General features: G+C 37.5%; 6 protein-coding genes across 9 annotated transcripts in view; 2 read left to right on the plus strand and 4 right to left on the minus strand.

Moving 5' to 3' along the window:
- Positions 1-14,887: 14,887 nt before the first annotated feature.
- Positions 14,888-43,809, minus strand: LOC590938 (phosphatidylinositol 3,4,5-trisphosphate 3-phosphatase and dual-specificity protein phosphatase PTEN). Its single transcript, XM_790523.5, has 10 exons — positions 43,599-43,809; positions 42,361-42,499; positions 28,127-28,211; positions 26,036-26,080; positions 25,008-25,182; positions 22,714-22,821; positions 20,827-21,027; positions 19,133-19,237; positions 16,443-16,676; positions 14,888-15,549 (listed from the first exon to the last, which is right to left on the minus strand). The coding sequence occupies exons 2-10, from the start codon at positions 42,437-42,439 to the stop codon at positions 15,379-15,381; spliced, it is 1,203 nt and encodes a 400-aa protein (XP_795616.4). The 5' UTR covers positions 42,440-42,499; positions 43,599-43,809; the 3' UTR covers positions 14,888-15,378.
- Positions 43,810-52,080: 8,271 nt separating this feature from the next.
- Positions 52,081-61,394, minus strand: LOC115921664. 3 transcript variants are annotated; one of them, XM_030979454.1, is made up of 8 exons: positions 61,142-61,394; positions 57,801-57,864; positions 57,123-57,261; positions 55,636-55,753; positions 54,799-55,167; positions 53,802-53,906; positions 52,936-52,990; positions 52,081-52,144 (listed from the first exon to the last, which is right to left on the minus strand). In XM_030979454.1, the coding sequence occupies exons 2-7, from the start codon at positions 57,857-57,859 to the stop codon at positions 52,971-52,973; spliced, it is 810 nt and encodes a 269-aa protein (XP_030835314.1). In that variant the 5' UTR covers positions 57,860-57,864; positions 61,142-61,394; the 3' UTR covers positions 52,081-52,144; positions 52,936-52,970. The 3 variants fall into 3 exon arrangements, with proteins under 3 accessions (XP_030835314.1, XP_030835313.1, XP_030835312.1); XM_030979453.1 differs by lacking the exon at positions 61,142-61,394 and adding an exon at positions 60,785-61,131; XM_030979452.1 differs by lacking the exon at positions 61,142-61,394 and adding an exon at positions 60,407-60,459.
- Positions 61,395-68,103: 6,709 nt separating this feature from the next.
- LOC755691 (kelch-like protein 3) lies at positions 68,104-83,208 on the plus strand. Of its 2 annotated transcripts, none has more exons than XM_030979455.1 (13): positions 68,104-68,238; positions 71,054-71,173; positions 71,597-71,825; positions 72,700-72,875; positions 73,867-73,963; positions 74,903-75,062; positions 76,523-76,644; positions 77,148-77,265; positions 78,114-78,311; positions 79,238-79,339; positions 80,006-80,134; positions 80,907-81,047; positions 82,098-83,208. In XM_030979455.1, exons 2-13 carry the CDS (start codon positions 71,055-71,057, stop codon positions 82,358-82,360), a joined length of 1,854 nt encoding a protein of 617 aa, XP_030835315.1. In that variant the 5' UTR covers positions 68,104-68,238; position 71,054; the 3' UTR covers positions 82,361-83,208. The 2 variants fall into 2 exon arrangements, with proteins under 2 accessions (XP_030835315.1, XP_030835316.1); XM_030979456.1 differs by having other exon boundaries at positions 68,105-68,238; positions 74,903-75,047.
- A 7,644-nt stretch (positions 83,209-90,852) lies between these two features.
- On the minus strand, positions 90,853-96,257 carry LOC591005 (ubiquitin-conjugating enzyme E2 D2). The gene is given in 6 exon segments (XM_030979457.1): positions 90,853-91,706; positions 92,025-92,130; positions 92,867-92,955; positions 92,958-92,975; positions 95,203-95,266; positions 96,232-96,257. Coding segments are annotated over 6 exon segments (444 nt in total). The 5' UTR covers positions 96,256-96,257; the 3' UTR covers positions 90,853-91,563.
- Positions 96,258-107,250: 10,993 nt separating this feature from the next.
- LOC115918456 (proliferating cell nuclear antigen-like) lies at positions 107,251-115,351 on the minus strand. The gene is given in 7 exon segments (XM_030979458.1): positions 107,251-108,597; positions 109,208-109,267; positions 109,270-109,336; positions 110,466-110,657; positions 110,971-111,136; positions 113,029-113,149; positions 115,105-115,351. Coding segments are annotated over 7 exon segments (777 nt in total). The 5' UTR covers positions 115,205-115,351; the 3' UTR covers positions 107,251-108,526.
- Positions 115,352-125,996: 10,645 nt separating this feature from the next.
- The window catches only part of LOC115921666 (piwi-like protein 1), a 26,360-nt gene continuing 8,177 nt past the window's right edge, over positions 125,997-144,179 (plus strand). The window contains exons 1-12 of the mRNA XM_030979459.1: positions 125,997-126,113; positions 127,033-127,182; positions 129,573-129,717; positions 131,350-131,725; positions 132,794-132,989; positions 134,025-134,143; positions 135,249-135,329; positions 136,252-136,365; positions 139,997-140,188; positions 141,017-141,101; positions 142,073-142,165; positions 143,440-143,580. Of these exons, the coding sequence (XP_030835319.1) occupies positions 127,078-127,182; positions 129,573-129,717; positions 131,350-131,725; positions 132,794-132,989; positions 134,025-134,143; positions 135,249-135,329; positions 136,252-136,365; positions 139,997-140,188; positions 141,017-141,101; positions 142,073-142,165; positions 143,440-143,580 (1,647 nt within the window). The 5' untranslated portion in view covers positions 125,997-126,113; positions 127,033-127,077. The remainder of the gene's footprint in view (positions 126,114-127,032; positions 127,183-129,572; positions 129,718-131,349; positions 131,726-132,793; positions 132,990-134,024; positions 134,144-135,248; positions 135,330-136,251; positions 136,366-139,996; positions 140,189-141,016; positions 141,102-142,072; positions 142,166-143,439; positions 143,581-144,179) is intronic.

The raw sequence follows: 144,179 nt of genomic DNA on the forward strand, positions 1-144,179 counted from the left end.
AGGATAGTATGTATCACCATAGGAAGACGATCTGATTAGATTTTAGAGCACGTAGGTCAAAGGTCAAGGGTCACAGAGGTCAACTTATGAAATTCCATACATTGAGATTGTTATCATAATATCTCAAGAACCACTGGAGATTTAAACTTCAAACTTAATGATAGTGTGTATCACCATAAGAAGACAATCTGATTAGATTTTGGAGCACGTAGGTCAAAGGTCAAAGGCCACAGCGCACATTATGAATGCAAAAACAGCTTGTGATCGCGTTATCTCAAGAACCGATTGATGGATTCATGCCAAAATTAGGTCATGTTTGTTACTTGCAGAGCCAATGAACTGAGTAGATTCTTGGTTCATAAGGTCAAAGGTCAAAGGTCATGGGCCCATTATGTATGCAAAAATAGCTTGTGAACGCATTCTCATTAGAACTGACAGATGGATTACTATTTAACTCAGAACATCTTGCAGAGCCAATGAACTGAGTAGATTTTATGGTCATGAGGTCAAAGATCAAAGGGTCATATATGTATATGAGAAATTGCTTGTAATCACAATATTCTGAGAACCTGTCAATGGATTACCATTGAACGTGAATTCAATTTTTTTTTTCTGTTTTGGTTTGTAAAATTGCTCTATAACGGAGGCATCATTTTCGACTGCGCGCAGTCGAATTCCATCTAGTTTCTTTCGAGTCTTACGCATCTTTTGAAACATATTTTTGTTGAAAATCGGACGTATAATTGCGGAGTCACGTGACCTTTTGTTTTTGCATGTCAAAAAAATCTAAAATCGCTCATTTTGTGATTTATGTACCAAACATATGGAAATACCATTTATTCTTTTAAAAAAAGAGAAAACATTGGTTATTTGGTCTTGTTTCAAGTAAATTTGTTTGATTTGGGGTAAAAATAGTTGAATTGTGGTTAGAAATGAAATGAAATAACAAAATAATATAATACATAAATACAAATAATCAAAACAAGAGATAACATAGGGATAAACTGGCTCTTCCAACTTTGTTGTCGTATTATTATTCTAACGAATATATGAAGTGAAAAAGAACGCTCGAATATGAATTATATATGATTTATGGGTAAAAATGTGAATTCTCTGACCTTGTTTGCATAAATTACCATAAATATGCATTTTCGCGGCGATCGGCTGTGAAACGGCCGAGATCTTAGGAGGACCTCCCCCCCCCCCACCCTCAAGTCCACTCCAATCACATTGAAAAAAAGTATGACTTAAATCATCTCTCTCATCATTATACCGCTATAGTATTCATGTTTTTAATATTATTTATTTTCCATTAAACAAGTTCATAGAGAAAATACTTATCTCTCTGCAACATTAAAAAAGAATCTTCATTAATATGTCTTAATTTGTATTGATAGCCTTGTGGTCGCCAACAGTGGCGAAGGCAGGGGCGTCTCCAAAGGGGGTGTGGGGGTGCGACACCCCCCCCCCCCACCTGTCAGGATATTGTCGGTAAAATTGCGCTGCCGTCGGGAAAAAGAGAAAAGGGGGAGGGGGAAAAAGAGAGTAAAAGGGAAAGAAAAGAAAAAAAGAAAAAGAAAAGAAAAAAAGAAAAGAAAGGAAAGAAAAGAGAAGAAAGAAAAGAAAGAAAGAGAAAAACGAAAAAGCGGGAGAATAGGAAAGAAAGGAGGCAAGAGCCCTTTGCCCCCGTTACCCTCTTTCTTCTTCTTCCTCTTCTTTCTTTCCTTTTATCTTCTCTTTCCCTTTCCCTTCTCTCTCTCTCTTATTTATTTTTTTGGCGGGGGGGGGGGGGAGGAGGGGAAGAAGGGCTAGGAGGCAAGAGCCCTTCGCCTCCGTTTCCTTCTTTTTCCTCTTCTTTCTTTCCTTTTATCTTCTCTTTCCCTTTCCCTTCTCTCTCTTACTTATCTTTTGGCGGGGGGAGGAGGAGGAGGCAAGAGCCCCTCTTTTCTTCATATTCTTCTTCCTTTCCTTTTTTATTCTCTTTCCCTTTCCCTTTCCCTTCTCTCTCTTACTTATCTTTTGGCGGGGGGAGGAGGAGGAGGCAAGAGCCCCTCTTTTCTTCATATTCTTCTTCCTTTCCTTTTTTATTCTCTTTCCCTTTCCCTTTCCCTTCTCTCTTTCTCTCTTATTTATTTTTTGGCGGGGGGGGGGGAGGCAAGAGCCTTTCGCCCCCGTTTCCCTCTTTTCTTCTTCTTCTTCCTCTTCTTTCTTTCCTTTTATCTTCCCTTTCCCTTTTTTCCTTCTCTCTGTCTCCCCCATCAAAGAGACCACTCTGTAATCAAGACCATTCCATTTCATTTAATACATTTTCGATATACTTAAATTGGCAACTATTACCTTCTGTCCGAGATCCTCATTTTAAACGACTGATGCGAAAGACTAGTCGACGCACCCTTTCGAGAAAAGCCCCCCCCCCCCCCCCGCTTTCATCGAAAGGGTGTGTTAAAATGGTACTCCGCTCTCAACGCACCCTTTCGAGAAAAGGCCCCCCTCTTTTATCGAATGGGTGCGTTGAGCACACCACACCGCACCGCACCGCACCCTTTCGATGAAAGCCCATATTTGTTGTATTGACCTACAGCGTATTATATTGGAGTAGGCCCTAGATTAAAAAGAAAAAAACCTCGAGGACGCCCTCTGTTGTCCTTTGAGGGTCACTTCGTAGCTGAGCTGATGTCCTTTTGAGTTTGTCCTTTCTCGTTTTCGTGCTTGATGTCTATTTGCTTACCGTAAACCAAAACGCCCTCTGTTGTCCTTTGAGGGTCACTTCGTAGCTGAGCTGATGTCCTTTTGAGTTTGTCCTTTCTCGTTTTCGTGCTTGATGTCTATTTGCTTACCGTAAACCAAAACGCCCTCTGTTGTCCTTTGAGGGTCACTTCGTAGCTGAGCTGATGTCCTTTTGAGTTTGTCCTTTCTCGTTTTCGTGCTTGATGTCTATTTGCTTACCGTAAACCAAAACGCCCTCTGTTTCTTCTGACCTGTACTTTGTCTATTTTGCTCTGACCTTTGATTTATTCTTTGTTAATTGGTCCTTTCTTCTGGGTACTTTGTCTATTTTGCTCTGTCCTTTGTTTGTTTGTATGCTTCTTTGTTTGTTTGTATGCATCTTTGTTTGTTTTTGTGACTGTTGATATTGGCCCGTTTGGCCGCCCATACACTTATGACTTTTTCACTCTTGCCTGACACTTCCTCATTCATTTCCCTCGCTGGCTATTTTCTGATCATGGACTAGTTTCAATTTTCTGATTGGGGGAGTGAAACAAATATACCGGAGCCAAAGGTGATAGGCCCTCTAACTTCTAAGCCAGCCAGAATAGGCACCATAAAGATAAAAATGAGGACGTAATAGGAAGAAATTATATTTATTTTATATCATATATAAAACAAAACAAAAAACAATTTAACAAGTATTTTATGAATTCCCTTCTCTTTACTATAGGTTCCTATTTTAAAATCTATAATGAAAAAAAGTTTGTTTGTGTTAATGGTGGTATTAGCAAGATATTGAACCAACCAAAAGAGGACAGTGAGCTAAAAGGGAAAAGGAAGAAAAGGATAAAAATCCATTTAGGACCTTTAGGTTGTTTTCCCAGAAAATGTATGTGTATTACCCTCGGGAGAAAGAAGTCAATATTGAACATGTTGTGTATCACAATAAGCGATTAGACACCAGAACGTATGAATGCTTATGATATGACGCATAATTCTCGTTATTCTTGTTCTTGCTATACACCATCAGCTGACAGTTGGAATGACGTTGACTCATTCTTGTTAAACACTAAGTTAACACCCTTCGGGCTTCCACTATCAGACAATAGCATGTTTATATATTGTACCTAACACGAATGGTAAACAAATTTCTGTATTATTATGAACAATACAACTTGAATCTCGGAATCGTGAATGGTGACCAAAGTATTTTGATATGTGAAATTGAATTCCACGTATGGATCCATGAAAGTATCATGCCTTCTGTAAAACTATGACTTATCAAATGTACATTATAAACATTTGAACACTATAATTATATTCAATTCGTATTTATTTCATTTCCAACAGAAAGTTATTGAATAAAAAGACAACTTTTTGTAAATTGTTCCAGAAATAATTCCATCTCAATATTGATGACGGGCCGTCATGCACAACAAATAAAAGGGGAAAAATGATCAAAATAAAGTTTTTAATTTTTGGTTTAAGATGAGTGATGTGAAAGCTGGAGGAGCCACAGTTGGAGCAAGGTATGTCTTCTTTTTTTCATCTTCTCCTCATCCTCCTATCTTTGTTTTACTTCTTCTTCTTCCTTTTCTTCTTCTTCTTCTTTTTTTTTTCTTCTTTCTTCTTCTTCTCCATTCTTCTACATTTTTGGTGTCGACCCAACCATATTTAGAAGATAAATATGTATAGTAAATGATTGAATTAAGGTTATACAATACACCATTCAGATTCTGAGGTATCTTCCTGCTCGGGCGCTCTACTTCCTCGCATAATATACTTTAAAATAAAGAATATCTGTAAGACATAGGCTACCAGTTATATCATCACAGAGGGTTGGTTACCCTCAAAGTTGAAAGTCGCCAAAATTATCAGCAAGTATATAATACACGATTAGCGAGTAGTAATACACTTACCGATCATCGAACCAGTAAACAGATATATGATAGCAGGGGCGGCGATTTCTTTTCATGACCTGGGGGGGGGGGGGCGAAATGCGATATTTACTTGAACATTTGGAAGGATATTCGCCTATGTAAGGGAGCGAGAAGATTTTTGCATTTGTATTAGTCTAAACGCTGCACTCTTGGGTCCTCCAGAGCCTAAAAGTATTTTGCAGTCTTTAGTAAGTATTTGCTATACATTTTTTTTTTTTTTTTTTTTTTTGGGGGGGGGGGGTGCACTTTTTCAAATGGGGGGGGGGGGGGGCCGATCCCACCTAAAATAAACATAGGGGGTCGTGTCCCCACGTCCCCGTGTGATCGCCAACCCTTAGGGGGTAGTGCTTTTTCAATTATTGCCCCCCCCCCCAAACCTGAAACTCCTTATCCCCTGTACTAAAGAATTGCCATACTCTCACAGTTTTCAGGAGGTGTCTGAAAACACATCTTTTCAAATTTGTTGTAACATTCCTGTCTGTTTGTAATTAATGTAAGATTTGTATGATAATGTTACCTTTATTTGTTTGTTTAAAAGTATTTCTTTTTTATGCGCTTTAATTATATCTAATTAAAAGGCACTTTATAAATGTAACGTTATTATTATAATATAAGTGATAATCTAACCCTGCAGAAAGAAAAGAGGTGGATGATAATCCCGTGCAGACTTTGATTTGCCCGTGTGATCAATGCAAAGTCCGGCCCACCTTAAAATATACAATTTAATGATGGCGTTCCTGTTAAGCGAAATCATTATGTAAGAGTGGGCGGGGTTCACCCCCACCCCCTCCTCCATCTAATGGATTGATACCGGAGTCATTACTCATTCGGCCCCTCCTTTTTTTTTTAGCTCATTAATTACGGCTCTGGTAGAATGATGAAATCTAGAGGCTCGCAGATCTAAAGATAAATGACCGTGCATGCGAGAAGTGCGACCGCACAGCCATAAACCGGGGGTGGTTGCTAAAGGGCGTTTCCAATCTTTAGACCCTGCACACGCAAGGGGGGGGGGGGGAGGGGGAATCCCCAAAGTGGCTGATGATGAACACATTTTAGAGTTTCAAATTCCAAATTTCAAAGGCGTAAGTAGATAATACACGAATTCTGTAAATTGAAGAAAAAAAGTTGAATGGAGGTCAGTGTAAATACATCAGGGACGGATGCATGTGTGTTGGTGGGGAGGAGAGGGGGAAGGGGGAAGGGGGTCCGTTTCAACCCGAGGGGAATTTTATCCCTAAAGCACAAACAACATAATGCTCTCAGAATGAACAATGGGGTGGGTGTGGGAGGGGATTCCCCTTCTACCCCGAGAGAATGAGTTTTGACTCGAGTCTTCACCCACTTTCAAGAAGATTTTGCATTATTGAATTATAGGACTGTAAATTAAGACTTTGCCTTCTAACCACGCCCTTGATAAATTATATTATGTCTGTTTCAATTATCTCCATTTTCTATACGTAATTGATTTCTGGTATTTCTGGTATTGGTCTCCCACTCGATCCTTTGTACAATTCTTTTAAGATAATAAATCAGTTGTCTTTCTCTCACTCCCTTTGCCCCCGCTTTCAAGTTAATGGCAATGTTTGATTTATAGCTAATGAATTTGAATATAGTAACTTATGTATATCCAGAATGATCCTTTTCCTTTATTGTAGGCCCCTTTAATATACTGTATACAATGAATGGTTGATGAAACGTTAAAACCTGTTCATTATATTGTAATTGACTTTTATGCTTTTCTATTACATGATTCATGATATTAAATGTCACATCTCCCTGATATCATTTAGACAAGTTATTTGTGTTGTTTTAGGTTATTAATTAAGAAATTACAAGAAAGGATTTCTACAATATAATATTGAAAAAACTATTTGGACAATAAAAATGTATAGCAACATAAATATATCGTTATCGAATTTTTGTTTTATCTATATGATTTGTATGAGCCTGAATATATTTTGTGCACCATCTTTTCTTTGCTTTTTTTTGCATCAATATCTTTGCATCATTCATCTTTAAAGGTAAAGACCAGTATTGGAAACGCCCCAATTTCAAAAAATGAAATGGAAGCTCTCATTACCAATCATGTGAAAGAATATGTTTTGACTAATACATGATGATAAAAAATTTGCCGGGAAACCGCCTACTAATTCATATATTTGGTAAATTTGTTTCTCTCATGGTCTGTGAGAGATATAGGGTAGTCCCATATACATCTTTCTGTGTATAGTGCTTGTAACTTTACGAAGAATGGGCCAAATTTCTTATCATTTTGATGATTCCAGAACCTTGCAGATGCTAGATGCTAGATGATCAACCTTTTCTGATCGATTCCACAACGTTTCTTTCACAATGCAATCGCATGACCATAACTGGTCTTTACCTTTAATGGATACCGTTGTCGTCTTCTCCCACATTCTCTTTCTCAGTGGCCATTTTTTTCTTCTGGTGTGTGTATACATTATATTCTTTCTTGTCCATTTTCCATCCCAATTTTCTAGGTCATCGGTATCCATGGAATACCGTTGTCATTTTTTCCCATCTTCTCTTTCTCAGTGGCCATTTTATTTCTGGTCTGTGGATAAATTCTTTTTTGTCCATTTTCCATCCTAATTTTCTAGGTCATCGGTATCGTGGAAGCAATCTCCGATTATACATTGCAGACGACCAACCGGGTTTGCACAAAATTGTGACGTATTTTCAATGACGTCAGAGAGTAGCTAGACTACGGTACTACTCAGCGTTGTCATGTACGTGAGAGGGTGACATTGGCATAAGAAAATCCTCTCCTTTCTTTTGTGACTCAATGACTGTGCTGAAATAAAAGAATGATCAGAGTTGTTCTAAATATAGAAATTCCATTAACATTCTCACTATTAAAATCATTGCATTCACAAAAGAATTCAATTAAAATCCACTGGCAAGAGGGGACTTCCTGTACCAAAATAGTGCGGGATTTGAGGTCAATTTAATATTGGGGCACAATGAATCTGCTGGAAATTTATGAAAATATCAAGAGTCTCTTAAAGACACATTTCTTTTTTTAGTTTGTTAAAATAGTATAATGGTATTACAAAGTAATTATTCTTTCTCTTCCCTCATGTCTGCTATTAGTCCTTCTTTACTTTTTTCTGAGCGCATACTCTAGGGACTTGAATTTATTTTTGTGATATGCGCGTTATATAAGAATGGTTTATCATTATTATTATGAAGGGTAATATTATCTTGTAGCTCAAGAGTTAATCTGTATATTGTTTCTGTTCAAATTCCACTTATCATCGGCATAAAACAGTTTTTTAATTGCTATTATCATTACATTTTTCATCATGACCATCACCTCCATCACCATCACCGTCATCACCATCACTATCACCACCATCATCATCATCACCATACCATCATTATCAATCATCATTATCCATCATCATCATCATCATCATCATCACTAACATCACCATCACTAGCACCACCATCATGATCACCATACCATCATCATCATCATCATTATCAATCATCATTATCCATCATCATCATCATCATCATCATCATCATCACCATCACTATCACCACCATCATCATAATCACCATACCATCATCATCATCATCACCATCATCATCACCACCATCATCATCATTATCCATCATCATCATCATCATCACTAACATCACCATCACTATCACCGCCATCATCATCACCATACCATCATCATCATCATTATCAATCATCATTATCCATCATCATCATCATCACTAATATCACCATCACTATCACCACCATCATCATCATCACCATACCATCATCATCATTATCAATCATCATTATCCATCATCATCATCATCACCATCACTATCATCAAGCAACATCACCATCACCATCACTATCACCATCATCATCATCATCATTATCAATCATCATCATCATCATTATCAATCATCATTATCCATCATCATCATCATCACCATCACCATCATCAATCAACATCACCATCACCATCACTATCACCATCATCATCATCATCATCAATCATCATCACCATCATCGTCACTAACATCACCATCATCATCATCATCAACACTACATTCAAAGGCACCACACGATCGCAACTATTATCGAAAAATTAACTTTTAAATTTCATTGTCCTATTGAAATTGTGTTTGGATTACGTAATATTGTTCAATCGGTGGTGCACAAGGCTATTGGAATTGCCTAAGGTTGATTTTCGAAAGTAGTCACCATTGTGTTAAACACACTTCACTCGCAAAGAAAGACAGGATGATGAGAAACATACGCCTTGAAAATAAATCTGTTTATTTCATCTCTATTTTTTTTCCTGTATAGTATCATATATACAATGATACATATGAACATCAACTGTTTAGGTTGACAGATGCAACATTAGAAATACCACAGTATGTCGCACCTGCATGTACACTAGCTGCAGTATATTACAAAAGGAATCTTGAATAGGCTTGGGATGTTTGTATGAAAACTTGCATGTAAAATTAAAAGGGGGGGTGGGCACTCTGACACAAACGGACATACAGAGAGAGAGAGGGGGAGAGAGAGGGGGGAGAGAGAGAGAGATGGGGGGGGGGGGGGGGAGGGAGAGAGAGAAAGAGAGAGAGAGTGGGGGAGGTGGATGGAGAGAGTTAGTCAGATAGACGACACAGATTGACCAAAAATGACACATGAAGAGGCAAATAAATATAAAATGAAATCAATGTAATCATTTCTAAAAATTGTATACGGTCTAAAGAAACGACACCTTGGCTCAATGTATTCCATTAACAGTTAAACCACATCATAATTTTATCCCACCGAATTGGAAGGGTTCATTAGTGGCATTAAAGTCATAGCTATGGCACCTGACCTACTTGTAGTATTTAGCTCTCTCTCAATCATCAACTCTAAGATCTATTTCAGCCATGGAATATTACTTTCTTTGTCAATATATGTGCTAGCACAAATTAAGTTTTAATATAAAATAAGAATATTCTGTGAGAAATTTAAAATGACAGAAACACTTGGTGGCACCACTTCACATTGATTTTATGTATGCAAAGCAGTTAAATAGAAATTTAGCACCAAAAAGGGTTAATTTTCAGGGCATTTGTGAACATTTTTAAGGATCAAGGATGTGGAAAACAAATGATCGTTAATATTTGAAATAGCATAAAATTGCACCCCAAAAAAGAAATATTGGTGCCAATGTGAGAAGGGAAAACTGATTAATTTAGAAAATGAGGGCGTTTCACGTATCATTCTCTTGCAAAAACAGAAGTAATAATGTAATTCATTAATTAAGCCTTTTCTACTTAACAGATTTTTTATTCCTTTGGTCACTTTACAATTATCTCCATACGGTAATCACTCATTTGAATCTATTCAAGATAACCTTAAAGGGAAAGACCACCCGGTCATCAGGTAGACATGTTATCACAGCAGAGAGAAAAAAAAAAGAAACAGATCAGTGACAGTGTGATAAGAAACAATGTGAAAAGAATAAGTTACCATTTATGCTGACAATGTCAGACTACTCCTCATCATACAGGACAGGTTGTCATCCTTCATGTCACGCTTTATTTCAATAAATTGGCAAAATAAGTAAAATTCTAAATCATAAATTGAGATTCATAGAACAAGTTTAACATGGAAGGGATTGCCCAGAATTGCATTGTTGGGAGAAATAAATAAAACACTGACCAGCACAACAAGTAAAGGTCAAAACAAAAGCAAAACACAATGTTGGTCAAGGTTTAAAAGAAATATTACTATCTAGATGGCACGACTTAAAGACATTTCTTGATTCATACTTAATTTCCTTCGGTAGCCTTCAAGTTTTCATAGCTGAAGACTCGATCCCAGCCGGATGGTTGATTATTAAATTAACAGTCACTTTATTTGATTCGTACACTAGAAACGCTGGAAGCTTAGATTCAATAAGATACTGACCAATAAGCAGATTAAACATACAATGTCTTATCTAATTGAGAAAATCAAGTTTTCCACTTTTGACTTTTAAATTACAGGCACTGTGCATTGACTCTTACACATTCAACTGTTCATGAACTAATCCTAACTTTCTGAAAGTGTTTGCTTCTCCGTTTCTATCATTTACGTGTAATACAAGTCTTCAAAAGATCTTGAGCACCATTTATCATTTACACGCGTCTCTTTAAAAAAAATAAAACAAAACAAAAACAAAAATACTTTCAAATGAAAACAAGCACAAATGTGAAAAGAGTTTATGCATAGGCACAGGACGATTACAGCAGGGTTGTCTGCTGTCAATACTGTAAACAAAAAACCAACAAAAAACATGTAATTTTACATGAATCCACATATAATTTGGGTCCTTTAAGCAACTGGAATGGTCCATCTTACTGTTCAACATATATCACATCAAAAGAAAATCATTAATGGTCCATCATACTCCTCATAGGACCATGTCCTATTTCAAGCTTGAACCACATTTAGGTTTTATTGTTTTGCTGAGATGATTAAGAGCGGGATTAAATCAAAACCACAGACCACTGAGCTTAAAGTTCATGCTTTCACTACCAAATAATGTACTGGTTTTGATTTGCCACATTTTTCAGATAAGCATTTTTCATTTCTTTTCTGGGCCCCGTATCTCAAAGGTTTGGACAGGTAAAAGGTAACACAATTGCAAATTTGAAACAACGATTCTGATTCGTTGATTATCAGCCTTTGGAACAATATATGCATACAGCGACGATCTTGATTGGTCAATGTCATTCTGCGATTGATTGCAAACCTTTTTTGTCAGGGCACCCTGAAGTACAGCTACCGACTCGTTTTATATTTTTTAAACAGGGTGATGTAAGATGTCAAAAATCTGGAAGCACAAAATGTGATAACTTTTGCTGTGATGCTTACATGAACATACCCTTGGTTTATCGCATTGATAATCGGGCAATAACAATACAAAGTAACCAGCAGTTATGACTATTTCTAACGATGATACGCTATGCAAGATACAAGCTCAAGATATGAGTGTGTTGTTTATATGGAGTGTTGAAAAGTGAACAGAGATTCTCCATACGCAATCTGGCAACATAGAATGGAGAAAGAAATTTCACAATCCACACCTTAGCTTGGAGTTACATCATTCATTACTTTTAACATACAGACTCGATGCAAACTATTTGAATTGATTTCATTATATTTAAGCATAGATCAAGGGAGTGTCGACTCGAGTGCACTATATGTTACTCAATCCCTTTGAAATCTCAAATGATTCTAAACAATATTTCAAATGTGAGTTGGATGTCATTATGATTGTCTTTCAAAATGCACTCTGTGCTTTTAATATATGCACATCTTCTGGTTATAGTTCGACTCTAAAGAGCCATGCACATATATAGAATGATGTCCTATACATGTACGTCAATGAATTTCTAATGAATACCCATTAAAGTTTAGTATAGTACATTCTAACATGAACTCACAATATTTCTGTTGTACAAAAAGTGTGAGTTTTCCTCTCTTTTTCTTTCTCGCACAATGGTATGTGAAATGGAACAGATAAAATACTCATAAGATGATGCATATAGTTTCGACATCTGTGTACAATATCATGGTAGAAACATGCTACACGGTACTCGTAAAAAATGTTATAAAAACAAAAGAAAATATGGCAGATGTATTTTTTTTCTTAAAAATTGCACTATTGGATGTAAATATCACCATCATCACCTCCATCATCATCAACATCATCATCACAATCATCATCATCATCACCATCACCACCATCATCATCACAATCACCATCATCCTTAACATTTCAACATCATCATCATCACCACCATTGTCATACAAAAAGACGTTATAGTATTCCTACAAACATGCAAAAAAGTTTCAGCTAAATATCATACAATCTGTTTGCTCTGCCACTCAATACATAAAGGAAATTCCTTAAAGCTTGTGTTTCACCTAAAGAAATTTCTTCAGTTGGCCTAGCTATGTACAAACTATGAAGGGTTCTCAAAATTCAGTAAACAACGTTTTGGGAATATAAAATAGCAATGTCTGCAAAAAAATAATATTACAGCTACCCTTTCAATATTCCTTTCTGATATTTTCCCATGGCCGTATTAGGATAATTTTTGCTTGCAATCATGAGTGTTAAGGATTCCACCGAGTTTTTGATATCTAGTTCTCACTGATTACCATACACATACTGACTGCTGTGAGGGGCATGGTGAAAGTATTGCCCAAGGAGATCTTGATGCTTCATTGTGCCCTGAGACGAAAACAAGAATGTCGTAGTCGAGTGGTTTAAGCACTTGACTTGAAATTCAAAGGTCGTGGTTCGATCCCTGATACGGCACTAATGTCCTTTGGCAAGGCATTTATCTACATTTGCCACTCAATACCCAAAAGAGAAATGGGGACCTGGTAGGATGACGAAAGTATCGTTGTGTTAGTAATTGCCTATGCCCTCACGGTGACCATATGGTAGGAATACTTCCCAGGGAGTGGAGATGTTGCACATTGTGTGGAATGGATCCAATGGCCGGGGTAATAATATCTGTAAAGCGCTTAGAGACGGTATTCCGTATAAAGCGCTATATAAATCGAGATTATTTATTATTATGATGCAGTCTCGAGATCACAGAGGAGCGATAGTTTTAACCATGACCAGAAAGAAAAGCAGTCAATATTCATTGTACATGACCCATCCCATCCCACTTGTCTATCTTTAAAAAAAGAGAAATTTGGACAAAATCTGCTAATCAAAGTGTATTCATTTCTGGAGTAGTCTCACTGCTTGTATATCCAATGTTGACGTCACGTGCAACCATTACATCCTTACATTGTACGAGCGAGTAGAACTATGCCCGGTCAATATTTTTTGCTATACTGCCCAGCAGCCAGTAGTGAATTTCAAGCCTGCAGTTTGGACCAATCAGAGACCTAGAATCTACATATGCGGTATATAAATATCTTCTATTGCATAGCTGAATCTTGATGTAGTAAACTTCTGTATCCTTGACATGCATAGAGATTATCTCATATGTATGGTAGAGGGGCAAGAACACAAAATTCTGTCATATTTTCAAATTTCAAATTTTTGTCATTGCAGGATAAATACATGACCTTTCACTAGACTTGGGTAGACTAATATCCAAGACAAAAATGATCATTCAGTATTATATAAGGCCCCCAAAAACACCTAAAACATGTGTAGCGTCCTGTCTCTTTTTTTTTTAAGAAGAAGGAGGCCCTTTTTTTATTTCTTCTTCCAAATGACCGCTTGGCACACTTTCAAAGAGGTCCTGCCAGGCTATTTTTTCAAGATGGCTGCCAGCATCATTTTAGCAGTATGTTTTTTCTTTTTTTGCATTAAAAAAGAAAGAAACAAAAGCAGGCGGCCTCAAAAAAGGAAGCGGACGGAGATGCTAAACATGATTTTTTTTTTTTGCCCAAAGAGAATGACTGGACCCCCCAAGTACAGGTTGAGATTCTTCTGGCCATCTAGGCTATCCAACCGAGATCTGAATCATTGCATCTCATCGAACAATCAGTCAGGATAGTAAGCTTTATAACTAAAAGGAAGTTACTTGCAATAATTGGGAAGGCGGAGAAACCTCGACATTGACTAAAGACTATACATTCCATCATGATCCCTTGCATTATGTAAACATATATACCTCTATATTTTCTGCTTTTAAAAAAAAGATATCAACCTTCAGGAATATAAACTGGGAAATACATCTACGGATTTTGCATTATGAAACTGATATGAAACTGATATGGAATGAAATTGTATGATTGTGATACATATAATAGACAAGAGAGGTTGTATTACACAACAGTCCATTCATATACAGTCAAACCTGCTTAAGTGACCACCTGTCTACAAAGACCACATTTTTTGTTTCCCTTGAAAATGGTTTCTCATTGAAACATGTACTGTAGGCCCCTGTCTACAAAGACCACCTGCGTGTAAAGACCACTTTTCTTGTCTCCCTTGGATGGTCTTTATAGACAGGTTTCACTGTACATGCCTGTGTCTAGAAAATGGCTCGCCAAGATGTGTGTGTTAGTCTCTATGGCACTTCTGGCAAGAACTTTTAATCCATACACATCTCACATAGCATATTGATGTTGGTATCACATATATGCTTGACATGTTCAATGGTGAGATAAACTAAATCCACCATGTATGTGAACGATGAAAGCATCTAAGCCTATAATACTTTCCCAATCTAACTTATAAGTTTGCAAATTCACTCAAAGCTTTGGCAATGTAAACGATCATGGTTGTGTGGGATTGCTTTCGATTGGCTTACAGGAATCACGTGACCTGGATGAGACGACCTCGCTTGCTATTCTTCTAGGGGGAACAGATATCTTACAAGCCGACAAAAACTGGCATTGTAAAATGACAAGATTCGATGAAAAACGAAAAAAAGTTGATGAGGTGATAGCAAAGTTTCATCTTTGTCCCATCTAACCATGGGGTTAACAAGTGCCTACATTCTCTTCTTCAATACATGCAGTCCTTCATAATATCTATAGATGAACATCCTCTTCCTCCTCCTAAAAAACCCTCGTCGCACAGCACCGACGACGGCACATGCATTCTCCAACAACGTCCAGACACATCTAGAGCACTTGCGTCCGATATTCTACTCGAGACTTCATCCGGACAAGAAGACTCCGGGAGAAATTGTCCTGGCAGACCATTGTCGCCTGTCGTCATACATGAGTGATCTCTGTCACATCCCATTCGGATTCCGAGTCTGTCTCTGATATGTCACCTCCATCACTGTGTTCATGATCACTACTCGTACCCGATGATCGGTCATTGCTGTCCCCCGACGGTCTCCTTGGCTTCTCGTTCTCGACCCGTTTGAAGTAGCAGATAACCTGAGAAAAAGCAGAGATAAGTACATTCAGAATGTATAAAATATGATCTTAAGATGATATTTTTTCCTTCAATAATGAATTATAAAAAAAATGTAAATTCTGTAGATTTGTGACCATGATTTGTACGTCCCTTGAGAGACCAATGCCAGTAGATGGTGAGAGCAAACAGTGGCATGAACTGCTTGCCATAATTAAGTCCAACTTAGTCTTTGTGAAACACCCCCCTGGTCTCATTTTACATAAAACCTTACTAAGCTTAGTTGTCATAACTAACGATCTACTATAGCCCATGTAATTAGTTGAAAACTATTTCATACTTTTCATTATCAAAAAGGGTCAACCTTTATATAAGGATTATGTTTCCTTTCAGGTTGCAGCTTATTCAGCTTATTTTTATGTCCTTGTCCGATATGTTTTTAAAGTGGATCTTACGTAATATATCTGATTGTTATATGTAATGTTTTTTTCAACTGAATGAAATAAAATCAAATTAAACTAGCTTAGATAAAAATTTCATGAGTACGGGCCCTGGCAAATAAGAAGAAAACTGACAGAAAGGGCAAGTCCACTCCAAAAAAAACTTACTTTCAAAAGAAGCAGAAAAATCAGACAAACCAATCACAAGAAGTTAGAGCAAAATCTGATAACTAATAAGAAAGTTATGAATTTTTAATAACATGAAATACTTTGAAAATCACAAGACAAATTGGCAACTCACTCATGAGTCTGTAAGTTCATTGCCTCACTATCCACTTCCTTATTGGTTATCCAATTTTACTCAATTCTTTTTTGCTCTGTTTCTCTTGTTTTTCTGCATCTATTTAAAACAAATTATTTTTCAAGTGGACTTACCCTTTAAGCTAGTGCAAAGGAATAACCAGATTCATTATTACCTTGAAATTGGGGGAATACCACTTGTTTGTCTTATCTTTGTTTGCTCTATCTAACTGGTCCTTCTGTAACCTGAGGACGGTGCAGTCTGCGTCCAGAGCCTCCATGTTGTCTTCGCTGCAATGCGATGAGTTGTCTGATGATCCGTTGTTGGCAAGATCTTGCTGGCTACTTGAGTTGAGAAGGTTGGAGTTGGCCACAAAGAAGGTGTTGAACCAGAAGTGAAACATCCGATCCTGGTGGAGAAAGCAAAACAAATATTAAAAAAAAAAATTCAACCAGATTCATTATTATTATTATTATTATTAATTTGGCTTCACCTGTGTCTGGGAGGTGAAGAGCGAACTGAATAAATGCTACCCTCGGGTCTACCCTCCCGGTATAACCAATTGGGGTTGTGAAGGTGGACCACTACACCGGGGTAGAAATTCCTTTTATCTGGCCACGTGATTAAATGATCTGCATTTTGTACGATTATCACAAAGTATTTGGCTTCACCTGTGTCTGGGAGGGGAAAAGCAAACTGAATAAATGCTACCCTCAGGTTTACCCTCCTGGTATAACTGATTAGGGGTGTGCAGGTGGACCACTATACTAGGGTTTTCCCCTACTATTCATGTGACCTAATAGACTGGTCTACTGACATATTTAAATTTATGGATGTTTTTTTTCTGGGGACCTAGTAAAGAGGTGTTCCATTAACCTGTTATTGATGAATGAACTACAATACTTTACCATACAATACTTTGTGTTGTTTTAGTTTACCTGTACTTCAGTTAAGAAAGTGTTGTGTTCGTGATTGTAATATGTACAGTGCCATGAGCTTCGGAGAGTGTCGCTATATAAATATCCATATTATTAATCCAGTCTGCATACATTACTTGTTGTTATGTCGGGAAAGCCTCAAGCAAGCTTTCAGGTTGTCAAGAACTACCTTATTTTAAAAATTATGCATAAAATTTGAATATGTTAGTAAAATGGTCTATTGCATACAGACATCTAGGAAAATAACTGCAGTTACACAAACCAAGAAAAATAGTAGTTACAATATCCTGATGGACCTATCGATAGCCTCAAACTGTGACGTCAATCATGTCATAACCAGGATATACATGTACCACAATTCATGTCAAACCACATGCAATTTTACCTCAGGGTGGAAGTATTTCATGTCACACGCACCATTCGTGGCCAATTTCTTGGACATGAATTTTAGATGTAGGATATTTAGAATGATAAAGTCTCAAAGAATCCAATGAAACTTACACTGAATGTTCAAGATTACAAATAAATGACAGGTGCCTAACAATTTGGTAGAAAATGTATAGTGGCTGAGCGAGTAATGAGCATAGAAAGATAAGGAAATCCGGGTAAGTAGACCCAACACCACAGGTCACTATGTGCAAATGTGAGTTGTGGTTTTTATCGAAGATGATGCCCCGAAAGTAATGTGCGTTTGATTTTATTTCACTGGCTCAAACAATCAATCTACTGCAGGATTAACAATCCAGAATGAATCAAAGCCATGTTCTCATGACATACGATTCCAATACCAGGGCTCATGATTAGCTTTAACGTCTTACATTTAAGTTCATGTTGGCAAATTATAGGACCAACTTCTTCAGTTTTCACAATTGTAGGCTTTTGGTAACACCATTAGGTACTGTCTGTAGCTATAAGGAAAAGGCTGTCAATATTGTCTGTTTGGTGCCAGAAGGGCGTTAACTCATATACATTAATACATAGTTAAGGCCTTTCTAGCTCTGAACAGACATTAATTTCTTTCGTCATAATCAAAACCCCGGTTATGTGACGTTGATAGGAATAAAGGAAAAGGGAAAGGGGAAAAAAAGATACTGGAATTAAGTATTTATGAAACACTTACACAAGACTATTTTTGTTTTTTGTTCTTCGTGTTTGTACACCACAGATAAGGTGAAATGGTAGTAGGAAGGGAAAGAAAGGGAGGGAAGGGAAAGAAAGGAAGGAAGGGAAAGAAAGGGAAGGAAGGGAAAGGAAGGAAGGAAGGGAAAGAAAGGAAAGGAAAGGAAAGAAAGGAAGGAAGGGAAAGAAAGGAGAGGAAGGGAAAGAAAGGAAGAAAGGGAAAGGAAGGAAAGGAAGGGAAAGAAAGGAAGGAAGGGAAAGAAAGGAAGGAAGGGAAAGAAAGGAAAGTAAGGGAAAGAAAGGAAGGAAGGTGTGATTGAGATCAAGAAGGTTGAGAGCAGATACAAAAAGTTGAGGGTTAGTTCTGAAAAGCACTGTTTGTATTCATCTGTGGAGTACTTTCGAAAGCCTCCCATCATGCATACTCAATCACCTTTGAGACATACAGATAACAACTTCAATTTCTTTAAAATATTTAAGATCTTAAGATGGCAAAACATGATTTACCTTGAGTTTATTTGGCTTGTTAAAGAAATCTATTTTGACGTCATGTGACCTACCATTTTGAGTTTGTTTGGCTTGCTAAAGCTCCACTGCACTACTTGTAGCTACTTGCCCCCTCTACACCGCAAACAATGCCTACTCGGTGACCTTTGGTCCCCCATGATCCCCTTTTTCTAATGTTAACTGAGAACTGAATTGATGAGATAATCACTTGTCAGTGACCTTGCAGGGAGGTCTAATCCCTCCTGGCCAAACTAGTGCAGACAGGCTTTAAAGAACTTTATTTTAATGCTTAGTGACTTACCTTTTTGAGTTTATTTGGCTTGTTAAAGAACTCTATTTTGATGTCGCCGCAGATAGGCACAGGGAGCGGGAATTCACACCTCACGCTCCTCTCTTTTTTTGCTACCTAAAAATTAACAAATACATAAACAAAACCAAATAATTTTGGCTTCCGGGAGAAGGGGGGGGGGGGGCTTTCTTCATTTACAGACATTTTTGTCATTAATGGTGCCGAAACAAACACACTACTAACAGTCATTTAAGCAATGCTCGATTATAGTAATTGGTATCATAAATAAGGTAAGGGCAAGTCCAGCCGTCCAAAAAAAAAAGAAGATAATTGATAATAATGATAATTAATAAACAAATATTTCTAAAGCGCTTAATAACAAAAAAGATCTCGCTTTACAAACTTAACTAAAACTTAACATAATACAAATGCATATAACTCAAACTACAAGAGACGAGTACAAAATTATTTCAATAAATGAATACATACTCCATTCAAAATTAATTTACTTCTATTCCTACTTCTGCTCATGTATCCAATTACTGTTCGAAAGGGAAAAGGAAATTATCTTGATTATAACGTAAACAAAAAATTCAATGATTTTGGCTTCATGTCGTCGATGTCGAGTGCTAATATCCAAACTCTACATTGTGGCATGCATCCAATTAGAGTTATCATACCATCACGAGTGAAAAGAACACATAATACTAAAAAAAATCTATCTGTAATTGTTTACAGTTAGACAAATAGTTTTTAGTTCTAAGTACAGGTATTGCTTCTTCATAACTATGCTTTTGAGAAAGGCTTAATATTTCTCTTCCAATTTTGTAAATACAAACCATTTTTAAAGGGAGTTTAAGAAACATTCACAAACTGAAATGCCCTGTTTACAGTTTGTCTACAGAAGTCCTATTTTTGTACATGAAATCGACTGAAGCAATAATAATAATAATATATTACATTTATAAAGCGCTTAACACAATGTTTCTAAGCGCTTAACAAAAATACAGGGTAATGTTAACCTACAACAATATAATACATGATACATAATTCTAATAGCAATTTCCTGATAACAAGTATATAATAATTAATCTTTACATAGTGCTTTGTAAATTGACGAATAAGATATGACTACCATTACATATTGAACAGATAAGTTTGAAGTTTTCTCTTTAAGATTTCTAAAGGTGGGGACTCGCGTATTTCATGGGGAAGATTGTTCCAAAGTTGAGAGGGGGGGGGGGCACAAACAGAAAAGGTGCGATCGCCAAAGCAGGGGTGTGGGTGCGAGGGACCTGGTATACATGATGAAATCTCCCTTTCTCCCTCATTCTGCTGATCTAACCTCCTTTTTCTAGAGCTTTAGCAATCATTCATTTTCCTTTTCTATCTTTCTTTCTTGCCTTCTACTATTTTCATCCATTTTTTTCCTCACTTTTATTTTTTATTTCTCCCCCCCCCCCTAAATTCATAATTTCTTTGCTACACATTTTTTAATTTATTGATTTTCTAAGTATACTTTGTTTTCAAGATATATTGTAAAACAGCCTTTAAGGAGCTAATACTTCAACAAGCTCTGCTTCTAGTTAGTTCCCCTTTTCTCGTGCTATTACTATTAAATCTGTCGTTTGATTGTATACTGTTTTGTAATATACTTATTCATTGTATTATGTTTTGCATGAGAAATACAATCATTTGAATCCTACCTCATATGGTTGCGATGAGAAGATCTTGACCTTTTGTTGATAGATGACGAAGGCGGGAGCGCAGGAGCCCCCGTTGAACATGGGCACCGTCTCGAGATCGATGCGAGTCAGAAGAAGAGTCGTGGGCTTGTACTCCAGTTCCCTGACTATCAGATTGCCATAGTATTCAACGTACCGCCGTTGTGATGGGATCGTCACTCCCTGCAAATAAAAAAAATTATATTATATGGTTGGGAACTCTATTAAAGAGAAGGTTGAGTTCCGGGAAGAGGTGAAAAATAATTTGTGAGCGTTATTATTGTTATTATGCAAGTGTGGACTAACATCTAATACAAAGTGTTTCCTGGAAAGCATGGCTCTTCAAATGCCTTCATATTCTAAAAATGGCATGTAACATAATAAAAATTGGGACTGATTTTTATCTGTGTACAGTGCTTGTAACTTTACCAAGACTGGGCCAAATTTCTCATCATTTTGATGGTTCCAGGACCTTGCAGTACACACCAATACTTATATGCTAGATGATCAACCTTTTCTGATCGATTCCACACCGTTTCTGTCACATTGCAATCGCAAGACAAGAACTTAACTTTATCTTTAAACCTGTACATGAATGGCAAGTGTGAATGAAAAAAAAGTAGTTGTGGGCAACACTGGTACTAGTATACATACTTAGTATCTCTGTGTTATAAGATAAAGAAATGTGAAGCACAAACTTCACTTGTCATCTAAACAAATGCTGCAGTTAACAACATCATACGTGAACGAGCCTAATAAAGGCATCGTTTAACAATGTTCAATCTGAGATGCATGGCCCTACTGTTATCATTGTCTGTGATATGGTGTAATATTGAAGCCCTAAAAAAAAAAAGTGCTTTAAAATGATCATGAAGTGCTTCAAAAAAAAAATCATTGAGTGACTGGTTTCACCATTCTCATTTTCCCCAATAGACTGTAGTGTTTCAAAAACTGTTGGGGAAAATGGTTTTTGACATTTTGAATTATAATCATAAATATCTTGATAATCAGACAAGCAATCGGCTTGTAAAAGTCATGGGAATCCTGACTGACCTAAAGGTTTATAATTATGATTGCAGCATGAGCTAAATCCAGGATTTTGTTTCAGAATCTGAGGCAATGTTACAGATCCACTTTAAGAATGTGCGTTTCTTTTTTTTTTTAAAGGGGGGCATGTTTTCTCATTCTGGGTGTATTGAGAATTAGATTCTTCAGGATTCGTAAAAGAGTGTAGCATTATCATGGCTCTCCTTCATGTTTAATTAATGTTTAACTGGTTTGATATTCATGTACCTCATTAAACATTGCCGGGCATCTCGACTGGCTTGAGGCATGAAACTCACATTAATCAATTAGTCTTTCACTTTCTATTCATCATAGAGTTGTAATTCATGACACTTTGTGTGAGGTACTAATCCACAAGTTCTAGATGTCTAGTGTCCCTTGGCTACACATTAAGCTTTAAAGTGACTCAGTAACATTGCCTCAGATTCTGAAACAAAATCCTAGATTTAGCTCATGCTGCAATCATAAATATAAACCTTTAGGTCATACATGAATCTCATGACTTTTACACGCCAATCGCCTGTCTGATTATCGAGATATCTATGATTGGAAATCGAATTTCATTTTTCATTTTACTAACAGTTTTTAAAACACTACAGTCTATTTGGGAAAATGAGTAAGGTAAAACCGATCACTCAAAGATTTTTTACTTTTTTGAGGCAATTCATCTTTTTGAAGCGCTTTTTTTTTAGGGCTTCCATAGTACACCATATCACAGAAACTGAGCCATGCATCACAGATTTAAGGATGCCTTTAACATCATTACAAGTAGTAGTATTGTTAATTGAAATGAGAGTTAGGTACCTTTCTGTTCTTTGTCCGTTTGGATGCATAGAAATCTAATGCCTCACTTGCCGTCTGGTACAACCTTCTGTGTAACATGTATGCACAGATCATTACACCCGTCCGTCCCTGTCAAGGAGAAAAATGCAATACACATTATCTCCCTGTTCCGCGTTGTATTATAATGCGATAGATTATACATGTACCACAGACATCAAGACGATTTAAAGGGCAAGATAATTTAAAGGGCAAGTTAATTTAAAGGGCAAGTTAATTTAAAAGGCAATCCAACCCTTGTAATGAATTGGTTTGTATGAAAGAAAAACAACATAAACAGAATGGCAAAGACAACTTGATATAAATGCAAAACTGATTGAATGTAGAATACAAATATAAAGGAATAACAAGTATTTACCCATTTATTATTGCACAAAAGCAAATAAAAACCTCATTTTCCACACCCCTCCGAATTACGGATCAAATTTGCAGAAGTTACAGTGGCTGCATAACTTGCGGACCCGACTGGATCACCTATATAGGTGAGGCGAAGGGCCGTGCTTAATTAATGCAAAGTCATTGTAAATATGCGTAAAATAGAGCTAATACTCGAGAGAACTTGAGCATGGCACAACATATTGCATTGAAAATAGACTCAAAATTATCTTTGATTTTTCGATCTTTCTGCTCATGCGTTAAGTGTAATTCCTAGCATTTTGGACCCCGCAACAAATGTTAAAAACGTAGCTAAAAAGGAGTCACTGTAGTGACTGTACTGCTATGGGTTAAAGCCCCTCTGCACTAGTTTGGCATGGAGGGATTAGACCTCCCTGCAAGGTCACTGACAGGTGGTTATCTCATCAAATCAGCGCTCAATTAACATAAGAAAAAAGGCATCATGGGGGATCAACGGGTACCACTTAGGCATTGTTGGTTGTAGAGAGGGCGCAAGTAGCTACAAGTAGGGCAGTGGAGCTTCAACATATAAATCAAAGATGCTAAAGAATATTCTCGTAACTTGTGGCCTTCCCCTCTAGACATTATTCACCATACTACCATGTGTATGATGTACTACAGGTGTTTTAAAAAGTAGAATATTGAACATGCACATGTAATTAATATTATAAATGATCAAACAGTTGAAGTATGAGAGCAGAGAACAATTGAACAATATGAAACTGATACTCCACACATTTATCGTTTGATAGTTCAAACCTATCACATGTGGCACATTCAAGGTAAGACAGGCTTTCACTGTTCACAGCAATTCAATGGGATTATGTATTTAAAGTTGACAAAATGTCAGATGTTTGAAGCAGGAAAACATGAACTGGGGAGTTTTTACAAAGACTAAGACCAACTTAAAGTTGGACTTAAATATGGCAGGCTGTTCATGCCACTGTTTTCTCTCACCATTATGATCTTTAGATAATATTTTTTCCTTCAATAATGAATTATCAAAAAATATAAATTCTGTAGATTTGTGACCATGATTTGTACGTCCCTTGAGAGACCAATGCCAGTAAAGGGTGAGAGCAAAAAGTGGCATGAACGGCTTGCCATCTAGTTAAGTCCTACTTTAAGTTGATCTTAGTCTTTTTTAAACACCCCCCCCCCTGGTCAACTGCATGTAGCAATACACCAGAATTAAATATGATGACAGAAATTCTCAATTTCCCTCCTTATTTCAACTACATTTTCATGATTTAATTAAATGTACAGGTATGAATATTAGCTACAGGTTAATACTCCTTCTCCACCAAGATATTATTTATGAAATATTAGTCATAAAGTCTGTTTGAAAATGCTTCAAAATATGGATCTGATTTATGTTGAACTTTTGTTGTACAGACTTGAACATCAGCTACAGGTTAATTTTCCTTCTCAACCAAAATATTATTTATGAAATATTAGTCATAATATTTGTTTGAAAATGCTTCAAAATATGGATCAGATTTCATCAGAGTTGCATCTAAGAGCCTTAGAGTCCTTAAAGGGAAAGACGGAAAGTCCACCCTGATATAAAGTTGGTTTTAACCCTTCCTTTTACTCACTGAACCGCCCGAAACCGCCCGAAAACCCCTTTCGTTTTCAACGCGCTATAGTATCCATTATAGGGTCTACCATTATAATGTTATGTGTGCGTAATCCTTACAATGTCTACAGTAGGATTCTGCATAGAAAAATAGCACATGTTTCATATTGTTCAGAACAATGTCAAAATGAGAGCAATATTGAAACATCTTCCAGTGAGTAATAGGCTATTTTTACAAAATCTTTAGTTGCTTATGGGTTAATAGAAGCTATTCTATACAGACCTTGCCGGCTTTACAGTGTATTGCCGCCACGTTCTGACCGTCCGCCCCGAGCCAGTTGTCTAGATCTTCACAAAACGGTTTGATCAGTTCTAATCTGGGAGGGTTGTGATCATCAAAAGGATAATGTGCAACTCGGTTGTAGAACTTGGTGGTGTCATAGTTCCTCTCGCTACACCTGGAGGTAACAAAACACACAGACTATCTGAGATGGTGTATCGTCGAAAGAAAACAATAAGAATATATTAATACAGTTTACAACTAAATTATACATACCCCTTGAAAATTTGATGTTTTTGTGTTTTTCATAACTCAAGAATGAAAGGTGGACTGGTTGAATCAGGGCGTTTGTTGAATACTTTTAGATGTAAGCTTTGATACGTCACATTCTCCAGAAACATAAATCGGGTCAAATCAATTTTCACATACTTCATAATTTACAAAACTTGGTAAGGGTATGAATAATTTAGTTATTAACTGTACATGTAAAGGGCTTGCTTACAATACACATGGTCAATTCCAAGCGATACTGAATGACTTTTCCACAGAATTTTTCAATTTCGAATAAAGAATATCATCTAAGACATTTCAATAAAATCTTACAAATGAAGGATATGATAATACAATGTATTAACTGATTTGAGGTACATTACACCAAGTTTATTATTAGCATATGACATCATTAAAAAAGAAACCCTCTGTTGCCTGGCTTCCTTAAATTGAAGGAAGTCGGGCAAACAAGGCAGGTTCTTCTAATCTGTTTCATCTATTTCTGTATTACATGTGCATCAGAGTGACAAGGAAACCATACACCAATGATTCAGTTTTAAAAAAAAACACGGGGGCTCGGGGCGATTTTAGCCCCCGAAATGCCCAAAAGAGCCTCCGAAAATCAGAAAAGAGCCCCCATAAATTGACAAAGAGTTCAGAATGTTATTTTCAGGCAGGCAGGCAAGCTTGAAAAGTAGCCCCCAAAAAATAAATATTAATTTTTTTCCCTGCAATGATTTCTCTAACCCCCAGATACTTACAAGTTATACACCTTGTACCTTTCTCCATGCTTCTCATTGAAAAATCTGTAAAGAAAGTTGAGTAAGAAAATACACTTTAATAATAAAAATAAGAACGGTGCTTATACAGCGGTTACCACCAAAGTCTCTACGCACTATAACAAACAAAATGCAATGATAAATAATTAGACTTTGTCTGGTATACAACATGGACTATGATTTAAACGGTCAGGACAGGAACATTTTATACAGTATACATGAACAGAAATCATTATAATAAATTGAAACGAAGATCAAAGTAAAGATAAACTTTAGTACTGGTAATGCGATTGCATTGTGAAAGAAAAGGTGTGGAAAGGATCAGAAACAGTTGATCATGTAGCATGTAAGTATTGGTGTGCACTGCAAGGTTCTGGAGTCATCAAAATCATAATAAATTTGACCGAGTCTTGGTAAAGTAACAAGCGCTGTACACAGAAAGCTATATATGGGACAACACACATGGTGTCGGGGCTGGTACTACCTTGATTTCCTTGTCTTTCTATGCTCATTACTCAGCCAGTATACATTTTCTTCCAAAATTGTTTGGCACATGTCATTTATTTGTAATCTTGAACATTCAGTGTAAGTTTCGTTTGATTCTGTGAGAATTAATTTTCTTTTTTTTACCAGAACTCAAGTTTATCTTTAATCTGATTTCATTGATCATTTTGTCCCCCGAAAAAGCTGGCCTTTAACAAAAAAATGCAACTACACAGAAATAAAAGTAACTGTGATGTCACAACCCTACATGTGCAGTACATGTAACCCGTAAACATAATTTTGTTTCCGAGTAGATTTACCTGATATCATAATTTGAATAGAAAATACTTAATCCCTTCAGTAACTAATGATCTTGTCCATATGTACATATATAATAATGATAATAATAATAAAACAAAGCTTATGAGGCGCTTTCTACTGAAGTCCCTAAGTCTTTATGGCCTGAATTCACAAGTGAGGTTTAAATTGAACCCATGGTCTAAAATTAGCGCAAATTAAGTGACCTTGCCTTGCGCGCGTCTATTATTGGATCTCTGACTGTGTCGTACTTATTCTGCTCTAAATTTAGACCATGGGTTAAAAGTAATTAGAAGATTTAAACCATGGGTTAAATTTAAACCTCCTTTGTGAATTCAGGCCCATGTGATTGGCTGAGGTTTCATACTGTCTGCGTCCTTTAAATAGGGAGTGTGAATGAACTGGTTGAATCACAGAGACTGTGATCGAAAGTGAAACGTTAATAAGTGTAAGGTTACTTTAACAAGTATGCCTATAGCACCTCTATGACATCAAACCCTTGAAACATCTCTATGCAAGGGCTTTATACACAATGGGACTACATTTACTGTACAACATCAAATGTGCATAGTCATGACAGAGCATAAAAATGCACTACACTTAAATTGATTACGTGAATGAGCTTCCATGTTTTATTCGTTTATCACCGTCACTGGATGTCTTCCGAATATGTCTCAAAACTCTTCTCTTTGACCATGATCAACAATAGATCCTTCGACAATTTTTATGTAAAGCGCTGTGAAACAACAGTTAGTTTGAAAGAGTGCTATAGAAATGACTTTACTTTATTGTTTTACATGACTTTATTTTTCATTTTTCAGTAGGTAAAATCCAAAATACGATATCCAAAATATAACATGTGAATGCACACTAGTGACAATAGCAATATGTAAGCTCCTACGTGTCACCTAACAAAAATTTTGTATGACAACAAAATGCATTGGATACATTCCTGCCATGTTGAAGATACTGTAGGCCTGGCTTCATCAGCTTGAGTTTGTCAAATAACCTGCTATTTTCAGACTCAGGATATTATCCCTAAGCTCAAAATTGCGTCTTCACCAGATCGATACGTTCATCCCAAACTAGCTCGGACGGGGCGCAAATTAGCCTGTTATTTCCCAAATAGCGGGATATTTTGAATACAAGACAAAATTTCCCCGCTAATTGCAACGGCGGGCTGATTAAGATGCAAATTAACTGGTTAAAATAGCGGGTTATTTGGCAAACTCGAGCTGATAAGGACAGGCCTAATGTTAGGTAGATACTCACTTGACCACAACTTCCAGTTTGTTCCTGTAGACACCTTCTAGCGACTCGGCAGGGAAACCCATGGCTATAATGTTTGGATAGATGTCTGTCATAACATTCATAGTTAAGGTAAATACAAATCATACTCAATGTAACAAAATTGAACAAAAATAGAGATACAATATCAGGGAGTTCTTCTAAGAGTACTCATCAAGTTATACTATACAGTCAACTCTGCTTTAGTGACCACCTGTCTATAAAGACACCCTGTCTACAAAGACCACATTTTGTATCCCTTGAAATAGTTTCTCATTGAAACATGTACTATAGGAATCTGTACATAAAGACCACTTGCCTTTAAAGACTATTTTTCTTGTTTCCCTTAGGTGGTCTTTATAGACAGGTTTGACTGTTTATATGCGAGCCTTCGGATTTCAAACTTTGGTACAAAGAGAACGGAACGGTTTACCAACACATTCACATTATATGCATACTGTTCAAAGAAAGGTTGTTCTTAACAACCTGCAAGCTTGCCCGAGGATTACCTGATATAGCAAAAAGTAATGTATGCAGACTGGATTCCAAGTATTGTAGTTCATTGATTAATAACAGGGTAATCACTATGAATATGACTGACAAAGAAAGCGGACAAAATATACAGTTCCTCAGTTATACAAAGGAACATCCCTTCACTGCTATTATGTAAAAATGTGTAGAACAGGTGTCACATGCATATTCACCTTCAAGTTCAAGTTCAAATAAGGTTTTATTCATTACTTGTCAACAAGTCCGAAGACTAAAAATGCAAGTTTACATCAATATAAAAAGCATTCAAAAAACATAAAGATAACATAGCAAATGAGGACAAATGAATACATTTTTAAATCAAAACATTAAAGTAGTAACAAGAAAACAAAACAACAACAAAAGATTTTTTTTAAAATACAAGATATGAAATATTGCTAGCAAAAATGAATAAATGTTTACATATAAACAAACACCTTTTTACATAATAGCAGTGAAGGGATGTTCCTTTGTCTACCTGAGGAACTGTATATTTTGTCCGCTTTCTTTGTCTGTCATATTCATAGTGAATGGAATGCCTAGTCACTAGGTCTCCAGGAAAAGAAACACCCATAAATTTGAATTTGTTAGTAAACAGGTTGATTCTTATTTTAAAAAGTGCACTTGGCAAATCGTGAAGAAGCAGGAAAGACTAAAAACAGCATTTAATACAGGCTGAATAGAACACTGGCAATCTACATGTACAGGTAGGATCCCAAGTCCTTCATGCACATGTACAGGTAGGATGTCTCAAGGCTACATTCTCTCAAACATTTAATCATCAGACATGTAGGCATCTAGACAGTGTTTAAAGAAAAAACCAGAGCTTCCTTTGTAATTGCTGTTTTCAATGTAATGTACGTGTAAATACAAATGTGGATGTAAGGGCACTGTCCCAAAAATAAAAAAGACTAACACAATTCTAAATGTGATCTTCAGAACAATTTGGCAACACGGCAAGCACAGTCATCTGTCTATTACCTGGGAAATAAGGCAATATTAGTAAGTGGCTAGTGCTCTGTGAGTCACATGTGAAGTGACCTAGCTCGTACAAGCCGATGACGTAACACATGTAAACTGCACGCAAGAAGCGGTGTAGTCTCATAGCACAGACCTAGTTTGCAGGCATAGACCCTTGTCACTTGTCAGTCACTGTGCATAACAGTGTCTGCACTGTAAGACTAGACTGAAAGCATACTACATAGGCTCTGTACTTTAGCTGCTCTTATTTGATGAAGCCGGAGACCGAGAGAGCTAGGCTCTGTTCAAGGCTGGATGAATTGGTGTAAAAGTGCAAAAATAGAGTCATGCCTGCAGACTAGCATACTAACATGTACACATGAATGCATTTACATACCATTGTACATGAATGTACAATGAGGCTTATTAATGCCTTGTTTCATCAGAGTAGCTCCGAGTCTGATCATGCTAAAAAAAGGTAGCCCCAAATCTGGTGCAAAAATCAGAACCTTAATTCACCCTTGAGCACGGTATGAAAAATTGACCCTGACCAGGTTCATGAGTAGGATTTACCAAACAAAAGGATATTGTAATGCTCTTCATGTAAACAAACAAATGAATTCCTGTGGTTTATTGTCACCATAGATACATGTACTACAGTACATATACACTGTACACAAAGATTCTGACTTCTGTCAATTTAGGCATTTATTAGTTGGAACATGTCCGCCAACTGTGATCGTGATAAATACTAGTTATGAATAATGCACTGATAAGCAAATTTCAGAGGTAATTAAAACTTTGAGTCAAGTGCAATTATACATGCAGTGGTTGTGACGTTCAAGTGAAATATGTAAACAAATGTAAACATGCTCAATTGAGGCTGGTTGCAATGCATTGTACTTTACTAATAAAGACCATTATTGAATTGAATGAAATGAATAGACCAGTTCAAGGTTAGCACATTACTGCAATGACCCCGAATATCCACAGATCTTAAAAACATGAAGAGGTTCCACTTTTTACATTTTGAAATAATCACTCCTACAGCGATGGAGGTGCTATGTAAATAGCCTTTGTTTCCCCTTTTCAAAGAATACTTCCACCTGTGTATCATGGAGTGCACTGAATGTGCATGAATGAATACTGTTACATAACTTTCATGAGCACGTATCCAGTATTTCGTCTCCGTGTATTTCAAAATTTGTTCTGCAATGACCTTATCTGCTCATGCTCAGACTGCAACCGTGAACTGGCTTATTGAATTGACTGAAATAAAATGAGCTGAATTTCAAAAAGCTGAAAATACTGAATGGAACTTTAATTTTTTCTTTATAATTTATTTGCACACATTTTATATTTTTGTTGTTGTGGTTGTTGTTACTGAAAAGACACATTAAGACACAACCTGGTGTGCTCTAGCACGCCAGGATTACGTCTGAATGCATCTTTTCAGTAAACTATCCATGTTGACATTTGACCAGATAAAAAATAGTTTTTTTCACAGATTACACTAAAATGACTTGGGTCAATACACGTACACTAGCACAAGTTGCAGCAGCGAAACGCTACTTTCTTCTCCACCGTCATCGGAACAACTTCCCCAATCAGAGTTCGAGGCCTATTTTGAAATCTTGGACTAATGAAAATGCACCTGTACAGTCTACATCTCAATCAACACACATGTCTGGACATGCTTGCATGATACACTATCATGTGAGCATTGTGATTGGCCTTTCCTGGTGTACGTCTGAGCAATCACATGACCAAGGAATTGACGTGACCACAACCAGCTTTCAAGCTCTGAAGTAAAGTCCACATTAATGTTCCAGGGGGGTGTTTCACAAAGACTAAGATCAACTTTAAGTTGGACTTAACTATGACAGACAGGCCTTAATGCCACTGATTGCTCTCACCATTATGATCTTTAGATAATATTTTTTTCTTCAATAATCAATTATCAAAAAATGTAAATTCTGTAGATTGGTACGTCCCTTGAGAAACCAATGCCAGTGAATGATGAAAGAAAATATTGGCATGAACAGACTGCCATAGTTAAGTCCAACTTAAAGTCGATCTTTGTCTTTGTGAAACACCCCCCTACGTGTCTGAGCAATCATGTGACCAAGGATCGACGTGACCACAACCAGCTTTTAAGCTGTGAAGTAAAGTCCACATTAATGTTCCATTTTCTCTACAGATTTAAAGATAAAGTTGAGTTCTCTGGTCAAGCGATTGCATTGTGAAAGAAACGTTGTGGAATCGATCAGAAAAGGTTGTCATCTAGCATATAAGTATTGGCATGTACTGCAAGGTTCTGGAATCATATCAAAATGATAAGAAAATTTGCCCAGTCTTGGTAAACTTACTGTACATAGAAAGATGTATCTGGGACTACACGAACATGTGGCATAAAAATCTGTCCCAATTTTTATGATGTTACATGCCATATTTAGAATATTACGGCATTTGAAGAGCAATGTTTTTCAGGGAACATTTTTTATCTAATGTTCTTCCACACCTGCATAATACAATGATAATGCTCAAAAATCATTTTCACCTCTTCCCAGAACTCAACCTTCTCTTTAAGCACTGAAGTAAAGTCCACATTAATGTTTAGGATATTCACTACAGATTTAAAGCTTGTTTACACAGTGACTAAATTTGTTCTCAAGTTCTATGACACACTAGTTGTGTCAGACTTGGCAATTTTATGATTGTGTGTAATGAAAGTGGATCAGTGTCATCAAACTTCCAAAGAGCTGGATCAAACAATCTTTTTTGTTCCGCTCTCCAAGAATCGTAGGTTTAAAACCACAAAGTTGGCACAAATCATGTGTCACACACCGTTCCAAAACTACCTTATATACAAAATTTCTTACTACAGTCAAACCTGCTTTAGTGACCACCTGTCTACAACAAGCACATTTTTTATTTCCCTTGAAAATGGTTTCTCATTGAAACATGTACAGTACAAGGAACCTGTCTACAAAGACCACTTTTTGTGTTTCCCTTGGGCAGTTGCTGTAGACCGGTTTGACTGTATCACACCATCATTGATCTATGTTATTTGTATATTATGAATTGATTTATTTTTCAATAGTTTAAAAAAGCAGGTACATTTAGCCTAAAAGAAAAAGGAACATTTAACTGTGAGTGTTACAGATGAAGTTCTTTCTATTTTCCTTTACAAGTTTACAGACCCCCCCCCCCCCCCAATATCACACAAAGGAACATTGAATAAAAAGGGAGCAAACAAGATGAATAATTAAGGTTTATGAGTTAGTCATGCAGACAGGTAATAGCCTCATTTCCACTCCAATTTAATTTATTTGTGATGATTTTACTGTTATATCCTGAACCCTGGACTCGTACGGAATAACCATACTTAGCTATACCACAAAGACTTTGAATTTACATTGCATCCCTATTCAATAAGTGAAAGCTACAAGAGTAGAGGGAGAGGGGAGGGGTGGCAGAGAGAGAGAGAAAGAGAGAGAGTAGCGGAAATGGCAGTGAAGAAGGTAGAATACAGAAATATGAGGAAAGATAAAGAGGAGGAAGAGAGAGAAGAGAAATGGAAGAGAGAAGAGAACGGGAGATAGAGTGATAAGTGAAAGGGAGGGAGAGAAAAGAAATGAGATACAGAGCAGATAAGATGGGTAGACAAAGAGTACAGGGAAGGAATGACAAGAGAAGACAAAAATGGTATAAAAAGAGCAAGAGAGATAGAGATAGATAGATAAATACATGTAGATAGAGGGAGAAAGAAAGAGAAAGATGAGAAATTAAGGTAGAGGATAGAGAAAGAAAAGGAGGTAGAGAGAAAAGAGAAGAGAGGAAAGAAAGGGAGGTGAAGAGGAAGAAGCTTTAAATGTAGAGAAATAAAGGAAATAGTGTGATCAGGGTGTCCCACTTTATCCCACTTTCTTTCATTTTCTATATGCCTCCAAGGAAGAACTTATTTTAGGAGAAAATTGTAAGGTAATAAATTAAGAAGTAGAAATGTAGAGCAGGTAGGTGGATGACAAAAATAGAAAGTAGACAGATAAATTAAATTAGAGTAGAGTAGAGTAGAGTAGAGTAGAGTAGAGAGAGAGAGAGAGAGTGAGATATATAAATGATTAAAGAGAGAGAGAGAAGACAGACACAAGAAGAAAGTAGAAATGTAAAATAAAAGTGACACAATGTGAGACACAGAGAAACAGGGTGACAGAGAGAGAGAGAGAGAGAGAGAGAGAGAGAGGCAGAGACAGAGACATACACAAATGTAGAGAGGGAGAGAGACAGACAGACAGATGGATAAAATTAGAGAGAGAGAGCGATAAAGAATTAAAAAGAGAAAGAGAAGACAGACACGAGAAGAAAGTAGAAATATAAAATAAAAGTGACACAATGTGAGACAGACAGACAGACAAAGAGGGAGACAGAGAGAGACAGACAGAGACATACAAAAATGTAGAGAGGGAGAGAGACAGATAGAGAGATAGCAAGAGATGAATTTCAGGCAGCCAAAGGACATTAAATTTGGTTGTTAGCCATATATATATATATATATATATATATATACTGATCACCGACGCGGAAGCGTTAACGTAAGGACCCACGACACTGATGACGTAGCCACTCATCCCAGTGTTCTAAATTTACCCCAATCAATTGTTGAGATTCACGGAGCGAGCGTCAGCGGCTGAAGATGTCACCGTGTAACTCTGCTATCAGAGTATAGGAAATTCAGTCTCATTGGGGGTCTCTTGACAGTCGATTCCTATGACCACTATTCCCAAGAGCATTACGGACAGAAGTCAAGCCTACACATCGATAATACGGAAATACATCTACAGACTATACAACACAAAGAGGACTTGAAATACATAGCCAGCTCTATCTACCAAAATACACCCACTTCTTACATGATTATATACCTTTTGAGGACAAAAATTGGTGAAAGTATATAAGCCAGCATAATAAATTCTAGGCGCACACACCTTAAAGGTCAAATGGAGTATATTGCTGGCAGAACTGTACCAGCACTAATTTGAAGTGTCCACAGAATATTTTTTTTAATATACTTTATATTCCTGAATGTCATAATTGATATTAAAGTAGGACAGATAAGTAGATTGCATCAGCTTTTCAACTTGTACTGATAATCACTATGAATATGACAGACAAAGAAAGCGGACAAAATATACAGTTCCTCAGGTAGACAAAGGAACATCCCTTCACTGCTATTATGTAAAAAGGTAAATATGCATGTGACACCTGTTCTACAAATTTTACATACATTGTGTAATAGCAGTGAAGGGATGTTCCTTTGTCTACCTGAGGAACTGTATATTTTGTCCGCTTTCTTTGTCAGTCATATTCATAGTGAATAACCCTGACATGAATTACAGCAGTCCAGCATAATAAACCCATACTGGCCTGATATGTGCACTTTATCTTGCATCTTTTGTGGAGGCATCCATTGCAATCTAGTGGAGGCCTGTCCCCATCAGCTCGAGATTGCCAAATAGCCCGCTTAGGCTTGAGTCGGTACGGTCGATCACACCGGGACCCGACCGTTGCGGTCGGGTCCCGGTTTCGTTTTTTGAGAACCGACGCTCCGAAAAAAATAACGAAATATGTAAGAAATTGCAGTTTTGCACACCACTAAAATCAATCCACCTTAAAACTTAAGTATTTAATTGTTACCAATCATATTCTAGCTCATCCTGAATCAATCCGAACTGCTGATATAAATATATGGGTTGCAAGGCAGTTCGCCCCATGGGGTTGTTGTTGCCAGCTGCTAGCTAGCTACTGTACTGGCCGGGTCTCTCGGCAGGATTAATAAATCAGGTTGAAAGAAACATTAATGTTTGAATAATAAAACGGCTTTCTAAAAAGTACTTCTTTACAACATACCGATCGAATAATTTTTAAAAGACAAAATAGATATTTTTTCTTTGACTTTGAACACCGCATGCTTCTTTTAAAAGCTGAAAATTACTTGGTAATCACAAGAAGTTTCGATACGGATAGCTGTTGCAAGGCAAGTTCAGACTAGTCTCGGAAAAATGCGCAGTGCTTCTCGTTAGCTGTAATGCGTGCCAGAACGAACCCAAACAAAGACGTGATCGTAACGAGAAAAAAATCATTAAAAAACTACTCAAAATTATCGTAAGCAGATACATAACTTGGAGGAAGAAAACAATGGTTGTCCAAGGAAAGCCACATAAATAGTGATATTTAAGGAGTTACTATAGGTGCAATCATTATCGGAAGGGCCTGCTGCAATATCCGAATTACACGTGTTTAAATTGAACACGAGGCTATACGAGGCAAATAACGCCCTCTACGGTAAAAAGCAGTATAACAAAGGATTCGAGTATTTGCAGCAGGCCCCTTGCGATAAAAATGTACCAAGTTACTCCTCGATTATCACAATTTCTGAGGCATTTCTTGGGCGATTATTGAATTCATTGTCCAAGTTATCTATCTGATTATGGTAATTTTGAGCAGTAGTTCTCGTAGTTTTTAATGATTTTTTTTCTCGTTACGATCACGTCTTTGTTTGGGTTCGTTCTGGCACGCATTACAGCTAATTACGAGGAGCACTGCGCATTTTTCCGATACTAGTCTGAACTTGCCTTGCAACAGCTATCCGTATCGAAACTCTTGATTACCAAGTAATTTTAGCTTTTAAACAAAGCATGCGATGTTTAAAATAAGAGATAAATATTTATTTTGTCTTTAAAATATTATATGATCGGTATATTGTACAGAAGAAATTTTTAGAAAGCCGTTTTATTATTCTAACATTCATATTTTTTGAGCAGATTTATTCAACCTGCATAAATCAAAATGGCGGCTCGAATGCTGTCTTTCTATTTCTGCCCCAGTTTTTTTTACTTTTAGAGGCACGAAAATGGCACTAAACATCGCCAATCATGGATAAAAAATAATGTCAAATGGAAGAATATACCGATCTGAGCAGAGGTATGCATGTGTTGATTTATTTAATTGATAAAAAAGGTCACTTTTAAGGGACATACTGATGATATGCGCTTTTTATAGAGGCAAGTGGCAAATCCTGCGAGCTGATTTCGGGACACCGGGTCCCGATCGGTACAAGGCCGTCGGGACCCGGTTTATGAAAATCCCGACATGACTCAGGCCTAAGCCCGCTATTTCTGATTTGGAAAATTGCATGTACATTAGTTATTGCTAGGTACATGTAGGACAAACATCATGGCTTGCCCTATCTAACAACACGAAACGTATGTGATTCGCATTCCGACTATTAATTTTCAACAGGTGAATGAAATCATTTGTAAAAAGGCACTTAACAAAGATTTATAACTTAAATTTGATTACATTACAAAAATGGCCTACCGGTATTCAACTAATCCTTGCTCATTCAACGGTACCAAGCTTAGTTGTCAACCAACTACCGGTACCGTGTACATACACTACAGCCAATATAATTATTTGACAACTATCTTACATGTACAGTACATGTCCATACATGTACATAGTCCTCTCTTCATCAGCTCGAGTTTGCCAAATAATCCGCTATTTTCAGACTCTGGATATAGCCAGCTATTTCCCTAATGGCGGAAATTTTTTGAAACGAGACCAATATTTTTTATCTGGATATTTTCTCGACCAAATATCCTGCTTATTGCAACTGCGGTTGATGAAGATGCACATTAAGTGGCTAATTTGCGATCGGGATAGTTAAAATGACGGGTTATTTGGCTAACTCAAGCTGATGAGGACAGGCCTAATGTAACCTTGTTGGCTCAGTCTAGAATATAATTTCCCGTATGTGTATAGGGACATACAATGTACAAAACAAAATTAAAGGGAGGCGTTACTACTTCAACTAGAAGGGATTAGACCGCCCAGCGAGCCAGCGAGGTCACTGTAACAGGAGGCTATCTCATTAACTCAGCTCTCATTTAACATAAGAAAAATAGGATCATGGGGGACCAACAGGCACCGATTGGGGAAGTTTTCTATATAGAGGGAGCAAGTAGCTTCAAATAGGACAGTGTGCCTTTAAAGGAAAATCGAATAGACAGGTACTCTACAAGAAAGCAGACAAAATAAAGAGAAGCGGACTAGTGAAAGTTTGAATGAAATCAGGAAAAAATTAGAAATTTTGAAAAAGTTGTTATCACTTCAAATTAGCCGACTTGGTAATGACAATGTGACGTACATGTTCAATGTGCTGTACAAAAATGTATAACTAACGATCAGGGTCTTTTCTTTCTAGAGGACCTATAATATTATGCTATCCATAATATAATTATTTGAGAACCTGTAGTGCCCCCAGGGAGAAGGCACTTACGTAGGAGAAAATTATCCTAATGACATTTGTGTAAATGACAAATGACAAATGGGAGAGTGGACCATGACGACAGGTGTACTGTACATCAAAATCCATTCACCAAATTGCCAAGTTGAGATTAGCTTAGATCTAGAGATCTCTATATTTCAAACATTTATAACTTTCATTATTAATTATAATCTGAAAAACTTCAAACTTTCTCTGTTTTGTTTCTCTCGTTTTTCTGACTCCATACAAATGAACTTACTATAAAGGTTGGCTTGGTTTTTACGAACTCCATGGACTTATTTACATACTGTGAGGACATCAATTCTTCATATCAAAGAACTTTACCACGGCTCCATATTTACTACTTACACTGTAATGGTTGAGTAGCTTAGATCTAGTGATCTCATATTTCAAACTTTCTCTATTCTGTTTTTCTTATTTTTCTGCCTTCATAATAACTTTTTATTTACCCAGGGTAGCCACTTCAGTTATGAAACTGTTCTTCCAGCGGGCCCTGCATTACATAATACGTTATTACTACCCTTCTCCTATCTAATATGCTGAGCGCCTAGCTAGAAGGCAGAAGGTCCCATTGTTATAAGTCTTTGGTATGACTCGGCCGGGGTTCGAACCCACGACCTCCCGTTCATGAGGCGGGCGCTCTAACGACTGAGCCACCATGTCCGGTACAAATGAACTTACTACAAAGGTTGGATAAACTTGGATTGCCCTTTACGAACTCCGCTACCATATTTAAATATAAGGATATTAATTTCTTCATATCAAATACAGTATTACAGGAGGAAGTGTACCATGAGAACTTTACCACAGCTCCATTTACGACATAATGGTCGAGTAGCTTAGATCTAGCAATCTCATATTTCAAACTTTCTCTATTGAATATTCTGTTTCTCTTATTTTTCTACTTTCATACAAATGAACTTGCTACAAAGGTTGGCTTGCCCCTTGCAACCTTTGCTACCATATACATAAGGAAGTTAATTTCTTCATATTGATACAGTAGCATAATAAGCAAGTGTACCATGAGAATTCCATATTTACGACTTAATGGTTGTGTAGTTTATCTAGCAATCTCATATTTCAAACTTTCTCTATTGAATATTCTGTTTCTCTTATTTTTCTGCTTTCATACAAATGAACTTGCTACCTTTTGCTTGCCCTTTGCAACCTTTGCTACCATATTTACATAAGGGTATTAATTTCTTCCTATTAATTACATTAACATGCGAAAGTGTACCATGAGAACTTTAACACAGCTCCATATTTACGACTTAATGGTTGATCTCTGCACAAATGGGGACCTCATAAAGAAAAGTTGAGGGTAAATCTTTTCTAACTAGGGTACTGCACTACAACAGACCGGTTTGCTAACATATTTAAATCAAGGACGTTAGTGCCGGGCTGCGATTTGAACCCGTACCTTGTGATGAACATACACTGCACAATTCACTACTGCTTGGATAGATGTACTGTATGTACAGTACATACAGGTTAGACTAAAATATGAATTTTTAACAATGCAAGTAAATAGGTCTAATATATTCACCAGGAGAAAAATTGCAAATACATATACACTTCTTTTATAAACTTTCCCTTTAACATGCAAATGTGTGTATCATACTATAGGAGTTTTATAAATGGTCAAGAACTGCCTGCCAAACAAGGGGGAGGAAGAGAGTTGAGTGATTGTGGCCCCAAGCAGCAGTGACCCATAAAGCCGATAGTATGATAAGATAAAGTTCTTCTATGGCGGTGGGCTGATTATCATTTCGCTTTCAAACGAGATAAAAGCAGCTTTCAAAGACAATGTCTGTACAAACAAAATCATCTTCAGTAATGTGAAAGATAAGAGGGGAGAAAATAAATTATCTCCTCAGAATAACAAATGAATTACTTGATAATGCTCTTATTGATAAGACTTACATTAGCTTTCAGACTAACCCAGTTTATTATCAGGGCAAACTAAGAGTGTTTTTAAAATAAAACATCAAATAAAGAAGAAGATAAAGTGTTTTCATTGGTCCAAGCTCTAATTGAGCAAATACTGCTTTTATATTTACATGTGCTGCCAAAGTGGATACTCAATCCACACCTAAGACCATGGGACCTTTCAAATCTACAATAACTGGACTGCATCAAATCTGCTATGCGCATTTTTTGTTTCCATGGATGTGCACATGAAATACCTAATGATGATCGCATGCTGTCTAATTTTTCCTTAACCCAAAGAGTTACATTAAAGCTTGATCAGCATCGAGCACTGCCCCCACTCCAGAAACGGAGGGACCGTATTCATGTTCCCAAAATCTCTGGTAAAGGGGGACTTAGTGAGCTTTCATCCTATTAATTTGAAAGATACAAAATAAAATAAAAAAGCTGAAAAAGGACTGCTCTTCAAAAGTCCCCATACTCCGAAAATGACATGGAACAGCTAAAAAAAGTTGGACCATGCGTTCATACTACATGTACCGGTATATAGATTTCTGTATGCACTGCAGGAATTCAATTTGATATCTAACTTGTGAAAATACACCTACCGCCTACCGGTACAGTATTTATGTCAACAACAAAAAAGCAGCTTCCATACATCTGCAAGGGTTGCAACAGGGGATCTTGATCAATTTTGTTCCTACTCAAAACATGTTTTCGTCATAGTTCCAGTGTGAACATTCCGAATAAGGTACAAATATGGAGAAATACGATATACGGATTGAAGCAAAGCACTGAAGGCAGCAACCCCCTCCCCCAAAATGGACCATGTACGTGTTCACTGTACTGTCTGTACATACTGTTCATGTACCTCAGTGTTCAGGGAAAAAAATATCAAAACAAATTTCGGGGGCTACTTTTCAAGGTTGCTTGCATTGAGAGTAACACTCTTCAATTTGTTTTGCATTGAACTCTATGCAAATTTTTGGGGGCTTTTTTATGACTTTCGGGGCTATTTCGCCCGAGCCCCCATGGATTTTTTTTTTTGCCAGTGTTCATTCCCTAGGTACATACATGTATGGCCAGTTTCTCAAAACCGTCGTAAGTCTAGGTTTGTGGACATCCCATAGAAACGTGTGGTAATTCTATAACACACATTTCAATGGGATGTCTAAGAAGTTAGACTTATGACTGTTTGGGAAAACGGCCCCCTGGTGCCTACCTGGAGTAATACAGATTAATTTCACCTGTGTACTCCAGGAAGAAAAATTGACATGCTTTAGTTTTTTCACTACATTGTCTTTGAGATGCCATTGTACCAAGGATTACGCCAGAGGCCTGTCTGGTGTATACATGTACATGAGGCCTGTCTTCATCAGCTCGAGATTGCCAAATAGCTTGCTATTTCTGATTTGGGAAATAATTCTGAAGCGTTTGCGCAAAGTGCGAGTCTTTGGGTGGGTGAAGATGTACTGGACAAACAGCGGGATATTTTGCAAACTAGCCCAAGATATCTTGAGATGATTATCTCGACCAAATCTCCCGCTAATTGCAACTTTGGGCTGATGAAGACGCAAATTAACTGGATAATTTGCGATCGGGATAGTTCAAATAGCGGGATATTTGGCAATCTTGAGCTGATGAGGACAGGCCTACATGTATGGTGATACAGGAAATAATAGGGGATAACAAGGAGGATCCCGGAGCGATGATCTGTATTGATCTGAGCTGTGATCCTTGGCTGTGAGCCATGTAAGCCCCAGACAAACTTCCTATTTTATTTACACTCAGGGGAAGAAAAAGAAGAAGATAGTAGACATGCTTTACTGTTCAAAATTTTGACATAAACCTTAAAGAAATAGAAATATGTCAACTGCAGTCTCAGGACTGCATGGTTTTGACAAGCAGTGTCAAGATGTCTTTCCTTTGTCTTTTCTTTTTCTTTTACAAGAAATGCTCATCAACATTTGAATGGCCAGGTGCCCCATTTTTTGCAATTTTCTTTCAAAGACTAACACATTGTTAAATGGCTATGCTCACTCATGCATGAATGGAACAATTCCATAATAAATTATAAGCATATCATCTTAAAGATGATTATTATTTTTTTTTAATGTGTGAAAGATATGTTAGTATTACTATTAGATATTTATTTCAAAATCTTAATTATCATAGTGTGCACTTTCTTCTTTCTTCGTGCTGAGCGTACATTGTATTTTCAAAAACATATTTGTTGATATTACATTTTAAAAAAGATGTCAATTTAAACATTTTCTGTTTCACTGATGACAACTTCAAAAATTCATAACTTTCCTATTCTTAATTGGATATTGCTCAAATTTTCACTGATTTCTTTCTCCCATTTTTCTGTTTTTATTCAAACCAACTTATCATCAGGGCGGACTTCCCCTTAAACTTTACAAATATTTGTCAGCCATTTAAAAAAGGATACAGCTCAGGTCCAAGTCGAAGCCTTTATCGATGAATCTTCTCTTCTTCTTGCTCACCATATTGCGCAACTTTGACGCCATTCTTTTTTAGAATGGAGTTGCACAAAAACAATCGATGATAATCCAAACCGACGTCTATTCCTGGAATAGAAAAAACACAAAAAATGGCAATACATAAATAAACTTGGCTCTATCAATGAGTATCAATCAAGGAGGATGATGTACACCAACTCTATGTGGGGATGAGTCTAACTTTAAAGGGGTTGTGGCATGACAATTACTGGTTAACGCCATCTACAGCTTCTTTTGGACAACTGCACGTAAACATAGACTTAATTAGCTCATGCTTCGGTTTTGCGTACATGTATGTGGCACACACGTGAATACATATAATACCCGATTGGCTGTGAGTCAGGCGGCCACGGTAAAGATGTGTAGTCTTGCCATGCTACATCCCCTTTGATAATAATAGGAATCGGTTTTACTTGGTCTATTATTACCAAGAGCATACAGTATCTGGAAGGCCTCAAGAAAATAACACAGAATCACTGGGAAAATAAACAAACTTTTTGCCACACATGCACAAGACTCAAGAGCTGGATGTGTGTCAGGTGTGAATATTCATAAAACTAGATCAAATGCCTTCCTCTCAATCGATGTCGTGATCCGACACCCAGTCCTTGGCTTTGTGAAATGAGCAGACGAGTAAGAAGTCAACCATAAGGCATGACTGTCTATACAGACTACACTGCACTGCGGCCCAACAAAGTAATTTCGTCTTTCAGTGAGAAAATAAAGAAGATAACCAATTAATTACAATTTCAAGTTTACAAAAATGTCAGATTTCAGTAATGAGTTAAAAGAAAACAAAATATGTTCACGAACAGATTAAGTTAATATCTTTTTATTTTCAAACGGTCTGTACTTAGACATGATGTCAAACCTGGGGTCTACATGTACAGAAGCTCGAAATGCAGACTTTTAAAGCTCATAGTCAAGACATAGATCTAGAAGGTGCAAGTGAGTGCGAAGCACCACGTCATTAACACAATTGCACACCAGCCCGGTGCTTTCCCGTTAGCTCATCGCTCAGTTTCCCCTCGGCCTCGGCTGCATGCGGGCAAGGTACAACACACTAGGCCTACACCTGTACAATGCAATGAATATACACACGTTGACTTCACACACCCTTGGCCTTGCACCGTACCGTCGTCGCACATACAACACTCCCGTTTCTCACCTTTTATTCTTGGCTTACTGCTTCTAGGAGAATCCACTGAAACTAATCATGTCTACGAAAAAGATCAGGTTGAATCACAGACAACACTCAAAATGACTTCCAACTTTGCCGTACAGGTTCACATAACCTAAATGAAAATGACTACCGGGTAATCTAACATAACTTCTCGATCTCGCGAAAGTTTTCCACAGTAGCTTAACACGGAACAATATTATAAACAGAGAAATATGTGATGTGGTCGGTTGGTCACCTTTCACGGTAAACTAGTACAGGTTTTATTACGCACTGTAATATAGGGCTACTAAAATGTGTCTGACACAGTAGTGACATGCCAATTTATAATCCTAAACTTGGAGTTCTAAGTTAAACTCATCATAGTTAAATCACTTGTTTATTGATGACTAGGGTTCACTGCACGACTTGGTTGCAAATTTTGCCCCCAGAACCTGTCTTTCGATTATAGGAATATAAGGAAGGGAATTCCCCGGGTTAATTACTTAACAAATATTTCCCGCTGTGACATATTTCGCTAATCGGTGTAATCCTCCTCTTGAATATCAGACGACAACATTATTTTAAAAAGATTGTTAATGAGTTTGACCTCGAAGAAAATATCAGACCGAATTCGGGTTATTACTTTTTTTAAATTTTTTTTTATGAATTGTTTATTATTTCTGGGACTGTATTGATTGTGGTGAGGGGGTGGTATCAATCTGCATGTCGAGGCAGAATTTATTTCATACCCTGAATGATTTGCATAATTATACAAAAGCTATTTTGATGACTTTACTGCCAAGCAGTCATTATGATGATGAATTAATGATGAGGATGAGGAGAAGGAGGTGGATAACGTTAATCAGGCCCGCCACGGGGAGGGGGGGGGGGGTGCCCCCCCCCATTTTTTCCAAGATCGGTTTAACTATTTTTAGACTCCTCCCAGGACGTCGATCAATAACATGTATGTGCCCCCCCCAAAAAAAAACAACAAACAAACAAACAAACAAACAAAAACATCAAACTCTGGCTACGGCCCTGACGTTAATCATCTTGAACAACAACAACCACAGCAGCAGCAGCAACAACAACAAAACCAAAATGATACTAGATATCATTACATCAAGAACTGTTACAGGACAACAAATTATGTGATTTTAATCAGAAAATTGTTTGAAATGGCGACTACTGCCTTGGATACACAAACAAAACGAAGGAGCCTGCCACCATTGAACACAAGCGAAACAGAAAAAGCATCACCCAAGAAGACTAAAAAGAAGAAGAAAAATGTAGAAGACCGTGATCATAAATAAGATCTGGCTATTTGTGTCAGTCGATCAGTAGACTTCAACAATGATCACGGTCTGTAAACAAATAAGATAAAAGAAGATTCCCTTAATTAAGATCAAACTTTAATCCTCTAATAACCAATCCTTTCAATGAACGAGTCAAAGTAGAAATAATTTCCAGGTCCCTATAGCTGAGTCAGAAGGCGGTGGAGCAACTTACAAAGTGGGGGGGGGGGGAACAAAAAAAGGCACTTTCTGGAGAAAAAAGGGCACATTCAAAGGTAAATCTCAAAGCGGAAATATCCAATGTTTTAGACATTGGATATACCCCTATATTGTGATTACATTTTCAGGGATGATTTCAATATTTGTTTCTCTTTATACATCATATAAGATATTGCATCATACTTTGCAGTTGGGTGTGTTGGTCTGAAAATTCATTTGCGAGGGAGCAAATTTTAAAGATTTGTGAGGTCCCAGTGCGAAAAATTACATCTTATATTAAAAGAGGAAGACCCCAATCCTAATGGGGTTATACTTATAAGCACATTCTCATAACGGGAGACTGAAAAGACCTTTGATAAGTTACATAGTTATAACATCTTATATTCAAAACTACGACCGAGCGTAGCGAGCGAGCTTTGGGGGAATTGCTCTTATTAGGGGCACGTTTAATGATGAGAGGGAAAGGGGAGACTTATCAAAAGGGTTAAGACACTAATTAGAAAAAAAGGAGGACGTGTCAAAGTGCAAAGGCTAATTATCAGAGGTGAAAATGGGGCAATTCTTACACCTAAAAAAAGAGGCACGCACCAAGGATGAAAAGGAATTGCATGAGAATGGGAAATGGTCATTTCTCGACGGAAAAGAGGCACTCATCAGATTTTGATAGAGGCATAATATATGAGAAGTGAAAATGGGCATTTATGAAAAAGGGATAGGAAAGACGTGAAAAGGGGCACTCATCGCATCTGAAAAAGGTCACTGACCATATACGAAAAGAGGCACTCACGAGAATGAAAAAGGGGCACTAATGATAAAGGGAAATGTGCATTTATTGAAAGCAAAGGGGCACCGATCAGATTTTAATAGGGGCATTTATCGGAGGTGAAAGGGGGCTTTTATGAGAAGGGGGAAGTGGCTCTTATTAAAAAAAAAAAAAGGCACATGTTAAAATGAACGGGGCACTTATCAAAGATGAAAAAGGGTAAGTTATTAGAAGGGGAAGGGGCACTTTTTACAAAGCAAAAGGGGAACTTCTCAGATTTGAATAGGGCAATTATTAGAATGGAAAATGGACACTTATTGCAAATGAAAAGGGGTACGTGTAAGAATAAAAGGGGCACTTATCAGAGGTGGAAAGGGGAAGGGGCACTTTTAAAAATTAATAGGGGCACTTTCAAAGTAAAAGTAAAAGGGGCATTTTTGACACCCGATCTCCTATATGTTAATTGCACTATAGGCCTAAAATACGCTCTCATCACCATCCCATTACTCTGCACTGGCGTATGCAGGGAGGTGGGCTTATTTGGGGTGCCAATACTCTTTAACAAAATCAAAAAGGGAAAAGGGTAAAGAAAGGAGGAAAAAAGAAGGAGAGAAGAAAAAAGAGAAATTAAGAAAGCTAGAAGAAAAAAAATTGAAAAAAAAACCAATAAAAGAAGGCTTACACAGGTACATGCCTTAATGTTTAACCTTGCCAATTACATTTTTTAATGATCCCCCCCCCCCCCCGAAAAATCAACCCTTGTTCAAGGGATAGTCCACCCTGAAATTATTTTCTTTTTAATAAAAGCCAGTCTACTTTGACAACGCAGTGTCATAAAAATAATTTCATTTTCAACTCTGAAAGGAAGACATGATATTTTCTGCCACCAGGGTTGGCGATTCCGGAGATTCAAAAAAAAAAAACATTTAAGGAAATGATAGCTTTAAATTAAGGCTATTTTAAGTACACTGTATTTTTGTTTTTGGGTGTTCTATCTATAAACTCTTCTCGCTCAGTTACTACGCTCCGTTGTATACATAAGCGGAGAGGATTATGTTAACTGTTGGATACATATTAATTAATCATCGATGTATTGTCATCTTCCTGAAATGGCCCCTTTACCTGTTGCTGCCTCATAATCAATCTTTATAATATCACTTATTACAGGCCCATTTCCGTTCTTATAACAACTTTCCAGCTGTCCCATTTTTAGACCAATGTCTGCCGGTCATTTGTGGATGATGGACTATTATTGTATGTGAGAAAAATGTTAGATCACAAAGACAATGATAGACAAAATTAATATCAAATTACATAGTACCAGGGAATGATCCAAGACTTTCCAAGAGGGGGGGGGGGGGGGTGGGGGGGGGGGGGGGGGGGGGGGGGGGGGGGGGGGGGGGCGTGAAAATGGTGAAATGTACGAAATTGCAAACTAGTGAAAAGCCTTTATGGCGTGGGGTTAGGGGTCCACTTAAGGGCCCCGGAATTTTTTTTAGCCTTGATTTATATTCTGAGGCATTTTTGAATGCATGAACTGAAGATTTATGCGAATGATTCTTAGCTTAGTTTCATACGACCCTTGTTCATCGTATTCTCTTTTCTAAATGTTATACCCTCTCGATCTAACATCTCCCTACGTCTCCCATCTCTCGATCCCTCTCTCCTCCCTTTACTCTCATCTCTCTCTCCCCCTCTCGCTTTCTCTCATCTCTCTCTCCCCTCTATATTTCTCTCATCTCTCTCTCCCCCTCTCGCATTCTCTCATCTCTCTCTCCCCCTCTCGCTTTCTCTCATCTCTCTCTCCCCCTCTCTCTTTCTCTCATCTCTCTCTCTCTCCCCCTCTCGCTTTCTCTCATCTCTCTCTCTCTCTCTCTCTCTCTCTCTCTCTCTCTCTCTCTCTCTCTCTCTCTCTCTCTCTCTCTCTCTCTCCCCGCTGTCTCTCATCTATCTCTCCCCCTCTCGCTTTCTCTCATCTCTCTCTCTCTCTCTCTCCTCGCTTTCTCTCAACTCTCTCTTCTCTTCTCACTTTCTCTCATCTCTCTCCCCCTCTCACTTTCTCTCATATCTCTCTCTTCTCCTCTCGCTTTCTCTCATCTCTCTCTCTCTTCCCTAACATCTCCCTACGTCTCCCATCTCATGATCACTCTCTCCTCCCTTTACTCCCATCTCTCCCCCTCTCGCTTTCTCTCATCTCTCTCTCCCCCTCTCGCTTTCTCTCATCTCTCTCTCTCTCTCTCTCTCTCTCTCTCTCTCTCTCTCTCCCCGCTGTCTCTCATCTATCTCTCCCCCTCTCGCTTTCTCTCATCTCTCTCTCTCTCTCTCTCCTCGCTTTCTCTCAACTCTCTCTTCTCTTCTCACTTTCTCTCATCTCTCTCCCCCTCTCACTTTCTTTCATATCTCTCTCTTCTCCTCTCGCTTTCTCTCATCTCTCTCTCTCTCTCTTCCCTAACATCTCCCTACGTCTCCCATCTCATGATCACTCTCTCCTCCCTTTACTCCCATCTCTCCCCCTCTCGCTTTCTCTCATCTCTCTCTCCCCCTCTCGCTTTCTCTCATCTCTCTCTCCCCCTCTCGCTTTCTCTCATCTCTCTCTCCCCCTCTCGCTCTCTCTCATCTCTCTCTCCCCCTCTCGCTCTCTCTCATCTCTCTCTCCCCCTCTCTCTTTCTCTCATCTCTCTCTCCCCCTCTCGCTTTCTCTCATCTCTCTCTCTCTACCCCTCTCGCTTTCTCTCTCCCCTCTCGCTTTCTCTCATCTCTCTCTCTCTCTCTCTCGCTTTCTCTCATCTCTCCGTCTCTCTTTCTCTCGCTTTCTCTCATCTCTCTCTCCCCCTCTCGCTTTCTCTCTCCCCTTCTCGCTTTCTCTCTCCCCCTCTCCCCCTCTCCCCCTTTTGCTTTCTTTCATCTCTCTCCCCCCTCTCGCTTTCTCTCATCTCTCTCGCTTTCTCTCATCTCTCTCTCCCCCTCTCACTTTCTCTCATCTCTCTCTCCCCCTCTCGCTTTCTCTCATCTCTCTCTCTCCCCCTCTCGCTTTCTTTCATCTCTCCCCCCCCCCCCCTCTCTATTTCTCTCATCTCTCTCTCCCCCCTCTCGCTTTCTTTCATCTCTCCCCCCCCCCTCTCTATTTCTCTCATCTCTCTCTCCCCCTCTCGCTTTCTCTCTCCCCTTCTCGCTTTCTCTCTCCCCTCTCCCCTTTTGCTTTCTTTCATCTCTCTCCCCCCTCTCGCTTTCTCTCATCTCTCTCTCCCCCTCTCCCCCTCTCGCTTTCTTTCATCTCTCCCCCCCCCCCCCCCCTCTCTATTTCTCTCATCTCTCTCTCCCCCTCTCGCTTTCTCTCTCCCCTTCTCGCTTTCTCTCTCCCCCTCTCTCCCCCTCTCTATTTCTCTCATCTCTCTCCCCCTCTCGCTTTCTCTCTCTCTCATCTCTCTCTCCCCCTCTCTCTCTCTCTCCTCCTGTCCCTCTCATCTCCCCCTCTCTCTCATTTCATATTTAGTGTGGAAAGGGACTTTCAATCATTAATAATTCAACATTTAAAACTAACATCAGACTAAACATTGCACATAGTAAAGTTGAACAAGATCTATTTATTTGTAGTGTAAAATATTATATATTATATATAAATAATATATATTTCTTCAAATACTCTCATACTGAATCTGGCTTCCCTTGTACCACTTCGAGGTATGAAACCAAACTGTTCCTGACCTACTTCTTTTTCAATTTGATCTTTTATTCAAGCTATAGTGCCCTCTATGATCAATTTCAATTTCAATTTCAATTTCAAATTTTCAAATTTTCAAATTTCAATTTTCAAACTTCAATTTCAAATTTTATTCATGTTTCCAACAAAACATTACAAATCTATTTTATGCATTTAAAACAAATGTAAGAAATACATGTTGTTCCAGAGCAACTCACAAGACCCAAAAGTTCTAAAATCTTTAAGTACGCTTGCCTTAGGTTTCTTAGGGGTTGGCACATACATCGACTTTTCAGATCCTTAGGAATATATTCTGGCATATGTTGTTCAAATGTTCAATAACAAATTCTTTTAGGCTATCAAGTTTTGGTCATCTTTGGTCATCCCATTTGGACCTTCAGCTTTAGAACATTCTCAGTGAATGTAATAATAATACATAAGATTTGTGTGGCGCCAAATCCACTTGACAATCAAATGCTCAAGGCGCAGCTTGTGCAAAAGATAAAATACTTGATGAATATTTACAAAAGTGCAATAGGAGAGGTACAGACATGAAAGGTAATGGTAATCAATTATAGGCTAAATTAAACAGATATTTCTTAAGATTTTTTTTTAACACTTCACCAGAACTGTTATTTGTAATCCATTGAGGGAGAGTATTCCATAATGAAGGCCCAGCATGAACGAAGGTTCGCTCCCCCATTTTGAGAGATATATCTCTACATATATCATGCTCTACAGATCCACAGGGCATGTTCTTCTTCTGATTTAAGAATGTTTGGACCCTCATCATCGATACAAATCAATGGCAAATAATTGAACTTAATTGCAACTCCTATTTCTTATCTCCTCCAGTTTCATACAAGTATGACCCTCATACATTAAATTCTCTTTCCAAAATGTTCTATTCCCATACATCTCTCGATAGCCCTTCTCAGTGTCTTCAGTTAATCAAAGTTATATTACAAATCTACCTTAACATAATTATGGTAATTTTCTACACTAAAAAATACATACATGTATATTTTTTACAGCAAGACCCAGAAGCCATACCAGCAAGGAACCCAATTATAAAGCATACATATTATGATTTTTGGTCCGCTTTTAAGAGACACTGCTCATTTCCAATGTCAGATAATATACAAACAAATGTTTCTACCAATATGTAAATAAATTGAACATCATGCAAAAATAGGAATGTATTTAAGATACTTGAACATGTATGAGTGAATTCAACTTAGATATGTTTGATGGGGTGACCAAAGTTTGTGGACATTAATATAAAATAGGAATGTGATATTCGACCCAGGATTTCTCATATTTTATACAAACTTATTTAGATTAATTATTTCCAAATGAATCCAAATTGTAGACTACAAACGGGTGCAACTAGCAATTTGATGTCAGATCGTAATGTGCTTTACAAATATGCTATACACATGAACGTTACAAAAGAAAACAACAAGTCCTAAATTCGCGTAAAAGAGTTTACAAGGGAAATTTTTAAAAAGCAATCCATCAAAGGTAAGGAAATTGCATGAATTGCAAGTCAAACTATCACACAACTGGGAAGTTAGTATAACTTTTTACTTGCAATTTTGATGACATATTCTCTCTAAATGAAGATTTCTACACCATTGTCAGAAAGTTCACATTTTTATCGGAACCCATGCAAAAGAATGCAAATTTGTCAATCTTTTGTCACTATTTTTGATAATTTCAGACCCTATTCCTAAGAATTTTCGTCTCTAGGCCATCTTATGTTCATCTTTCCATTGGCCATATTAGATTTTCAAAATCTTATAGATTTTTAAAGATATGGAATTGTCCGCGAATTAAGGTCACACCACCATACATGCATTTACAAAATCTACAATCTGAAAAAATATGACCATCACAAATTATTTAAAACTAGGAGCAGTATATACATTTAAACCTGTACAGAAAGACCACCGAAAGCAGATACAAAAAGTGGTCTCTCTAGCTAGGTACATGGTCTTGACATGTTTATATAAACACACGTTTTAGGGGAAACACAATATGCGTCAAAAGCAGGTTTGACTGCAGATCATTCATACTTGTACAGAAGGGTTATTAACATGGTAAACTACATGCATTATCAAGACATGTTCTAAATGTAGTAGATATTATTCAACCATAACCCACGGTGGTATTCTGAGCAAGATTTCATCTCCCAAATATTTTATTTTATTAAAAAAATATAACAGGTATTAATTTAAAGACCACTAATTTATATCTCAGATTTGATCTTTCATTTAATCTTAATCTCTTTCTTTTTGTGCACCCATTACAGTTATAAACATGATACATGCAACTTTAACGCTATCGCCCATCTTATTTTTAGTGAAACTTGAAATAAAACTTAAGATAAAGTAGGGGCTCTTTTATCTCTCCAATATACAGGAAGATTAAAATAGCTAATGTTTAATACCCAACTGAAAGTTTAAAAAAACAACTAAAATAAACAAATGAACCTCCCCACCCCCCCCCCAAAAAAAAGTCCTTGAACTGTAAAGGCTCCTTCTCCCGTTCAGCTTGAGCATAACCGTTCATCCTGTGGTAGAGAATAGAATACAATAATTTAACAATGAGATGTTGCATGGACTAACAGTCTCCCTTTGTATACCATACCATCAATTCTAATTATGGAGCATGGTTTATAATATTTGTCTTGCAAATTAAACAAAAACAAAATAGGACATAGTTGCTGTACTCTATTGTCCATCAACAATGTGCCCAGTGACGTTACAAATTATATATTAATGTTTATATTTGTACCCCTAAAAGATAATGTTTTTTACCCCCCCCCCCCCCCCCTCCAATCTGCCATCCACATTTGAACCTCAGGTTAGATTACTATAACATGCTTATAGATCATAGTAAACATGGATACATTGCATATAAAGCCACTCTCTCATCCCTCTTCACACCTTAACCCCCCCCCCCCCCCCCGCCTTCATTTAAAAGGTGAGTACTTTTATGTTCAGTTCATTTTAATGGAATGGGCTATATAGACATATTATATAGGCATATTCTTGCCAAAATGTTGTTCTGATTTTTATCGTAACTTTAGAATGAATTAAACTTTAATTTGCATTGACTTTTGAGATTAAAAGTTTGGTGGGTCAAATGAATCCATATTTCCACCATACCCCTCCCCCAACAAACAAAACACATAAACAAAAAAATAAACATCAGTATATAACTACATGTATGTATATTTGAAAGATACACAGCTATGTTGTCATTTCTTTCTTTCAAACTAACTTCAATGTTCTACACTTTAAAGAACTAAAGATAATCTATTGTTGGACTTTTACTTATATAACAATTCTTACTCATTACCATCAAGTCTTGTCAGGATCCCATCTTGATCAGTGTCATCGTTTCATTGATTTGTCTACATACAAAGGGTTAAACATAAGAATAACATTTTAATCCCATAAAAATGTGGAGTAAGGGTGGGGGATTTAAGCACAAAAGGAATGGAAAACTGATACTCTGTCAAACAGCTATTTTTGTTCTCTTAATACCACCTATGACACCATCAAACAGCACAACTTGAGGTTTGAATAGCAAAATATAATACAATAAAATGAACAACATTAATTAATTAATTTGCATGTCTTCTCTTGTATAAATATTTGTAAAGGTATATAGAGAATGTTTCTAATAAATGAAATTTCCAAAACTATTGTTGGTTTTAATATCAATAGAATTCTTAATACTATTTAAAGAAAAATAGGAAACACAAACACATACAAACATTGTCAACCTTAGTGTTTCAAAGCCCTTGTTTAAATCAGATGGCAATTGATGCCTGATATGCACTAGTTTGCTCCAATTTAATATATTTTTGTGCAAACGAATTTTCACAAGTTTTTAGAAATTAGCCGGTGCTCACTCAAGCGTACACTTATATTGCCAGTAATTTAAGTGCCATCTGATTGAATAGACATTCACAAATAATTTCATGAGGAAATATCATGCAGATATCATGAAATTAAGTTTTTTGAGGATATTTTCAATGTGTGTACTTTTTTTTGTTATGCAATGTAGATATTTAAATGTAGAAGATTCTATATCTTGTGGACACAAAAAAAGAAGAAAAAGAAGAAGAAAAAAAAGAAAAAGCCTAACAAATAATCAAGTTACTAAATCCCTGCGACAAGGACCATGGATGCATAAAGCATGTTGCTGCTTAAACTTACTTCTCTTATAGATGTATTGGATAGCTAAGGTCATACAAGGCATGATGATGATCAGAAGTGGTATGACGACGATGAAGGCATTCCTCCAGGATGTACAATCAGAAGCTGAAAAAAAAGGAAGAACAATTTTAAACACACAATCTTTAAAACCAAACGATAATACAAGCGGTAAAAATTACATGAATAATATATGCATCAGTTACAACAAATTGCTCTCAAAACATCATTCATTTAATATCTTTTTCCTCTTGCATAATCCATCAAGCCCATCAGAATCTGATGCGGAAGAAGAAAACAAACTATTTAAAAAATATGCTCTGTGTTCAGTAAGCGTTTTAAAGGTTTACTGTAATGAATATACATGTATGAATGCATTTAAACGCGTACACGCTTTTTGTTTGGACTTTAAAATATCAGAGGCTGGTAGACATTTCATGGAAAAAGAATGTATGCTGAACTGTTATTCACTTGCTTTTGACCTCTGTCCCCCCCCCCCCCCCCCCCCCCCCCCCCCGTCCCAGCTGATAGCCTTTGCATTCATTTTTGTATATTCACAAGTTGTACAACTCAATCAACATGCTGACTTTCCGGGCATGCAAGGAAATTGGGAACTTTGGAGATATAGGTTTCCTTGCTGAATAATCAAATAGGTGTTGAAGAAATTTTACAATCTTCTATATAACATGCTGACAATTTGGAATAACGATATCCATACCAGTTTGTTGGATTTCATTCTCCTTTAAAAACACAAGAATATCTGTAGGATGCGAACGTTCATGTGGTTGGACGAGCAAGTGTGCGCTTGTAAAATGGCGACTGGCTGGAATGCTCCCCAGGGAGTGGAAAATGTGCACACATTGTGTGCGGGTGAGCCTGAAGCCGTTGACCGGGGTAATAATATATCTGTAAAGCACTTAGGCACATCATTGGATCGATGTATTGAGCGCTATATAACAACGAAATGTTATTATTATTATCTGCTGAAGGGAAATATTACCTTGCTCTTGAATCTTGGACACCTCCAGAAAGTACAGGGAGTAGTCTGAAGGTACTTGTTGGTAGATGCAGAAGATTGTGAGGTCGTGAATCAGTTTTGACCCATCTACGGCAATGTAAGTGTGAGATCCATTCCCAGAGATCCGAAGTCCCTCACACTCAGCCTTACTCCTGTCCCCTACAACTATAGTGCAACTTCGATTTTTTGACACAAAATCTGAAGTACATTCATATCTTTCGGGGTCATGTCCGCCTCTCGCAAAGATGGAGAAGACCGAGTCATTAAGCGGTTTGAAAACCGGGTCGGTGGCTCTTTGAGTCTCATCGGCCGCTATGGTAGTTTTCCTGAAGTTCCCCCGTTGAAGATGAACTGGAGAATGTGAAGTCAAGAAGAAAAAAAGAAAAAAACAAACAAATGAAGATAGTAATAAAAATTACCAGACAAATGTGACTGCATTGCCAATATGCCCCTGTCTACAATGTAAATTCACTGCAGTTACTATTGTGGCTTGAATTATTCTTGGAATATCACAATGAGAACAAAAAGCCTGTAACAACATGTCATTTGATCATTAAGACCTATGCCCTTTGACCTGATGATCCCAAAATCTGATCACTTTGCTACCCTGATGCATACGACTTATATATTTTAAGTTCACAGCTAAAACAGTCATTACTTTGATAAAAATAAGGTTTTAAAAAATCTTTACATTTCATATAAAATGACTTGCTGACCTTGGCATTTGACCTTCTTTAACCCAACATCACTTTGTCTCACTCTAGTGATGTACACTTGTTGTTTCAACTATTTAATAATAATTCTTAACACAATTCAAACCTTTTCCATCAGCTCCTGATACACTTATTACCATAAGCATTAGAAAGGACATCCACATGTACATGTACTTGTGCTCGATTTTTGTTGGCTCGTCTTTTGCTAGCTCGTCTATCCATGTCTGTGAGAAAAAATACACATATTAAAGGCAGAACTACCAGTACAATAACTTAGGTATAAACATGTAAAATGTTTTTTCATTGAAACCATCCAACATCACTTTCTCATATTTTTTGTCATGCCTAGCCTATTAAGATATTTCTTTTATCTCTTTCTTGCACATTTTGGACAGGAAATTTATGAAAATTGGACAAAGCTCTAAAGTTTTCACAATCTCTGAAAAACTAATTTTTTAAAAATGGAGTGATAGCTATACCTATCGTAAGAAAATATAACCTTGGCAAAGAATGGTACTGGATATCTTTTGTTATGTTTAACATAATCAGGCCCATCTTAAATTGGTTTGATACGAGACAGGCATTCCTATTTTTGTTTTGATTTTGTCTCTGACAATTATGTCCATACCAACTGATCTGTCTTGCACTAGCTAAAATGATACAAAATGTAATGAAAACGTGGTTGGACATATTTCCAGTTATTAACTTGAAACCTACACTATAGTGACTATACCATGTCAATGGTTCATGAGAAGAAATGATAAAAAGATAGAAATGACAGGGATTGATGCAAAATAACCACAATCTATCATAGGTTAATGTACCGGTATGTCATGTTGGATCCGGGCTTACTAGGACCTGGGGACAACTCGGCCACGCTGCAAAAACTGTCATTTTTTGTCATTTAACCCTAACCCTAACCCTAAACCTAGACCTAAACCTAACCCTAAACCTGCAAAAACTGACCATTTTCGCAGCTGGGCCGAGTTGTATCCGGTCCCAGTTAGCCCGACCCGTCATGTTGCATGCATGACTTGACAAGCCTTGATGTGTGCAAAAATACTAAAATTGGGATGCTTCAAAGGGCAATAGTTTTTGTAAATCACAAAATGAGATCCGGATGAGGCACTTTAGTTTCTAAACTAATGGTCAATTCAGACAAATTGTTGCTCTTTTAACCTACCAGGAAGACTGTTTTGGTCTTGCATGGTGCCTGCATGGGCATATATGATAACGACCCCTAGGATGTAGAAAAATGTATCGGCACATTATTGGACATGAATAATAAATTTCTTCAATATCTTATTTCTAAAAATGTCTTCAAACTTTAGGAGACAATATATGAAGAGTTTAATTCCAAAAGGATCGAGCTAAATCCATTTTTGTAAATTCTGAGAAAAAAGAAATTGTTTACTAGATTTTGTACAGGCATCTATGGAAAAGTGATATTAGAAGGTGCATTTTTTCATAATTGCTCCCAAAATTTAGATAAATAATTTTGTTGAAAGACTTAAGTGAACAATGTTTGGATATCAATAACTAAATTTTCATCTAAAGTGGAATTAGGCTCTTCATATGTACAAATGCAGATACCTTGTGTATGCGCTTCTTATTTGAACATGTAGGTGACCAGCTATCCTTTCCCTTATTAGATGTATCCTCTTCTTCTGGAGCGGCAACTTCTTCTGATTTCTCCTCCAATCCTGAAAAAGCCTTTGGATTTTCCCATGGGCTGAAAAAATCAATAATTGTTACTTTACAAGTTTCGATAGCGATAATTGGTATTAGTGTGCATCACCATAGTATGGCTCAAATCATACTGTAGTTTAGTACATTAAAACATTGCGATTTATAACAGGGCTAAAAGTGGGTTTATGGATATTCATGTCTTGGTATTTTTACCTGACATGTTGTAGTATATTGGTCTACGAACCACAAATACATACAAAATATATTTGCCTTTTATAGCAGAAGCCTGATCGAAGGCATGTTAATTTTCTTTTATATTTTTAAATTCATATTTATTATTATCATCTTTAATGCTTTAGTTCAGATTTTCATTATATACTGGAAAGAAGTGAGGGGGGGGGGGAGGGAGGATACTGGGGACTGGTAAAATTTGTTTCAAAGTGTCAAACCAGCAAATGAGTTCATTTATAGGCCTACCGTAATGCAAATATTTTGTATTTTCTCAAAATCTGTAAAGTTGAAGTGCAAAAATCCTTCATCATTTGATGCGTTTCAAGTTTTTATACCATCAATTACTAATACCTTTTCTCGGATAACAAAATTGCACGCCCATATAGTGTTTCTTCAGGTTCCTCTTCCATTGTTCCTTGAGATTAGAATGAAAGAAGAAAACAGGCTATCATTAGGACAGGCATCCATATCACTTACAAAATACACACCATACATACATACATGTACATGTATACTAGTGTGTCACTATTTCACAACCAGAGTAAGACCCCCCGCCCCCCCCAAAAAAACAAAAAAACAAAAAACAAACAAAACAAAACAAAAAAAAAAAAAAAAAAAAAAACAAAAAACAACAACACACCACCACTTTCTCAAAGTTAAACAAGATCCCCACCACTTTCCATTTGTAATGCAGGGTGCTATATAAGTAACGTTTGTATTATTATTATTATTATATAAAACCTAATCGGGCTAATCCTCAATGATCGATAAGAACAGTATCTCTCATCATCTCATGTCGATCATTATTAAACATGTCCATCCATGGGACTATACATTTGCTAGAGATACAGGCAAAAAAAGGTAGACTTCCCCTTAAACTTGCTGGTTCCAGAAGAACACGATCAACACATGCAGATGCTAAATGGCTACCAGATCCCCAACTGCAGAACAGTACGTCCTCCTCAAACAGTCCTTCTGCCACAAGACTGTTTGGGCAACGAACGCTCTCCCATTCAGCATATTCAATTCAATTCAATTCCAATAGCTTTCCGTCAAAGACTGATGGAAGGCCATGCAGTGCTAAACCGATCAAGACTTTTTACTTACACCTTATAAATAATGCATGCTGCATCCTAACTCATTTATATATACACCCACACACACTGAGCCGAGTCAACCATCTGCAAGAATCTTCAAACCTGAAGGAAGCAATGTATTGTACTGATAGAAGAAAAAGAAGAAGAAGAAGAAGAAGATGGCCCTTTTTACAATCAGGGGGTAATTTTCGGGGGGGGGGGGGGGGGATAATTGTCCTGCTATAACGCTAGCTACTCCTAGCCTAGTAGCCTAGCCCTTGGGGGTAATTTTCAGGGTTGGGGGGTCATTGTCCTAGTCTATAGGGGTAATTTTCTGGGGGGGGGGGCTGGGTTATTGTCCATATAAACACTTGCTTGTTATTTTTAAGTCTAGGCCTATACCTATATGCCCTACCTGGTGTATCTTTAAATGCCTATATATCCTCAGTGCAGTGGAATTAATATCCCCATAACATTATACCTAGGTATAACCATTATAGGCCTCAGTTGGCTCAGTCGGTAAAGCGTCTGCCTGTGGAATCCCACCCAGGCGGATGACTGAAGCCTGTCTTGTGTGTTATATGTGCCTCTCCCCTGTTTCATAGACACAGGCTACGTTAAGTAGAAAACACTCCGTCCCTCGGATAGGACATTAAATGGAGGCCCAGTGTTAGCGTGTAGAGGAGAGTCACCACCATAGCATGTTAAGAACCCACTGCACCATTCGTAAAGAGTTTAGGGGAAACCCTGGTGTAGTGGTCCATCACCCCAGTATATACATCTGCAAGAATCTTTAGTATTGAAGGAGGCATTATATCCAGAAGAAGAAGACTAGTATATAGCTAGCCGAAATTTTGTCTACTGTACACCTACAGTGAATAGATCTGATATTTATTTACATTCAATATGGAAAACTGGATTAGCATTGATCCCCCCCCCCCCTCCTCTGTATTGTACATTTATCCACCTTCCCCTATTCTTTACTATTCTGTCATCATTATTCTGTTTCTTTTAATGTACCATATTCTAATTTCTATAAATTAGTGATAGATCTGATATTTCTTTGTATTCAGTATAGGTAACTATAGATTAGTATTCTTAGCCCCACCGCGCACCCCCTGTATTGTACATTTATTCACCTTCCCCATTTCCATTTCTATTTCCTTATTAATCTACTTCTTTTAAAATCTTTTTTGTCGTTCAACGGTCCCTGTAAAAGTGATCTGTGTTTAAGAAGCTGTGCTTTTTTACAGACCACCTCTTTTCCACATTTTCAATGTCTTTATTATTTTATAACTCTCTTGTTATTGTTCATGAATTTATTCTTGTTGATGATGAACTTTTTGTTACTGTTCATGAATGTATTGTTTTCATTCATGTCTGTGCATGAAAGAATTATATAAATCTTAAATCTTGAATCTTGAATCTCTATAGTCTAGACAATGAAGTGTGAAGTTCGAAGTGAAGCAGTGCAGTGGTTAAAGATAAAAACCAGTAATATGGTCATGCGATTGCATTGTGAAAGATACGTTGTGGAATTGTTGTGGAATTGATCAGGAAAGGTTGATCATCTAGCATCTAGGTCTAGTATTGGTGTGTACTGCAAGGTTCTGGAATCATCAAAATGATAAGAAATTTGGCCCAGTCTTGGTAAAGTTATACAAGCACTGTACATTACGCACATGTGCGCGACACGTGCGTTATATCTATCAGGTCCAAATAGATAAAAATAATTTACCAAATATATATAGTAGGTGGTTTCTCGGCAAAATTTGCATGATCACGTATTTAGTATAGTCATAACATATTCTTTCACATGATTGGTAATAGAGCTTCCATTTTACTTTTTGATAGGGGGGCGTTTTCAAAACTGGTCTGTACCTTTAATTGGATTTTGGAAAGATCTCCGTTTGCAACATCTGATATGCACCTCTATAGCCAACATTCTCTCTTCTCTCCTTCCATTCCTCCTTCAATCTGTTCATACTCTTACATGCTGTCAATCCAAGTAAACACTAGCTCTGACTGACATTGCACAGAACATCACATCACACTGATCTACAGCTAGTCCAGCACGCTACCGATGATCTGCGAGAGAACGAGTTGAGTTTCTTTTGTTCTTGGGTGGCTGTCGCAAAAGGAAGCCTTCCCTTGATCTGGATGTTCACAACCATACAGGACATTACAAATAATCTCAGAACAAACTTAAATTTATTATAGTAGAGTCGGTACGGTATATATAATCTTACTAAAACTTACCAAGATCTTGGAAAGACTGCTGTAACCCCTGTAACCTGCGAAAATGATGTGTAGGGTCTAAAGCATATGAAGAATTATCGAACTAAAAGCAGGTTTGGTGTGTGTGCATGGCCAATGTGGACGTAAAATATGGTTTCTTCAAACGCGGACCTGTATATATATACCGCGTACCAGATAAATAAAACATCTGTCAAAACCCAATACACTGACTCACACACCGATCGATGACATCATATATCGCACGAGGGGAATACCCTGACGCAACGCCATTATGCAGTGTGAGTCCAAAAAAAGTTTACACCTAGAAAATTGCTAATTTATTTTAAAAATCATCTGATGAAAGAGTGTTTTACTTACTTAATTTATTTTAAAACACGATGTTGTAGGTCTAAGCCTGCTCATCGATCCAGGATTCATGTTCCAGCCTGTTCGGCTGTATTACGAAATCTCATGTATTAATTATCCAGAGAGTGGCCGGATGTCTCGATCTGAGATGCGGGTTGTCATCGAGCCTCTGGAAATTTTGGCTGAATAGCCTGCTGACACATGTTGGTGTTACCATGGAGATATAAGATAGATATCTCCATGGTGTTATCAATATCCAGCCTCTCATGGGAGCAGTATATTGTTGTTTGTTATACTGGTTATCTATTATTAGTATATTGTTCTGGTTAGTTGAGTAGAGATTGTTACAAGATACAACTTCCTTACAGTTACAGGTACAGCTTAGAGTAAGATTGTTCTACTGTTATCAACCTTACAGATACAGGCCTGTTACTCTTAGAGATTAGATTGTATGTACGTATAGTTTAGTTTGTTATACTCTTTGTAAGATTTGTTGTTATTATATTCATCATGTTTATACTCCCTATATATCTATGTAACATTATGTTTTATGCATGGACATCTGCCTTATGCAGCTGAGTCTGAAATAAAGTTCTGAATTGAATTGAATTGAAAGCAGAAATTTTTAATGAAATTACAATTTACAATTTGTTAAAAATAAAAGCAAGGGCGGATTTTATGAGTTACATACACACTAGGAAGTAAGGGTGCAATTCCGCTCTACAATAGCCACTCCCTCCGCCAAATACGTTTATAGGTGGATGCAAAGCCCGGATGCAAAGCACCCTTACTTCAATAAGATTGTTCACATTGTCATGGTTTCAAAATGTTGTATTCCCAAACAGCATTTTGGTATATTGTTAGCACACAATAGAGTATTTTCATGGTGGCAAAGTTGCCAAGGTTGCTGATTCCATTTCCGAACAATTTTGTGCTAGACAATATTGTGGTGCATGGCACCAACCTATAAACACTGAACGTGCCCTGCACCGGGGTGTGACGCCTTCTTCTTCTTCTTCGTTTGGTATTAGCTATTAGTCAAATTTGACTATTGTTGCCAATTTCATCGCAACTCTTTCTTTTAATGTTTTTTTTCTTCCAATCTCATTATGATATAATAATAGTCATAGTCTATCCAGCTGTTATGTAACAAAAAGGGAATACGAATTGTCGTGGTATACATTTGGATATATTCCTGTACTAAACACAGTTTTATATTAAAACGGTCCCAAGGTGTTGTAAACTTGTTTTTAAAACAGAAAAAACATGACATTGGAAGGAAGCTGCTGATTTCACATTTCAAAACAAAATGGGCCCTTCTAAATGTAACTGGATCTGTGTTTTCCCTTTATTAAACATGCCTCCTACAATTCTAAAAGTATTTATCCCATCAAAATGAATTACTAGCAACAAACAAACAAACTAGTAATTCACGATCTGCGTATACCTTAAAGAGGATTAATTTATGTTTATTTTGATCTATGAAAGATAAGTTTATATTTATGTGAAAATCTTCATTATAAATAATGTCCCCACCCCTTTTTTTTTTGCCGAGTGCGTTTATATAAAGCAACTTTTGAACTTGGTTGAAAATCCATTATTCTTCGATAGAAAGGGGGGGGGGGAAATCGAATTTAGAGAATGTACTTTTGACAATCAACGAAAACAAATAGCAATATATCTTTGTCTGATAGTACTATAATAGCCTTAGCCTATAATGTTATCAAAACAATATACTTTCAAAAGTGTTATATTTCCCATTATGCACTGCACTCGTGATAGGTCAAGATAATATATACACTGTTGGTCATCATCAAGGTGGATTAATTTTTGTTTACCCCAATTTATAGAATGATTTTGACAATGATTTTGACAATGATTTATTCATAATGGATATTATTGAATAATAATTTGCGAGCGTTTGTTTTGCGTGACTGCTAGATCATGTGTGTGTTATGCTTATCAACTAGGGAACCTACGTACTTAAGTCATAACTGACAGTAATGAGGATTAATGCCTCAAAAAAGGCACTAATATAGCATATCGACACGGTTTTGATCCTGGGCCTCAGAGTAACGAGGCAATTGCTTTGCCACTGAATCATGACTGTACGTAACGGGGCTATAGGATAGGGGCAGCCCCCACAACAACAAAAATTAAAAGATGCAATAAATTATCAATAATTTATTGCATTTTCGTTGGGTTTTTTTATTTGTAGGGGCTGCCCCCTACCCTAGCCCCCGCTGCGTATATACAGTCATGATTCAGTGACAAAGCAATGGCCTCATAACTGTGAGTCCCCAGGATCAAAACCGTGTCGATATGCTATATAGGATTTCCCGGCCAAATTCGCGTGTTTGTCATTCGAATTCACTTACTTTGCATTTAAGTTAGCGCAGATTGACTTTGCCATGCCAATTATCATTCAATTTTCCAGTTTTTGTATTTAATTTAGGATTTTGGTCGAAGGGTTTCATAGATCTGTCATTCAATTTCGAAACTGCTCAACTAGCATTCAAATTAATATTCACTTGTCGAAGCGTAATTTTTATCATTCAAATTAACACCTGTCATTCGTATTCGTAATATTTTTATTCAAGTTAACTGTTAGGGGGAAGACTTGCAACAATTGTTTACAGTTTTTAAAAAATGCAGTTAAAATGCATGATCTGCCATTGGGGTCTAAGCTGTTATTCCATTTATTCATTTTCAGGACAATGCAGATGGGTGTAGTCAGACATAAAGTAAAGAAGGGGCGAAATCAAGGGATGTGGCATTTCTGCACGGACATGTTCATATACCCGGGAAAGGTGGGGGTACCCTCAATCGTCCCTTTTTAGTAATCCACATCGTCTCTTATACCCAGCACACCCCTCTGTTTTTCTTAAAGAGTTTCATAGTTTACTTGCCCGCCAGCAGATCGACGGCTAAAGACTTGGCTAAATAATGAATCATGTTCAAATTGTTGACTCTAGTCCCTACCCCAGTCACAATATTGTACCCTTCTTCCATAATTAAATTATGATGAATTATGATAAATTTATGATGAAACATATATATTAAGACAAACAACTTCCTTACACGAACATTTACAAATATATTGAGATGCATGCAAGTCGTTTTTTTCTTCTTAACAATCAAACTTAAATGCTGATGAATATTAGATAAATCTAATAAGTATAAGTGTATAAATGCAAGAAAATGAAATATGATGAAATACACATGAAAAAACAATCTTGAACGAAAATGAATGAGCTATAAAAAGTGTGTAATAAACGAGAAATGCATATTGACCATCAATTTAAGTGCACAAAGTGCTAATTTGAATGCTACAATGAATTAAAATGCTAGAAGTACACCGTCGCGTTGTCAGAAAATCGTGTTACGCCAAATCGAATGACCAAATAGCGAAAGAAGCACATTGTTCATTAATTTGAATGAAACATACGTAGATTCTAACGAAAATTCTATAGATTTGAAAACTAGAAAAAGGAATATAAACCCGAGATATACCTGACTGCACTAAAACCGTCGAATTTGAACGCTAGACAAATTATTTGAATGACAAACTCGCGAATTTGGCCGGAAAATCCTATATTATAGTGCCCTTGGCTGTTTGGTAATTTTCCAGGGGATACATTATTGTATCCTCGGGGGGTGGTTGTCCTCGGGGGGGGGGGGGTAATTTTAGGGAGGGGGTGGGGAAGTAATTGTCCCGCTGCTAATTGGCCGGAGGTGATTGCCAAGGGGTTGTCCTAGAACCGACGGGCTATACCTAACGCTCCTGCATGTACTATGTTAATTATCTGGCGGCACTAATGAGTTTCCGTTATACTGTATTGCATATTTTGTTTACAGTTTCTGTGCAGTGCATTTCTCTTTTACACTTTATCAGTTTAAAGTAAGAAAATTGAAAAATGACATTCCCTGACACGTGTTACGATTTTTCCATAATTTTGAAATAATGATCATAGATAAGACACAAAAGGCGTTGTGATTTTCTTAGTTTTGAAGAAAAAAAAATGACGAATTAGACACTGTTTGTATGCACAAGGAATGGTTCAAGGGGGGGGGGGGGGTCCCTGAAATTAAAAGTTGACATTTACCTACCCCCCCCCCCCCCCGGCGTATATGATACATGAATGTTTTTATGACAGGGAAAAAAAGATGAATAAGACATTGCATTAAAATATCTCAGTCAATAAACACATTGTGTGTGAGAAGGGGTTCTACCCCACCCCCACCCCTGTCCTTAGTGAAATTTAGAAATTTAGCATAATTTACCCACGATGAGTTATAAAATTCGGCATTTTGATCACCATATCAGATTATGCTTGTGATGGGGGTGAAGGAGCCGGAATAGAGTTTTCTTCATCGTTGAAATATTTTTTTTCCTCGATCGCCCCCGCCCCGCGCAGGAGTGTTTGCTATAATAGCTACAATAACAGTTTCGTCTCTTCTGGTGGCTTATTATATACTCGTGGGGTGGGTATACTTTGAGAGTAAAAATGGTCCTCCGTTTTGTTAACTTTACCAACAAAAGCTTTGAACGTTTTCTCAAAATGAATAACGCTCTTAGAATTTGTAACGCTTGCCGACAGAAACCTAGATATAATTTTATTAAGCGTTATGCTAGAATTTATCAAGGGGACGGGGCGGGGTAGGTGGTGGTTTAAAAGTGTTAATGAAATAAAGAACACTCGTAATTTCTGGACAGGCTGAGATGACTCGCCTGGCAGGCACTTTGCTTATTTTTTTTAATCATACATAATACGTAAAGGTACTATGTCCCATTTGCAGGCCAACAAAAAATGAAAAAGTTAAATTCCAACTGCATTTGAAAGATAATACTTATTTAGAACTTCCCTAAAAAAGGTGGGGCTTGAAAATGTCTTCAAGTGGGAAAATAATGACTATTAGTTGTCAAATCGATTTTAGGGCTATAGAGCCCAAAAGTAATAGTCTTGATTTTCAGACAATTGTACCGAATGGTCATACGTTTTATGCTGCGCAAAGATTCAATCAGTGTAATCTTGGCCATCACAAGAAGTGGGTTATTGATATAGACAAATGCTCATGTACCCTTTACAACTCTTTTCATGTATGTTATTACCAAAGAAGAAAAAAAGCCAGTCAGTCACTCAATAGTGTCTAAAAGTGAAGTCTAGCAAATAAACGGGTTTCCTTGCATAATTTGAATAGGAGGACACACTAACGTTTAAATTTCACATATAGGACATACATGACATATTCATAATTCCTGCAAAGTTCTACAGAATTTGAGGTTGGCTGCAAAAGGGACATCTTTAAACTAACTTTGTTTGCTTATAGTTATACTTCACCACTTTGCAAGGTTGCTCGTTTGCCATACACGCAATTTTTGTAATACAAACAATGTGCATCATAACATTTTGACGGAAGTGCTGCTTTGTGCAACATTATTTAATTGCAAAACTACTCATTTCCGGTCTATATTACTATTAGCTCCATGAAAATACCCTTTTAACACCAGTATAGAATAAACTTGAAGCCTTTGGTTAGTTTGGTATATCTATTCTGCCCATGATAACACGACGTGGCCTGTATATTATATTTGCATTATGGGCCAGTGAATACAATCCTATGGTCACTGCATCTTAGATTTTGACAATTTACTTTCCATCCCATTTTGCTATATTATACCGCATGACACTTTGTTTATTGCAAATTCCAATACATTCATCAAAATATGACAGAGAGAGAGAGAGAGAGAGAGAGAGAAAGAGAGAGAGAGAGAGAGAGAGAGAGGTGTGAGAAATAGAGAGAGAGAGAGAAAGAGAGAGAGAGAGAGAGAGAGAGAGAGAGAGAGGAGAAAGAGAGAGAGAGAGAGGTAGAGAGAGAGAGAGAGGGAAAGAGAGTGAGAGAAAGAGAAAAAAAAGTGTGTGTGAGAGAGAGAGAGAGAGAAAGACACACACACATACACACCACCACACACACACGCACACACGCATACACAGACAGACAGATGGAAGGAGTGATAAAGAGGGAGAACATGCACTACGATTTATTGAATATAAAGTACGCCTATATTATATAAAATATATTCATGACAGCCTCCTGCAGTGATGGTGGGTATACAAGATGAGTGTATAACCCCTCACATAAAAGGCCTACCCAAATGTGCCTATACAAACATTCTAATAAAAGCCCATTTTCCTTTATATAATTGCCCCTCTCCACTTCTGAAAGTGCCCCTTTTCACCTCTTATAAGTGCACATATTCAAATGTTATAACTACACCATGCCCCCTTTTACTTTGACAAGTGTCCCTTTTCCTTTCTGTAAATAATAAATAACTTGCCTACCAAATAAATTATTCGACCAACTAGCTGCCACATCGCCGGTTATGCAAAGACTCGAGGTCTGTTTATATTCTTCTAAGGACGAAATAACAGCTTGTTATATACATATATGTATAATTGTATATATATATTCATTTATTCATTCATAAATTTATTTATTTTATTTATTTACTTCCATTTTGGGAATACCGAAATTCATGTTTTTATGTCATGATGAATTTAGAGGATAAAACGGATTGACTCTGGGCACTGAGTAATCACAACTTTGTTTCATGTGAGGAAGTTGTGGATGGGACCGGAAGTTCCCTATCAGTATCAATTAATGCGTTTCAGTGTCAAATTAATCTTTTCTCCTAATCCTCCCATTCTTGAATAGTAAATTAGACAAAGATTTAGCCAATGGTAATTAATGCGGGGGGGGGGGGGGTCAGATGACACACAAAATCACAGAGTCCCTCTTAACATAATATATGGTTATTAAAGCCTAACTAAGTTCAGTGGATGAATTGCCCTTTTTTAAGCAGATGAGAAGGGGGCCATGGGCATGAGCCCCCCTATCGCGGCAGTCAGTGACCCCAATGAACATTACACTCGCATAGTGCAGATAAAGTAGACGACAGTACTTCCGGGTTTTCGACCGTGCTGTTGAGGTCAAAGGTAACATACACGATCTGAGCTGACTGGATCGACCCGATCGCGAACTGCAACTGCCCTCTGATAGATTGGCAAGAATATGCACTTTCTTCTCCTGAAAAAGGAAATTGAATAGTGAGTATTGATATTTATATTCCGGAAACGTAATTTTTCTATTGATTTTCGAATCTATGGAGGGGACTATGCCTAAACTATATCTGTGCCTGTGCTTTTCTAGGTCTACAAAATGTTAATGTGCATCGGTGCTGCCGGGGCGCGGGCGCGGGGCCGGGCCTGTGCGCTAGCTTTATCATCATTCATGTTGACTTGTAGTTGTTGGTGTTGCTGTCATTGTTAATATTAAGACTAGATCTAGATCCTAGACTATGAGTTTCACATTATTATGCTCGTAGTCCATGAGGAAAACTTAAGGTAATGTCTATAGTCTAGATATATTTCATGTATGATGTAGGGCCGACAATGCAAAGTAAATGGGGAAGAAGTAAAGAAATGTTTTGAATACTTGAAGTTGAAAGGATGATTGAAAGGATGATTGAAAGACGCTGTAATCCTGTAGGCCTATAGTCTTGCCTAGAGTTAGGTCCTGTGCCCTAGCCTTAAGCCTGAGTTAGGGCTAGTAGGAGATAATATGAAATAAATGGATATTATAAGCCTCAATTGGCACCCATACACATGTAGAGTCTAGATCTATCATCTATGAATAGTTTTGTAATTTAAATTGCTTGAACGCTGAGTTTTAATTCTAACAAGACTAAGAGTTTGCAATGTTGGTTTTGACACACATGTAAAAAAGAGCAGTATATGCGAAAATGCCTGTTTTCACGTTCCCAATTTAATACTTAACAAAAATAGCGATAAGGGTAAAAGCACTGGCTGTGTAGTAAAAGCTGTGCTTTTGATTCTCAACATTGCAAACACCACTGTACAAAACTCAACTGATTTCACTAAAAATCGGTAGTTTAGTGACAATTGATGACACCTAAATAGCAGTAAAATACATTTTTTTTAACTTACTGATGTTAAAAAGAATAATTTAAAAATTCAAATTGTAAGTCGAGTGTCAAACTTTGCTTACAGCTGCATCGACATGATTGTGTAGAGTCTATGCGATATTGTGTGGTGTGTATATTTGTGTATGGGTCTAATAATACCTGCCTCACAGCAAGCATGTGGTGCTAGAGGTCAATACGCATTAGCATCGACTCTCTATGCTTTGTTGGAGTTGGTAAAAGGTGCCCCCAAGGAGTTCGCTAAATTCAGCATACTCCGAGTGTGCGCCATAGTAGTAGTATGCTAAACTAACCACTATTGTCGTAAGGTCAGCATTAATCAATGAGTGGAAAACTATTTGTGCAGGTCTGCAGGAGCTAGAAACCAAAATGTTGACTTTCAGACACAAGCCCAGAATTACTGCTGTTGAAATTCAGGCCACAGCACAGGTGCTTTTGTTTTAGTCCTATTTTGCAATCAATCACTCTAGTCCAGACAGCTAAACTAGAAATAATTTAATACCGTATTTGCCGGCGTAAAGGCCGCACTGCCGCATAGGCCGCACCCCCAACTTTGACATTTCGTAGAGAGAAAAAAAAAAAAAAAAAAAAAAAAAAAAAGGAAAAAAAAAAAAAAAGAAAAAAAAAAAAACGGACCAAAGAAAATAATCAGAATTTTCTCGTAGAACTCTATTTTTCCTACAAATTAATACCAAAATTATCAATCATTTTATAAATTTACAGGAAGTTTACCTAAAAAATGATTGTAATTTAGCAAATCTTCATCGATTTTTTTGGCAGATTAGCACATTCATTGGACACTAGAGGGCGCTTCGCATGCATACAGAAACATGAATGGCCTGCCATTACCGAGCTGTGGCCATAATGTTATCCGGTCTTACCCCTATCGTACCGCCAAATGGAGAAAATAAACAAGCTTTTGTATTGTTATTAGAGATCTATCGAGGTTAGTTTGTCCCTTTAATTAATTAGATAGTCTCAATTATAATTCAGAATTATCTTACTGAAAAGTTAAAAACACCGACGATTGCGCGAATCTCCGAAGCTGCGTTGGATTTGTTGCAACTCCCAGCCCGGTAGCTCCCCACCACAGAGTGTGTGAGCGAGGTATGATTTTGGTTACCGGGCCATGCGCTGTCTAAGCCAAGGACATTTTTACAAGTACGATTTTTAGTACGAGTTTCTGGTCAGTTTTCTTCTTATTTCTTTGGTTGCACAACGATTAAAAACGATCAAATTTGCTGCTAACGTGGTTCAGACTAGATCTTGTCCGATGTTTTTTTCAAGTCAATTTTGTTAATATATATTTTTTTGTATGAAGTTGCCTACAAATAATGGACGTGCTGTTTTGACTTGCGATTTTTACTGTTTCGGCGTATACGCCGCACCCCGACTTTTTGATATTTTCTCTTCCAAAAATACTGCGGCCTTTACGCCGGCAAATACGGTAGTTTAATAAATTTTAATAGGGTATAAGAAGAATATGTAGATTAAGGGCTTGTTCCAGAGTAATTGTATGGCTACAAATGGGTTTTAAAGATTGAGTGATGACATTTCAACTTATAGCATGGAACCTTCATGGGCACATGTTTTAACACACAATATTATATGGGCAGTGTGTAAATTGCAGTGTCCTATCTTAGGTTCTCTGTTGAGACACCAACCAGGAAGTGTGTAATCAATGACGTCCTTGTTCGCAAATTAAAAAATTCTTTGAAGTTCTGCTTTGTGGATTTGAGCAAGAATTGATAAGTTCAACTTCTGATCTTTGTGAAACACTCCCCTGTATACACAAGTAATTCAACCAAATCTGGTGTCAGCACAAATGCAATGCACATGGATAGTGACCTCTATGTGGTTTTATAATTGTTTTTTTTAGCTGACATGTAATTGATATTGATGTTGTTTTGTTTTGTTAGGATGGATCTTCCTGAGGCTATAGAGATGGAGGATATGGAGATCCCTCCTCCTGATGCTCCTCCGTACACAAACAATCTCCACACACAGAAGGCGTTTGAGGTGCTTAATGTCTTCAGAAAGTAAGTACATAGGATTAGATGATATTCCTTTGGTACTTGGCAGTATTGGAAATAAATCTTGCCAAGTGCAGGTTAACTGCAGGTACATTATGATTCAGAAATGTAGAATAAAGTTATTCCCAAAGAAAATGATGCCAAGTTAGGACTGGAAACCATAAACTGGCTCGAAATGTACATATTGCATCATCAGATTAGACAGAAATACTAGTTCAGAATATATGTCCCTTGGTTTTAGCTGTAATTTTTCCTATCATTATTAGAGTAAATCTGGGGAAATAATATGATTGCAGGGCCTTCGGGGAAGACAGTACAAATACTGATAAAGTCATGTCTGGTTAAACAAGAAATATTATCATTATCATTATTGTTGTTGTTGTTATTATTATGTCTTTTTTGTTTTTTCCATTTCCATTTGTGTGACAGACAAAACATTTTATGTGATGTAATTCTGGAGGCAGAGGGTGTGGAGATCCCAGCTCATCGTATCGTGCTAGCCTCCTGTAGCCAGTATTTCTCGGCCATGTTTACCAGTGAACTATCCGAGAGTCGAGCGGAGAAGATTATTCTCCAGGAGGTGGATGGCAGAGCTCTTTCATTACTCATTGATTTTGTCTACACCTCAGAGGTGCAGGTTACAGAGGAAAATGTTCAGGTCAGTGATTGTTGCTCCTCGATTTCTGCAGGTGTTAAATGGGTACCGGTAGGAAGCAATTCCTTGAATGCTGTGATTGCCGAAATCGGCTGTCTAGCCGAGCCGGGTTACCGTAATAGTTGGAGCGCCTTGAGCTCCATGCATGGCGAATAAGCGCTATATATATATCCAATGTTATTATTATTATGTTTATTATAGTATAGCCAAGTTATACTAGTTTTGTTATAATTGCAAGGTAATGAACTGTTCCTGTCTCATGTTGACATTTTGCTCATATGGCATGAAAGCAGATTAAAGGCCCATGCAGATGGGACGCCCCATAACCGCTTCGTTTTTTTATGATGACATAAGTTGTCATGCACTTCTCATTCATGTATCTTACAGCACAGTGCTGAGTGAATATGTGCAAGTCCTTTGTCCCATGTCGTTCATTCAAACATAACAAAAACCATGGCAGCTTTTTTGTGGGGTTTACCATGCCATATCTGAACAAGCCTAAAATGTGGAAGATCGTATGTCTAAATCAATAATGTTAATTCTTCATAATATTTTGACCTATTTTGTACTTCATAAAATCATTTGTGTGCCCTTCATCAATGGTTTGTTGAGCATAGTTGATGACAAAGTATTTTCAGTATGACTTGTGAAAAGCAGCGAAGTAATCACTGAATGCAATATTTTGTTTTCTTCTCCCAATTCCTGCAATTTTTTACAGGTGAGTTCTGTAAATACACAGAGAAAAGTTAGCCTGTAGTACACTAAACAAAAGCTGAAACTTAATTATAAAGAATATTATGATTAACTTTTTAAAAAAAATGTAGGTAATTTGAAATGGATGAAATTAACATGTTTTTGTTTTGTATTGATACCATAGACCCTCCTACCTGCTGCCAGTTTATTACAGCTGAATGACGTCAGAGATGCATGCTGTGATTTCCTGCAAAAACAACTTCATCCTACCAACTGTCTTGGTATAAGAGCATTTGCTGACGTACACTCGTGTAGCGAACTCTACCACTATGGTCAGAATTATACCATGCAACACTTCAGGTATGCTCTTGTTACAATGAGGTTAAAGCTAATCTTGAGCTCTGGGCCCTGTCTTACAAAGAGTTACGATTTATCCAAATCAATCGTAAGTCCTCCAATCAATCGCAAGTTTGCAGTCTCCTATGTACATAGTTGCGATTGTTGCGATTGATATCAACTCTTTCTAAGTCGGGGCTCTGGTGTAGGAATAGTGTGTTGAAAGCACATGGCTATAATTCATTCTGGTTTGTTTATCCTGCAGTAGATTGATAGTTTGACCCAGTAAAATAAAAACAAACTCACCAAAAATTGCTGGAAATCATTGGAATTCAATAAAAACCACAACTCCCATTTTCACATAGTAACCTACTTATGTTTTTTTTGTTTTGTTTCTGTGTGTGTTATCAGCTTTTCATTCTTTTGGAGAATATTTACGCCTTTCAATTTTTATTTTCTTATCTTTCTATGCTCATTACTCAGCCCCTATACATTTTCTACCAAAATCATTTGGCACATGACAACTATTTGTAATCTTGAACATTCAGTGTAGGTTTTGTTGGATCCTGTGAGAATTAATTTCCTATCATTACCAGAACTCAAACTTTTCTTTAAATTGATACAGGAAGAACCATGATTATGATATCACTTCCAATAGAATTATACAAGTTTTTGCATGCTCTGGCATTCATCACCACAAAGAAATATATGAACCGACAAACAAAGAGTTTCCGATCACTAAGATCACAGTAGCTATAATATGCCTACAGTTTTGACCAATCAAAGGTCTAGAGCCTACATGTAATGAGGTATTCATAAAATATCAGTTGTGAGCATTCCAGTTGAAGTGTGCGGCTGGTCTGAGCTCAAATTTGCTTTAGATGTTCATACCTTCCTGTAACTGCAATTCCATATGATATTTAATGATATCTACATTTGGATCATAATATTTGTAGTGTTTATTAAGCTAAATGAAACGATTGTGACTCATTATTTACCTTGTATTCTGATCCAGTGCTGTTGTCCATAGCGATGAGTTCTTTGCTCTGCCAGCTGCTCAAGTCTGTGAACTAATTAGTAGTGATCACCTGACAGTCCATTCAGAAGAAGAGGTAAGTGATCACATGATAGCAAAGTGATCACATGATAGCTGACTGATCACCTGATATTATATTTGAGTTATCACCTGATATTATATTTGAGTTATCACCCTTTATTTTCTGCAAATTTTAAATCCATATCAATCATTTTTTAACTACTGCAGTTGCAATTTATTACGGTGCAGTAGCTAATTCTTCTTACCAAATACTTGGGAATGCCAATTTTATCTGCCTTTATTGTTAGTTTATTTCTAGATTTTCATATCTTTTTCAAAAATTAGTTTATTATACCAAACATGTAAACATGAATGATCCAGTTTCATCTGCTTTTCATTTGAATCGATTTGTCTATATATTTTGGCATATATCTCTATTTACTGTCAATTAAATTGTAAGAAGGGACATGAAATAATACCCATATTGATGGTACAGTAAAAACCTTCATTTACTCTTTTGTTTTAGCGCTATAATAATTCAAATCATTGAACTGGTCCATTGTGTTTTTTTGTTTCTTTTGTTTTGTTCGAAAATGTTGTAACAGAATTCCTTTTGTTTTGATTTGGATTATTTACATCAATATGTTTGTAAATTTTGTATTTATGTTTGCAGGGCCTCCACGGAAAACAGTATTTAACTACTGATGGAGCCACCCTACTAAAAAAAAGACTAATAAACAAAATATAAATAAATAAAGACCACATTTTCTGTTTCCTTCAAAACGGTTTCTCATTAAAACATGTACTAAAGAAACATGTACATAAAAGACCACCTGCCTATAAAGACCACTTTTCTTGTCTCCTTTGAGTGGTATTTATTATACAGGTTGTTCACATATATTCTTTTGTCATGTGTAAATTTGCAATGTTTTGTTTGTTAGATATTTCTAAAACTGCAAAAGAAAAAGAAAAAGAAACAGAAATAAATCAATAAAATCAATTGTTTTGTAATCAGGTATTTGAAGCCGTAGTGTCATGGGTGAAGCAGGATCCTAGTAACCGTAGCGATTACATGCCGCAGCTTGTTGAACATGTCAGACTGCCTCTCCTTTCACGGGACTATCTCATCCAAAGAGTGGAGGAGGAACAGCTCATTAAAGGTATCTCATCGACCGGTAAATTATAAAGCAGCCATTACAAAAACTTCAGGTTTTACCAATATCTGCATGGGCCCTGTCTTATAAACAGTTGTAATTAATCGCAGCTCATTAAAGGCATCTCATCTACCGGTAAATTTATGAAGCAGCCATCACAAAAACTTCAGGTTATATCATATTTTGGCCCTGTCTTATAAACAGTTGCGATTAATCGCAGCTCATTAAAGGTATCTCATCTACCAGTAATTTATGAAGCAGCCATTAATAAAACTTCAGTTTTTTAACCAATATCTGGGCCCTGTCTTAAAAACAGTTGCGATTAATTGAAACTTATTTGCAGCTGATATCAGTCACAACCATGTACTTACGAGATAGGAGACTGCAAACTTGTGATTGATTGGAGTACTTGCGATTGATTTGGATTAATCATGACTCTTTATAAGATAGGGCCCAGGTCTTCTGAAGACAGTGCATGGTCAAAGTTACAACTCATACTGATTTCTGGTCTTCTAAACACAATGCAATTGCAGAGGAATACAACTGTTAATGATTTCTGGTCATCTAAATGCAATAAATTACAGAGACATAGAAATTGTACTCCTTTCTTTTCATCTAAACATAATGCTTTGCAAATTAAGATGGGGACTGCAAACATGTGATGAATTAGAGGACATGCGATTGATTTGGATCAATCGCAACTCTTTATAAAACAGGACCCAAGTCTTTGATTCTAAAGACAGTTCATGGTTAAAACTACAACTTAAACTAATTTATGCTCTTTCTGAAATAATGCATTGTAGAGGCATACAACTTTTAATGATTTCTGGTCATCTAAATGCAATAAATTATAGAGACATAGACATTTTACTTATTTCTGGTCATCCAAATGTAGTGCATTGTGGAGGCGTACAACTTTCAGTAATTTCTGGTTTTCAGAACACATTTAATTATGATTTTATATCCTAAACATAGCTAGATTTATGAAGGGAATATAAGAAGCTCAAAAATGTTTCTGTAGACGTTCTTGAGACAAACAATCAGGTTGGAAGGTCTTATCTGGCGGGAGAGTTAATGATAAGGTTGAGTTCTGGTAAAGAGGTGAAAAATAATTTGTGAGCGTTATCATTATTATGCAAGTGTGGAAAAACATCAGATAGAAATTGTTCCCTGAAAAGCATGGCTCTTCAAATGCTTTCATATTCTAAATATTGCATGTAACAACAAACAAATCGGGACAGATTTTTGTGCCACATGTTCGTGTAGCCCCATAAAATCTTTCTGTGTACAGTGCTTGTAACTTTACCAAGACTGGGCCAAATTTCTTATCATTTTGATGATTCCAGAACCTTGCAGTACATACCAATATCATGCTAGATGATCAACCTTTTCCGATAAATTCCACACCGTTTCTTTCACAATGCAATTGCATGAACAGAACTCAACTTCATCTTTAATGAATCATTTTAATTTCTTCCCAGGCAACAGCGATTGTAAAGACTTTCTGATAGAGGCCATGAAATACCATCTATTACCCAAAGAGCAGAGAGGCACAATGAAGAACCCTCGAACCAGATTACGCACTCCTATTGGACTACCAAAGGTGAGAACAAATATACCGTTTTTTGATGAACCAAAGGAAGTTGCAATATTGAACCAAAATTTGCCAATACGTACTTACATTTTTAATATTTTACACCACATTTCCAATTTCGGGACTTGAGTAATAATTACGATTAAAATCAAGTGAGTTTCACCACCAAGAGGTTGTGATATTTAAGCCAATCATCAGGTATTTATGTATTTATTATCCTAATATTTAAATTGCTTTGTAAGTGCTAAATACTGCTGTGAGAAAATAAAACATCCCAATCTGCATATCAATTCAATTCAGATCTTTATTTTAGACTCAGCTGCACAAGGTAGAGGTCCATAAAACATATGTTACATAGATATATAGGGAAAAGAGCCGAGTATAAACATGATGGGTAAAATAACAAAAAATCTTACGAAGAGTATAACAACTTAACTATACTATGTATATACAATCTACACTGGAACATATACTCCAGTGATCATATCAAACTATTTTATTTGTTGATATAGTTAATGCTGGTAGTCGGTGGACAAGCCCCTAAAGCTATCCGTAGTGTTGAAGTGTATGATTTCAAGGAGGAGACCTGGACGCAAGCAGCTGAGATGCCATCAAGAAGATGTAGAGCAGGTCAGTGCATTTAAGAAGTAGTACAATCAAACCTGTCTATAGCAACCGCTAAAGGGAAACATAAAAATGTGGTCATTGTAGACCGGTGGTCTTTGTAGAGAGGTGGTCACTAAATCAGGTTTGACTGTAGTATACACCTCACTCCTAGATCCTACTCAAAATATTCCCCAGGGAGTGGAGAGTGGGCAAGTATGAGTGTGAGTGGGTAAGTATTGAATCCAATGACCGGGGTAATAGTATATCTGTAAAGCGCTTACAGGCATTTGTATTAAGTGCTATATAAAAGCGGAATATTATTATTATATTAGATGCGGTTATATGTGATCCATTTACTGACACTAATAGCAATTCACTAATCTGCAGATTTTTTTTTGAACCTTCAGTAAAATGATCAGTAAATAAGACATTTGTAACTTGCATCTTACTTGCAACTTTTCCTGTGAACAGCCACTTTTAATCCAATTTCCTTTGGGATCCTGCCTTTACTGTATATAACCTTTTTAAAACTTGATCTGTCATTTTCATCAAAATCATCTAAGACTAGTTGCATATACCAATACAAATAATGATGTCCCATAACTCTTAGAAAAGGTAATTGCATTAAATTGGTGTTCATTGGATATAATGAAATACAGTGAAACCTTTATTCATAGACTGCCCAAGGGAGACAAGAAAAGTGGTCTTCATAGGTGGGTGTTCTGTATGTAAAGGTTTTGTAAGTACAGGTTTCAATGAGAAGCCATGTTCAAGGGAAACAACAAATAAAGTCTTTATAGACTGATTGTCTTTCTAAAAAGGGCCGGTAAATAAAGTTCGACTGGACAATGATTGATTACATTTTCTTCCAGGGGTTGCTGTTTTAAACGGCATGGTGTATGCTGTTGGTGGTTTCAATGGATCTCTGAGGGTGAGAACAGTAGACGTCTATGATCCTGTCCGGAACATGTGGTCTTCAGTGGCCTCTATGGAAGCGAGACGGAGTACGTTAGGCGTAGCAGTCTTGAATGGCATGATCTATGCAGTAGGTGGATTTGACGGCACCACTGGTAAGCATATCGTGGACTATCTGTCATGGAGTGCTCTTTGTTCTTCCCTCCATCAATGAGCAAGATTGTGGAGTCTTAATATAATAGAAGTAAATTTAAATAATTTTCCCTCCTCCTCCTCCTCCTCCTCTTCCTCCTCCTTCTCCCCTTCTTCCTCCTCCTCCTCCTCCTCCTCCTCCTCCTCTTCCTCCTCCTTCTCCCCTTCTTCCTCCTCCTCCTCCTTCTCCTCTTCATTCTCCTCATCCTCCCCATCCTTCTCTTTTTCCTCCTCATCTTTTGTCTCCTCCACCACCTCCTGTCCTCCTCCTCCTTTTCCTCCTCCTCCTTCTCCTCCTCCTCCTCCTCCTCCTCCTCCTCCTCCTCCTCCTCCTTCTCCTCCTCATACTCCCCTCCTGTCCTCCTCATACTCCTCCTCCTATTCCTCCTCCTCCTCCTCCTCCATCTCCTCCACCTCCTCCTCATACTCCTCCTCCCCCTCCCCTCCTCCTCCTCCTCCTCCTCTTCCTCCTTCTCCTCCCCTCCTTCTCCTTCTCCCCACTCCCTCTACTCCCTTACATTTTATTTTAATAATTTCATCCTGAATACTTTAAATTACAAAATGTACATGAGCAGAAAGTGCAAAAATCACTAGAAAATGTGAGTCCATGATTAAGAATGACTTATCAAAAATAATCATTGAAGTCTCTAACTTGTCAATTCAAACTGAAATTTGTAATCGCTATTTCCGTGTACAAAATTTGAATTTCTTGTGATTTTTTGTAATTTTCATACACTCTGTTTCATTTGATATACATTCTTATTTACAAAAATATGTAAGAGTGGAAATATAAAAAGATGTTGGCAATTCGAGAGGAAAAGCCGATTCATTGAGACCTTTAGAAAACTCTGAACCGATATGGGCTAATGATGTTTATTGCTTGTTTCAGGATTGAGTAGTGTAGAGGCCTACGATCCTAAGATGAATGAATGGAGACCGGTAGCACAGATGAACACAAGACGGAGTAGTGTCGGAGTTGCTGTCCTCAATGGTATGTTCTTTAATATGGCTGTCCTTAGTGTATGCATTGTAACCAGTCTGCTTATTCCAGGCCTCATGGCATAGAAAAGGAAGTTGAGATAAATACGAAATTTACTGAAAAGTTTACAGTGCTCATAAATAGTTTTCAGGTTTGATTTGACAAATATTCACTGAATGTTTACCGGTATTGGTAATTAATTGATTCCTTTAATGCGTTGTAGGAGCTGCAGTACTCTTGGATCCAAGTGGGAACATTTATTAATTGAATTACTGTCATTATTCTAGAGGGCTTGATCATTTTAACTCATTGAAGCCTGAATCTACAGCGCTTTATACAAAACATAATATGTTGGTGAAGTTTCAGGGAATAAACAACTATTCTTACCCAATTACTTCATTTTCAAAGCATCTGTTATAATAGTGTGTAAAATTTTGCAGATGCACTATGCAAGAGTAGTCCTTGAAAGGACTGTTTGGGTGTTCTTTTTGTAAAAGTTAAGAAAAGAACTTTGAAAAAAAGGATGGTCTTGACATTCTAAACGGCATGCTCCTATTCTGTGATACTTTGCACCTTTCAGGGAATCTAAATATGAAAAGTTTCTCTTGGAACTGTTATTTTTATACATCACAATAGAGATTTAATTGATATAATTGTATTTTTGTTTTGTTTGTCCAGGTTTTCTGTATGCTGTAGGAGGCTATGATGGGGCCTCAAGACATTGTCTAAGCTCAGTAGAAAGATACGACCCAGCTGATAATAAATGGTCCACTGTGGCTGAGATGAGTACAAGGAGGAGTGGGGCAGGTAAACTATAGTGTCACATTTTAGGATTGTTAAAATATGACAGGGCAAAACCACAGTGGTTTTTTTTTATGATGACATATTATAAGTCTCACATTTCTGTATCTTATAACACAGAGCTCAGTGAATATTTGTAGGACCTTTGTTGTGCGCGCTATAAAAAAAAGGCCAGTTAACAATTTTATATCTGAAGAAGGGAAGTCTTTACTGTTCTCCAAACACTCCTGTCATTATGGATCTTTATGACAAGCTTTTGTAGAGTATCTCTGAGTTTAAGTCGTGATTACCCCACCCCCCCCCCCCACCTCACACCCAAAAATAAATAATATTATTAAGAAGAAATAAATAAATAAATTAAAGACATACAAACAAACAAAAACAAAACAAATCAGTAACATGTCAACCCTTTTGCTGCGTTTGAAGACAAATTATCATGTAAGTGTTTAATAAAAATAAAAACTTAATTCCATTATCATCTCTTCCATTCTTTCCTTTTCCTTAATATATACATTCTTCCTCTAAATGCTCCATATGCTGTTTTTTTTTACGAAATAACATACCAACAGCCTTTTCAGTAATGCTACTTCGTGATGTTACTGAAAGCCTCCCATTTGTGATTGTACTCTTATTATCAAGGATGCCAGTTTTCAGGCAAAAGCCTAAATTCAGGCCATAGTTAAGGCTTTTTTTATGTACAAAATAGCTCATTCTAGGTGATTTGCAGGCCCTCTGATCGATTCTTACTGACATCCCTGTATTGTGTTTGTGCCTGTAGGCGTTGGTGTCGTAGATGGCTTACTGTATGCAGTAGGAGGCCATGATGGTCCTATGGTTAGAAAGAGTGTCGAGGTATACAACCCAGACTCAGATAGGTGGTCACAGGTAGCCGACATGACACTCTGTAGGAGGAATGCAGGTATGATATGTTCTTTATTTTTCAAATAATTGGTAGTTATCAAATGATAATTGCTTGGACTGACAAAGTTAGTAATGAGGAAGTTCTTAGAAGAGCTGGACTGCACAGGAAAATGATAAGTGAGATGTTGATTAGGCAGTTGAAGGTCATGGGTCACATTACACGTAAAGAAGGCCTAGAGAATCTTGCTTTGATGGGAAAATTGTGGAAAGGAAGAGTTGGGGAAGAAGGAGGATACTTTAGATATACAGTCTGCAGAAATTGTTAGAAGAAAGAGGAGTGAAAGAACTGGGAGTGGTGCTAATAGAGAAGGCTAGGAACCGAGAGTTGTGGAACAGCATGATCCCCAAAGTCAATCAATATGCACTTAGAAAGAGAGAGAGAGAGTTATCAATTAAATGTAGGGTATGTTACCGACATTGCTACCACTGCTGTAAAGTATTTACAGTTGCGCCATCTTTCTGGGAAGGTGTATGTAGAGCGATTTCCTGTACCCAAGCATCATCATGTGCGTCATGCGGTTGGTGATGCATTGTGGGACATGGCTGTCGACACTTTAGAACATTGTGGGCAGCAGATGGCAGTATACGTAAATCTGAAGTAGTGTCTGAATTCCTTGCCTTTAAACTATATGCCTTGTCGTTCATTATCATTTATATAAAAACTCTTTGTTTTTCCCCAATGTCTTCTCTTAAAGAGAGATATGAAGTCATTAACCCTTTAGCAACTAAGCCACGCGAAACCGCCCCTCCTTTTACTCACTGGACCATCCGAATCAGCCCTTCCTTCTTTTTTTTTTCAACGTGCTGTAGTATCCGTTTTATGGGGTCTACCGTGATAATGTTATATGTGCGTAATCCTTACGATGTCTACAGTAGGACTCTGCATAGAAAAATATTGCATGTTTCATATTGTTCAGAACAATGTCAAAATGAGAGCAATATTGCAACATTTTCCAGTGAGTAATAGGCTATTTTTTACAAATTTATTATTATTATCATTACTGTTATCATTATTATTGTTTATGTTTATATCTTATTGTTTTTGTAGGTGTAGCATCGGTGAATGGACTCCTGTACGTAGTGGGCGGAGACGATGGAACGTCAAATCTTGCCTCGGTGGAATGCTTTAACCCAAGAACTGATAATTGGTCGCTTGTTCGCACGACCATGACAACGGGTCGCAGTTATTCGGGAATAGCGACCATTGACAAGGTCCCATCGCTGAACGCTTACCGGGAAGCGAACTCGTTACAATGGGATCCCGAGAGCATGAAGACAGAGGGAGCTTATGCACAGCTGCCCAACCCTTGATAAGGTGCTCGCGTTGGATTAGTCGATGACATGAAAGGGCGCAACAGAAGCAGAGCTGAATCGCCGGAAGGATGCTTTTGAACACTGTGTGGCGTAGAGTGCGTGGACGTGGTTTGAGCTTCAGTTCTATGTGCATGTTAATGATTTTCATGCTTTATAGTGACTCGCGAGCAATCAATCAGCTTGAAAGAATTCTTCATGGACTTTTATTTATCTGGTTGATGACGACAAGTATTCGAGTGTATATTCAACCGTTATTTTCAACTCTGGATGGTAGTGCAATGGGCTGAATAGGTATCTCGCTTCAAGGTTTATTGAATAGAGGAATCGGTGGAAACATCTACTTTTCTTCATGCCACATAAAGTTGAGCTCTCAATCATATATTTAAAAGAGAAACCGTACCTGTGATCCTTTCTCTGTGGGTTTATATGCAATTAGTAGTATTCAGTTTGTCCTTGATGTTGAGTTTGGAGTCGTGAGTGGCTACTACAATTTGTTCTCAACATTCAAATGAACGAAACACACTGCTTTGTCGTTTTTTAACGGAAGTTTTGTAAAAAGTATTTATTGACCTTATTTCAGCAATGTGTGTTAAATGTGATCTAATGCAGATCTTTTCAGCAATGTATGATAACTGTTTGTGAACGAAGAACCACTGAATATAAATTGTTTGTATGCAAAACTGGATCATGTGACCAAACAAATACTTCTCCATTTCCAAGTCTATGAGATGCTCATGAGCTGAGTAATCTTAAAGGGATTGGGTATCTTTGTCTCAGATTCTTAAACAAAATCCCGGATTTAGCTCATGCTGCAATCATAAGTATAAACCTTTAGGTCAGTCAGGAATCCCATGACTTTTACAAGCCGATCGCCTGTCTGATTATCAAGATATTTATAGTTGGAATTTGAAATTTCCAAACTGTTTTTATAACACTACAGTCTATTGGGGAAAATGAGTATGGTACAACGGGTTTCTCATAGATTTTTAATTTTTGAGGCACTTCATTTTGAAGCGCAATTTTGTTAGGGCTTCAATATTACACCATATCATAGACAATGATAACATGTCATCATGCATCTCATATTTAACAATGTTAAACGATGCCTTTAATGAGTAATGCCCTTCTGGCTCTGACCAAACACAAAATGAAAGAATTGAAATCCTGGCAGTCATTTGTATTTTAAATGACACAGAGTATGAGAAATAAAGGCTTTTATTTATAAAGCTGTTGTTGGTATGTTATGTAAGCTCTAGGAGGATAAGATTGAATATGGTTACAAATAGGGGTGAATGCCCGCCCCCCCCCCTTTTTTTTTTGGTGCTATTTTTTGGTAGCATGTTAGCAGTTGATAGAGTAGAAATTCATGTTATCCCTTTATTCTAAAATAGAGAGCCCATTCACTTGGCATTTCAAAATCAAATTCAAATTCAAATATCAAGATCAGAATCAACTTGATAGCTTGCTCCCAAGTTTTTGTTATATGGGCAAAAATGGGATTTTTCTAATTGGAAGAACCTTAAATATTTAATTTAATACTTTCTATGAATGTCAATTTACTGACAAAAATGATGACAGATGTGTGTTGTGCAAGTGCAAGAATGGTAAAACAGCAAGAATTTCCTAAACTTTACATCTATGGAATATGTATTACATTCCCCCTTGCACATTGCTTCAATTGATATATTAAGTGATTTCAAGTTGGGTGTTTAGGGCTGGTGTTAGTGTTTAATAAACACTTACACCAGCCCTAAACACTAAAATGGAAATTAGCTGGTGTTAAGGCTTTGACCTGTGAATATCGTCAACTTCCTGTAGCTAGTGTTATCGATTTCACAAAATTGTCATCTGCTGAACCGACCTTTGTGGCTGGTGTTAATATTTTACGTACAAATGTCCTATACACTAACACTAGCTCCTAGGGATTAAGCAAATGTTGATTTCCAGTTCGGTGTTAGTGTTAAGCTACGGATATGGATGTCAATATCGGGCTCTTAATTTGACCAGCAAATTTTTAGCTCGATTTACCAGCTCTTGACTGCTCTAAACACTTAACACTAACACCCAACTTGAAACCACTCATTGTATGTTTGGAGCCAGAAGGGCATTAAAGGGAAAACCAACCTTAGCACTAGACCACTCTAAAACAAAGCAGAAAAATCAGAGAAGCAGATTGGTGACAGTTTGAACGATACGTATGGGCACTTTAAATTGGCTGAATCGGCAGTGTCACTTTAAGTACAACTTTCCCATTTGTTCCAACACACAAAATAACTAAAATGCCAATTATTCGAAATGAACGACTCAGAAAGGTCTTTTCATTCTAGAGCACCTTTAATATCTGCTCCCCACAATATATATATATATATAAACATGCCCCAAGGAAGGAGGCACTTGTTTATGATACTCGTGTACTCAACAAACATTCTCAATCTACTGACCAAATGACCAAATTGTCAATTTGCGATTCGCATAGATTTAGTGATTTCATATTTCAAACACTTGCAACTTTCTTATTATCGGTCCGATTAATTTCAAAACTTTCTTATTATCAGCCCTATTTATTTCAAAACTTTCTTATTATCAGTCCGATTTATTTCAAAACTTTCTTATTATCAGCCCGATTTATTTCAAAACTTTCTTATTATCAGCCCTATTTATTTCAAAACTTTCTTATTATCAGTCCGATTTATTTCAAAACTTTCTTATTATCAGTCCGATTTATTTCAAAACTTTCGCCATTATCAGTCCGATTTATTTCAAAACTTTCTTATTATCAGTCCGATTTATTTCAAAACTTTCGCCATTATGTTTCTCTTTTTTATTTCGCTTTCAAATAAATGAAATTATTACAAAGGTTGGATTGCCCTTTTAACTCGTAAACTTTAACACACAGTAAATGCCCTTCTGGCTCCGAACAGACAATATTGTACCAGGGGGGTGTTTCACAAAGATCCTAAGTTGAACTTATCTCTAAGTTGGACTTCAAAATTATGGAAAGCCGTTAGCATCTTTGAAAATATTTTGTAAAAGTTATTTTGAAAGGCATAAAATGTTGAATCGAATCATTCATATTTTATATCATCAAGGAGATTTCATGTTCTGGATGTGGAATTTATAAAAAGTCTGAAATACTTGAATTTCTGCTTTTGAATATATTTTATTTTAAGGCTCAAATGGCTGTCCATAATTTTGAAGTCCAACTTAGTGTTAAGTTCTACTTAGGATCTTTGTGAAACACCCCCCTGGAGTTAGATGTAGTCTAGTAGGAAAAAAACCCATACGAGTAAATCTTTCTAATTCTAAATGATGTGTAACTTGCCAATCATTGTTATTACATAATGATTATGTTAATGAGTCGGATCACACAAGTGTTTAGACCATGCAATAAATATGTGCTATGTTGAGCTTCAATTATTATTGTAAGATATTGATAACTGTTGATTAAAAGCATTTGGTAACATTGTCACCAATAAATGTCTTTGTCATTAGTTGATTTGTGCATTAATTAATCTATTGTGTAAGCTAGGAAGAGCAAATAAATGTTTGGATAGGGTCAAGAAACAAACGTCATCAAAAGGAAAAAGACAGAAAGAGTTTGTTCGGACACTCGTATTATTCTAGCAATTTCCTGGTATAAACGGCTGGCATAAGCCTAATTTACTGTTACATTTGACAGCCAATCAGCGCTCGTTATATTCGCGCCTTGTTCCTTTTAGTTTCCGTTTATATTGATCGATTTCTGCTTTCTGTTTCATTCTTGCGTTTTACTCTGATGAGTGCAGGTCAAAAAACTGAAGTTATGGCTCTCTTCAACGCTATTCTCAAACAGAAATATATGAAACATACAAGTTTTCAATATTGTCCATAAATTCATAATTCACAGACATAAGCTACTAGTATCATGAATCGATTTTCCACACTTCCTATACTCAGTGTTGGCCCACACATAGGCATCTCTGTGCTGTTTGAGAGACACATAAAGTAATCATTTCTTGATGATGAATTCAGGCCGTTTTTTTTTTTTAATTAGCAGTAAATCTGTCAAAGATCGTTCTTTTTCAAACAATTCAGACCATATAGATTTAAAAATCATGAAATCAGCAATATTCTAAATGACCTTTTATCATGATAAAACAGTTTCCAAACGTAGTCGCTTTGCTTGAAGGCCATGAACTTTCTATAAAGAAATGTATACAGTCCACAAAATTGAATCATTTGATCTCTTGCACCCTCTCAAGTCCTTAACCACACAAGAAATGATACACACATTAAAACCAGGAATTCTTTATACATCCATAGTTTAATCCCAAATGAATCAAAAATATGGGCAGCAATAATTGGCAAATAATTTTTTTTTTTTAAATCAGCACACTTTAAATAAAACATAATTTAAAATGATCAAAATATCATTGATCTGGGAGCCTGTCTTGAAATGGTCACCTAGTTCTATCCATACAATTTGACCCCTCAAAGTTACTTACCATCTAACTCAATGACAAAAAGGGTGGTCAGTCTGACCGTAGCTACCGGGTTTGGCCCCCAGAGCCCCCAAAATGAACTCTAAAGGTCAGGTCGATTTGACCCCACCTAGCCCATGCACCAAACTTTGCCAGTAGGAAGTATATAGTATGACTGGACATTATAAAACGCAAACAAATAAATTGACAACAAAATCTGTCAAAGTAACTTGAATCTTATGGATAAGAAGAGCGACTACTTCAGCACAAGCTCCTGACCGATATGGTTTCCCCCTTTTCCCCAAAGATTGTCTAGATTACATATTCATAGGGAACTCTACAAAGGAAGCAAAAAGCAGAAAACCAACAGAGGATAAAGGATTCACAAAGGAAGAAATGTAAGTAACATGAATAACGCAAACATAACCTATTAAATATCAAATTATACGGGAGAACATGGACTTACAAGAACCACTCATTCTTAATAGAGTGGTCATGTTACAAGTCGAACCCCCAAAATATTTCAGACTGGCTACAAACATCATACATTAACATTGCAGCAAAACTTTTATGGCACTAAAGAAATAAATATATCATCTGTCATCCACTATAGTCGATTCTCCTATGGAGCAATCTCCTATTTCTTAAAATCAATACTTAAATTGATATACATTTGTATTTTTAAAAATGATTGTCATTTTGCTTAATTTCATTTTAACATTACTGACACTAAGGAACATAAACCCCAGACAAAAAACAGCAAGTAATAAATATATCATCTGTCGTCCACTATAGCTAAATCTCCCATTTCTTAAAATCAATACTTAAATTGATATACAGTTGTATTTCTAAAATTATTGTCATTTTGCTTATTTTCATTTTCACATTACTGACAATATGGAACATATAAACCCCATAAAAGAAGCAAAAAGTGACACATTACATATATCTCATCCATTAATTGCTTATTTCTGCATTCGGCAGAATATAATATTTCTACTTCATGATGTTATACTAACGTTTCATTACCCTTTAACTTTACAGCCACCATGATCACAAAAGAAATTTCATTCCTTTCTATTTCCAGGCATGTTTCAATCCTAAAATCAAGGTTGCAAATATCACATAAATTATGAGATTAAAAAAAATGCACAATTTCAGCTTCACACTATAACTTCACTTTTGATAAAAATGGCAAGAGAATTAAAAAAAAATGTAAGAAAGATAAAGTGTTGATGCATCTGTTTGCTCCAGATTTTCATGAGTGTTAAAAATCTACCCCCATCACATTTTGTGTGGGGAATCTATCAAAAATATATATATTTTTTTAAACGAAAAAAACATTTAAAAAAAAAATCCATGAGATTTCAAAAATCAATTTAACTTGGCCTCAACATACTCGGACTGAGAGGGGCTGTAGGACAACTTCTGTAAGGGATGTAAAAACTGAAGTAAACCTACCAGTAGTTACTTGTAATTTCATAAATTTCAACTTACAGCACCCTTAGGCAAGGTTTGGAGTTCACCCATGATATCCCCCTTGCCCTGACCCCTTTACAAACAGTAAACAAAACACCCCCCCCCCCCCCAAAAAAAAAAAAAAAAAAAAAAAAAATAGAAGGCAAAAGCAAAGCCTAAACAAACTTAAGCACCCTTCAATTTATAAAACATTATTTTATAGGCTTTCAATGTATACTTGTTAGCATGAACCAGAGCCCAGTTTCATAAAACCTTTTATCAATAACAAGTTACAATAACTGTTATAAGCTACCGAAATTGTGGCATTTGATTGGCTGAGGGCAAGTTTATCATAGAAATTTAGCATTTGTTCTTGATAACAAGTTTTATGAAACAGGGCCATGGACTCAAGTTGCAAAAAAAAAGCAGCATTGTGATGGTGATACTCTACAAGTGCATAACACAAATATGCAACAATGATGATCTTTTCTGCCTAAAATCAGGTCTTGTGAAGTTGAAATGGGTGCTTGCTGCATAGCTAGCACTACACCTAAGCGACTAACTTGACAAGCGACCAATGTATCATGAGACAATTGATATGAATAAATCCCACATGTTGTACAAAAAAAAACTCTGCAATCCATATTGCAATTCAGTTTCCTCAAAAGACAGCCGATTTAACAGGTATTGTGGTCGACAGAAATGAAAATTCTCTTCCTCAACAACATTAATCCATGAAATAAATGATTCATGAATCTAAAAAGGAAATCTTCAGAATATGTTTCTACACATAAGGAGGTGACATGCACTATTGTCTATGATGTAACTTATTTCCAGGGGTCGGATAGGTACTAGTACATTATTTTTTTCTTCACACAAAAGCACCATGCATGTTCAAATCACAAGAATAATTAAAAAAAGATAAAAGAGAAATCGTGCTACTGAAATCACTATACAAACATCTGTCATTTCTACTTCTTAGAAACACACTCACACCAGCTTTACATTTATAGAGTATCTCTTCTCCAAGTTTTAGCATTATAATATATATTGAGTTCAATTTTTTTTACAAGTACATCCTTCAAAAACATCACAAGAGTTATTGAAGTCAGCATTGATCAAGACTGCTGGCAAGAATTAGATATGTTAAAATATTGCGTGAGAAGATAGAGCTATTATGGCACAGTTTTCTATTTCAGGAGAAAAATATATTTTTGATATAGCAAAAGGGCAAAAGAGAGATGTCCAAACTCATAACCAAGCATTTTATTTCCTTAATTGTTGCCTTTCACCCTTCTATATCCGGAGAACCACCTTTTTCTCAAGTTCCCTTGATGACGATTGACCCCCCCCCCAAAATGACCCCTTTAAAATGACCCTAATTACCCTCATAACTACCTAACCTAGGCCTAGGGTATCTAAATAAGGAGGGTTTTTGTTGTTATGGGGTGAGGGGGGGGGGGGGGGGGGGGGAGGGGTTGAAATTTTCCATAAGGTAGTTGTCTGGGGTGACAATAATCTGAGGGTTGTTCCCTAGAATCCTACTTGAATGCTACTTTGACTTGCAGCATTTACTATTCATACACAACATTATATTTGGTTCGCTACTGTCACTTTTTTTTTCTTTCTCTTTTTTAAAAGTGCAATAAACATGTACTATATTCAAAGCATGTACACCAGTCAAGATGTGTTACTCTGGTTTGGTTATACAGGTAACATCAATTGTTAAAAAATATCATCTGATAAAAATCAACTTTTTGTAAATATCAGGATAAAATAACTGTATGCATACATAGAGCACAAAGAGTACATTCTTTCCAAATGTTTTAAAGAAAGAAAAACAGGTGAACTAAAAGCTGGTGATCATCGAACTGTATAAAAAGCACATAGTGCGATATGACTGTGTAAGCAAAGCAAAATTCAATCCTGCCTTTACCTGAATTTTTAAGATTTAACTTCAGTTTTCTGTCAGTATCAATTCTAAAGACAGCAAGACCGAAGCACCTCATATACAGAAACTAGGCAATGGAATCCTACAAATTCCTGGCTCGAGTTAAAAAAGACTTCTCATTCTTCCAAGCGGTAAAATCTCATAATTGTACACTTTCTTTCTGTACACTGCATCAATACATAAAGCCGTATGAATGCATCAAAATATAAGAGCAGCATTTTTCTCTAAATACATAAAGAAGCAAAATATTTGCTGCATTTGCAACTACAGAGAGAAAGAACACCTTAGTTGTATACTTGTTGTACATTTACATCAAAATTACATAACTAAGTACAGCATTCTTTAATAGTAACAAGAGCACCTTCCCATACTGATTTCTATTTAAAGCGATTTTGAAGAAGAACAAAGTGTCTTACAATTTGGTGTTAAGAAAGTCCTGAAGTTAATGTATGCCAAACCTGCCTATTTCCTTTAAAACAACTGCAATCAAGGTAGGATTTCTCTTAAAGCCCCTCTGCACTACTTATAGCTACTTGCACCCTCTATATAGCAAACAATGCCTAATCGGTGACTATTGGTCCCCCATGATCCTCTTTTTCTTATGTTAATTGAGAGCTGAGTTGATGAGATAACCACTTGCAGGGAGGTCTAATCCCTCCTGGCCAAACTAGTACAGATAGGCTTTAAAACAACTTGCAATCAAGGTAGGATTTCTCTTAAAGAAGATACATAAATACGGATCCTAGCATTATTTCAAACTGCGATCAACCCATCGCTACTCTCAATAATGATATCACAACAGAAGACACAAAACCTCTAGGCTCTAACCGTACGTGATGTGATATTATAAACTTGCTTTGAGACCACCCTCATATGAGATAAGAAAGGATTACGATCGCAATATTGCATGATATGGTAAGGGTGCGTTCAATTGACACTTTTTCACCTTAGAAACAAGTCTTTCAAAGACATTTAGTTTCAAACGCGTTTGCATTCAAGAAATTTCAAGTGATTTTTTTGTCAGTCGTAAAATAAACGTGTTTCAAAACGCAAACATGAAACGCTGAAAAAGATGCGTTTTGTATCGTGATTCTGCAGAACCACAGTCGCTAAAAAATTGCTTGAACGCACCCTAAGTAAGCTAGGGGTAGAAATGTAATTATACTTGGACCGCATAGGATTGGTTGAACAAGGCTGGCTACAAGGTTGTCTGACCCCTGACCCATGACCCCTACAATGGGCAAATGGGTCCAGGAAGCCTGCTGGTTGGTTGGCTAGGTCATTGAGAACAGACAGACATTAACCCTCCTGCTCCCAGACTGTCTAGTTCTTCAGAGCATTGCATATTTTTGTGTCCATTCTCTGGCGATCATATTATATTTGGTTCTGTCCGTCTTGTAGACGCGGGCGATGTCAGGTACCAGAGGGTCGTCAGGGTTAGGATCCGTTAGCAGAGAGCAAATTGACAGAAGAACTGGTGGGAGAAGGAAGAGAGAAATTGAAAAAATGTCAATGATAAATACAATTTCTCCCAATATGGATTATGGAAGATATATCAAACATAACATACAGTTAACTCTGCAACAACACAAGTAAAGTCCTCAGGGGTAATTTTTGGGGGTAATTGCCCAGGGGTTATTGTCCTAGAACCCTAACATTTTCATTTCAATTGATGTTGTGTCCAATTCAAGCTCTAGGAGAGCTACTAGCTCGATAAAGTCATCAGATATACTGTGAAACCTTTGAAGTGGTCCGTAACGTACGGGATAAAATAAGTTGAACTTGCCCTTACCTTTTGAGATGGTGAGTGCTGGCGACCATTGTGATCTGAGGATGTCTAAACAGATGCTGCCATTGCTGTTGATATTTGGATGATAGATTTTCGTCGTAAATGATACCTGCGAATAAATGTAAAGGCAACATTTTTAGAACAGAGTTGACATTACAGCATAAGTGCACAACTCCTGACACAATCCAATTTGTATTGTATTCATTTCATTTATTTCATTCTCCATAAAAAACATTAAATATACATGATACAGATATAAGATTGATTACAAAAAACTTACAAAGGGAAGGAGCAAACAAACTTTATGGGAATGTGCGGTAAAAAAGAAGAAGGGCAATTTCCCTTATGAACGTCAACTCCTTAAAGAGTATACACTGTATTGTTGAGAAAAGAAAAAGGAAAATAAAAGCAGAGAAAACCTATACCCCAATACAAAAGAAAACAAAAGGGAAGGAGAAGGGAAGGGGAGGGGGGGGGGGAAACATTACAAAGTGCATTTACTGAAGCGTTTCGTCATTTAATTTGAGATTGAATGCAATGTTAAAAGATTGTAGAGCTAAAATGAAAAAATTACACTCTTTGGCTGCACCTATGAGAAATCGTTCAATAACTTGTCGCCTTTTGATCAGGTTTGTTGCCAATTTTTCATATACCGTAGTAGAATCATTTCATACAATAATGTAAGTTTTGTAGGTTAAGCCTTAGTGAAATACATTGCACACAGTCATGTCATACCGTAACAGAAATGAAATTATAATTATAAGGCAAGCTTTTGTTTAACATCTCAAAATTGAATAGCAACTCAACTTGTAAAATTCAAATGGTTTCATGTCTGCAGTACTTACTTTTGGTGGTTTGAAAGGATAATCTGCGGGGAAGTGGATATTGAGATAAAACACACCACTTTCATATGCGCTGTTCGTTGGTCCCATATAGTGGCTTGCCAATTAAATACTAGAACAAAGAAAAACAGACAACAGTATTTGATATTGTTCATCAGCCTTTAAGAACTTATAATATATAAATTCAGAATAGGAAGATAAAGACCAGCATCTAATTCAATGAAATCCTACAAAGTTGTAAATCTTTGGTTTATCTCTCCCCCCCCCCCCCAAACAATCAAAATAGATGACAGCAGAGCATATACTATACAATGTTTTCCTTTTACAATTCATACTCATCATTAGTGGTCAAATAGATTAGTAGGTCTCCAGACTGGATAGAATTTTATCTTTAAGAGCCAAGATTTATCCAAATAAAGTATCTTCCCAGCCAGACGGCTGAATTCTATCAATTTTTTACAGATAATTAAAAAAAAACAAGATTAACAAAAATTATACAAAAGTATAAAACAGAATCAAGAATACAAATATAAATACAATTTTTGCAAATCTTAATCAATTCCGATACATTTGTGTAATTTCATTTAGTTGAATAAAAAATGATTCATGCAGGTTACACACAATACAAAAATGATTAAGGTAGGGTAGGCTCAAGGAAATAATTTGGAAGAGTGAAATTTATCATAGAACAATTGATATTCATTGGATCTAGTTTATATTCAAGAACTTTTAGAAATAATACACCTATGTTTGGACTATAAAGGTGAATATTTGAACAAAAGATAACATCACTTTAAAAAAATTTGATACATTGACCAAATTTTTCCATTTTCATAGAACATTAATATTCATTGGATATAGTTAATATTCATTGGATATAGTTTATATTCAATGAAGTTTAGAAATAATTCAACCTGTGTTTGGACTAAACGAGGGTGAATATTTAAACAAAAGATAACATCACTTTAAAAAAATTGATACATTGACCAAATTTTTCCATTTTCATAGAACATTAATATTCATTGGATATAGTTAATATTCATTGGATATAGTTAATATTCATTGGATATAGTTTATATTCAATGAAGTTTAGAAATAATACAACCTGTGTTTTGACTATATGAGGGTGAATATTTAAACAAAAGATAACAACATCACTTTAAAAAAAAAATGATTTTATGAACTTGATTAACTGAATTTGATTAATAAATATAGTAGCTACTGTATGATAAGCTATTGTAAGACTCAGACAAGACCAAACTAGTCTAACATGATTATTGACTTGAGCTGCACTGCTATATTTTACTACAAGATGGCTGACAGTGACATGCAGTCCATAAAACAATACTAACCAATCACAAGATTGTACATGAAGTAAGTAACCAATAGAAAGCCTAAGGAAAGATAGAGTGCCATGTGTCTATAGTGAGCTTGAATAGCCAAGACATAGAAAGAGTGTGTTTGTGTGTGTGTGTGGTGCTATGGCAGGTAATGTTGAATGAGGATGAATGATTAGGGACAGAACAATAGAAGCCAAGAGCTTAACAGGCATCTGATAATGAATGTAGGTCAGGAGTGTGCTGAAGCATAACAAAGTGGAAAGCTAAATGTACAATAAACAAGTTTGGATCAGTGAAATTAAAGATGAAGGTGAGTTCTGGTAATGCGATTGCAAATGTGAACGAAAAGGTGTGGAATGGATCAATAAAAGTTGACCATGTAGCATGTAAGTATTAGTGTGCACTGCAAGGTTCTGGAGTCATCAAAATCATAATAAATTTGGTCCAGTCTTGGTAAAGTAACAAGCACTGTACACAGAAAGATGTATATGGGACTACGCACACGTGCCCGACATGTGTGTTTATCTCTCACACACCAATAGATAAACTAATTTACCAAATATATCAATTAGTAGGCGGTTTCCCAGCAAAATGTTTATCATGTATTATTCAAAACATATTCTTTCACATGATTGGTAATAATTAAGAGCTTCCATTTAATTTTTTGAAATTAGGGCATTTCCAATACTGGTCATTACCTTTAAACTAGATACAGAAATATTTAATACAAACTGGGGGGTTATGGAGAGCCATTTGTAGCCTTAAAATTAAATATATTCAAAAGCGAAAAATCAAGTATTTTAGACTTTCTATAAATTCCACATCAAGAACATGAAATCTCCCATGATAATAGAAAATATGAATGATTTGAATCAACATTTTATGCCTTTTAAATAAATTTTACAAAATATTTTCAAGGATGCTAATGGCTTTCCATAACTTTTAAGTCCAACTTAGAGATAAGTTTGACTTTGTGAAACACCTCCCTGGACTACTTACAATCATCACTCACAGGACCAGCGGAGCATGCCGACGGAGGATCCATGTCAAAATCATGAAGCTCCTATCATAACAACAAAATATAAAGAGATGAAATGTCTATAGTACAAGTTGTTAATCTTTCTTTTCTCATTTTTGTCTCGTTCAAACACAATTATACATTTGTCAATCATTTGTAATGTCATAATAAATTCAATTTAATTCATCAAATAACAGATGTACATTTACACTTGCAACTGCATCCATATCTAACATCAATTTTGAGCAAGTATGGTCACCTAATCTACTACTTGATGATTTTCGATATATCGGACAGCCAGTAAAATGGCTGCTTATCTTCCAAATCAAAATGATATGAATCAAAAGGTATCACATTTTGTTGAGTTGACCTAGATCTACCTTCATGTGCTTGTTACCTGGAGCAACAAAAATGCGAATAATTCCATTGTTTTGATAATCCTCGCTAAATGCCACAGATTCAGCACTTCAAAGTCAGTGGACTTTATTCATGGGTATTTCATTTGTATAGACCGTCTGACTATGTCACCAACTTTTCAAGACCGTATCAGGGCAATTACCCCCCCCCCCCCCAACCAAGGACAATAATCCCCCAAGGACTCTATAACCCCCCAAGGACAATACCCCCTTCCCCAACTGCAATGGTACCCCTAAAACAATCACGCCCTGGAAAATGACCCCCCAAGGACAACTCCCCCTGAAAATTACCGTCTAAACCCTCCCCCCCCCCCCCCCCCCCCCCCGGCCTGCACACACACACACACACACACACACCTGAAATTTATCACCTAATATTAATTACCACACGAAGGACAACCGAAGACAAGTAAAGGAAACAAAGCATTGGGTTTATTCTAGTTGTTATCATGTTTATCTAGATCATTAACAACATCACCATCATGCCATGATCACCACACAACTTCAAGTTCATGACTCAGACTCGTCAGAGACTGCACTTCAGTCTTCACAAGAATGACATAAATTCAATACTGAATGAAGAAGTAGGCCTACCTTTGTTATTCTTTTTAAAGCCATTGCGGTGTACAATATATACTTTGTGGAGAACGTAAAAAGCACAAAATGCTTAAATACTAGCAGAAGTTGATCATGGAATCTTGGTTAGAGGTTCTCTCTCACGTTAAAAGCCTGCGTTCCACTTCAATGAATAATATTAATGGGGAATTCGCATGCGACAAAAACATTTGCACAACACACGTAGTTACTGCTAGCTGTATCTCTATGTGTACAAATGTACAGCACGGGATTCGAGAAGCGCGCGCGCGCGCTCCGGACGATGGCGTAAAAACTGATAGGTCACAGTCATAGAGATATACTACCAGCAATATGGTCACAGTAAGTACGCAGGCAATGAATACTCTCGATCATAGAGATCTATATACAGAATGTTCTTATATAGATCTCTATGCTCACGATTCACTCGCAATGACTTTGATCCCATGCATGTAACCAGTGGCGTAATGAGTAAAAACGTTTGGGGGGGGGGGGGGGGGCTGACGAAAAAAAAATCCGCATCATCCCACTATAATTAACATGCAGGCCCCGAGAACGTTTCGCAAAGTGGGGTAAACCCGGGGCCAGGAACTAAGTTATTTTTCAGTTTCCCCCCTCCCGCGCGAAGCGCGAAAACTTTGATACTTCATTAAAATATTGAGTATATGTGCACTGCGACGATTTATTTTCCATGATAACAATATTGTAGTATACTATTTATATACATACATGTATTAGTTACTCATTATATTGAGAAGCAGTAGAAATATTACTCCACCCGCAGTCATCAAATTAAAAAATGACAGCACATGAATAGGTTTCTGAAACTTGAATCGAATTCCATTCATAACATGTAACACAATGGTATGTAATACCAGCCTAATTCAATAACATACCCAGTCTTTATAAAGACAAAGAACGAAGCTGAAAAAAAAGAAGAACTCTATATTATTTGATATACATTCACATTATATAGCCCATACTGATCCAATATTTCATGAATTAAAAACATTAGAATCTGCTGATATTTTAAACAATTTTCGAACTTCAATCTTTATGGATAATTGTCGATAAATACTATACCATCAGCATTGCGAAATAGTTTTGTGTACAATTAAACCTACATTCTTATCCTACACGACACTCATCCAAGCTCTATTTTAAATAGCACAAAAAATAGTATGGTTTAAAGATCGATTAGATGCCAGGGTCCGGAATTTTGGATGATTTACCTGACAACATTAACCATTTTGCATCTCTTCATTCATTTAAAGCCTCGATGAAAAAATATCCAATATCCAAATATCCATGAACTTTAGTATGGGTCTTAACAATTATATACCATTGTTTGTTTTTATAAATTAAATTAAGATGACCAATTCATGAACAAAACGATTCGAACTCTTCACTTGTATACACCCACAGGCACACACTTGCAATTTTCTTTTTCTTTTTTCTTCTTTCCTCCACCTATTTAATCATATACGTTTTGAAGAAAAAACGCAATTCTTTATACGTGACACTTCACTGTCCTAAAAATACTACTCGCATCATGTGCACCCCCCCCCCCCCACCTCTAGCTGATATCGACTCTGCATTTATCTTGATTCTTTAATTTACCTCCATACTTTCAAGTTTTCAATAATATCTATGAATTTTTCTGTTTTTGATTTTTCACATTTTATGTCAATCAATTCTACTTTTATATCATTATTGTCCTTGGAATTTTTTTGTATTTGATTTTCAATAAATGCAGAAAACATCTGCTAAAAAAAAACTGTACAAGCATTACGCCATTAGATAGCCTATGCGATATCACACGTACCACTCAGACTTTTCCACACAAAATATCTAAGGCTTTCGTTTTAACAGAATGATAATTGTATTGCACTTCGATGGAGTCATAAGATCATGAGTTTGAATCCTTTGACAAGACATATAACTACACTACTATGTACAGGCGCGGATCCACGGGCCGATTCTACCGACCCAGGCCCCCCCCCCCTAGCCTCCCAAACCGGTAAAAATAAATAGGATAGTAACGTAAATTTTACCATTAAAAAAAAAAGCGACCCCCCCCCCCCAAAAAAAAAAAAAAAAAAAAAAAAATCTCAAGATTTGCCCCCCCCCCCCTCTTATGCTGCCGGCTGGATCACATATGGGTCTTTACTGTTACACTATATGGACAGATTGGATAGATGTGTAAATCATTGAAATTATAAGCAATATACGATGCGAAAATGATTCTTCTCCAACTTCCGGATACCAACCTAGGAATTGTTGTTCCGTCCTACGGGACGCAATTACTCACTGCTTTTTACAAAATTCATGCGTGAGATTTGGTTATTTGGTGAGTCCAGGACGCAATAACGCAACTTTCAGCGACACTTGCTTATACATGTATATATTTCTCTAAAAAACAATTATGCCATAATATGTGAGAGGAAGAGATGATTCGGTATTCGCTTGTTTTATATTTTAAACATAATTTTTATTTTCACCTATAAAATTTACTCATGAAAATAAATGGTCAACATTAAATTGTTAGTCTTTAGCAAGTGTCTCATTTGAATAAAATATTGCTTCAGACCATGATGTACGTCATTCAACAAAAATATTGTGACCTGCCAGTGACAAAAATGCGGCATCAAAATATTTGTGCTTCTCTGACCGTAATTAAATGCCTAAAACCCCTGAGCTTCCAGGGGCTCCGCCCCCTAAACCGGCCCCCACACCAATTTATGCTTCGCTCGCTACCCTCTCTCTACCTGATCGTAAATACTTTAGGCCCCCACTTTGATAAACATTCCGCGGGGCCTGTGTATATATATATACGCATACAACACTGATCTTTATGATGTCTTTAACGTGACAATTATCTTCTTCTCCCCTTGCAAACGAGAAAGAAAACAAGGTCATTAAAAGGGATTAAGCGACAAATAATGATTGTGATTCAAATTGATGCGAATATTTGTTTGAATAAGCACTAGCTGCTATTCACCAGAATCTTCTTTGTAAAAAAACTTTTACAAATCTCAGCCATGCTTACTGAGTTGAGACGTTCCATTCAATTTAACACTTCTCCTAATCTGAAAGTGATCTTACAACACAGTGGCAGAATTGCATGGCTGAGATTTGTAAAAGTCGTTTTTACAAAGAAGATTCTGGTGAAAAGCATTGCTTATTCAAAAAAATCCTTGCATCAATTTGAATCACAATGATCATTTTGTCGCATGATCCTTTTATTAAATAACCTTGTTTTTCTTTTTTATTTGCAGGGGAGAAGAAGCTATATGTCATGTTAAGAAATCATAAAGATCAGTTGTATTATGCGTATATACATATGAATACAGAACAAAATATTGATTATCAGAATGTCATTTTGGAATACCTTTATAAAAATACCCGATCTTACTGTGCCGATACCACATTGTCTATAGCCCTTATCAGTATTAGTATGATGATGATGATGATGATGAACAGCATTTCAGTATAATGCTTTTCCTCAAAAACAGTTTCGCTATTTTTTTAGGGTTGAGACGCTAAGAAATGGTTTCAAATGTACATTACACAAACCCTGAACCATTGCATACTGATGGTGGTTCTCTCTCTCTCTCTCTCTCTATTTATTTTAATCATGCATTATCAACTACAATAGAAAGCAGCAACAAACAACTTAGGGTTATCTGGGATAGGTGAAAGTGAGAGTTAAAAAGAAAGTCATGTAAAAATGGCATTTCACCTCCCCCCCCCAAAAAAAAAAATGTTCCTCCTCTACAGCATCCAACCCCCCCCCCCCCCGCTTATTCACCAGCAAAATTTTCCCCCCAAAACTGGACCCCCCCCCCCCCCCAAAAAAAAAAAAAAAAAAAAAAAAAAAAAAAAAATTTGCTCTTACCAACCCCCCCCCCCCCCGATCATTTGCCGTTCACCGGTGGCTGATTCGCCGCTAAATATTTTCTCAAGATTTTGGCCCCCCCCCCCTCTTGCCGCCGGCTGGACCCCCCCCCCCCCCCCCATGTAAAGCGCAAAGAGATTTAATGAGTTTAACGCGCTATTATATAAGAATGTACTTTTTATTACTATTAAGCTCTAAACATGATTTTCGATAGCGACATACAGCTTTGGGCGATTTTAATTATCTTATACGTCACATTTTGAAATGATTGACCTTTCGAACCGTACAATTACATAATACATAATGAGAAAATGATACCGATAGGCAATTTAAGAGGGTAGAGAATATACCCTTTATTTGATTTGTCATAAGTCCTTCTGATCTTGTTACTACTTTTGAAACTCTGGGCCCAGGTGCAATAAGTGGACACCATAGGGCAATCGGTATTTTATTGGAGAACTTTAAAAAGCCATGTGTGTGGTGAATATGCCCGCTATTATAACGATTATTAATATCATCATCATCACCATCGTCATAATGATGACCTGTAAATGATACTTTTTGAAGGCCTAAGAATGAAATCTAGTTTATCATTAAACCTCACAATCAGAGAGCCCTGACTTTTTGGTCACATCGAGAGCTTTTAACATGTAATTTTGTGTTACCTTTGATTTCCATTGTCATAAGTGGCTTATGCATCCGCAGGAGATTAATTGTCTCTCATGTCCATGCTTAATAAGTCTACTTTATACAAATATTTGTGATATTTTATGGTTTGTAAGCTTTGAAAAGATGGGAAATTTGTATACTATTCCATCCAATCCTCTACTTCTCAATTCCGCGTTAATACGACAATCATGATCCTAATAATGTAAATATCAAAGAACCCCCCTCCCCCGCGGGTCGCGATTTTATTTTCTTCTAGCAGACTTGCGCCATCGACGAGAGAGGGTGTTCATCGCTATAACATGTGGCAGTGGCGTAATGAACAAAAACGTTTTTTTTTTTTTTTTTTTTTTGGGGGGGGGGGGGGGGGGCTGACAACAAAAATCCGAATCACCCCACTCTAACATGCAGTCCCCGCTGAACGTTTCTCAAAGTGGGGTCTAGGGGTAAAGCCCCGGCGGGGGTCAAGGGGCGGATCCCCCGAAGCTCAAGGGGTATGGGCATCAGTGGCGGATCCAGGAATTTCTTACCGGCGGATCCAGGAATTTCTTACCGGCACTTCCTGGAAAAAAGAGGCCTTCTTGAATTCAGACAAGAGTAGAGTAGAGAACGGTACAACGAATCGTCTTCTTTCTCTAATAATTTAATGAAACGGCAAAGCTTCAGCGCTTCGCGCGGGAGGAGATTCGTTAGTAGTTAGAGAAAAGTGATCTGTCACGTCGTTAGACGTTGTCAGGCCTGGACGTTGTATAAATTATGCTTTGATGCCGCACAATGCACAAAGACGGTGGTCCGGTACTTCACCGTAGTACTTGCACAAATTATCTCGAGTGTATAAACTGTGTCGTTATCGGGGGTGCAGCTATATCGTTTTTAGGTGGAAAAGGGGGGGGGGGGTGTAGAGGCCACCGATTACCGACAAAACGAGCCACCAATTACCAACAAATATATCCTCCCCCTCCTTCTGCGAAGCGCAGAAGCTTTGACACTTCATTAAATTATTAGAGAAAGAAGACAATCGTTGTACCGTTCTCGATTCTTAAATCCTAGTTTCGCCCCTCCCGCGCAAAGCGCGGAAGCTATGACGTTTCATTTAATAATTAGAGAGAGAAGACGATTCATTGTACCAGTCCCGACTCTTAATCCTTGTCTGAATTCAGTTTACCCCCCTCCCGCGCGAAGCGCAGAAGCTTTAACGTTTCAATAAGTTATTACTCTAAATCCTTGTCTGAATTCATTTTCGCCCATCCCGCGCAAAGCGCTGAAGCTTTCACGTTTCATTAAATTATTAGAGAATGAAGACGATTGGTTGTATCGTGTTCTTGTCTGAATTCAGTTTTCCCCCTCCCGCACGAAGCGCGGAAGCCTTGGCACGTTATTAAATTATTAGAGAAAGAAGACGATCCGTTGTACGGTTCTCGATTCTTAATTCTTGTTTCGCTTCTCCCGCGCGAAGCGCGGAAGCTATGACGTTTGATTTAATTATTAAAGAAAGAAGACGATTCATTGTATCATTGAACCGCTCTCGACTCTTAATCCTTGTCTGAATTCAGTCCCCCCCCCCCTTCCGCGCAAAACGAGGAGGCTTTCAAGTTTCATTAAATTATTAGAGAAAGAAGACGATTCGTGTTATCATGTCTTTGTCTGAATTCAGTTTTTCCCCTCCCACGCGAAGCGCGGAAGCTTTGTCGTTTCATTTAATTATTACTCTTAATCTTTGTCTGAAATCATTTTCGCGTTTCATCTAATCATTAAAGAAAGAAGACGATTCGTTGTACCATTTTCGACTCTTAATCCTAGTCTGAATTCAATCCCCCCCCCCCCTTCCGCGCGAAGCGCGGAAGCTTTGCCGTTTCATTAAATTATTAGAGAAAGAAGACCATTCGTTGTACCGTTCTCTACTCTTAATCTTGTCTGAATTCATTTCCCCCCACTATATGTGCAGTGTTACATGATGTAAGTATGGAACGCTCGTTCGCAAATCTGCATGCTCAGCCCGAGTGGTGGGTACACTCTTATTTCCACGGCGTCAAATTTCACTCTAAATGGCGTCAGCTGGGAGTCAACTCTATTCCTAGTTAAAGTGACACGGAAAAGGAGTCATCTTGACTCTGAATTGAGTCAATTCTCAGCTGATGCCACACAATCCGAGTCAAATTGATTCGGAATCCGTGTCACTTTAACTAGGAATAGAGTTGACTCCCAGCTGACGCCATTTAGAGTGAAATTTGACGCCGTGGAAATAAGAGTGTAGCATGTTGTCTCCCGGCAGCGTCATTTTTTTCTGCGGCACAGATTGTTTTTTTTTTTTTTTTTTTTTAAAGAGGTCTTGATTTAACCCTAACCCTTACCCTAATCCTAACCCTAACCCTAAACTTTCCCATAGGCTCAACACGCACCTAACCCCAATCTGTGCCGCAGAAAAAATAACGCCTCCCGGCATGCAGTGCTTTGCACAGTAGCTTCTGGAAAGGATTTTTTTTTTACTAGTGTTACTGTTAGTGGCCACTATAAGGCCCTCAGTGACTTTAAAAAACATAAGCTCTTCCTGGCTTTTTGAGAATGGGTCGGTTTGCAAGAATTAATGGAGAAACTACACTCTTATTTCCACGGAGTCAAATTTCACTCTAAATGGCGTCAGCTGGGAGTCAACTCTATTCAGTTAAAGTGACACGGATTCCGAATCAATTTGACTCGGATTGTGTGGCATCAGCTGAGAATTGACTCAATTCAGAGTCAAGATGACTCCTTTTCCGTGTCACTTTAACTAGGAATAGAGTTGACTCCCAGCTGACGCCATTCAGAGTGAAATTTGACTCCGTTTTAGTTGAAAATCATGTGATATCACGAACATTTATACATCACTTGTGAAAATAAGTCATGATTCAATTTTATTTGGGGGGGGGGGGGGGGGTGGGGGCTGGCGCCCCCCAAGCCCCCCCACCAGTACGCCAGTGGTGAAACCTGTCTATAAAGACCATTCAAGGGACACATGAAAAGTGGTCTCATTATAGGCAGATGGTAGCTCTTTATGTACCGTACAGATTTCAATGAGAAACCTTATTCAAGGTATACGAAAAAATGTGGTCTTACTAGACTGTAGGCCTATATATTTTGGGAGGTAAATTTGAATTAATTTTTTTTCTTCTCGCCGACGTTGGCGCCCCCTCTTCCGAACTTGGCGGCACATTTGGCATTTTTGTAACTCGGTCTTTAGACAGGCCCATGCCCCTAATTATAATACTCCCCTTTTCGCATTATGCTCATATCATTTTTTTTTCAACTCGATTCCCGCGGCCTTTTCATATCTAAAATTTGGCAATTTAAAGTAAATGCTAAATTCCCCTCGTGCTTCCAGTTTCAGTCGCCTGGAATTGCCACGCGGCATTTGAAGTCCTTTCAAAAGTCGCGTGATTTATATCATAGTTCCAATTAAAGAATCAGAGCAGCTTAAAATCAATACAAGCGGGGCGGCGGGGGGGGGGGGGGGCAGGCGCGTAGCCAGGATTTTATTTTAGGGGGCGGTATTGAGCACGCGTAGGGCAAATCTATGTTTAGGGATATTTTTGTTAAAAATGGGAGCCATATTTAGTGTTTTTTTTTGTGTGAAAAAGTGACCCATTAAGTTAGAGCGGCACACCCCGTATGTCTTAATGTGTGATTCCCCCCCCCCCCTGAGGTCACAGTGGAGTGCATTTCTATTCTTTCCTCCCGTTTCTCACCTCTCAATCATTTCCATTGATCTCTAATTAATTTTCTCTCTTGATCGATTCCCCCTTTAGTCTCTCTCTCTCCCTCCTATAGCTCCGTCTCTCTCTCTCTCTCTCTCTCTCTCTCTCTCTTAGACGATTCGTTATACCGTTCTGGATTCTCATTCCTTGCCAGAATTCAGTTTCCCCCCTTTCGCGCGAAAGCTTTGACGTTTCATTTAATTATTAGAGAAAAAAGCTGCTCCTTTTCTTCCTACGTCCTTAAGTCTCTCTCTCTCTCTCTCTCTCTCTCTTTCTCTTTTTTAGGGCTGATTTATTTATATTTTTGGGGGCACCGCCCCCCTGGCCCTCCGCCTGGGGGGCAATATAAGTAAAGCATATTCCACAGAACTGAAAATACTTATTTTCAGTTCTGTGCAACATACCCTTGACAAGTTCAACAATTGCCTCTTTTCAAATGCTCTTTCCAATGCTATATGTATCAAATAGTGTGCATGCATAATGTATGTTAATCATAATCATATTTTTATTCATGAGGTTTGTAGATTATTACGCCAATGTAATACGTGAAGCGAGCGTACGCATTCTGGGTCACAGAACTTGAGCTCACGACCATTGCGACGTTTAGCGGCAGTTCCGCTTGGAACACCCATGGAGATCTCCATGGAACACCGTACGTAGCGAGCGAAACGGTGTGCGCGCGATATCTTGAACTGAGCTGCATTATCATTGCCAAATACAGGCACTTCAGCAAGAGACAACATTGCAGAGGGTTTCCACTCGCTCAACTAAGCAGGCTAGATATTGTAGTAGCCAACCGGTTGTAGAAGTGAAAGCAATCAGCAACTGGACTTTCGTTTTCCCCTCCTTTTTGTTGGGGGGGGGGGGGGGGGGGGGTAATTTATTTTGTTTCATACATTCATCTTGATATAATCACGAAAATTATAGATACCCTAAATTAAAAAAAGCACTATGCTATTTGACCCGTCTCTGATCCTCTATTTATAAATTACAGTCGACCCCTAGCTTCTTTTATCATGGATGTGGTAGGGTCAATATGCTCTTTTAATTGCACCCCTTTCCTGTATATACCCATCATCTTTCCTCCAATCACACCCCTAGATCCCTGTACCTCTCGCTCTCTAACAATCACTCTTCTCTCGCTCTCTACCGTGATCACAACCCTCTTTTCACCTCTCACTCTCCTGTGCCTCTCTCGACAATGAGTGATTTCAAGTTGGGTGTTTAAGGCTGGTGTTAGTGTTTAATAAACACTAACACCAGCCTAAACACCGAAATGGAAATCAGCTGGTGTTAAGGCTTTGACCTCTGAATATCGTCAACTTCCGGTAGCTAGTGTTATCGATTTTGCAAAATTGTCGTCTGCTGAACCGACCTTTGTGGCTGGTGTTAATATTTTACGTACAAATGTCCTATTCACTAACACTAGCCCCTAGGGATTAAGCAAATGTTGATTTCCAGTTCGGTGTTAGTGTTGTACCGCACAACAGCCAACGCACGAACGACGCCAATTTACTGTTTGACGATCAAATAAAAATATGTGAAGCAGGTAATTTATATATTCTTTTGTGTAAAATGAGTTATTTTATAAGACCAGAGAAACAGGTGTAAATTTATTCTGTACTTTTCATGATATCTTTAGTTTTGATGTACTATTTTTAAATCATCGTCGTGAAATCAAGTAAGCGGTGACGTCACAGCTGGTGTTAAGCAATCGATTTTGATATCGGTATCGGGCTCTTAATTTCATCAGCAAATGTTTCGCTCGGTTTAAGAGCTCTTGACTGCTCTTAACACTAACACTAACACTAACACCCAACTTGAAATCACTCAATGGATGTGGTAGGGTGTGGTCCATCCTCTTACAATCACACCCCTCCCCTGTACCCCCCTCTCTATAAGCCCTCTGCATGTACATCTTAACTTAAAGGGAACCAAAACCTTCATACTAGGTTACTTCTATTGTAAAGTTTAATAGATTTGAATAAAATCAGTGAAAATTTGAACAAAGTCGGGCAAGGAATAAGGAAGTTAGAGATTTTTTAAATGACTAGTCACTAGAGGGCGATATTCAATTTGATGACATTATCTGTGGACAACTCTCCATGCCTTTTGTACATAAAATTTCACAATTTTTTTTCGTTTTCTTCGTATTTATTTGTGTTCTTGATCCGACTTCATAACATGTGAAGTAGAATATCATTTTGAAATCTATATCTTGCTTTCAGGGGAGTACATTATCTCAATCACAAGAGAGAAGGAAAAACATGAAATTTGATGTACAAAAGGCATGGAGAGTTGTCCACAGATGTCATCAAATTGAATACCGCCCTCTAGTGACTAGTCATTTAAAAAATCTCTAACTTCCTTATTCCTTGCCCGATTTTGTTCAAATTTTCACCGATATTTTTCAAATATCTTAAACTTTACAATAAAAGTAACTTAGTACAAAGGTTTTGGTTCCCTTTTACAATCACACTCCTCTTTTCTGCCTCTCACATATCACACTGTACACCCCTGTCTTACAATGGATGTGGCAAGGGCCATGCTCATACAATCACCTTTCCCCCTCCCTATACCTCTCCAATCACACCCCTCCCATGTGCCTCTCACTCTCTAAAAAATTACCTTTACCCCTCCCTGTACACCCATCTCCTCTTTTATCAACTTTACAGACCCATCCATTTCACCTTTAACCTCATAAAATATAGCATGCACATTTTTAGATGCACAATCTAAATTTACAGTTTTATTGAATTGAGAATGCACAATACTAGAGAAAACTTAGAACATAGCACTTTGCTAATTGATACATGGCATATAACTGGAATATTGAGACCATTACATGATTAGCCATTTGTGTTTGACCTGCCTCTGTATTTTATGTTACATTAATGATGTCATGCAGGCTGCAGTGTAGGTAAATGTTTGACTGAATGGTCAATGTCAATACCTTAAATACAATAAATATCTAATCAATGATGAACAACTATAAAAGCTGAAGTACACCTCATCACAGATAATTTTCACGAGATGCAGTATACATTTCCGTTAAATATCTAGAGATTGTATTTTGCTTACATTTTTAATGAGCAATTAAGTATACATGAATATTTTCATTTCTTGGGGTTATAACCCACAAATCAGAATGGTGTTTAGATTTCCAGTTTTCCACACAAACTGCTCTATATGAATGTGCTTGATCAAAAACCCTTAATAACATTACCCGAGTGCAATGTACAAATGAGTTACGGTGAAGGGCGACAAGGCTTTAATCAAAGTAGACCTTTCAATCATCTGTTATGTCATGGTGATTTGCAAAGTGCACTTTCAAGCTAAATACTTCTACCACATGTAGAAGGATACACACATATTATATAACAATTTATTTACAAACATTCATCACATCATGGTCGAAAGAACATTACCCAAACAAATCATGTTGGTATTTTAGTATAGTTATAGTGTACATGTAGAGGGACATAATCTAAGATACATTAATCAAAAGCCTCATGTGTATCAAATTGTACCTTATCCTCTCTATCTCCGATCTACCTGCATAGGAATAAATATATCTTACAAGAATACAAAAATTCCCTTTTTTATGACTGTCTTATAAGCTTTCCTTATATCACGTACATGACAATACGAGCCCGAGCCTGTTTACCCAGAAGGTATATTTGATGACATAATCATTCCTATATCATTACAGACATTTGAAACCTTTAATCACAGACTTTGAACATAATATCATATCTGAAGGATCTTTACATCAAACACAAGATGAATCATGAATAAATATAATCATGTCGTGGAGTATACTACTCACTTTACACAAATAGATAATACCCAAAGTCTATGATTTTTGCTGTACACTTCACTATGCTGGTAGAACCCTCTGTACTAGTGACACCACTAAGACCTACTAGGAAACGTTCTTTGGACCAAAATCGACTTGCAGCTTCATATCCTGATAGCCTGGAAATTGCCATTGAATGATTTAGTCCTCCTCAATCTTTGGCGCAAGGTAGTACTTCAGGGAGCCGTTGTCACCAATGTCATAGGATACAACTATGAAAGATAAAAAGTTTGATACCATTATAAACAAGGGAAGTTCAGGTTATTTGCAACACAAGCATACATGTCAATCAGAACATAATAGAATGAAACATGTGGGAGATGTTGATGAATATATCTACTTTAGCTTTGTGTAAGACATGTACACATGTATAAGCAAGCTCAACAAGAACAGATAGATCTTGTAATGAACAAATAGAAACATTCATCATTTGTTTTAAATAACACAACTTGTAGATCATTGTTATTTGATGTTAAAAGAATTCATTTCAAGGTTATGTTGTGTCATCACTGACAAATGAACCCAAAGTTTAAAAGGCTTGTTGGAAACTATTGCAATGCTTTTTCAAGAAAAAAAAAACTAGCGACGGTCGTAGTTAAATGGATCAAGTGACCACATTTGACCAATCATTTGATTAGGATAGTTGTCCTAGAGGATGGTTTTCGTAGGGGGTAGTTGTACTAGAAGGTGGTTGCCTTAAGGGGTAGTTTGACAGGGACTGGTTATCGGGGGGGGGGGGGGGGGGGGGGGGGGGAAGAGGTGTCCTAGAACCAGAACTAGGAGTGAGTTTAACCATACTGACCGAACCCTATGATGACCTACCTAGTGGATGTTCAGGACAGAGCTGAAGTGTGACTGTGTCTGAGAGTGATGTAGCCTTGTGAAGTAGTTCAGATATCTGCTAGCGAATGAGAGACTGCATGGTGTATCCTTGTCCATCTCAACAGAAACCTGTAAAAGCATACAGTACATCAATACAATATAAATCTGCAAATTGACCACATGAACCTGTCAAAACATTACATCAGTACTAAGTAAATCTGAAAGAACCCTGGCCGCGTCATACCAAAAGACGTTAAAAGACGGGAGTTGCTGCTACCTTGTTTGGCGTTCAACGATAAGAGATAGAGCAACGTCGATCTGGCGGTGCTCAGTGGCTGCCGGGCTCACGATTAATTGGGCAAAAAGAATTTCCATTTTCGGTTTAAGTTAATAAAATTTGGAGTGGACTTTAAAAGATAATTATTATTATTATTATCAAATTGGCAACAGAAACATGTCAAAACATGACATCAATACCAACTAAATCTGCAAATTGGCAAAATGGGCTTTCTTAATTTTCATGTTAACATTCATGAAGTCCAAAGAGCAATCCAAGAGGAAGAAAAAATAAAGTCAGAGAAATAAATCAGGAGAAAGTTTGAACAAAATGAAACCTGTGAATAGGAAACATGATGTTATGTGAAACCCAAGATCACTGAAAAGCTATGTGAATCTCTTCTTTTTGTGAAATGGTCTACAGATGTGGGAAGTCACCCATTTGTCAAGAACATTCCTTCGGGGCTGGAGTCCATTTTCTCTGTTAGGAGCCAGAAAGACAATTATCTGAAACATGCCCTTCTGGCTCTAAACAAACAATAACTATTATTTCAAGAAAACAACCTTCCCTGATTTTTCTTAAGGTGGTGTTTTAAATATGGATTAATGTCTTGCTACAGGATGTCAAAGCCAGACTGTGATTTGAATCCTTGATCCTTGGACTGATGACAGTCCAGTGAATGAACCACACCTCCACTCTTTATACCTTGTTAATGAAAATTACTTGAACATTATTATGACTGTGTTCTTCTATCTTTGTCATGTAATGTACCCTCTTGTCTCTGTTAGCATCCCCCTTTTGTAGTAACGGACTTCTTAAAATAATTACTCATTATTCTGAAGTATCATTTGAGGTGTTCACACTTGTACAAGCATTGCATTTTAGTGGACCCCTCTGTTTCCATTATGTACTTCTACATTTGTTGTAAATGTTTATAATTGATTTGTAATGTTTTGTTGAAACACAAATTTAATAAATTACCTTCTCGTCATCGTCAACGTTTCCGCTCTCCTTGAGTGCAATCTTAGCAGATCCGATTTCACCGGTTCCTGAGAACTCGACGCATCCCTTCTTGACTGAGATGATGATGGTGTCGCCAAACTGGCTCAGATCTCGACAAATCCTCTGGAATTCTACGGATGGGACCTTGACTGTGGCTGCATATTCCGTGTCCTGGTAAAAAAAATGAGAAAGATCAATAAATAAATGAAATCTAACATAGTACAACACAAGGGATCTTAAAATATCCAGTTTGGTCGAGGGTTTTAGGGTAATGTAAAATAAATGTATTTTCAATGCAATGTTTACAAATGAGAATGGCCCTTATTACCAATATGAGTTGGATAATAAAAAAAGATCACATTTCTTTAACTTTTACCAACAATTTTTCTGCTTAATTTCACACTAACTTGAAAACAGGAGTAACTCTGGTAAAAAACAGTCCAGTGAACATAAAGTATTTATTACACTGAGGAAGAGAACTTACTGGAATGCCAAGTGTCTCTTGATCAATGTCTGTCAGTTTGATGATAAAATCTGATGTCTTGTCATCGTTGGCTGACTGGAATAAAAGGTTGCATTCGTCCGGTTGGTCTTCAGCCTTCAATGTGATAATATCATCATTTGCAGCACACTTTAGAATCTTGGAGAATCTGAAATTAAAACAAGTGTAAAACTAGATGGAATTCGACTGCGCGCAGTCGAAAATGATGCCTCCGTTATAGAGCAATTTTACAAACCAAAACAGAAAAAAAAAATTGAATTCACGTTCAATGGTAATCCATTGACAGGTTCTCAGAATATTGTGATTACAAGCAATTTCTCATATACATATATGACCCTTTGATCTTTGACCTCATGACCATAAAATCTACTCAGTTCATTGGCTCTGCAAGATGTTCTGAGTTAAATAGTAATCCATCTGTCTGTTCTAATGAGAATGCGTTCACAAGCTATTTTTGCATACATAATGGGCCCATGACCTTTGACCTTTGACCTTATGAACCAAGAATCTACTCAGTTCATTGGCTCTGCAAGTAACAAACATGACCTAATTTTGGCATGAATCCATCAATCGGTTCTTGAGATAACGCGATCACAAGCTGTTTTTGCATTCATAATGTGCGCTGTGGCCTTTGACCTTTGACCTACGTGCTCCAAAATCTAATCAGAATGTCTTCCTATGGTGATACACACTATCATTAAGTTTGAAGTTTTTACATCTCCAGTGGTTCTTGAGATATCATGATAACAATCTCAATGTATGGAATTTCATAAGTTGACCTCTGTGACCCTTGACCTTTGACCTACGTGCTCCAAAATCTAATCAGATTGTTTTCCTATAGTGATACACACTATCACTAAGTTTGAAGTTTAAATCTCCAGTGGTTCTTGAGATATCATAACAATCTCAATGTATGGAATTTCATAAGTTGACCTCTGTGACCCTTGACCTTTGACATACGTGCTCCAAAATCTAATCAGATTGTTTTCCTATAGTGATACACACTATCACTAAGTTTGAAGTTTAAATCTCCAGTGGTTCTTGAGATATCATGATAACAATCTCAATGTATGGAATTTCATAAGTTGACCTCTGTGACCCTTGACCTTTGACATACGTGCTCCAAAATCTAATCAGATCGTCTTCCTATGGTGATACATACTATCCTTAAGTTTGAAGTTTAAATCTCAAATGGTTCTTGAGATATCGCGCTAACAAACTCAATACAAGGAATTTCATAAGTTGACCTCTGTGACCTGTGACCTTTGACCTATGTACTCCAAAATCTAATCAGATCGTCTTCCTATGGTGATAAATACTATTCCCGAGTCTTAAGTTTAAATCTTAAATGGTTCTTGAGATATTGTGATAACGGTCAAACGGGACGGACGGACGTACGGACGGACGTACGGACGGACGGACGGACGTACGGACGGACGGACGTACGGACAACCCGAAAAACATGATGCCTCCGGCACCACCTTCGGTGGCGGAGGCATAATTAAGAGTAGATGCATCTGCAGTGTGATTCAATAATAATTAAACCAGTTATTCAAGACCAATATACATGTATAACCCAGGAGAAATTGCAAAATGGTATGGTTGTTGATAAACCTTTTCTTGAATTTGAAAGGCTGCTCATCAAAATGCGATCACAGATGACTGAGCATTGGCCATTAAACAAAAGCATGAGGAAAGAAAGGTTGGGAAGATAGGTTTTCAGGAGTTTCATGTGTCAGTGCATTTGCTTAGATGATCTGGATAAGAACTTGATCAGGACTGCGAAAACCTGTTTAACATTGGTTCAATATTTCTAAGTTATTGCAGTAATAAGATATTTTCTGGGATTTTAGACACTTTTGTGACCCTGTGACCTTTCACAGTTTCACCTTTGACTTCCTACAACCAAAATATAAGCAGTTCATCCTTGCATCAAGTTGCATGCTCATACATACTTGTGCCAAGTTTGGTTTGAATCGCTTTCACGCTTCACAAGTTATTGCAGTTAAAATCTGAAAAATGTACTTCCAGGAAACTTACGTTGCATGGTTCAGTCCCAGTGTCACGTTGCGATCACATCTGAATTGATCAAACAGGTCATTCTGGAGCATGAGGACAGTCAGTGCAACGTGGCTTGGATCCATGCCCTGCATGCTGATGCCTGTTGGATTAAAAGAAAAACGAACATGACTAGGTCTGCCTATTTCTGTATGTGCAGTTATTTTCACAGAGGTTTTATTTTCATCAATTTCGCAGATCACTCATTGATTGCAAATTTATAAAATGTAAGTATTGTTGCATGTCGAAATCACTTATACAGTCAAACCTGCTTTAGTGACCACCTGTCTACAAAGAGTCAAAGACCACATTTTTTTTTTTTGTCTTGAAAACGATTTCTTATTGAAACTTACACTAAAGGAACCTGTCTATAAAGACCACTTTTCTCGTCTCCCTTGGGTGGTCTTTGTAGACATGTTTCTCACATGTCATGTCTGGTAGTACAGTGTACTTAACATTTTAAGAGCCTGTGACCTCTGCCACCAAATATCTAATCACTTCTATGATTTGCTTTAATGATTTTCAAGTTATTGTAGTAACAATAAATTTTCCAGTAGTTTTTAATATTCTACGATCCTGCGACCTTTGACCTCTTCTACTCAAAATCTTGCCACTCATGCATGCTCATCCAAGTTTGGTGGGAATTGCTTTTCAAGTTTTTGCAGTAATGAGATATTTGACAGCATTTTAAATGCTTATGACTCACTCCCCTTTCTGCCCAAAATCTAATCAGCTCATCCTCGTATGCTCATTCATAATTCATCTAAGTCTGGTTTGAATTACTTCATAAAATTTTAAGTTATCATGGCAAGATCGACGTTTTCCCTACAACTCTTACTGCCCAAAACGTAATTAGTTCATACTTCCTCCAAGATTGGTTTGAATTGCATAAAATACTTTTCAAGTTATTCGGTAACCAGATATTTTCTGGTAGTTTTTAACACTTTTATGACCTAGACAATTTCTTCATACTGTTCTACTTTCATCTGAAATCTTTGTAGACAATTGTCACATTGTCAAGCCAACTCATTAGCAAGGTTATTTACATCATACATGTAGACCTATATCTTAATATTTCTTAAAGTGCATGTGTAAATTTAAGTTTCAGGGTCTTTTTTCTTCTTCTTTGTTCTTGATCCTTTTTTTTTGTAGTTCTGTTGCTCCAAGTTGTAATTTTCCTTTTCCCCTTTTTAAAGCGGCAAATAAAAGGCTGCTGCAATTTAACGCGGCCAAAATGCGTCCTCAAAAATAAGGATCGTCTGCAGTGCATTTTCGTGGACGTTTTTTTCTTCATCTGCGCTCTGCGGGTTCTGGGTTACTGAACCACCCTCTGGCGATGTGAAAAAATTCCCCATGAGAAAACATCCCTAGTTCACCCTCTACTTTACAGGTTGTCCGTCTTTCCGAGGATTTATCGCTCATAATGTAAAAGTCTCTGTACATTGTATTTGTAGATCTAGGTCTACAAAGTCAATGTATGCATCAAGAAAATTATCACTGACCAGCGCCCCATACTGATCACTGTAGCCTACTGTCGATCTACTGATTACGCAGCCTTACCATCCAATTTTGCTGACCCGTGATTCAGTCAACATTTTTGTTTTTCCTTCTCTTTCTCTCCTTTTCCCTCTCTCACTCAGTCTAACTCTCAATCTTGCCTCATTCTTTTCTCTCCCTTTCCCATCTTAATTTTTTATTCTTAAGTTATTTGAATTTTTAATCCCGCCAAAAAAAGCCAAGAGGGGGGGGGGGGGGGGGCTGCAGCTGATTTGGTCTGCCACTGAGGGTGTCTTACCTATTTTTATTACACAAAATGATGTTGAGTCTTGAGAGAATTCTGGAATTTTGGAAGCTCAGCTCAGCTCAATCAATCATCAACTCATCAGAACTGACTGCATTTTTCCAGTAAATTACATAACAAAAAATAGATTTGATCCAGTAATAACAAATAAGGTAATCGTTTTCCTTTCGAATCTATTCATAATCAGTTATCATTATCAAACATGTTTAACTTAAATTTATAAAGTAAAACAAAGTTTAAAAAAGGATTCTTCTTGCCTGCCGATGAGCATTCCCAATTTCCTGATGTGATCAACTCCCTGATGCCTTCCAGAGCTTTCTTCAGGATTGATCCTTGGAGGAGCCTTGCTTCAAACATGATGATACTGTGTATTTGGAGCTAATAATACGAGGAAAATCAAGTGGTTTTGAAAAACTTGGAGCAGTCACCAGCAGAATCAGAACAAGGACGACGACACAACTGTACAGCACGACAATCTCCAGCGAAATGACGACTTTTTGACAATGGTTCGCGCGGTAAAGGTTCATGTGGCGGGAGCATCTGTGATTGGCCAAGATCTATAGACCGGATAAGGATAGTGACCTTTAACCTTTTTTTTCGGCTTCAGTTTGCTGATGCCTCGAATCAAGCTGCGAATGTGGTGTGCGCTAGCGCTAGCGTGCGTTTTCTATGGAAGGCCATCCCCGCCATAAACTTAACTAGTAACGTAACCAATAAGGAAACACTAACGTAAACTTAGTATCCAATGATTTTACAGAGTAGCGCTTGCGTTACTAAACAGTTACGTTAGTCAAATATGGAAGGCCAACCCCGCCATAAACTTAACTAGTAACGTAACCAATAAGGAAACACTAACGTACACTTAGTATCCAATGATTGTACAGAGTAGTGCTTGCGTTACTAAACAGTTACGTTAGTCAAATGATGAAAAGCTTACGTATACTCATTCTAGGGATTATTTTACCTACGTAAGCTCTTTAGTTTTCATTAACGCAACTGTCTAAGTAATTCAGTAACGTAAGTAAAACACACTACCGTTAGTTTAATGTTGACCAATCATACCCATCGTTGCATGCCATAGAATCACACACCGATCTTTATTTCTATAGCTAGAGCTAGAGCTAGCTAGAGATCGGTGATACCATGGTGATTCAGTCGTGATCGCAGACATAGGCTTAGGAACCGGGGAGGGGGGCTTGCGGGGGCACAGCCCCCAATAAAAAATCTTGGGGGGGGGGGGGCTCAGATATCATTGAACCCCGCCCTATATTTTTGGCGGGGCTTATAGATATCATTGAGCCCCCAATTTTGTTGTGGGCTTAGATATCATTGAGTCCTTAGGGGCGCAGATACCATTGAGCCCCCAATATTTTAAGTGGGGCTCAGATATCATGAGCCGCACCCAATACTTATTGCAGGGCTCGGATATCATTAACCCCCACCTCCCCTATCATTATATTCTAGGCATGAAACTCATGTATACCTATAATCTACAGACGTACCATTCAAATATAAACATTTTATAATATTTATTTGGGGAGGGGGGGGGGGGGGCTCAGACATCGGATCTCGCATATCATCGACCCCCAAAGAATATATTTGGTGGATCTCGGATATAATTGAGACCCCCAAATAATTTCTTGGCGGGACTCTGATATCATTGAGCACCCCCCTCCCCATATTTTGGTGGGGCTAAGATATTTTTGAGCCCCCCCCCCCATATTTTGGACGGACTCAGATATCATCAGCCCCCCAATTATTGTTGGTGGGGCTCAGATAATATCACGGAGCCCCCCCCCCCCCCGATATTTTTGTGGGGCTCGGATAACATCACGGAGCCCCCTGATATTTTTGAGGGGCTCGGATATCATCGAGCCCCCCACCCCCCCCCCCCCCCCCCAATATTTTGGCCGGGCTCGGTTATCATGAGCCCCCCCCCCCAATATCTTATTCGGGCTCGGATAGGCTATCATTGATCCCGCCCTCCCCAAATATATTTGCACACTTATGTTCTGGGCTAGAAGCTTTATGCGTTTCTATAATCTACAGATCGACTAAGTATTCAAATTATTATTAAAACTGACAGTTTATAAATATTAGGAGATTGATTGATGGGGGCTTATAGCCTTGCATTGCATTGGAGTAAGATCATCACAGGCACATCTTCATCTCCCCGGACGTCATCAAGTAAGTTTTTTTTAATAATTCATTGCCCTTTTTTAATCAGATCTGATGTAGGCGTAATGATATCGTATGATTTGTACTTTATAGTGGTCAGAATGAAAAAATATCATCCCATTGACCGCGATTCATTCATTGGATGTGGGTTATGACTGTCTAACATTACTATTACCAAAAAAACTTTATTTCCAGGGGCAAATTAAAGACGAAGGAGGATCTCAGAATTTTATTTTTTGGGCGGTGCCACATTTCAGTTTTTTAAATATGTCCGATTATAGGCATGTGTTACAATAAAAGTTTTGTTTTTCACGTTCCTAGCGTATTATTTTTTCCAAAGGTGTTAAATCTCCCTAGTGGGTCTTAAATGGGGATAGAGCAAAGAGAGAAGATAAAGGAAGGCTTAAAGGAAACTGAAGACTGTCTAAAATGGTGACAACGGGGGGGGGGGGGGGGGGGGGAGGGGGGCAGTCGGGGGGGGGGGGGGAATCTTCAAACGGCGGGTCAAAAACAAATGATGGAGCCCCCCCCCCCCCCCCCAATCCTGAAAATCTTCCTAAGCCTATGGCAGATATGCATAATATTTAGTGATATCCACCACGCGTTCGTCTTCAATATTTGGTTTTTAACTTACTAGTCTCGAGTATGTTCCAGGCATACTCGTGATACAGGCACCCGCCCCCCCCCCCCACTCAGAGGTCGGAATGACCGCATGCGTGTTGCCAAAATGTCTGGTAAAGGGGTACTTTTCGTGCGACAAAGTCCGGCCCGAGAATTGTAAAAAAAAAGGGGTGTATTTGACTTTTCTCCCGGAGATTTCTTTAAAAAGGGGGTGTTTTTCTTTTTTTCTCTCATCTCTTTGAACTCCTGAGAAATTATTCCGAATTTAGGGGGGTATATTGAACATTTTTCCTGATTTAGGGGGGTCTCCAAGGCAGGAAAAGCCCGCGAAAAGCCCGCGAAAGGGGGGTTCGGAAATGTTGGCAGTCCTCAGATAGGGGGTGCTTTCAAAAAGAGGGTACGAGCATATGCGTACCCTAAATAACACTGAGGGGGGGGGGGGGGGGGGGGGGGCGGGTACAGGCCCCGCAGTTGGGGGGCCTGTATGACGAGTAAGAGTCTCCTATAGGCCGCGCAACGGCGTTGCGTGTTCTACAACACGGACATGGGGGCCTGTATCACGACTATACTGTATACTCGTGAACAAGGCCCCATCTTGTGCATTTTCATGACGGACAGCACGGTAGTATGGCAAGCCGTTTTACCATTTAAACATATTTCTTGATATCAAGAATTACCATTGCTTTACAACGTAAAATTATTTCTTGATATCACGAATTCTTTTCTTGATATCAAAAATTCATTTCTTGATATCAAGAATTCATCTCTCCCTCCGATGGTTGGGAAAATTCTAGCATTTTACTCTCTGAAAATCAATTTTTAGGTACAATTTTGAACACCAACATACATGTAGCAAAACAGATGCGGCGCGGGACGGAGCTTAAAGTGTATTGGGGTGTTTCTAAGATAGCCTCTCAGCAAAGAGAGAGAGAGAGAGAGAGGGGGGGGGGGGGAGAGAGAGAGAGACGGAAGGGAAGGGAGAGGCAAAGGGAAAGAGGAGAGAAAGGCCGGGAAAGAAAATATAGAGGAAGAAAATGGAAAAGAGGGAAAAGAAGACATTTTAATTGAATAAAATACGTATATACATGTACATATTCTTTTGTTTTAACTTTAAGCTGTCCTCCGAATTTCCTGTGCCCCTACCCTTGTACCCTTGTACCCTGATTTCCCCCTCCCTCCAAGTTGACAACCCTTTGTAAATTTCAGGAAATAGGGTGGATGTATTTAGGGGCGTTTCAATGTTTAATATAGGAGTAGGGGGAGGAGTTCAAAAAGAGTTAAAAGGGGCTTGAAAGGGGTGTTAATTGAAAATTAGGGGAAGGGGGGGGGGGGCAACTTGAGGTTTAAACAAATTTAAGGGGGCAACTCAAATTGAAATTTGAGTTTAATTTAAAATTATGATATTAATAAAATTATTAGAAGGGAGGGCACAACTGAAAATAGACACTGAACAAATTTTAAAAATAAAAATAATAATAAAATCGAACGCAAAGAGAGGGCACCAAGTTAAAGATATAGACGGGTAGAAGTAAAAATGCCGTTTAAGGGTTTTGGGTACAAAATATCCATTCGATATTGTTTAAATTTTGCCTTCAGAGGTTTATATGGCAATACTTTAAACTAAATTTGCAAAAAAGCAGAAATATCTGCCCAAATGTTCAATGTTGAAGTACATTCTCGATATTTTTCCAGGCCGGATCGGTGTGATAATTTTCCAAATATATATCAATTAGTAGGCGGTTTCCCGCAAAATTTGTATCGTCACGTATTTAGTCAAGAACATATTCTTTCACAGTCATGATTGGTAAAGAGCTTCAATTTCATTATTTGAGAGGGGTGTTTCTCAAACTGGTCTATATATTTTAATTGGAAAAAGAATATGTATATACATGTTCATATCCTATTTTAATAATTGTAAGCTGTCCTCAAAATTGATGCATTTACCCCTTCCCATTACAATATTTAGTGCGCCGTTGCTAGGAAATATATTTCACCCCCTCCTCTCCCACTTGTTATTTATTTTTAATTTCGACATCATCCCTTAGCATGCAAAGGGGTGTGCCCCCAACCTTATTCCCTGAGAACCCCCCCCTCCCCTCCCCCTCCAAGTTGACACCCGTATGTAAATTTCGTAAAATAGAAAGGAATGTTAATATTATAAATTGTACAGAGAGAGAGAGAGAGAGAGGACGGGAGCTAATTTCTCCGTGTCTTTATCCGTGTCCTTGCGCTTGTCTCTGACCTCGTCTTGAGTCTTGACTATCGTCATCGTGTTCAATGTTCTACTTAACAGCCTATGAACATATGCAACTACTAAATGTATTAATTTATGGAATCTTCGACCGCTCTTGAGTGTTGGAGCATTAACACATGTGACATGTACACAGTCACAGAGGCGGCGGAGCGACTTTCAAAGTGGGGGGGGGGGCACCAACAAAAAAAGGCACTTTCGGGAGAAAAAAGGGCACCTTCAAAGAGAATTTTAAAGCAAAAATAGACAAGTTTTTAGATATTGGTATATACCCATATATGATTCATATATGATTACATTATCAGGGATGATTTCAATATTTGTTTCTCATTACACATCATATAAGATATAGCTTAAGCATCATACTTTGCAGTTGGGTGTGATGGTCTGAAAATTCATTTGCGAGCGAGGAAAAATTTTAAGATTTGTGAGGTCGCAGTGCGAAAAATTACATCTTATAAAGAGGAAAAACCCAAAATATCCTGATGGGGTTATAAGCACATTCTCATAACGGAAGACTGAAAAGACCTTTGATTAGTAACACTACATGCGAGCGAGCGTAGCGAGCGTGCTTTGGGTGAAATTTCTCTTAGTCGCTTGAGGCACGTTTAAAGATGAGAGGAAAAGGGAACACTTATCGAAAGGGATAAGACACTTATTAGAAAAGAAAAGGAGCACGTGTCAAAGTGCAAAGGCTAATTAACAGAGGTGAAAATGGGGCACTTCTTACACCTAAAAAAAGAGGCACTAACCAGGGATGAAAAGGGCACTTATGACAATGGGAAATGGGCATTTGTCGACGGAAAAAAAGGCACTCATCAGATTTTAAAGGGGCATTTATAACAAGTGAGAAGGGGGAAGTGGCTCCCATTAAAAAGAAAAAGAGGCACATCTTAAGATAAACGGGGCACTTGTCAGAGATGAAAAGGGGGTAATTATGAGAAGAGAAAGGGGCACTTTTAAGAAGGAAAATGAGCATTTATTAGGGAGGAAAGGGGGACGTGTCAAATAAAAGGGGAATTTATTAGAGATGAAAAGAGCATTTATCAGGAGAGGAAGGGGCACTTGTCAAAGTAAAACGATTTTCTCTCAGAATTAAATAGGGTCATTTACAAAAGATGAAAAAGGGCATTTATGAGAAGTTGAAGGGGATATTTTTAATGGGGGCACTTATCATAAGGAAAAGGGGCACTTATTAGAAAGGAAAGGGGGCGCATGGGAAAATATAAGGTGCGCTTATCCGAGTTAAAAAGGGTTAGTTATTAAACTGGGAAGGGGCACTTCTTACAAGGCAAAAGGGGCACTTGTCAAAGAAAAAGGGGCACCTCTCAGATTTGAATAGGGTAATTATCAGAGGTGAAGAGGCGCTTATCAAAAGTAAAAAAGGGGCACTTACTAGAGATTAAAAAGGGCACTTGTGAGAATGAAAAATGGACACTTATTGCAAAGGAACATGGGAACTTGTCGAAGGAAAATTGGTACGTGTCAAAATAAAAGGGGTACTTATCAGAGTCGGAAAGGGGAAGGTGCACTTTTTAAAGTAATAGTGGCACTTATCAAATTAAAAGGGGTACCTTTCCTATGTAAAAAGGGGCACTTCTTACAACGGTAAGGGACACTTTTCCTGTAGGAAGGGGCAATTTTGGGGTACTTCAAAAATTTGGGGGGATGTGCCCCCCCCCCCACCCCCGGGAGCGCCACCTCTGCACAGTCATGTACTCCTCGACTGTGTTTTTTATTATGTATATGAAAGCTCAACATTTCGAGCAGTGCATGTGTTCTTTTCTCCTTTTTTCTTTTTTTCCTATTCCTTTTTTTAAAAATTCTCGAATATTCTAAATGTCATTAGATGTTAATTTTATGTAAGCATTCTTTCTTGTTTTTATTGAGTTTTGAAATAAAAATCATTCGAATTGAGTTGAAATTGAATTAAATTTGGTGGCAAATGACGCTATACCAATTTGATTGTGTATCAACAGATAATTGATCATTTATTAATAATATCATACTTCACAAATAGAGGAAATTAGTTTTCAACCAATTTTTAACAATACTATGGCGGCCCCGACCTCTAATGCGGAATCGTTCCCATTCTCAGCAAGGGAATTTAATTCTATATAATTTTTCATTACTAAGTCATAAACTCTATCAGGATTTTCGTAAGATGCCAATTGATGTCAACAATTTCCGAGCAGTCAAAGAAATTAGGTCTTAACTTTATTTGCAAAAGGGCGGGGCACCTACAATTAATTTTACTGTTTGTTTCTTCAAAATATATGACTCTGATGTCGGTAAGTTAAAAAGACACAAGCGTTTATTGGGCCATATTCAAGTTTCAAGAGAAAAGTGAAGTGGTCAACTTTCATTGACGACTCAGTCAGTAGAGCGTCCGCCTCACAACCGGGAGGTCGTGGGTTCAAACCCCGGCCGCGTCATACCAAAAGACGTTAAAAGATGGGAGTTGTTGCTACCTTGTTTGGCGTTCAACAATAAGGGGATAGAGCAACGTCGATCTGGCGCTGCTCAGTGGCTGCCGGGCTCACGATCAATTGGGCAAAAAGAATTTCCGTTTCGGTTTAATAAAATTTGGAGTGGACTTTTAGGCTATTATTATTATTTACAATATTTATATCGCCACTGTTACAATGTGTAATAGGCCTACTTATTAGTACTCTAACTCATATGATTTTACTTATTTATGTTCTTATATTTATCTCAATACATGACACTAGTAAACTTAAAGGGCAATGGTTCATTAATCAATAAACACGGAATTTGTAAGAACTATGGAAGTTTCCCATTTGAGTTTAATTCAATTTCTTCTAATATGGCATCATGAGATGGGGTGGTTCAGATCCCGAAGCATGAGGTTGTGCTAGCCCGTAATATTCTTTATTTCACATTTATAAACTTCAGAACCAAAAATAAACCATCAAATTACAAAAGGGTATCTTGTGTTATGGACAGATCACAGTCATTATGTTCATAAACAAATGCAGGCACGGATCCAGGATTTCTCAGGGGGGGGGGGGCAAATTTAAAATAATGCTAGCAAATATCGGTACGTAATGGTTTCCAGCAGTGGTGTAATCAGCAAAAACCTTCTTTTTTTTGGGGGGGGGGGGGTGTCAGAAGATAAAAATCTGCATCATCACCACCACTTTTACCTGCAGGCCCCGCTGAACGGTTTTTTTTTTTAAGTGGGTGGGGGACGATAAAGTATTTACGTTCAGATACAGCGTAGCGTAAATTGGCGTGGGGTCTAGGGCAAACCCCGGTGGGGAATAAGGGGTGGAACCCCCGGAAGCTTAGGGGTATGTGCATTTAATTATGGTCAGATGAGCATATTTCGATACCTTATTCATGACACTGACAGGTCACTAATTGGCGTGAGGTCCAGGGGACGCAGCCCCCAGAAGCTCAGGAGTTTAAGGGATTAAATTACCGTCTGATCATCCAGAGGCCCGCCTTAGAGCCCTGGGTGGGGACCAGGGGTTTTTAGGCATTTCATTACGGTCAGCTGACCTTAATATTTCGATACTTTATTTGTGACACATGCAGGTCACTCTTTTTTCTTTCTTTCTATCTTTCTTTCTATTTCTCTTTAATATACTTTTTAAACAAAGTGGGGGAGAGAGGTCAAGCCCCCTGAGCCCCACCGTTCTGCGGACCCTGGTATATTGGCCTCTTAATAAGCATATTTCTTGCCTGACTGTAAATTTTTGAATTTGTCATTTTCCAACAAATGCATACAAAAATTTAGTGAACTAAAAAGCGAGGAAAAATCCAGAAAAATTATGTCATTTGAGCAAAATTTGTAAACCACTGGTATTGATTTAGAAATAAACCACGTTGGGGAATTTTGTTGGGGTCAAATGCCCCAAGCCCCCCCCCCCTCCCCGAAGTACGCCAGGGTTGATCAGGTGCGTATTTGGCGCTTGGTCTCAATGACGAAAGAAGAAGCGATACAAATCGTAACTTATTTTCCCTTCTTTTCCCCCCTTTTCTTGTCTTCTTCCTTTTTATTTTCTTTCACTCTCTTTACTCCGTTCCCTTCCCTTCCTATCCATTCTTTCTCTCTCTCTCTCTCTCTCTCTCTTTCTTTCTTTTGCTGAGGTGGGGGTGGGGGTGGGAGGCAAGGGCATTTTGCCCCCCCCCCCGATCCACGACTGGTCGGCGATATCCCCCTTCTTTTTTTCTTCTTCCTCTTTTTTCCTTCCCTTTATCTCCTCTTTTCCTTTTTTTTTCTTTCTCTTTCTTTCCTGCTCTCTGTTTTTGCTGCGGAGGGGGGGGGGGGGGGGGGGGGGAGGCAACAGCATGGGCAAGGTCCTTTCGCCCCCCCGATCTCCTTCTTTTCCCCTTTCTTTTCTTCTTCCTCTTCTTTCTTTCCCTTTCTCTCTTCTTTCCCTTTCACTTCTTTTCCTTCTCCCCCTCTCTCCTTTTTTTTTTTTTAATTTAATTTTTTTTTTTAATATATTTTTTTTGGGGAAGGCCCCCTGGGCCCCACCTTTCCCCTGGATCCGCGCCTGGCCTACGCTTGGTTCGTGTGCATTCCATGTGCTCTTCTGCAGAGATCTGCGGCTCAACATAATTTAGGGCAAAAACATTCTAAATATAATTCTTCTATTTTACAATTAATTATATGAAATGGAATATCAGTTGAATTAAAGATTAAGAAAAGACATTTTATAAACAATTTCCCATTGGATGTGATGCGATATAATGATAAAGTTTCCAAGCATCTCAATAAAGGATTCAAATGTCAAGGGCTCATTTGCAATTAGTAAACGATAATCTGTTCTTGTCAAGCAACGTTACAAAATAAAGGATTAAAATGTTTGAATTCCAAAGTATCAAGTACGTTTTATTATCTCACAAAAAAAATAAAATCTGTAGCGCCTTTTATACTAAAACCCAAGTATCCATTTAAACCCCACTTTTAGCTCATTTTCTCACACACGAGATTATACTCACACACTGAAATTCGATCTCGTTATGTTGCTTTATATACTAGATAAGAACTGTTATATAAATGAAAATTCTCTTTTCTTTTCTTCTTTTTCAGTATAAAAGTATAAGGCTTCTGGATGTAAATAATCATTATTATTGTTAATCCCTTAAGTACTAGATTTGTTCAATTTGCGTGCACCAGCCGACACAGATAACATCTTGACAGAATTCACGAATTATTTGGCCATCCTCATGCATTGGCTGGTTTACTCTTCATTTTTCCTTCATATTGTACTTTGATTCTACGTAATATCTTCAATTAATCATTTCTCAATGTCTGTTTTATATCTTGCCTAGGAATAAAATAATTTAACAAAAAGGCCTAAATAAAACAAAAAATATTAAAAATAGACCTACTCCCAATCAATTCCTTTTAGTTCCCTTTCAGCCCACGCCCTAAATTGCAAAACAGCCTGAGCCCCTCCCCCACCCCCTCCTTGCTTGCGACAAGACGTATTAAAAAATATGTATAATGAATTGACAGGCCAAGTCGGGCTATCTAAGATGCCCCATACAATTCTAGCTCCGTCCCGCGCCACATCTGTTTCCCTTTTTTGGTGTTCAAACTGTAAACTTTTCAGAGAGTAAAATGCCAGAATTTTCCCATTTGAGAAGTGATAAAGTATGATTAAAAGATACAGACCAGTCTTATAAGGACTAAATAGTACGAACTATACTGTAACACTAACACATACTCGCCCCGATCGTAGTACCTTTGCATAACAAAATTCGCGACACGGCCGAAAAAGGCTACCCGGCGGCCCGCTATAACAAGTGCTCTGATTCGCCAGAGTTAAATATACGTACACATGTTTAACATGCGGTACTGTATTTCCCGTTTTGTGTACGTAAACGATAATCCTGCACAGTCAACTACCGCAAGCACTACAACTAACTACCGCAAGCTACTACTCAGTAACGCAAGCACTACAACTAACTACCGTAAGCTACTAACCAGTAACGCAAGCTCGCTTGCGATATATGGCGGCGATGGCCTTCCATAGTATGTTTTCCGTACGCGTATATACGTTTCTAGATGAGGCAGCGCCCCGAGCAGATCGGGCCGCCGGGATCAGCGAAAAAATTGTTATTTACAAATAAATTTCAAGTAGATCTATGGACTTGTGCACATGTAATGCTTCAACTTGAAGTTCAAGGCGAGCCTTCGTAATCAAGACGTCAATCAACAGAAATCAGAATTGACAGGTGCTGTATGAGAACGATAACAATAGTTAGACCCTAATTTTTAACCTTAACAATCAGTTCTTGATGTATTTGTAGACATTTGCTGGATCGGAGTTGTACCCGACGGCCACGGCCGACTGCACTGCACCGTCCGAGTCTGAGTGTCGCTGCACTGATCCACTGCATGCACTGTGCACATCGGTACTGCATATTGAATGCGCATATCGCATGTGACAGTGACAACTGACATCATGATGTCAGTCACTCACCTCGGCTCAGACTCAGAGCAGTGTCTGACAAGACAGTGGCACAGCGACACAAACAAGTCAATACAGACTAGTCAAGTAAACTAACAAACATCCTTTGCAGTTGGAAAATGGGAATGAAGCCTGGCGCTGATTCAGAATTTCCTATCCAAAAATTGAGTTTGAGTTTGACCGGTCCGGCTTGCCATCATGGCGATGGAGATACCCTACTAAAACATACCCAAAACCAATTAAATTTCATCAATTGTTCAATTAGTGGTCATGATTTAAAAGGCGGTATGTTTCTTACCTGTTTTTTTTCAATTTTCTTATTTTTTTTTTTCGAGTGTTTTTCCCCAAAACGAAGACTTTGTAATTGCACTTTCTCACGCGATTCACAGCAAACTGCTGCACAATACAATTGCATACCGTACTGATGGTGGGGTGCAGACATTTTTTATTTTCTGCCGTATTTACTCCGAATTTGGCTCAATGGCTTCTAAATGTGATTAACTTTATTTTAAGACTTTGTTCCTATTTTTAAAATATTGTTTCCTCCATGTGATACAGTCAGACCCAAGGCAAGGGCAATGCTACTGACTGTCTCAATGTCTGAGGGGGTGCTTAATTTGTTAAGCATTGTCAAATAACTCGATGATATTTGACTTTGGCCATTTGCTTTGAATCCCTTACAGATCAGTTGAGAATAGAACCAACCTGAAGTCTTCCTAGAAGAGAGGATGGCAGGCTTCGGACGCGGAGGGAGAGGAGCAGCTCTCCTGAAGCTCCTGGAGGAGCCGCAAAGGAGACCCGGTCAAAATGGAGATAATACAAACGGAGACAAGGTATAGAGTAAAGTACCCGGTTTTCGGCCACTTAAGACAAAATCCTATTTATTGGACTCTTTACTTCCTATTTATTATCATTTCTTGTTCAAATCATGAAGCAAATATTATTATTATTTAAACAAAAAAAGAATCCCCCCAAAAAATCACGAATTGCCATGACAATATTCATTTCAATTTTCACTGTTTTGGAGCCGGTTATCGGCCGAGCGTTTCAGTTTACGGCCGCATGTACAAAGTCAATAGGAAGCGCTCGCGCGCGCCGTGCGTTTCTGCGCTGATGTATAGCACAAGCGGGCGGAGCAGGTATCCCACGCCGGAGCTCCCGGGTGCTCGCCTGGCCGAATACAGGCACAGCGGTGATCGGAAGTTGGAATCTGAATTAGACAGACATATCGTGTGTGCGTCGCGGTGTGCGGCTGCATTGATTTAATACATGCGATGAGATACTTTTGAGCTTGCGACCAGCACAAAATCGGGCTCTATATCTGAAAAATACTTGAAATAAAGCTCATTTTATGGTACCCATATTTCTTACATACACGCGTAAGAAACTCGATTTTTCAGATTTGGGTAGCGGGACCGCCGATTACATCGGTAAAATGTGATATTTTAGGATATATTTTTCATTGCAAATGTGGTTCTTCAGTGACACTGGCATGGTATGGTATGTGTGGGATATGTGTTATGCTATTATGCGATGTATTTTAAAGTGATTTTACCATGTATCCAACCAATTGGCCGAAAACCGGAGCTGACCGATTACCGGGTACTTTACTCTAGTCCAACAAAACGATAACCGGGGTGTGTTTTTCACAAAGATCCTAAGTCAAACTTAACTCTAAATTTGACTTAAAAATTATGGAGAGCCATTTGCAGCCTTATGAAAAATATATTCAAAGGCAAAATTTCAAGTATTTTTGACTTTTTTTTAGTAATTCCACATCAAGAACATAAAATCTCCTTGATTATTGAAAATATGAATGATTCAAAATCAACAATTTATGTCTTTTAAAATGTAATGGTAGTACTAGTTAGTCTACACCTTCTCAGTTATGGTATATGATATCACTCAGTATGCCCCGATACAGATAAGACCCACCCTGTGATACTAGACTCCCCCTTCCAGAACACTCATTTAATGACTTAATCCCAGCCAAATAAACCCCAAATTGTATACATCTCATACGAACCCCCAAACCTCCAAACAAAAGACTTCCTGCATGTCTCCCTCTCAATAATTAAAGCCCCCTTTGTTTGATAAGACCCTTTCCCAGAACAGCTTACATGTGTTAGCTAGATGACCATGAGAATGAACTTGGGAATATAATGAGTGTGCCTCCCTCTTGAAAGAAGAGAGGAATTCAGACCATCACCAAGCTCACACCTAAGATCTTGGCTACTTTACAACTTGTGAATATATATTGATACTGAAACTATGTGACCCATGGTTTTTAGAGTTAATAAATTATACTCTTGTATATTACGCTTAAAGTCACATAGAAGTCAGCTCTTATGGGGAATTCGACACCGTTCGGGTGTTTACCCAATAACAGGTGTTGTCAATCACCAGGGTTAGCCTTCAGTTTTATGACCATTAGACCTTATGTAATGCTTCGCTTTTCACCCCTGCCCGAAGCTCTCCGAGCGATTAGGGGGTAATTCTTGACTGGCCAACGGGTTTGCTGTGTGCAGATTTGTACTCCCATTAATGGTATTTCCACCAAGTCTGGTGTCAGCGAATTATGGCATTCTGCACATGGAAACTGCCGATCCAGTCCCTTTAAAATACAAGTCTGAGCACCTCTTTATTTATGTACCTCTCGATATTGCAATAACTACAAATACACCGATCCCAAACACAACAATATGATTTAAATTAACTAGAATCAGCCACTTTCAAAACTTTTGTGTTTTCATCAACCATTCATCAAATTTATGAACTGTCAAATTTTATAAAGGTCTGTTACTGAATGATATAGAATGTGATTATGGGGGGTCATTCCTTAACAAAGCTGTTTAAGAGATTCTTATTTGATTCTTTTTATGAATGCTTGATATGAAACTTGGCTGTTGAGAAAGTACCATACATGTATAAGCATACCAGTAGCTGCCAACCATTCCTGTTTTTGGTCTTCAAGCTATTGTTTTGAACCCAAGATTCCTCTCTTTTTCTGAAACATTCCATGTGAAAACTATACAAAATACAACCATTCCTAATTTTGCCTTGAGACTTTGAGAGATTTCTAATTTTTGCTATGGAAGGTTGGCAACTATAATTAGTTTATGTATCGAAACATTAATTTGTAGACTTTTGAAGATTACCTAGAAATGATGTCATTCCCGTGACGAATTGAGGTTATAATAACTTTGTTTATGACTGTATGTAGGTTGAAGGTAAACCAGCTAGCAGACCTGACACTGCACCGGTACCTGGTGCCCCTAAACCCGGTGCCCCTAAACCAGCGTTTGGGAGGGGCCTACAGATGGCTGCCATGCAACAACAGATCAAGAAGGAGGAGCCAAAACCGCCAGGTAACAAGGGTCTTTTCTCTCATATTTCTAAAGCTCGTTTTCAGTTCTGGTACCTAAAAGGAAATCGGAAAGAAAATAGTGTCTTGTGTTGTTCTCCTTGTATCAAAAGATACTTCCAGTTAATGAGGGCCTTCTCTGTCGTATCTTAAAGCCCCACTGTCCTACTTGTAGCTACTTGCTCCCTCTATATAGAATACTTCCCCAATCGGTGCCTGTTGGTCCCCCATGATCCTCTTTTTCTTATGTTAGTTGAGAGCTGAGTTAATGAGATAGCCACCTGTCAGCGACCTTGCTGTGTGGTCTAATCCCTTCTGGCCCAGTAGTATTGACGGTCTTTGAAGCCCATTTGCAGTTTTGGTAGCAAAAACAAAAGTAAGAAAGAAACCAGTTAAATATAGTCTTGTGAAATCTGTCGAAAAGGTGAGCTTTCCAAAACTGGACATGACCTTTAAAGTTTAAAGATTATTTTGTATGCACATGCTGTCAAATAAACATTTATTTCAATTTTCTCATTCATCTACAGAGAACTAAATTTTGAAAACATTTCTCAAATCTCATGCAAACTAGGGTGTGTTTTTAGACTTTAAACTTTTTTTTGCTGGTACTCTAAAAGCCACTGTGTCTCTTTGTTATTATCACTGAAAATGCTGGCTGTCCTCATATCCATTGCGCAATCTCTTCTCAGCTTGATGTAGTGGTTTTAGAGGCATTTCAACATTTCCTGTAGGGGAATACTCAGCAAGGATGAGTCATAGCATGACTTTGCCTGAATTTACATTTTCAGGGATGCCAAATTTTAGGCAATTGCCTGAATTCAGACCCTGGCGAGTTATTTTTAGACCATAGTTTAGGCTTTTTTGTGTACAAAATAGCTCATTCTAGGTGATTTTCAGGCCCTCTGATCAATTCTAACTGGCATCCCTGCATTTTACATATTACAGATCCTTTAAATTTCAAACCAACATAGATACACATTTTATCTTTCAAAAATGGATGTAGCAAATCCTAGGTAAAGTTGAAAATCAAATCCTTGACTGTAAATACAGTTTAAAACAACTAGAAATATCATTAAAATAACAAAATTCTGTAGTAGTATTATAGTAACCACACATCAATTCTTTTTGTTGGTAAACAATGCATAATACCTCACGAAGTTCCAACATTTGAGGAATCACAAGTCTCGATATTGAGTTCAGCAGCCATCATATTCGATCTTTGACATTGTTCTGCAGTAGACTGCAGATGGCAGCAGAGAGAGGAAAAAACTGCATGCCTTGGATCATATGACGGCTGGCTAATCTTGATTTTGAGTGCACTCATGAGTCTTAAAATATCATAATTTCTTTGATATATTATGGATGCCTATTTTAGGGCCATGAAAATGAAGACATATTGTTGTCATATGAAATCAATCCATTTAATTCTACAGCAAATACACAATTAGATTGAGAAATTGTTTATTCCAGCTATGCCAAACATGTGATTTTAGCTTACTTACTCTTCCTAAGTTGAATTTTGCATAAATCAAACTATATTTTGCATTCCGAACAGATTTGACTTATTTAGAGTGTACTTCGTTTATAATCGATCAGTGCTTTAATAAAAATTATGTTATTTCATTTTGTTCTTCAGGGAGCCAACAAAGTGCGCAACAGCAGGCAGCACCCACATCGTTTGGGCGTGGGTTCTCAGGCATGCCTATCGGACGGGGCTTTACTTCACAGCAGCAGCCGACGGCACAGAAATCACCCGCTCGTCAGACCCCTTCACCAGCTCGTCAGTCCCCCTCACCGCCAGGGAAATCCCCCTCGCCGACAGGGAAATCCCCTTCACCGAGCATGATGACGTCATCCTCAGCTGCGTCTTCGGCATACCCCTCCCCCGCACCGACACCGACTCCGTCCATGGGACCTGGTGGAGATACCCGGGATAGGTTTGCTAACCTGGACGAGAAGATGGGCCATCTATCTCTTCAAGGGAAGGAGATCCATGGCACAGCTGGGAGAGAGTAAGCCGTAAAGCGTTTTTATAATTCAGTTTGGTAGCAGGGAGGTCCACAAACAAATACAGTGAAACCTGTCTATGAAGACCGCCCAAGGGAGACAAGAAAAGCGGTCTTTATAGGCAGGTGTTTCTTATGTACAGGTTCCTTTAGTACATGTTCCAATAAGAAACCATTTTCATAGCAATTCAATTTGCTAGCAGGGAGGTCCACAAACAAATATTCAAACGTAAAATTAAAACGTGGAAAAAATATGAACTGATTCATGCAAAGCAAGAAGATCCATGGCTCTGCTGGGAGAGAGTAAGCGTTTTTATTTTTCAGTTTGGTAGCAGGAAGGTCCACAAACATATTCAAACGTAAAATTAAAATGTGGAATGAGTATGAACTGATGTCATGCAAGGCACAAACTCCCTTGTGGCCAGGCTCCAGTATCTGTTAATTTTCATAAAGGCTCTAACATTCTTTCATGCACTCTGGTGCAATGTCAGTCATAGTTTGAAGCATTTTCAAACACATTTTGCGACTGATATTTTATCAATAATTTTGGTTAATAATGAATATTAACCCGTTGCTGATTTTTCAAACCTGAACAATCCTTTAAATTTCACCAGAGTTCAATTATTTGATGTATGATAATAATAGTATTGGCTTTCTTTAGTGGTATATCAGATATCCCACTCAAGGGCAGCCAATAATATTTAATTATATCACTAGAGTTCATTTACTCTCACATGACCTATATATGTGGTCGCTCTGTTTTAATACAGTGCTCAGTTAAACGTGCCTGATAATTACCCAATTTAAATCGGTTTCCCGATTTTTTCCTGATTTTTTCTTCCAGATTTTACTCCTTTTCCCCAAATTTTCTTCCCAATTTTCTTACTCAAAAGGGGGGGGGGGGGGATGTTGTTAGATGCCATCCCCCCCCCCCCAATCCTTTTTTTTGTTTTTTTACTCAAAGGGGGCGTGGTTGAGGGGGGAAAAACCCTTTTTTTTTTTTTTAGTGCTCACTATCACCCCCGGTTTGAGTACAGTGCTCAATTAAAATATTTCTTTTGCATTATCTTGAAGGGTTAAGGCTGCGAGTAACTACATCCGCATCAAGTGCGTGAACAAGGCAGTGTGGCAATACGCTGTATCCTTTGATCCGCCGATCGAGAGCAAGAAGATAAGATTGCGGATGGTCTTTGATCACTCGGATGTGATTGGTAAAGTCAGAGCGTTTGATGGAGCGGTCCTCTTCCTACCTCACAAACTCCCTCAAAAGGTCTGTATCTCAATCATTTCTATCAAGTTGAATATCTCCTTATTTCCCCCTTCCAACTCTCCTTTGCTTATTTCTGTAGCCCTCCTGCATCTAATGTATATTAATTATGCATTCAATATATTTGTTTAATTTCGTTTATTATCTGTATAAAATTATACACACTTAAAATATTGTATCAAACCATATTATGTTCATTAAAATGTATGATGAAAAAAAGAAAAAAGATGCAGAAACCAATAAATCAAAATCAAGTCAAATAATTCCTCTACCTTCTCTTTCCCTTTTCTTTTTTTCCCTCACTTTTATCTCTTTTCCCCCACTCAGTTTCTCTCGCTGCATAGCTATCTTATTTGATTTTCTTTTCCTCTTTCTGTTTCTGTCTGTCTCTCAATTTGTGTAGCTTTCTTCTCTCTCTCTCTCTCTCTCTCTTTCTCCTTTTAGTCCCCCCCCCCTTTCTCTCTCTCCATCTCTTACTGGCTCTCCCTGTCTCTCCCTTTCTTTTTATCTCTTTCTGTCTTAGACACACATATGAACACATTCAATCTCTCTCTCTCTCTCTCTCTCTCTCTCTCTCTCTCTCTCTCTCTCTCTCTTCTTGTTTTTTCTTTCACTCTTTCTGTCTTGTATCCCCCTCCCACTCACAAAGTGACACAAAACACACACTGTTCTCTCATATGAAATACGTTGCTCTAGTTGAGATTTCAATACTTTGTATGGAAGGATTTACAAAGAAATGTATTTAGAATGCTACAAAAATAATTTAATTTTGTTTTCATTAGTAGCATCACCATTATCGTTATTTGTAGTTGTGCCGCACCATTTCCCCTTTTCCATTTGGAATCGGTAGCAGTGATGTTTTCCATTCAGTGATACATTCTTCCTCATTTTAGTCTAAAAAATTATGATATTGTGTATGAACTGTGTAATCATATGTATTATATATTCAGAATTGTATAGATTATTACTAGATTATCTTGTATTGCAGATAAATAATGTTATGTTTTAACTTTTATTGTTTCTTTGAATGAAAACAAGGTGACATTGTTTGAGAGTGTTCGGTTGTATGACCAGGAAACTATCACCATCAAGATTATTCTGGTAAAGGAAATCAATCCACAGGAATGCACTCAAATCTACAACATCATCTTCAGAAAGTATGTTGCATTTTATCCTCTCTCTCTCTCTCTCTCTCTCTCTCTGTCTTTCTCTGTGCCTCTGTCTCTGTCTCTCTCTATCGCAGTCTGTCTGCTTCTCTCTATCATTGTCTGCCTCTCTCGCTGTCTGTTTACCCCTCTCTCTCTCGCTTTATTTCCCTGTGTTTCTCTCTCTGTGTCTTTCTCTCTCTCTCTCTTCTCTCTTCTCTCTCTCTTTCTCTTCTCTCTCTCTTCTCTCTTCTCTCTCTCTCTCTCTCTCTTTCTCTCTCTCTCCCTCTCTTTCACTTTTTCTCATCCACTCTCTGCGTCTCTTTCTCTCTTTCAAGAAATCTATTATTCATCAAGTGGTTTTTGTACACCTGTACAAAATTTGATTGTTTCTCCTCAATATGAAGATTAAGGATATGTGTTTTTCTATGCAGAACATTTTGCTATTAGGGACCTCTAGAATAGGTTTGAGATAGCGTATGGTGATTAACAAATAGATGAAAATACCTATTTAGCTTCTTAAATCTGTTCCTTTGTAGAAAGAAAAGAAATGTTTACCTTGATGACTTATTCTACATGGTTTCCTCACATGATGAAAGAAAAGTTATTTTAAATTTCATTGCTTTCAGTTAAGTAATAATGATAAACAACATTTATTAGTCGCCATTGTCTGTCTACAAATTATCAACCAAAACTTATAATGAACACACAAATTATAAATCTGTTCTTTTTAAAATAAATCCTTAAATGAAACACAAGATCATTTTCCTCAATAACAATTGTGTTCTTACTCTATAGTTGTTGACCAAATATCAAATATTGTGGTTGGTGATTACCACTTTCCTTTTTGCGTAGTTAATTTGATAGATATTCAATGTTATACAGTGAAACCTGTCCATAAAGACCACCCAAGGGAGACAAGAAAAGTGGTCTTTATAGGCAGGTGGTCTTTTTGTACAGGTTTTTTTTTCATACATGTTTCAATGAGAAACCATTTTCAAGGGAAACAAAAAAATGTGGTCTTTGTAGACAGGTGGTCTTTCTATACAGGTGGTCACTAAAGCAGGTTTGACTGTATCTTTATCTTTTTTTCTTCTTTTTTCCTCTTTTTTCTCAGGGTGATGAAAATACTTCAAATGAAGCAAGTCGGACGTCATTTCTATAATCCCACCACGCCCTCCATCGTACCTCAGCACAAGTGAGTAGGCTTTAAAGAAGTACCGCACAGTTTCAAATCAACATTTTCATTTCACCTTATCAACCAGTTTTCATTAACCTGAGATACATTTTCACACGATGGTCATCTGACCTCAATATGCACATGCATGACTCCACACTAACTTTTTTTTCATTAAGGTTTAGACTGAATTTTAGGGCCATTTTTGCTTTGAGCCCTATGTAAAATTTCTGAAATTTGGGGGTCGGGACCTAGATTTTGAGCGCCATGTGTCCCTGGCCCTTATTTAAAGGTAAACTTGAGTTCTGGTAAAAAAAAGAAAATGAATTCTCACAGAATCAAACAAAATACCTACATGCTACATGATCAACTTTTTCTGATCCATTCGACACCCTTTTTTTCACAATGCAATCGCATGACCAGAACCCAACTTTATCTTTAATAGCGTTGAGCCCTGGTATATGATATGATGAATTTATTGTTTTCTACTAACCATTGTACATGTAGTCGGTGTCAAAATTTTGATCAAGAGCTATTTATGTAACTCGTTTCATATGAAATCACAGTTTTTCTCGCATAAAAATGAAGTGAAGAATTTCTTTGTCATGAAGATGAAGCTAATCAGGTGAAGACTTGTTATTCTATTGTTTGTTTATTGAATAGGCTCGAGATATGGCCTATGTATATCACAGCTATCAGCCAGTAAGAACGAGATGTCATGTGATCAGAGCATCCATTTAATGCTCCACGGACTGAGTATGATTACGTGATATCTTGTATCTAAAACTTGGAGTCCATATTTTTTTTTAACATTGCGGTTTCCTTAAGTGATGTTCTATTGTTTTGTTGTGCTAATCAGATATTGTATGTAAATTGTTATATGTTTTTAATGAGAAGTGGAAATAAATGAAATAAAATGAATGAAAATTATTTGTTTGACTAGACTTGAGATCTGGCCTGGGTATATCACAGCTATCAGCCAGTACGAGGGAGGTCTCATGTTACACGCCGATGTATCGCACAAGGTCCTATGTAACGAGTCAGTACTAGAAAGCATGTAAGTATTACACCAGTCCCATCTATACCGTTTTGTGTGCATGTCATCCAGATCAGAACAAGGCCCGTCTTCATCAGCTCGAGTTTGCCAAATAACCCGCTATTTTAACTATCCCGATCGCAATTAACCAGTTAATTTGCGTCTTCATCAGCCCGCAGTTGCAATTAGCAGGATATTTGGTTGAGAAAATATCCAGAGAAATATTGGTCTTGTTTCCAAATATCCCGCTTTTGGGGAAATAGCTGGCTGATTTGCGCCCGTCCAAGCTAATTTGTGATGAGCGTATCGGTCTGGTGAAGATGCTATTTGGAGCTTCGGGATAATATCCAGAGTCTGAAAATAGTGGGTTATTTGGCAAACTCAAGCTGATGAAGACTGGTCTGTAGTGAATAATGTTATCCTGAACCACGATGGCTGTATAATATTGAAACTAAGATGAGTAAAAGCAACAGTATCTCTTAAAAAGAGCTTCCAAAATAATATTATGATTTAGGCAAATTATAGTATTCATAAGTAGGCTTGTTAAATCTCTTTTGCAGAGCAGCCTTTTTATTCAAGGGGAAAATATTCATTTTTAAATGAAATAAGATATTAAAATCTACTGCACGTCATATGTTATCTGCAGAGCTGCCAAGTCTCCCGGATCCTGCGGGAGACTCCCGGATTTTGACCCAATATCCCGTTTTCCCGACCCCATGCAAAAATCTCCCGGATTTCCAGATTTTAAGTTGTATTATTTTCATAAACGACTGTTTCACAAGACTAGCATGTTGAGTTCGTACGTACGTATACAAACACACGGCAATTCTGTAATATGAATTTTCCTGTTATCCAGTCGTCGAATATAAATTTACCGTGATATCGTACTTTATTTAACAGCGTAATAAATGAGAGTTACGCCGAACGACTGGCGGGCTAATCTAACAAACCATTGGGAACATGTGATAATGTGAGTGGTGTTTGTGTGATAGCAATTCGCCTGCTTGCTCTGCCGGGCGGCTTCCTCGCCGGCCCCCGTAGCGTCCCGGTACGTTGGTGCCGGTTTCCGATCGGTCGCGTCAGAGCAGCCAGAAGTTGCACTGATACAACAAGCAGACTTTGTCTGCTGCGATCGGCCCAAAAAACTGCACATTTCAACATCAGTTTTTGGATTGATTTGGGGACTTTTGCGATGTGATTTTTAAGTGGATTATCATTTGATACCAACATGGCAGTGTTACTGCAGAGTGGATTTTGAAGCCGACTTTTTTTTTCTGATCTCCTTTGCCGTTGGGAACGCATCGATATAACTTGCATCTTCCGAAGGCGTAAGTCAACTTTGTCCAAAACAAGGCTGTATTTTGCTCTCTGTTTGAGTATTAAAATATCATCCAGGACAATGTCGAAGTCGAAATATTATCAGAAATATAAAGATGACTACCACTTGGAATGGCCTTGTGTTGGGAAATCTACGAAAGGCGAATACCTGGAGAGTACAACAAGCCCAGAAGATGATTCTCCCCTTCGTCTTACAGATGCTGATTTGACATACTTCTACTTGTCGGTGAGGAAGTATTATGAATCAGCATGTGACTATGCCTTGAAAACCTGGCCACTAGATGTTAAGTTCCTTAAGGAGGCTGAAGTGATTGATGTCAGTTCCAGAAGAGATGTGTCATTTTCATCTGTGCAATACTTTGTTGAAAAGTACCCTTGCATTTTGAACAGACAATCAGAGAATGGAGACCTGGACAAGCTTGAGCTGGAATTTGCACAATACCAGGTTGAAGACTTTTCAGGGGAACCAGAGATCCTGAACAAAAACTTGAGAATAGACAAGAAATGGTCTGCAATTTCAAAGATGGAGGATGGCAATGGCTCAAAGAAATACACACTTCTGAGCAAAGTGATGAAATCTTTGCTTGTGATACCACATTCCAATGCTTCATGTGAAAGAGTTTTTAGCATTGTTAGGAAGAACAAAACTGATTTCAGGGGATCAATGAATTTGAAAACACTTCAAGCACTCCTAACAGAGAAAATTGCCAACACAGATGTCCCATGCTACCAAAGGGAGTATAGCAAGGACCTCCTTAGCAAACTCAAGCAAGCAACCTACCAGTCACTTCAAGGAAAACCCTCAAGCACACCCCAGTCCTTGCCTTCCACAAGTACATCCCCCATTTCACAATAGAGGTAACAGGAGTTCATAGTCTGAAATATGATGTGAAGTTCATATGTTATCAATTGTATGCAAATAAAATGTGCCATATCAAAGCCTTCCATTTTGAGAAATCATTGAAAAAATGTGTTCTAAAAGGGTTTCAAAGAGGCTTAAAACCAAGAGCTTTTGGGGGCCTGCCCCCTGCCCCCCCCCCCCCCCACCAGGGGCACTAAAAGGCCATTCTTGGTTCCCGCCAACAATGAAGTCGTTCGATGCTGCTCTCTCAGAAATCTCCCTGATTACCCAAATCAAATGTTGGCAGCTCTGTATCTGTGGTTGTGGTCTGTATAGTAATCGTTCTGATTGTCTAACTGCATTATAATTGCAATGTAAAGCGCTTAGAAATGTGATATTACATTGACTATTACTATCATGAATTGCAGGCAAGTGTTATTTGTTAAAGGTACTATGTCCCTTTTGTAGCCAACCTCAAATTCTGTAGAACTTTGCAGGAATTATGAATATGTCATGTATGTCCTATCTGTGAAATTTAAACGTTAGCAGTGTCCTCATATTCAAATTATGCAAGGAAACCCGTTTACTTGCTAGACTTCACTGTCAGACACTATTGAGTGACTGACTGGCTTTTTTTCTTCTTTAGTAATAACATACATGAAAAGAGTTGTAAAGGGTACATGAGCATTTGTCTACATCAATAACCCACTTCTTGTGATGGCCAAGATTAAACTGATTGAATCTTTGTGCAGCATAAAATGTATGACCATTCGTTACAATTGTCTGAAAATCAAGACTATTACTTTTGGGCTCTATAGCCCTAAAGTCGATTTGACAAATAATAGTCGTTATTTTCTCACTTGAAGACATTTTCAAGCCCCAACTTTTTTAGGGAAGTTCTAAATTAGTATTATCTTTCAAATGCAGTTGGAATTTAACTTTTTCATTTTTTGGCCTGCAAATGGGACATAGTACCTTTAAAGGGATTCTCAGATTCTGAAACAAAATCCTGGATTTAGCTCGTGCTGCAATGATAATTATAAACCTTGAGGTCAGTCAGGAACCCCATGACTTTAAAAGCCGATCGCTTGTCTGATTATCAAGATATTTATGATCGGAAATTAATTTTTTTTTTAGTCTTTAACAGATTTTATTACACTACAGTCTATTGGGGGAAATGAGTATGGTAAAACCCGTCACTCAAAGATTTTAACTTTATAAGGCACTTCATGATCATTTTGAAGCGCAATTTTTTTAGGACTTCAATATTACACCATATCACAGATACTGAAAACACGTTGGACCATGCATCTCAGATTTAACATTGTTAAACGATGCATTTAAATTGACTATTATTGTTATATATGTTGAGCACACCTTAGTTCTTCTGTATCAATTGCAATTTTTTGGATTTCAATCCTGAAAATAAGTCTAGTGGCATCGAGACAACTATCGTAATTTCTTTGTTACCAGGCAAGCTATCTACCAGCGCATTCCAAATAACATACGGTTCCGAGAGGAGTGCGTGAGACAGATCGTCGGGACGGTGGTTCTGACTCGCTACAACAACAAGACGTACAGGGTAGACGATATTGACTGGGACTCCAACCCTCAAACCACCTTCAAGTCACGAGACGAAGAGATCTCCTTCATAGATTACTACAAGTAAGTTAATTTGTTAACGCCAAAGAATCTTGCGCTGAAATTTTATGACTTTTTCTTTTGAGTCTTCTGCATCTTTTGAAATAAATTTTTTGAATTTGGACCTACCGTTACAAAGTCAATTGACCTTTTGTCTTTGCATGTCAGCCTGAAAAATCCTTCATTTTCGTGATTTGTGTACAAAACATATGGAAATCTCATTTTTCCAAAAAAGAGAACAACATTGGTTATATGGTCTTGTTTTTAATTAAGGTGTTTATTTTGGAGTTCAAAATAGTTGAATTATAGTTAGAATTAAAATAAAACAACAAAAACAATAACATACATAAATTAACGAAACAAAGAAATACATAAGAAATTATCAAATCAATAGAAAACATGAGGGATTACCTGGCTCATCCAATTTTGTTTTTGTATTATTATACCAAATGGTCTAAAAAATATATGTAGAGAAAACTAATGTTTAAATATGAAGAATATATTATTTATGGGTAAAAATGTGAATTTTTTTACCTTGCATAAGTTACCATAAATATGCAAATAAGTGAATATTTCAATTTTTTTTTAAATTACCATGGTATTCTATACACTTCATTTGAAAAGTTTCATGCAATCTGCCATTCAACGGCCGAGATCATAGGGGGGGGGGGGGGAATTATCTTTTGATCTTTCCCATTTGTCCACACTTCTGTTTTTTAGGAAGAGCTACAGTCTTGTGATCAGTGACCCAGGCCAACCATTACTCATCAAGTTTTATTAACTTTTAGAACTATTTACAGAGCTTTGAATTATCTTTTGATCTTTCCCATTTGTCCACGCTCCTGCTTTTAGGAAGAGCTACAGTCTTGAGATCAGTGATCCTGGACAGCCGTTACTCATCAGTAGAATCAAGAAGAAACAGCTCAACAATCCAGGGGTATGTTCTACGTCCATCTTAATTTTTATTTTGTTATGATATTTATAGATTAATCTTCCCTCAAACTGTTTGAATACCTGTTTAAAATATCAAATAAATATATAAGTGAAAATTAAAGTCATGAGAATCATATATGTGACACAAGTCTTTGGATTGTATATATATTTTTTCCAAATGTTCTACTCCCAAATATTGATTTCTTACATTCATTAAATTGGGATAATCTTATCTTAGCTAAAGCACTTTGCTCTGTAGTCAAATTGCTTTTGCATCTCAGTTTTGTATATGTTGTATTATCATCATATCCAATTTTCGTCTTTATTTTGTATTTTTCTCCTGTTCTACACTGTTAACGTTATATTCTAATATCATCATATCCATTACCCATATTTATTTTGTATCACACATGTAAACAAAACATATTTCTATGTATGGATATCAAAGTATCGAACTGTTAACATTTTGTGGAATAGAAACTTATCATTGGTGCTTAGCCAGATGTCTGTACATGAAATCATCCGGTTTGTGCAAAAATAACCAATAACTTGCCCTAATTTAGATTAGCTATGACCACTAACATACAGGCCTGATAAAAACCCGATTTAAATCGGTTTTCCGATTTTTTTTTGATTTTTCCCGATTTTTCCCTGATTTTTTTTGTCTATTCCCTCTTTTATCCTGATTTTACCAATTTCCCCGTTATTTTTTCTAATCTTCCCTTTTTTGCCCTATTTTTTTCCCAATTTTCTTACTCAAAAGGGGGGAATGTTGTTAGATGCCATTTTTTCCCCCGCGAATCCTTTTCTTTTTTTTTACTCAAGGGGGGCGTGGTTTAGGGGAAAACAAAAAACCTATTTTTTTTTTAGTGCTCACTATCACCCCTGAACATATGTTTACTGAAATAAAAGATAACATAGTTGTTGAGATGAGAAAGTTGGTGATTAAGTAGTCTTTGCTTTTTATCGTTGCAGACCCCAGTGGAAGAAGAGATCAGATTGATTCCAGAGTTGTCTAGTCGTACAGGACTCACAGATGACATGAGAGCAGACTTCAGAATCATGAAGGTATCAAACAATCCTCCTAAATATATCACCTTTTAAAGCCCCACCTCACTACTTGTAGCTACTTGCGTCCTTTATATAACAAACAAGGCCTAATCGGTGACCATTGGTCCAAGTGGTCCCCTTTTTCTTATGTTAATTGAAAGCTGATTTGATGAGATAACCACCTGTCAATGACCACGCAGGGAGGTCTAATTCCTCCTGGCCAAACTAGTGCAGATAGGCTTTAATCTAACTTCAGTATCATTTTTTTTAAAAATTTGACTGCAATTTTCTGGAGGAAATATGGCAACGGTGAATCTGAATGAATTAAAACAATGTAATGCTGCAAAAAGTGGACATTTTGTACTGAGCATCATTGGTTTTGCTTTCAATATGTTTTGCTCTATAAAGATTTGATAATATATTCTAATATTTAGTTTAACAAATCATTCTCCATGTTGCATAACAATTGATTCACATTTGTCAAGGAATTCTCCATAAGCAAATCAAGTATTATTCTTAATGTAGAGTAAAATATAAAGACCTTTTTTTATTTAAAGGGTTTGGTGAAGGTAAACTGCAAGTAATTTAGGGATAAAAAGTTCTGTGTTTACAGCTTAGTCAACAGAGTTTAGCTCTCCATGTGAAGGATTTTATTAAAGGTAGTGGTACAATTGCGGTTCAAGGGTTTTGGGTGCAAAATATCCATTCAATATTCTTTAAATATTGCCTTCAGAGGTTTAGATGGCAATATTTCAACCTAAATTCGCCAAAAAACAGAAATATATGCCCAAATGTTTAATGTTGAAGTGCATTCGCAATATCTATCCAGGCCGGATGGATATTATAATTTACCAAATACAGTCAAACCTGTCTATAGCGACCACCCAAGGGAAACACAAAAAGTGGCCTTTGTAGACAGGTGGTCTTTATAGACAGGTTCCTTTAGTACACGATTCAATGAGAAACCATTTTCAAGGGAAACAACAAATGTGGCCTTTGTAGACAGGTGGTCTTTGTAGGCAGGTGGTCTTTGTAGGCAGGTGGTCACTAAAGCAGGTTTGACTGTATATCAATTAGTAGGCGGTTTCCCGGCAAAATTTGTATCATCATGTATTAGTAAAAACATATTCTTTCACATGATTGATAATAAGAGCTTCCATTTCATTTTTTGAGAGGACGTTTCCAAAACTGGTCTATACCTTTAACCTCTATGGGTGGGACACTTCAGATGAAATATTGTCATAGTATTTATGATACCACTGTTGAATCATTGCTCACTAAAACTTGAACAGGATCTAGCCATGCATACAAGGGTCACACCTCAGCAGCGACATCAGTCCATGCTCAAGTTCATCAAGAATGTGTATGCAAATGAACAAGCTGCAGAAGAGCTCTCAGGGTGGGGACTGGAGCTGCAACATGACCTCCTTCAGGTGAGTGATTAGAATATCAATACCGGTTTTATATCAAGTTCTTCACCATAAAGGTAGTCGCCAAAGAATCAAAAGTGTTTTGAATTGATGCAAAATTCATATCATTGATAAGGGGAAGCCTTACTGATCAAATATAACCACTTCCCTCTTCAAAATATGTTTGGGGCCTGCAGTAATCATCTCTCAAAATCATTAATGTTGAAATCCATATCTTCTGCCTTCAGCGGTCCTCTGTATAGCGTCAAGATTCGTGACATCACATGCGAGACACAGCTAGCCACAAAATTGTATTTTACGGCTTTCCATGATATCTATATGATTTTTCAGCATATTATTTGTGTTGTTCAAGGGAATATCTTTCCATCCATATATAATTTGTCCATAATTTTCAGTTGTCGTGAATTTCTTTGGGTGACTATTTTAACTGAGATTACATTACAGTGTACATTCTCCACTCCCTGGGGAGCACTCCAGCTAGTTGCCTTTTTTTTTAACGGGCGCCCACATGCTTATTCAGCCACAATGAAGTTTGGTATGGATTTGTGGAATGTTCTCTTTATTTGTTGTCTTTGTATGTTAGTATATTCATGTAGACAACA

Source organism: Strongylocentrotus purpuratus, unplaced genomic scaffold, assembly GCF_000002235.5.
Source record: "Strongylocentrotus purpuratus isolate Spur 01 unplaced genomic scaffold, Spur_5.0 spur5_scaffold_10, whole genome shotgun sequence".
NCBI classification, from domain to species: Eukaryota; Metazoa; Echinodermata; class Echinoidea; order Camarodonta; family Strongylocentrotidae; genus Strongylocentrotus; species Strongylocentrotus purpuratus.

Bases quoted from the DNA above. Each gene is read 5' to 3' on its own strand.
- LOC590938 (XM_790523.5), bottom strand. From the start codon at position 42,439: ATGGCGTCAAAGTTGCGCAATATGGTGAGCAAGAAGAAGAGAAGATTC. The intron at 25,183-26,035 runs GTAAGTATCTGG...TGTTACCTCCAG, and splicing joins AGGTACAAGGTGTATAACTT to GTGTAGCGAGAGGAACTATG. The intron at 15,550-16,442 runs GTAATAATGAAT...GCTTTTTCTCAG, and splicing joins GGTATTCCCCCAATTTCAAG to GTTATCTGCTACTTCAAACG.
- LOC115921664 (XM_030979454.1), bottom strand. From the start codon at position 57,859: ATGGAAGAGGAACCTGAAGAAACACTATATGGGCGTGCAATTTTGTTA. The intron at 57,262-57,800 runs GTATTAGTAATT...TGATTTTTTCAG, and splicing joins ATTTTGTTATCCGAGAAAAG to CCCATGGGAAAATCCAAAGG. The intron at 55,754-57,122 runs GTATCTGCATTT...TTTTTCTCACAG, and splicing joins ATAAGAAGCGCATACACAAG to ACATGGATAGACGAGCTAGC.
- LOC755691 (XM_030979455.1), top strand. From the start codon at position 71,055: ATGGATCTTCCTGAGGCTATAGAGATGGAGGATATGGAGATCCCTCCT. The intron at 77,266-78,113 runs GTCAGTGCATTT...ATTTTCTTCCAG, and splicing joins ATCAAGAAGATGTAGAGCAG to GGGTTGCTGTTTTAAACGGC. The intron at 78,312-79,237 runs GTAAGCATATCG...TGCTTGTTTCAG, and splicing joins TGGATTTGACGGCACCACTG to GATTGAGTAGTGTAGAGGCC.